This window comes from Zonotrichia leucophrys, chromosome 1A (assembly GCF_028769735.1).
Source record: "Zonotrichia leucophrys gambelii isolate GWCS_2022_RI chromosome 1A, RI_Zleu_2.0, whole genome shotgun sequence".
Taxonomy (NCBI): Eukaryota; Metazoa; Chordata; class Aves; order Passeriformes; family Passerellidae; genus Zonotrichia; species Zonotrichia leucophrys.
Window position 1 is genome coordinate 36,060,768 of NC_088170.1, and position 117,494 is coordinate 36,178,261.

General features: G+C 47.3%; 27 protein-coding genes across 27 annotated transcripts; 13 read left to right on the forward strand and 14 right to left on the reverse strand.

Moving 5' to 3' along the window:
* The first annotated feature begins 5,694 nt into the window (after positions 1–5,694).
* Positions 5,695–6,183, forward strand: LOC135442433 (histone H4). Its single transcript, XM_064702220.1, has one exon. It carries the CDS (start codon positions 5,809–5,811, stop codon positions 6,118–6,120), a length of 312 nt encoding a protein of 103 aa, XP_064558290.1. The 5' UTR covers positions 5,695–5,808; the 3' UTR covers positions 6,121–6,183.
* Positions 6,184–7,552: 1,369 nt separating this feature from the next.
* Positions 7,553–8,002, forward strand: LOC135442406 (histone H3). The gene has a single exon (XM_064702187.1). The coding sequence runs from the start codon at positions 7,566–7,568 to the stop codon at positions 7,974–7,976; it is 411 nt and encodes a 136-aa protein (XP_064558257.1). The 5' UTR covers positions 7,553–7,565; the 3' UTR covers positions 7,977–8,002.
* Positions 8,003–11,946: 3,944 nt separating this feature from the next.
* LOC135458459 (uncharacterized) lies at positions 11,947–31,642 on the reverse strand. Its single transcript, XM_064733629.1, has 6 exons — positions 31,215–31,642; positions 30,545–30,751; positions 29,539–29,783; positions 28,849–29,102; positions 28,440–28,584; positions 11,947–12,467 (listed from the first exon to the last, which is right to left on the reverse strand). The coding sequence occupies exons 1-6, from the start codon at positions 31,619–31,621 to the stop codon at positions 12,043–12,045; spliced, it is 1,683 nt and encodes a 560-aa protein (XP_064589699.1). The 5' UTR covers positions 31,622–31,642; the 3' UTR covers positions 11,947–12,042.
* LOC135442430 (histone H4) lies at positions 13,994–14,386 on the reverse strand. Its single transcript, XM_064702217.1, has one exon. It carries the CDS (start codon positions 14,363–14,365, stop codon positions 14,054–14,056), a length of 312 nt encoding a protein of 103 aa, XP_064558287.1. The 5' UTR covers positions 14,366–14,386; the 3' UTR covers positions 13,994–14,053.
* Positions 21,896–22,642, reverse strand: LOC135442399 (histone H1.03-like). Its single transcript, XM_064702179.1, has one exon. The coding sequence runs from the start codon at positions 22,635–22,637 to the stop codon at positions 21,957–21,959; it is 681 nt and encodes a 226-aa protein (XP_064558249.1). The 5' UTR covers positions 22,638–22,642; the 3' UTR covers positions 21,896–21,956.
* LOC135442435 (histone H4) lies at positions 28,865–29,230 on the forward strand. The gene has a single exon (XM_064702222.1). It carries the CDS (start codon positions 28,888–28,890, stop codon positions 29,197–29,199), a length of 312 nt encoding a protein of 103 aa, XP_064558292.1. The 5' UTR covers positions 28,865–28,887; the 3' UTR covers positions 29,200–29,230.
* LOC135442417 (histone H2A type 2-C) lies at positions 29,666–30,399 on the reverse strand. Its single transcript, XM_064702205.1, has one exon. It carries the CDS (start codon positions 30,354–30,356, stop codon positions 29,967–29,969), a length of 390 nt encoding a protein of 129 aa, XP_064558275.1. The 5' UTR covers positions 30,357–30,399; the 3' UTR covers positions 29,666–29,966.
* Positions 31,643–32,880: 1,238 nt separating the features above from the next.
* LOC135442419 (histone H2A type 2-C) lies at positions 32,881–33,651 on the forward strand. The gene has a single exon (XM_064702206.1). It carries the CDS (start codon positions 32,892–32,894, stop codon positions 33,279–33,281), a length of 390 nt encoding a protein of 129 aa, XP_064558276.1. The 5' UTR covers positions 32,881–32,891; the 3' UTR covers positions 33,282–33,651.
* Positions 33,652–34,030: 379 nt separating this feature from the next.
* On the reverse strand, positions 34,031–34,417 carry LOC135442436 (histone H4). Its single transcript, XM_064702224.1, has one exon. The coding sequence runs from the start codon at positions 34,391–34,393 to the stop codon at positions 34,082–34,084; it is 312 nt and encodes a 103-aa protein (XP_064558294.1). The 5' UTR covers positions 34,394–34,417; the 3' UTR covers positions 34,031–34,081.
* An 8,413-nt stretch (positions 34,418–42,830) lies between these two features.
* On the forward strand, positions 42,831–44,365 carry LOC135442402 (histone H1.01). The gene has a single exon (XM_064702183.1). The coding sequence runs from the start codon at positions 42,851–42,853 to the stop codon at positions 43,508–43,510; it is 660 nt and encodes a 219-aa protein (XP_064558253.1). The 5' UTR covers positions 42,831–42,850; the 3' UTR covers positions 43,511–44,365.
* Positions 44,366–44,433: 68 nt separating this feature from the next.
* LOC135442414 (histone H2A-IV) lies at positions 44,434–44,896 on the reverse strand. Its single transcript, XM_064702202.1, has one exon. The coding sequence runs from the start codon at positions 44,862–44,864 to the stop codon at positions 44,475–44,477; it is 390 nt and encodes a 129-aa protein (XP_064558272.1). The 5' UTR covers positions 44,865–44,896; the 3' UTR covers positions 44,434–44,474.
* Positions 44,892–45,639, forward strand: LOC135442404 (histone H2B 1/2/3/4/6-like). Its single transcript, XM_064702185.1, has one exon. It carries the CDS (start codon positions 45,070–45,072, stop codon positions 45,589–45,591), a length of 522 nt encoding a protein of 173 aa, XP_064558255.1. The 5' UTR covers positions 44,892–45,069; the 3' UTR covers positions 45,592–45,639.
* Positions 45,640–53,761: 8,122 nt separating this feature from the next.
* On the reverse strand, positions 53,762–54,212 carry LOC135442420 (histone H2A-IV-like). Its single transcript, XM_064702207.1, has one exon. The coding sequence runs from the start codon at positions 54,195–54,197 to the stop codon at positions 53,808–53,810; it is 390 nt and encodes a 129-aa protein (XP_064558277.1). The 5' UTR covers positions 54,198–54,212; the 3' UTR covers positions 53,762–53,807.
* Positions 54,213–54,499: 287 nt separating this feature from the next.
* On the forward strand, positions 54,500–54,995 carry LOC135442429 (histone H2B 5). Its single transcript, XM_064702215.1, has one exon. The coding sequence runs from the start codon at positions 54,532–54,534 to the stop codon at positions 54,910–54,912; it is 381 nt and encodes a 126-aa protein (XP_064558285.1). The 5' UTR covers positions 54,500–54,531; the 3' UTR covers positions 54,913–54,995.
* Positions 54,996–56,199: 1,204 nt separating this feature from the next.
* On the reverse strand, positions 56,200–57,038 carry LOC135442409 (histone H3). The gene has a single exon (XM_064702190.1). It carries the CDS (start codon positions 57,030–57,032, stop codon positions 56,622–56,624), a length of 411 nt encoding a protein of 136 aa, XP_064558260.1. The 5' UTR covers positions 57,033–57,038; the 3' UTR covers positions 56,200–56,621.
* Positions 57,039–58,293: 1,255 nt separating this feature from the next.
* Positions 58,294–58,832, reverse strand: LOC135442425 (histone H2B 1/2/3/4/6). The gene has a single exon (XM_064702212.1). The coding sequence runs from the start codon at positions 58,763–58,765 to the stop codon at positions 58,385–58,387; it is 381 nt and encodes a 126-aa protein (XP_064558282.1). The 5' UTR covers positions 58,766–58,832; the 3' UTR covers positions 58,294–58,384.
* Positions 58,833–59,057: 225 nt separating this feature from the next.
* On the forward strand, positions 59,058–60,817 carry LOC135442416 (histone H2A-IV-like). The gene has a single exon (XM_064702204.1). The coding sequence runs from the start codon at positions 59,111–59,113 to the stop codon at positions 59,498–59,500; it is 390 nt and encodes a 129-aa protein (XP_064558274.1). The 5' UTR covers positions 59,058–59,110; the 3' UTR covers positions 59,501–60,817.
* Positions 60,818–67,610: 6,793 nt separating this feature from the next.
* LOC135442422 (histone H2B 1/2/3/4/6) lies at positions 67,611–68,381 on the reverse strand. Its single transcript, XM_064702209.1, has one exon. It carries the CDS (start codon positions 68,068–68,070, stop codon positions 67,690–67,692), a length of 381 nt encoding a protein of 126 aa, XP_064558279.1. The 5' UTR covers positions 68,071–68,381; the 3' UTR covers positions 67,611–67,689.
* Positions 68,363–68,941, forward strand: LOC135442415 (histone H2A-IV-like). Its single transcript, XM_064702203.1, has one exon. The coding sequence runs from the start codon at positions 68,416–68,418 to the stop codon at positions 68,803–68,805; it is 390 nt and encodes a 129-aa protein (XP_064558273.1). The 5' UTR covers positions 68,363–68,415; the 3' UTR covers positions 68,806–68,941.
* An 86-nt stretch (positions 68,942–69,027) lies between these two features.
* LOC135442400 (histone H1.11L-like) lies at positions 69,028–69,933 on the reverse strand. The gene has a single exon (XM_064702180.1). The coding sequence runs from the start codon at positions 69,931–69,933 to the stop codon at positions 69,259–69,261; it is 675 nt and encodes a 224-aa protein (XP_064558250.1). The 3' UTR covers positions 69,028–69,258.
* Positions 69,934–82,249: 12,316 nt separating this feature from the next.
* On the forward strand, positions 82,250–82,748 carry LOC135442408 (histone H3). Its single transcript, XM_064702189.1, has one exon. It carries the CDS (start codon positions 82,257–82,259, stop codon positions 82,665–82,667), a length of 411 nt encoding a protein of 136 aa, XP_064558259.1. The 5' UTR covers positions 82,250–82,256; the 3' UTR covers positions 82,668–82,748.
* A 375-nt stretch (positions 82,749–83,123) lies between these two features.
* Positions 83,124–83,585, reverse strand: LOC135442437 (histone H3). Its single transcript, XM_064702225.1, has one exon. The coding sequence runs from the start codon at positions 83,574–83,576 to the stop codon at positions 83,166–83,168; it is 411 nt and encodes a 136-aa protein (XP_064558295.1). The 5' UTR covers positions 83,577–83,585; the 3' UTR covers positions 83,124–83,165.
* Positions 83,586–84,908: 1,323 nt separating this feature from the next.
* On the reverse strand, positions 84,909–85,393 carry LOC135442428 (histone H2B 5). The gene has a single exon (XM_064702214.1). It carries the CDS (start codon positions 85,359–85,361, stop codon positions 84,981–84,983), a length of 381 nt encoding a protein of 126 aa, XP_064558284.1. The 5' UTR covers positions 85,362–85,393; the 3' UTR covers positions 84,909–84,980.
* Positions 85,394–85,675: 282 nt separating this feature from the next.
* LOC135442421 (histone H2A-IV) lies at positions 85,676–86,610 on the forward strand. Its single transcript, XM_064702208.1, has one exon. The coding sequence runs from the start codon at positions 85,696–85,698 to the stop codon at positions 86,083–86,085; it is 390 nt and encodes a 129-aa protein (XP_064558278.1). The 5' UTR covers positions 85,676–85,695; the 3' UTR covers positions 86,086–86,610.
* Positions 86,412–95,867, reverse strand: LOC135458468 (histone H1.11L-like). The gene is made up of 3 exons (XM_064733640.1): positions 95,842–95,867; positions 86,563–87,149; positions 86,412–86,431 (listed from the first exon to the last, which is right to left on the reverse strand). Exons 1-3 carry the CDS (start codon positions 95,865–95,867, stop codon positions 86,412–86,414), a joined length of 633 nt encoding a protein of 210 aa, XP_064589710.1.
* Positions 95,868–98,223: 2,356 nt separating this feature from the next.
* Positions 98,224–101,600, forward strand: APOLD1 (apolipoprotein L domain containing 1). Its single transcript, XM_064731813.1, has 2 exons — positions 98,224–98,240; positions 100,455–101,600. The coding sequence occupies exon 2, from the start codon at positions 100,460–100,462 to the stop codon at positions 101,198–101,200; it is 741 nt and encodes a 246-aa protein (XP_064587883.1). The 5' UTR covers positions 98,224–98,240; positions 100,455–100,459; the 3' UTR covers positions 101,201–101,600.
* A 3,922-nt stretch (positions 101,601–105,522) lies between these two features.
* Positions 105,523–114,873, forward strand: DDX47 (DEAD-box helicase 47). The gene is made up of 12 exons (XM_064702226.1): positions 105,523–105,649; positions 106,215–106,308; positions 107,791–107,979; positions 108,641–108,712; positions 109,210–109,328; positions 109,832–109,903; positions 110,023–110,139; positions 110,286–110,432; positions 110,754–110,891; positions 112,260–112,330; positions 112,859–112,988; positions 113,079–114,873. Exons 1-12 carry the CDS (start codon positions 105,554–105,556, stop codon positions 113,193–113,195), a joined length of 1,362 nt encoding a protein of 453 aa, XP_064558296.1. The 5' UTR covers positions 105,523–105,553; the 3' UTR covers positions 113,196–114,873.
* The last annotated feature ends 2,621 nt before the right edge of the window (positions 114,874–117,494 follow it).

The following is a 117,494-nucleotide window of genomic DNA, read 5'->3' on the forward strand; positions in this document are numbered from 1 at the left end:
AGAAATTTATATTTAAATGTTTATGTTTGCCAATTATGAAATTAAACTGCAATCTCAAACAGCCTAGGACTCCAAGTTTAAGTCCTTGTTCTGGTATAATCTTATTTATGATTTGAATTAAAGTCTACAGAGCTTGTATATAAATACTGTGAGTATTGATTAGGAAAAAAAATTGTTGAGGACATTTTATGTATTGAAAAATGCCAGATAAGAGACACTGCCTTCAAAGATATGTTAGATTGTTCATCTGGAATAAACTGTATCCGCTTTACAAATACTAGAAAATATTGCAAAACTGCTACTGTCAGCAGGAGCTGACGAGCACCTCAGTAAATCTGAATCTTCAGACTGAAGTTCTGTGCTGATAATGAATCAAGAGTTGTGTGTTAGCAGAAAAGGATCACAGTGGCTGCTTCCCTGAGACAGGTTAAGAAGATCTTCATCTGTAGACAGGAATGGTATACTCCTATGTGGAGTTTTAGGCCTTGGTTTTAGTTCCAAATTTCAGGCAATGAGAAGTGAACAATTAGTCAATACATGGAAGGGGGAAATGGCAAATGTTAGATGTCTAAAAATTCTTCCCTGATGAAAAGGCAAGTGTTATTGAAGTACCCTGACTGAAGGAGAATGCTGAAAAACTAAAGTTTCTTTTTAAAACACTTTAAACAAGATGGGAAAGGAAGAGATTTTTCCTTAATATACATTGTTGAAAGTAGAGGAACTGATGTTCTTTGCAGCAAGTTAGCAGTATGGTTTCTAATATGGAGTAGAAAATGTTGCAGGGAGTGAGAGCAGTCTCCAAGAAGCAGAGTGACAAAGTCTCAGAAATAAAATGGGTTCTGTTGACTTGATAGTGGATAGAGTGCAACAAAACCTGCTCTTGCCTTGTAGGTAATTATCACAGAACTGTTGATTAAAGAGAATCTATGTGGACAAAGGAGGAATGTTGTATGCAATATACTTGACATTTCATGATATTTTTGGAACCCTCTCCCAGGTGGTTTTGTTTGGGATCAGGAGGCTCTTAGATATTTGAAAATTGTCTGCAGCACAGGGCCAAGGGGCTGTAGTCAACATCTTAGTGTCTGCAGACAACTGGTAATGAAAACAATGCTCCAGGGCTGGTATTATTTAGTGTTTTCTGGAAAAACCTGGGTGCTGAGCCAGAATATACACTATGCTAGTGTGGATAGCACAGAGGGAAGAAGGTTAGACAGGGCCAAAAGTAATGCTTTCAGACAAAAGAGATGCTAATAAACCTGAGGTATGGACTGACAGAAATCTTGTGCAGTTTCTTGAAGAGAAGTGCCAAGGTGTGCACGTGAAGGCACTTGGATGCCATTGCCTCAGCACATCCAGGTGATGGCTGGTGTGACCTGGGCAGGACATGAACAGTGTGGTAAATTCCTTAACTGCTCTATCCTCAAGGACAAGCTGCTTTGTCCAGTGTGGAAACCCAGGGAACTGGGAATATTTCTCTGTCTGCTCTGGGGTGCCCTGACCCCCAGGGCAGCACTGACTTTGACTCTCATTCATGGAGAAAGTTTCCTAGGCTTCAAGACAGACTAGAATCCACAAAAGTGTGAAATAGATTATAGAGAGTAGTGTAGGGATATCACTGGTGAGAAATTGAGATTTTGGGATTTTTAGTGTGTTGTGGATGGAAGCAAGATGGATGGCACAGGGTGTTGTCCTGGGTTTCTCCTTCATGCTCCTTCTTCCTCCTTCTTCATGGGTTTGGGTGGCATTTTGTGATTGGGCAGAAAAGTCCCCATTGCAGCTCTTTGGGATCAGTTATTGGGTTAAAAGGAAAAATAATTTAGGTGTCAGCTCTTTATTGCATAGTTTAGTCTTAAAAGACCTTGTAACAAGAGATTGTTAGCCATTTTGTACCATCTAATGAAAAGCTGCCAAACTCACAGTAGTGAGCCTGTTTTACTGATAAGAAATAATAAATACTTCGGTCCAAACATGAATTACTGTCTCAAGTTCCTTCATTCCAGCCCCTGAGAAACCAACAGCTGGTACTGCTACAGTCCAGGGCACGACCATAAACAAATCCCTAGAAGTGCCTGAGATTTTCAACTGGAATTTTTCTGTTTTCCAACCAAGTATTGCTGTAACAAGGACAGAGCATGGCAGCAGTGTCTGGAGTCCCTAACAAAAGGCAGATTGCCATTTTTCAGAGCTGGCTTCCTCCAGAAACACATAGCCCCAGACAGTATTCAATGAATTCCTGCAAGGATGCTCACATTAGTTTTGCACTTGGAAAATTTTGCCCCAGAGAGACCATTTGGACAAGGCAGCCCTTCAGCTGCTTTTAAGTACTTACAGCCTGTAAGGGTTGGCAGAGCTCAGCTGAAACCGTGGTGCCCAGCCCAGCCCTGCACGAGCCCAGGCAACCAGAGGAGCTACTCAGCCTCAGCTGTGCAAAAAATGTGCTGCTCACAATTCCTCCTGGATTCCTCTTTCTGGCTTAGTCAAGGGACAGTGCACCATGAGATATGTGCTGCTTCAATCAAATGCCAGTTTAGAAAGAGGAGAAAGGATCTGAGAGAAGCAAAGCTCCTGAGCATCCCTGTCAGCTGGGGTGCTGAGTAGCTGGTTTGTTCTTTGCTGTGTCTCTACCAGACTGCAGGAGCAGATTTCCATGGAGTGCTGCCAAGCTCAGAGCTCCACAGGACCACCCTGGAGCACTTGCTTGTTAGAGCAATCTTTGGTGTTTTCCCTCAGAAAAGCCCAGAAATGCTATAGCTGTGGCCAGAATTTTCTCAGCATGGTTGCCCTTGCATCCCTTACAGGTTATTGACCCTGTCCCTTCTCTCCCATATCCTATAAAAGCTTCATGTGAAGAACTTGGTTATTTCACTAACTTCCCAACACCCCAAACCTGATCTAGGAGTCCCTCCAGCCTTTTTTTCCTGGATCTATTCAGCTATACCAGCTGTGCCAGCTGTGCCAGCTGTGCAGTGAGCCTGCAAGATTTCAGCTGGTGCATGGAATGATGTGGGTGAGGCCATGCAAGCCTTCCTCCCAGCAGGGACTCAGATAACATGCCCACTAGACAATTTTGGGAAGATTTTGCCTCTCTGTGGGTCATCTGATGTGTAAGCCACTATGTGTGAGTGGCAAACTGCATCCTCTAAGGTCAGCCTATGCTGCTGGACCACAACAGAAGTATTTTCTTGATTTATCAGTCCCTGTGTATTTTCTGAATTTGGCAGCAAAGGAAGCTGGAAACAGCCCAAGCCAGGGCTACAGCCCAAAATCTTATCTCTGACCAGCTGCAGTGGTTAAATAAAGAGATGAGAATGGGTCTCTCCACCTCTGACTCTGAATTAGCAGGGAAAGACAGGGAAAATACTAAATTAGTTATCAGTGCACCAGTCATTAAACAAAATTTGTGGTATTTACTAGTTTTCCTTGGAGAGCATAAAGCATTTCTGCACTTATGCTACTGCCAGAAAACTCCATCCAAATAGTAAATCCACACATGCAAATATTGATTTTTGTGCCTCAGTCTCAAAACCAAAGCTTTCTGTGCTCAAAACATTTCTTACCAAAATGATGTGTGCTGGTCTATTTCAGTAAGCACAGCTTCCCAGCCTGGCCTAGGTGCTGAACTGAAGGTGTGGTGTGTGGGCATGGGGGTACAGAGAACACAGACCACTGGGGTGGATTTAGCAGCTCAAGGCCTGCCAAAGAAGTCAGATTTTGTTCGGTTTACAGTCCTAGCTGGAGGCAGAGCCCATCTCCAGGCTGTGGGACTTGAGTACTCTCCATCCAGGTTCTTTCAGATATTACATGAGGAGGGTTTAATGTTTAATTTCAAATTTTCCTAATGAGCATATTTGATGTTAGACTGTGTTTTTAATTAGCAGAAGGATACTGCACTGAAATTACAGCCAGGCATAATAAAGCATTTGCCACTGACAGCTGAATCACTGTAGAAACAAAATTCTCATTACTGGTGTTTATATGCTCAATATCAGTTCTGTCCCCCTGCCCAGTCCCTGAGAGGGTATGGCGTGGTTGAAATCATCTCGAGCCTGTTGCTATCTCCAAACATTTCCATTTGTTCCCCAGTTTTCACAAGTTATATTGGGCTGGTTCACGTGTACACGACCCATCCTCCCCACCCCTCCTTTTCATCTGGCTTGCTCAGGAAGAAGGCAGTTTTTGCTGATGCTCTGAGGAAATCTGACGACCCACTGGTGCAGCTCTCTTATCTGAAGCCATGGTAACGCCTCCATCTCCCTGATGTTGAAATAAGCAGAGTTTTCTTTTCAGTGCCTTATTCCTCCAGCTCCTGATGGTTCTACCACTCTCCTCCGAGCTCTCCTCTCCTGTGGGAATATGCTGCTCCATCAAAAATACTCAGGTTTTTAGCGCAAGGGAAGAGTTTATTTCTTTCCTCCAGATGAGATCAGTGTTTCCAGCATGGCAGAGGACCAGGGCATGAACACAGAGCAAAGCAGGATCTGTACAGCCTGCCTCATCCACAGAGGGCTTGGGGCATTTCCATTCTGCCCTGGAGAGTGACACAGAACATTTTCAAGGGGGAAAGAAGCACCAGCTGCCAGGGGGTGGAAAATAAGGAAAATGAAAAATTATACAATACTTAAATTCAAAACTATTAGTTTCAAAGTACAAACATATTTCCAAAATTTTATTCATGTATATCCTAAAAATATGATGTCTGGCAATATATTTTTTGACTAATATTGACCTTAATTCAAAGCAGCATATAATGAATGATCTTTTAAACTTTAACACTTTAAAGGAGTACACAGAAATTATGTTTACCTTTAATGCATAAAAGGATAAGAGAAGAACAACATTATTTTGAGATCAGTTTTTCAGCTGTGCCAGCTCAGGATGTTTTTACATGATGACATTTGGAATGTCCTAAGACCACTTCTGACATTCACTGAAGATAAGTCAGAATATCTTTTGTTTCCAATATTGATACACACACACACACACACACAAAAGAAGGAAGAAAACAGAAAGCCTAATCTATAGTAAAAACCAGAGTGATTTTTTTTTTGCTAATCAAGGAGCAGAAATTTCAGTCTATAGTTATAGTAAAGGTCATTTTGCAAAAAATTAAAACCCAAAAATTTACCCCACTGCAGTAGCTCAAAATGAGTAAAACTAGCAGAAGTCACATACTAATATAGCCTTAATAATATTTTAAAAGTTCTATTCCACCTTCTGGTTAATATGTGATTACAGACAAAGGTTGCTGATGTGAAACTGGAATATTTAAGAAATGGGAGGTGAAGATTAAAATAAAGAAACTAATAAAATTAATATTATTATGAAACATTATTTAAAGTTGTTAAGAGATCTGAAATCGTTAAAAATCATGAAACAAAGATTATAGCACTTTGAATACAAATTAACCAAGAGTATTAATAAAAGAAATAATGAAAATAACAAGAATTTTTAGTAAATCACACCAACCCCTGCCAGTGATACAAAATATAACACGCGCACATATGCAAATGGTTTATACAAATCCAGGTGGGGGGAAGCTTTCCGACTGTATGAACACGCACATCGATGCAATTTTTTTCCTGGAAGAGGATTATTCCTCGCTCTACTTGCAGGACTTTACAGCGCCCTAAACAGGCAACAGCGAGCGATGCTCCGGCGTCGGTGACGCACCGGGAAAAATGGGCGGGAACCCCGCCTCCTTCCTCTGCAGTCTTCAACCAGGTCGGACCAAACCCCATAAAAGCCGCGGCGCGAGCGGCGCTGCCCTACACCGATCATCTCGGCGGTGTTAGCGAGACTGTCACAATGTCTGGCCGGGGCAAGGGCGGCAAGGGGCTCGGCAAGGGCGGCGCCAAGCGCCACCGCAAGGTGCTGCGCGACAACATCCAGGGCATCACCAAGCCGGCCATCCGCCGCCTGGCTCGGCGCGGCGGCGTCAAGCGCATCTCGGGGCTCATCTACGAGGAGACGCGCGGCGTGCTCAAGGTCTTCCTGGAGAACGTCATCCGCGACGCTGTCACCTACACGGAGCACGCCAAGAGGAAGACGGTCACGGCCATGGACGTGGTCTACGCTCTCAAGCGCCAGGGTCGCACTCTCTACGGCTTCGGCGGCTAAAGCCTCGCCTTCCTGTCCGACCACCGCCTAAAAAATCACAAAGGCTCTTTTAAGAGCCGCACACTTTACCAGAAAAAGAGCTGTGTTGCTTTAAAAGTGGCGCGTTAATTGCTTCCAGTCTTAAATAATTGCTTTGTATCTCGTTGCTATATTGTAAGATTGCCTTTTTTTTAACTCCTAGGCCAGAGACTCACTAATAAATAGGAAGCCGTTTTAGTTATTTAAAAGTCCTGTATTTGGGGCTATGTACTTGCTAGCTAAGAAAGCTAAAAAATTAGCCAAGCACCCTAAAGGCGTAGCCCCCTGTTTCGTGTTGGGGGCTGTAAGGTACCTAAGCTGGCATCTCATCTGAGAGAGGATTTTCCCCCTCAGTAGAAGTGGACACCTATTTATATTTAAAGGTAATGTCGATTGTAAATGCAACATTAGAGGTATCACCTTCTCAAGTCCCCCTCTCAATGTTCAAAAAAGGTCCCCTTTGTTCTCTGAATGTCATGTGTAGGAAATTTACCATTCATTGTTTGTGCTTTCGCTGTGTTTAAGGTTAGGAATACACTTCATTTTAATTCAGGGTCCCAGAGGTGTCCATAGGTGGTATCAGTACCTGCCTTTCACCTGGGAGCTCTTCTGCTGTCGGGCTCGAACGACAGCGCACCCGAGCAGGGAAATACTGCACACATGTACAGTGAGGAAAAAGGAAAATCACCTTACACCTCATTGTGCTTCAGCAGCAACCTAAGGATGCTTTGCATGCTGAAAGATCCGGTCATTTGAAACCATTCGCCTTTGGATTAGAAAACCCTCATTTGCAATTCAGTTTGATCCCCGAAACATTTACTCTGCCAGACGAAAGTAAGTATTATGGTATTTATTAGGTGGATATATATAGTTTAACACCGTTTATATAACCCAACCTCTCCCACCAAATTTTCCTCACAATACACAACCCCACGCACCCCATAGTAACGAAAACCCAAGCCCCAAAACTCCTGTTGGGATTCCTATTTAGGAAAAACGTAAGGGTCAATTCGAGAAAAAAAAAAAAAAAACAAAAAACAAAAAAACCATGAATTTTCTATGCATTAAGCTCAGCACAATTTGCGATTTCTCCTTTCCCGTTGGAACATTTCTCGGTACAGGGCTATGTTTGAGGGGCTCTGTACAAACTGCGACACGAACCGCGCACCCTCGGAACAGGAGCGGGGGGGCCGGGCCCAGGTGGGGGTGGGGGGGGAGGGGGTGAGAGCGGGCAGCCGTTGGTGAAGGCGCGCGCGCGCTCCTCTCGCGGCGGGCTTTTCGAAATCGAAAGCACCCAATGGGAGCGGCGCATTCCTGCCAGCCAATCAGAGAGCGGTGCAGGCTATAAAGGCGGCCGCGGGAGTGCTGGTATTCCTATTTCGTTCTTGCCTCTCGGGTCCGGTAGCTCCCCTTGTGTCACCGCAGCCATGGCGCGCACGAAGCAGACGGCGCGGAAGTCGACGGGCGGCAAGGCGCCCCGCAAGCAGCTGGCCACCAAGGCTGCCCGCAAGAGCGCGCCGGCCACGGGCGGCGTCAAGAAGCCGCACCGCTACCGGCCCGGCACGGTGGCGCTGCGCGAGATCCGGCGCTACCAGAAGTCCACGGAGCTGCTGATCCGCAAGCTGCCCTTCCAGCGCCTGGTGCGCGAGATCGCGCAGGACTTCAAGACCGACCTGCGCTTCCAGAGCTCGGCCGTCATGGCGCTGCAGGAGGCCAGCGAGGCCTACCTGGTGGGGCTCTTCGAGGACACCAACCTGTGCGCCATCCACGCCAAGCGCGTCACCATCATGCCCAAGGACATCCAGCTGGCCCGCCGCATCCGCGGAGAGCGCGCCTGAGCTCCCTGCCTCGATGTGGTCCTGAATTATTCCTCGCACACCCTAAAGGCTCTTTTAAGAGCCACTACATTGCACAAGAGAGTTGAAACACTGCCTTCCTTATACTTATAATACAGCGATTCCGAAGTTCTCAAAAGTTATTGCAATTCCAATGTAAGCATGCCAGTAATTTTAAGTATTTAAGCTGCTTTCTTGTTTTAGGCAGCGTTGCATGCTGTTCTAGTATGGTGCTCCCTAATGCCCATTCAACTGCACAGAATAAGTTAATTGCACAAAGCAAATGACCGTTCAAATACATCAAATGGAAAATATACTAGGTCAGATGGTTGACACCTATTTTTCTCTGCCCCTTTTCCTTCTCCTACTTCCAACTTGATACTTATTATAAAATACTCTATTTGGAATAGTTTAGATTTACTTTATACTGGAAGGTATAACCTGAGTTAGCATTGCAAGAAAGACATCAAGTTTTGAACAGCTTTTGATTAAGTATTATGGTATTTATTAAGTAGATATATATAGTTTTACATCGTTTATATTTGAATATGTATAGTTTTATAAAGTTTATATATAGTTTTATTAAGTATTGTATACATATATGCTTCAACTGTGATGTACTCTTGAAATTTTAACTGGATATCTCAGCTCTCCCTCTATCATGCGACTAAAAGAGGGGTGCTAAGGTTATAAACTCAATGATAGGATTAAAAATTGAGAAATTCAATAATTTAGTCTAATTGCTTTTCTTCTTTTGGGTGGGTGGGTTGGTTTATGTGTGTTAAGCCTGAGGACAGGCTGTTGAAGATGCCAATGAGTACCTGGAAAGGCAAAGAGAATCTGCTGGGTGGTTGTTTCTGACAAGTCTCCTCTCCTATTTTCCCAATACATTGAGACCAGTGGTGCAGAGAAAGTTTTGCGGCTTCTGCTTGGGGCCACATCAGCTGAGGAACAGAAAGCAGCTGCCAGGCTTGGCACATTCAGCCAAGGGGAGGAGGCCTGTGGGAAATAGGCTTGTGCACTTCTGGGAGTGGTTAAAGACAAGTGGTTTGTATTTGATTATTGACAAGAAAACTGACTCAGAAGAGGAACATGCACCAAAGGCCAACACTTAGCAGAATTCAGTTAATTCAATAAAACTTTGTAGTCAGGAAATTACAGTTGGCCTTTAGTTCAATTTCTGGTTGTGCCAAGTCTTACAGACTGCCACTGTTTTAGTATTTTAGAGAGGTCAACTTTTCTACAAATTCACAAATAAAACACTGAGATTTCTATTGATTTTGCTTCTTTGCTGTCGCATCTCTTCCTCTGTCCTTTACAGTGGACTCCAGCCTGTCCGAAACTCTTCTGTAAATGTAACCAGCCAAATTATTCTGAAATTAAAATTCAAGCTTTTAAGTATGGCATGTGGGGAACCTTGTAAGAGGATTCCTATGGTATTTTTCTGAAACAATACCCACAGGGTAAACATGGTATATACAAGAAATTCTCATATCATGGTGATGTAGGTATGAAAGTAAATATCAATGCATCTATGTAAATATTATATGCCTGTATGAATACCTTTGTATTTTCTTTTTCCATTCATAAATTTCATATCCATGCATCTCTTTCTCACTCCCCTCTGCCTCAGCACCATCTGGCACCATGTTTTCCTGCAGTTCCAACATTATATGGTTTTTTAAATAATAGAAACTTTTTCATAGCTGGTAGTAGATGATCACTCTGAGCCTCTTTTAGTTGAAATGGTTTTCTTATCTTTTATTCTTTTGTTTGTGCATCACCTCTTGCAGAGTGGGGTGAGAATTTACACATGGCAATGCTCCTGCTGAAAAAGTACAAAGACTGTGCCTGAGTATAATTTAAAATGAACTCTATTACAATAATATTAAAAGTAACAATATATCTGCTGCCTACTCTCTAAAACTTCAGTAGCCTCCATCCTGATACCACTTGTTGCTACACACTTGCAATTTATAACTGATTTAAACTTCATGACCTGGCCCAAATTCGAGGTTAGTAAAGATTAAAAGGACTAAAGCCTTAGAATTGTTACAATTGTAAATAAAGAGGCAGGGGTCACTGCTGCCTGCTTATAGTGCACACCCAGGGTCTATAAAGAGCATTCCCTGATTCCAGCCTATGGAAACTACTCCCAAAAGCGAATGAGCAAATTATTCATTATGACTGGGAAGTTGTTAATGTCTTCTTATTGATCTCCAGTAAAATTTCTAAAAGGGACTGGGTAGGATCTTACAGCATTGAAATGGTGCTGCTTTTTAGAAATAATACAGAGTTTATTTTTTTTTTCCAGTTAGTGTTATTATGCTCTGTTACGACTGAAGCAGAAGGAAGAAAGAAAGGCTGAGGTTATGCTTTCGTTTATTCTTTTCTCTGACTTTTAAAAGAACATGGAACTGTTATGGCCTACTGAAACATTTCCTTCTCTCCCCAGGCTGTTAGTTACAATTTTCTCATAACATAAAGCTGTTTAATCAAGATATGGAGAAATCTTCATCATGCTTCACTACACAACTCTCCTTCCTTTCCAATCTTGTTCCAAAACCGGGCCATGACGATCAATAAATCCATTCAGGGGGCTTTATGTGTGCAGAAGAAAAAAGAAGGGAGAAAATTAAAAAAGGGATAAGAGGCAGAACCCCCCCAAACAAATTTTTATTCTATCTGACAATCTCAGCAAGTCGTTCTGCTTTCTGTTCCCAAGCGCTGTCTGTGGCAGACAGGGTCTGTAGCTCAGCATGTGTGAGCAGGCACACAGGGCCCAGGAGCCTCTAAAGAGAGCAAGCAGCCACTCCAGCCTCTAACAGCAGCTTCAAGTGCTCCCCACTCCTCAGGGCTGTGGCACCCCAAGTGCCAGATGTGATTTTTTTGCAGATGGAGAGAAGAAAGATTGTTCCAAAAATGACTGGAGAAACATCAGCTACTTATGAATCTGAGGTTTAATTTTTAACTCCTCCTTTTGATTCTCAGACTCTTCTTAGACTGACTTTGCCTCATAGTAAGAATTTGAACAGAGATGAGTCCTTAGAAGGCTGAAAACTGCAGGTGTACATATCTGTCCTTCCAGAAACTGGTGAAGAATGCTGAAGGATTGGCTGCAGAAATGACAACACAGCACACATCATATATGGTGATCACTACTGGAGAAATGCAAGTCAAAGGACAAATACATTTGCTCTCAGAGCAAGAATAAAATAATTTTCACTCCATGAGTTTTATAAAATTTATTGAAAATATCCCCTCTACAAAAAAACAAAAAAAAACCACCTCAAAAACAAAACAAAACACCAAAAATACCAAACAAAAAAAGGAAACCCACAACCTTCCCCCCACAACCCCCCATCCCCAGTTTTATATTATTATGGTAACAAATCTGGAAGTGTTTGAAATCTGGGAATGTTTGGTAAGTTATTCCTGTCTACAGTACTTTTCAGTTTCTTGGCCTTTTCAGTTACTTTTCTGTGCTGCAAGAAGCCTCAGGCACCCTTTGCCATCAGCATGGTTGTCCAGTGCTAACACCAGATAAAAGAATATTTATCAAATCTGAGATAATCTAAACTGATTTATTGTGACGGATATTACTGTTCCCAATATTAAGAATTGCTGGAGCAAGGTGGCAGCCCCCTTAAGGCAATCTGTTAAGTTTGGCAGTGACACAGGACAGTGACACAGGATGTTTCTGCTCTTGCCTTGAAACACCCAGCCAGGGTTTAGGGTGCAGATTTCCTTAGCATGGGTCGACTCCAGACACGTGGTGTCCCTGTCAGGCCCTTCCACCCGCCCTTTTCTCTTTAAAGCTGTGTCACATCCCTCACTCACATGGATGTAAACTCGTCCATCCTGCCTGAGACTCCCTCATCACCCTCCTTTATCTCCTATTTCTCACCCTTCCATAACTATTATTCTTAAAGCACTTGTTGCTATGCGGTTTTGCAAAGTATCGCAGGTGACTTTCAACGGAATTTTTAGGCAGCGCTACAGCTCTTTTATTGTGCATGTAGTGGCTCTTAAAAGAGCCTTTGGGTCTGCGTGGGTTACGGCAGGGAGCTCAGGCGCGCTCTCCGCGGATGCGGCGGGCCAGCTGGATGTCCTTGGGCATGATGGTGACGCGCTTGGCGTGGATGGCGCACAGGTTGGTGTCCTCGAAGAGCCCCACCAGGTAGGCCTCGCTGGCCTCCTGCAGCGCCATGACGGCCGAGCTCTGGAAGCGCAGGTCGGTCTTGAAGTCCTGCGCGATCTCGCGCACCAGGCGCTGGAAGGGCAGCTTGCGGATCAGCAGCTCCGTGGACTTCTGGTAGCGCCGGATCTCGCGCAGCGCCACCGTGCCGGGCCGGTAGCGGTGCGGCTTCTTGACGCCGCCCGTGGCCGGCGCGCTCTTGCGGGCAGCCTTGGTGGCCAGCTGCTTGCGGGGCGCCTTGCCGCCCGTCGACTTCCGCGCCGTCTGCTTCGTGCGCGCCATCGCTACCGGGAGTCAAATCCTCTGAGTCAGAGAGAGAGAAATGAATGGTGCAGCGCTTCCAAGGCCAATATTTATAGCCCGGTCCCGTCTGTGATTGGTCGCAAGAGGAGCGTTCCCATTGGCTGTCGTGCGATCCCAGCCCGGCGCTGAAGCTCGGCCGGAGCGTCCCGGCCCCGCTCCTTCCTCAACGCGCTCGGTGGCGGGCCAGGGGCGGGCCGTGAATGTCACACACTGTGCTAGTAGCCCTGCTGATTCTCCTGCTCTGCATCTCTGCGGATCCCCCTAACAGATGGGAAACAGCGGAGAGGCCAAAATTCTGCACGTTACTTGCACTTTATATTTTCTTTCTTTGTGTCTTTGTTTTGGTTTGCTATTTTTAATGATGGGCTGGTTACAAAAGAAGGAAAATGTTCTTTCAGTGTGGTATAGAGCTCCTTACGTGAATAGGCACGTTATTCCCTAAGACGCAAAGCACAGATAGCCCGGTACCTGGAAACTGAGGCACGCAAAGCAATCCAGTAGCACACGTTTGTAGCTATGACAGGTAACAATCTGCAAATGGAGGTGATTTTTAAGCTACTATTCTCACGTTTTTCATGTTTTAATTTCACTAGGAAATTCTGAAGGAAAAGCTTTACATATCATCGGACAACACCGTGATGATGAAAATACTTAAGCAATTGACTTTTTTTCTTTTTCCTGAAATTAATTGAAAGAGAAGATGGTATTGGTCTCCCACTTAATTTTCCGCTCATCATGAGGCTGTGAGAAAACCAGACTAGACCACAAATCTATATTGATGTCATTGTTTGCAGGTGGTGCAGAATAATTTTTGAAGGTTTCATATGAAGTTAAAATGTTTTTGTTTTCTTTTCCTTTTGGTCAGGAAGTGCAACCAAAATATATTTGGGATTCTTTTTTGTGCTTTTTAAATGTTGTGTTAATGAAAATATCAACACCAAGCTTCTTATGATACATTAAAAATATTTCTAGGTTCATAATTTGCTTTTATTGTCCAGTCCCATCCCTTCCGTCTCTCCTCCCAATCCCGCCCCAAATGATCACTAGCAAACAGTATTAGATTTACTCGTTTATTTTATAAGCAAATGCATCAGAGACAAGGAAATAAAGGGGGTAGGGGGAGGGAGGGGAATAGAAATATCAGAAAGAAAACATTCACTCCAGGGCAACTTTCCGATTCTTCCGTAGTTGAAACATTAATTCAAATAATTAATACTTAGTCTAATACAAGATTTAAAAAAAATAAGACATGGAATAACTTGACATAATTGTTTAAATCGGTGGACATTGCAAAAATACACATTCAAATTTAAGAGTATTTGAAGCGATTTTTACAAGAGAATTTGGAACTCAAAAGAACCGCCTCGTACAACCCCCTGTTAAGAGCAAACAGACACATTGCAGAGCCCTCATAAGCATTAGTAGCCTGGCGCTAACAGCTTTGGAAAGATTTAAAAATAGTATCATTTTCGTAAGCTCTTGCAACATTGTAACACAGCTCTTTTCAAGGAGTAGGTGGGTGGCTCTTAAAAGAGCCTTTGGGGTTTTTGTGCCGGTGGTCCGGCAGGACGGTGAGGTTTTAGCCGCCGAAGCCGTAGAGAGTGCGACCCTGGCGCTTGAGGGCGTAGACCACGTCCATGGCCGTGACCGTCTTCCTCTTGGCGTGCTCCGTGTAGGTGACGGCGTCGCGGATGACGTTCTCCAGGAAGACCTTGAGCACGCCGCGCGTCTCCTCGTAGATGAGCCCCGAGATGCGCTTGACGCCGCCGCGCCGAGCCAAGCGGCGGATGGCCGGCTTGGTGATGCCCTGGATGTTGTCGCGCAGCACCTTGCGGTGACGCTTGGCGCCGCCCTTGCCGAGCCCCTTGCCGCCCTTGCCTCGGCCAGACATGATGAGCGCTGCGCTGCTGCTGCCGACGATGTCGGTATACGGTTGCACTGTCCGCTCCGCGGCTTTTATGGGGTTTGGTCCGACCTGGTTGAAGACTGCAGCGTAGGGGGCGGGGCTTGCTTTCCGCTCCCGCCACCTCCCCGCTTTCTCAGCGGCGCGGCCCGCGAGCAGAAAATTTCGGGATTTGTGTGAATTTCCCTTCCCCGAGGCACAATGGGTTCGGTGTTTCTGTCGCATTTCGGTGCGTTTCTTATGTTTCAGGTGGCAAGGACAGCGTGTCTGGTTTTTCATGATGATTCATGTATTTTTTAAAGCTTTGATGTGTCGTGATAGCTCAGGAGAAAAAGCTCATTCATTCATAGAAAGTTACCCCACTTATCGATTCACTTTAATTATGCTCCAATTTGTTATTTTCATAGAGTCATGTCTTACGTATTTCGGTTTCACCTGCTTGTATGGATTCTCCTGAGCGGCTTCTCTGTTTATATAGTTCATCTTTTTTTCAATGGATAATCTTGCAGCAAATTCTGTCCAATCGTGTTCCTGAAAAATTCTTCCCGTCCTTGGTTTTTTTCACATCTTCATTTCCCGCCATCTCTGAATGTTATCTCAAGGTGAATTTACCACGAGAGGTATGCTAACCGAGATTTTACAGGTTTAAGTTTAATATTTTAAGGTAAAAGTATTTTTTTCGACAAATATTTTTACAGTATTTTCCAGTGTGGTAGTGTCATAAACAGGAGCATGTCTATTTTGAGAGCAATTGAAAATCAAATATTGAAAAGAAGGGTGGTTTTGCATTTTTCGGGTATTTATTAATTCTGGGTTTGGTCTCTTTAGTGGAGGAATATGTTCTGAGATTTTGCTGTTGAAATCAAGCTGTATTTAGCAAAAGTTAGTCCGTAAATCATTTTCGACCTGAAAATTTTCTGGAAGGCTAAAAGAAGTTTCCTGCATTGGGTGTTTGCTGCCCTCTCATGGATGTTTTTTGATTGCTTGATAGTGGTTTTTTTTCTTACTGGCTGGGCAGCTTTATGTAATGTGTGCTTTCATGAGGATCCAATGATTGAACGATCATCAATCCATCTTCCCACAGACCACAGACAGAGAAGTTGCACCCGTTAGCAGAGAAATCACTGTTCAGTGGCACCTCCTGCTCTGAGAAATTAAAATAATGGGATCTGTCACACGTTCATGCACCATCTTTCCAGCACAGGCCCAAAGGAAACCCAAATGGGGCAAGGCAAATATCAAAACTCTGAAAGAGACATCCTGAAATATCAAACCTTTGACAAAGGCTCTGTTCCACAAGGAACTTATCAGTATTCTCACCTGGGCTGTGGAGATACTTCTGGAATGCTGGGGGAATGCCACCGCTCAGGTCATGGTGGTGCCTTTCCCAAGGTTGGTTTGTTCCTTTCAGGGAGGAAATTTCAGGGACAATGCCTGGACTGCTGAGGGAGATCAGACTGTCAGGAGAAACTGGGCACTCTGGAGTCAGCCCTTCTCTCATTTCCAGGAGATTTTGGGAGTAAGGTGTGTCCTGCACAGGTAAGGATACGCTTGGTGTCTGCTTGCAGCAGGTTTTTCACTCTCTGAGTCCCCTGGGTGTCACCAACAGGGCAGTTTAGCACTACCTGCTGCAGAACTCCCTGAACCACTCTGGTCTGAAAATCCAGACCTTCAGGCCATTCAAGCAGACATCAGGGACTCTGATTCCATCGCAGCTCCTCACTAGGAACTCTTTCCACTTGCAGATGCCTGCCATGAGGCTATCACAAAATCCTGGGCAAATCACATAGCTAAGCAGCTTGTGATAAGTTGTCCAATTCTGTAAAGCTGAGCTTTTCTTTCTCTTTCATTTTCTTTTTCTTTTTTTTCCTTTTTTTTTTTCTTTCCAATGGAATAAAATGAATGTACAGCCTCATAATGTAAATCCTGCTCCATAATGAGCTGCTTCTGCCCAAGGATCTGTGACTACCTATAACATTTTCCTCTGTCTCTTGCTGTCTGTTTGCTTTGCAAAAGGTCCCATTTGGAAAAGAACTTTTTTTAAAAATAAAGGATACATGCTTGTTCATAGATTAGTCTTTTAACTCATGACAGAAAGTCACAACTAATAAAAGGGAGCAAGTTTTGAGCTGAGTTCCTGCTCTTCTTCACTCAGAGCTGATTCTAATTTATACATCAAATATCATCTGTTCTGTGAAGTATCTTTAATAAAATTAAGCAGTAGCTTAGGATTCATTGAATTATTTCCTATGGAAGACACATTCAAAGATCATAAAACTGACCTCTGTGTGGCATCAAGAGTACAGAAACTTGACAGAAAACGAACACTCTTGCATTCCAGCTGGTCCTCACATATTAGAGGGGCTGGGTGCAGCTGTCCTTAATTTCTGATTCTTGAAAATTCAGCCCTGTAAGCCTGGTAGTGTCAAATAAGAAGCATGAGCACAGATTCACAAATAGTGCAGTTTCACAATTCAGCTCTGTAGATGTGGTTGCATTCAATAAGAATTGCTGCAATCACAGACTGGAGAACAGAGTAGTTTCCTGAAGAAACAGAACTACAAACTCAGAATTGCCAGGGTTAAATGCACTATGATAGAGCTTCAACAAGAACAATAATGTTGTGTTAACCCAGACAATACTATTATTACTATTACTATTACTATTACTATTACTATTATTGCTATTATTGCTATTATTATGTGATGAAGCTTACCAAGAAGGCCTGCCCACCTGGGAGGAGAGAGAGGAGAGCAGCCTGTGTCCTGGCTCCAAGGTCTTTTTGTCTTCCCCCCAAACAGGTTAAATTTCTACCCCCCTTATATAAAACATAATCTTATCCCACTCTCCCTCTTATGTGTAGCATGATCTAGGTCAAGAGCTGAGTGCTATAGTCACACATGTGGTAGCACATACCTTGTAAAAGTTATTAGCATATGCAGTAGCGTGCAATTTAACATATAAGTGACTTTATCGGGCTAAAGTTCCTTTTCTGGCCATGTGTCCTTCAAAGTTCAGATCATGACTTTGCTCCATTTTTGCTGTTCCTCAAAGGCAAAGTGTGACCATCCTATCTTCACCTCCAGCCCAGTCATTCTCTCTTGGCATCAAGAACACATCTCCCAATGTGCACAGGCAGCAGGAGGTGCAGTGCAGGCATGGGCAGTGAGCTACAGCCCTTGCCTTGGCCTTGGTTGTCATCCCACGCCTCTGTGCTGTTTGCAAGGACTTCTTTTACTAGATCAAATTTCAATGTTTGATGAAACCCATAATCCTGTCATTATTTCTTTTACATTTCAATCCTTCCACAGCTGCTTGCAGCCCAATACTGAAATTATTGAATAAAGAATCCTGCAGCCACTGAAGTTTTTTATGATGTATCAGCAGTTCATGCAGGACTGATGAACAAAACTCATGTGGGAATGGAAGTGCAAAGAGATCGACAAAACACTGTGTGCAAAATCAAAGTCAGAATGCAACATAACTCCAAATCTAGAAATAATTGTCCAAAATTCAGTATCGAGAGTGAATGGGGATCCCAGAAGGAGTCACACTGATGCCTTCACTAGGCTTTGACAACATGTTATGTAGAGGAGAGATCTAAAATTCCCACAGAAAAAAGTATTTGCTAAGCCTGTGTCCAGCAGAGCACTGGGTGCATTGTGATCTAGATGGAAAAAAATAAACTTGTGGTAGGAAAACTCTGCTGAGTAATCTCACTATGTCAAAGCTGTTTATGTTTAAAAGTGTTTCTGTGCCCAAATCCAAGCTGGTTCAGATCTGTACCGACAAGCAAGCAGCAGAGACCAGATCTGGTATAATGCTATTTATGTTGCTCTCTTCCAGACTCCACATCTGGCTGTCCCCAGCTTCCTCCCCAGACATTGTAGGTGTTTCACAACTGAAAACAGCTCCTTCCTTTTGAGACCCTGTAAACTTAGTCTTGAAATGTACATAACTTACATTTAACAAGTAATTAACTCAGGATAAGAGGAAGGACTTTTTCCCTTCTTTACTCAGCTGTCATGTTTTAACCCCAGCCAACAGCTCAGCGCCGTGCTGGTGCTCCCTCACTCATTCCCCACAACTTCACCTGCTGTGCATGAGCCTGTATGATTTGGAGCATCCCTGTGGTCAGTTGGGATCAGCTGTCCTGGCTGTGTCCCCCCCCCACCTCCCTGCGCACCCCAAGGCTCCTCATGGGTGAGGTGAGAAGCAGGAAAGGCCTTGGATCTGTGTAAGCACTGCTCAGCAATAACTAAAACATCCCTGCCTTATCAACACTGTTCCCAGAACAAATTTTAAACAACTTTGTGCCTGAGCTAACACAGTTTGCTTTTTATGGAACTCCAGCTTCTAATTTTCTCTACCGAACATAGAAGATTTCTTAATAAATTAGTAGAATAGTTTCACTGGCAATAAAACTGCACTTTTGATGTTTTTAAGAATAAAGCCCTTAAGGGAGACTTTTTTTTTGTTTTTCAAAAACATGATGAGGCCAGGCAGAATAAACACTTTCACCTGACAACAGCTGCCATTAAATATGTAGACATACACAAGAAGTACAGGAATAACATAACCCACTAAGAGAGAACGAACACATAGAGAAACATATGTTTGAAAATTACCTGGTTTTGTGGTAATCTGACAGGCCATTTGGCTTTGTGGTTATTAATGCTGATGAAAAGCTCTGCAGCCTCATCATAAAAAAGTGTTCATCAGTAGAAAATTATTTGTTATTCTTGGAGGGGGGTAACTTAAACAGAATCCTTGGCAGGATCCTATGTCTGTTTTGTTATATGTAGGCCTTTATCCAACTCAGTGGTTCATTTGGCACTATTGGAACATCACAGACTTTTGATATTGACATTTACTAAGCACATCTGTAAATTAAACAGCTGACCCTATGGAAGAGAAAATGTGGAAACCCAGGGCACTGGGAATATTTCTCTGTCTGCTCTGGGGTGCCCTGACCCCCAGGGCAGCACTGACTTTGACTCTCATTCATGGAGAAAGTTTCCTAGGCTTCAAGACAGACTAGAATCCACAAAAGTGTGAAATAGATTATAGAGAGTAGTGTAGGGGTATCACTGGTGAGAAATTGAGGTTTTGGGATTTTTACTGTGTTGTGGATGGAAGCAAGATGGATGGCACAGGGTGTTGTCCTGGGTTTCTCCTTCGTGCTTATTCTTCCATCTTCTTCATGGGTTTGGGTGGCATTTTGTGATTGGGCAGAAAAGTCCCCATTGCAGCTCTTTGGGATCAGTTATTGGGTTAAAGAGGAAAATAATCTAGGTGTCAGTTCTTAATTGGATAGTTTAGTCTTAAAATACCTTGTAACAAGAGATTGTTAGCCATTTTGTACCATCTAATGAAAAGCTGCTGAACTCAGCTTTTCAGCAAACAGAGGTGAAAATTGGTGAGCCTGTTTTACTGATAAGAAATAATAAACACTTGAGTCCAAACATGAACTACTGTCCAAGTGCCTTCAATGAAGACCCAGAGAAACCAACAGCTGGTACTGCCACAAGAAAACAAATCAAACCAGGTCATCCTTGTAATAAATTGCAATCCTGGACCCTTGGTTTTTGGCTTTATTTTCTTTTTTTTAACCTTTATTCTTAGTTTGGGGCAGTTTAATATTTAATCATAAAGTATATCCTTTTGGTTTTTGTTGAAGTTATGTCCAGACACTAGACAACAGCATGTAGCACATCTTAGAAAACACTGAGCAGAGCTCATGTATTTTCTTTCTTTTTTCAGTATCATAAAGTAATCTTAACATGTTTAATGAAAAAAATTGATGACCATATGTCAAAAAAATATGTCAGAAGAGTGACATGTGTTCCCCCTCTTCACTGCAATAATGAATCAGACAACTGAACCTCAGTCCAGTAGGTTAGCAAGAAATTTGAGCTATGACAGCAAAAGAGTAAGCCCTGAGTTTTTCTTAGGATATCAGCTTTTCTTATGTCCAGAATAAGAATCTGTTTAGGAATACGAATCTAATTCTTACTAGCTAGAGGAACCTGTTGAGGGTGGTGTGTGGTCCCGAGGGAGAGACAGTGATCAGACACCGTGTTAGTGACTTGGTAATTTAACATAAGTTGTTTCTGAGGGAGAATGAGTCTGGAGCAGTGCACAGCTCTCCCCCAGCCGAGCTCAGATGGCATCTGCAGGGCCTTTGGTGCCCAAGCCGAGGGGAAAGGTGGACGAGAAATTATTAATTTGGGTTACTGACTGATATGCCAGTGGTGCAACTGGTATAAACGTGACATTGCTCTTATCCCTGCAGGATGAGTTTTCCCAGGCCACTCTTGCTCTTTGCCACTGCACTCCCTTTTCCCAGTAAGTACCTGTGCTGTGCTGCCCAACTCAGCTTCACCAGTCTGACAGGAATTTTTGGTTTGATGGTAATTTTGCTCCTGTAATTGACAGTATAACCACTGGAGCTCACATAAACAAGTGCATTCCGTGTTCCTGCACACATACACCCCTTCTTGTTGTGTGGAGCAATTTCCCACAATATTTGAGTCATCTCCCAAGTGAAGGATCAGCTTTGCTCGATCTTTGTGCTCACTGACAAGGTAAATCCCCACCCGCAGGCTCTGATCACCTCACCCTCCCTGTAAGCCGCTGCCTCACAGAGCAGTCCCAGCGAAAGGAAGCGTGCACTGCATCCTTTAAACCGAGACGGGAGAATCGCCAGTGACCCCAGCTACAGGCTGTTATGAGTGCAGAAAATATCTAGTCTGTGTGGTCCGATTTGTGCAAAAATGAACACCTGGGAAGGAACTGAGCGCGGCAGCTCCAGTGAGTGGATTTTGAGCGCCGAAGCGGAGAACTGCGCCGAGACAGCTCGGAACCTTCAACTCCCCGATCCCCGAGGCCCTATGGCTCCCAAAGCAGGCACGGAACTGGACGGGAATGAAACAGGCCGAGGGCATGAGGGAGGCGGGAGAGGCGGTACAAACCTAGCAGGGAATGCGGGAGCCTCTCCAGCCGAGTGAGTGTAGGGAGAAAGGTGGAGCGCCTTTTTAACCCGAGAATTGCCGGGCGCTAGAAAGGCCCGAGAGCGATGGCCAATGCTTGCTGAGCGCGGGCTTTTCGAAAAGTGCCGGGCTCTGGAGGCGGCGCGAGCGGCGCTTCCCTGCGCGGCTCTGCCTGATGGGAATGAACTCGGGGAGCCGCAGCACCCTCATCCCGATCCCCATCCCCGGAGCACACCGAGCGGTGCTCTAGATACCCCGAGGAGCTCCGGTTAGCCCCGATTCCTGCACCGAACGGGGAGGTGTTCGCTCTGGGATAATTTATTCAAAAGAGCTGTGCCGCGGTGAGCTCCGCTGCGCTGCCGCTGGGCACCGGCAAAGAACGAGAGCGCAAGGAAGTTACCGGGTACACTTAAAAGCGACAGCAACGGGGGAAACAACAACAAAAAAGCTTTTAATTGCGCACAGATAACACGAAAAAACCTTTAAAAATTACTTAAGAGTTCCAGCTCTTTTTGTGAAAACTTGGGTGGCTCTTAAAAGAGCCGTTGGGTTTATCTGCAAGGCAGATGGGGTTTTTTCAGCACCATTTATTTTTTCTTAGGTGCTGCCTTCTTCGTCTTGGCTGCTTTCGGCTTGGCCGCCTTGGGCTTGGCTGCTTTGGGCTTCACCGCTTTCGCCTTAGCCGGGCTCTTGGCTGCTGCCGCCGCTTTTTTGGGCTTGGCAGCCTTTGTCGCCTTCTTGGGGCTCTTCGCTGCTTTCTTGGCTGCGGCGGCCGCCGGCTTCTTGGCTTTCTTGGGGCTCTTCTTCGCGGTCACCGGCTTCTTGGGCTTCTTAGCGGCGCTGGCGGGCTTCTTCGCCGCCGGCTTCTTGGGCTTGGCTGCGGCAGTTTTTTTCTTCGGGGCTTTTTCCTTGCCTTCTCCGGGTTTCTTGCTGAGGCGGAAGGAGCCGGAGGCGCCGGTGCCCTTGGTCTGCACCAGGACACCTTTGCTGACCAGGCTCTTGATGCCTAGTTTAATGCGGCTGTTACTTTTCTCCACATCGTAGCCGCCGGCGGCCAGCGCCTTCTTGAGCGCGGCGAGCGAGAGCCCCTTGCGCTCCTTGGAGGCGGACACGGCCTTGGTGATCAGCTCGGTGACGCTGGGCCCCGCGGGCTTGCGGGCCTTGGAGCCGCTCGCCGCCTTCTTCGGCTTCTTGGCGGCGGGGGCTTTGGCCGGGGCCGGGGCGGCGGCGGCGACGTCGGGCGCGGCGAGGGGAGCGGTCTCGGCCATGTCGGCTCGGGGCGATCCGGGCGAACAATGGAGGAACCGCCGCCGCCGCCCCTTTTATAGCAGCGCCGCGCGCGCTGATTGGTGCGCCGGCCCGCGCCCCGCCGCCCGCCGCCGCGCCCGCTGTGTTTCTTCGTGGCCCAAAAATGAGTTTTTCTTCATGAAATCTGCCGCCCTTGCGCCCCGTTTCCTGCCGGGAGGGAAGGGGGGAGTCTGTCCTACAGGTTAGTGGAGTTTCCCCCCAGAAGGAGAAGAAATGAGGGAAACGCGACCGCTGAAACTCAGCGGCGGGCAGCTGCAGAGACCTCGTCAGAGAGAAACCTTCCGTTTATATTATAAATTAAAAATTTACCGTGAGCTAAATGGGCACAAATAGCACAAAATCCTGTTCTTTAGAAGGTTCTCTACAGAGCAGAGAAAAAACAGAGTGGTTTGAGTGGCTGGTGTCAGAGAAAATAGACATTTAATCCGAGGAAGTAACACAGTTTGCCCCACGGTCCCAGGCGCTGATGCAGAGCCGGCTCCCGCGGCTGAGCCGCTTCCCTCCGAAATCACCGCGCTCGGTCTCTTCAGAGATCGCGGTCTCTCAGCCGGTGCCTTTGGGGAGATGTTCGTGCTTTGGCAGTGTGTGCGAAAGTCCATGTTCCTTTGCTTGTGCTTGGGCATTTCAGTGGAACAAAGCACCGACTGCGTGCACCCTCTGTACGCTGATGCTCCTGTCGCTGCATTTTCCATAAAACCTTAACGAAGCAACTTTCCTTTATTAAATTCAGAAATCGGGATAACTGCAATTACAGTTTATCTGCTTTTAGTGTTAACACAGACAGAGTAATAAGAGTATATTGTAAGAGTAATTATTCTTCTCTGCCTCACAATTAATTAAAATTGATTGAGAAACAGAATCTGGAGTATCCTGAATTTTGAATTGTACGGGGAGTTAAACCTGAAAACTCATCTTTTGAGGGTATGTTGAGTAGCCAGGAGACATAAAGCAAAACTGGTTTCTCGGTTTTAATGAAAGAATGTTGATTGTGTGAGCTTGTACCTTTGATAACACCATCTGGTGATTCACCACTTCTTTACTTTCGGAAGAAAGGAACCCACACCTTAGCAAGAGGATTCCTGCCCTGGGAAGTGGGCAGGAATATGGGCAGCTCCGTATTACAAACGATGGATGGATTCTCTTTTTTCTTTTTTTTTTTCCTTAGTTTTCAGTGCAATGTCGCTTTCTTTCAAACACCAACCAGTTAACACTCTGCCGGCAGCAGTATTGTTTTCTGTACCCTCCATATCCGGGGCTATCAGCAGCTCCTAAAACCCTGCGAGCAGCTACATTCAGAGCTGAAAGGAGGTGCGAAAGGATGAATGAAATGTCGGCAAAACCTGGAGTCCCCGCTGTTTGAGAGTGTGAAAATAAAGAAACACAGCGATTTCAGTAATTTGAGAAACGTCATGTTCTTTTCTTATTATCCATGTTTAATTGAAAAATCTAAACTGATGCAATCAGAGGAAACACTGGATTTATTCTAGTAATTTGAAATACCCTTTTTTCCCTGCTTGAAGGTAAATGTTTAAAAACTACAGCTTACTGAGGTGTCCCTTAGTAAACCTATAAAACAAAGGTAAATGCACGTGTTGGATGGTAATAACAAGCATAACAAAACCGCGGTGTGACCCTGCAGAATGTTGCATTCTTTCTTGATTAATCACAGAAATGGGAAAATAAATTTAATGCCCACTTAATCTGATACCATTTCCTATAGTGGGGGAGGATTAAGGCCTTCTGTGACACTACTGAGCACTACCAGAATGCTGAGAATATTTTTTTTAAAAAAACTAGTAATAGTAACCCCATAGCCAAGAACAATTCAAAACCTCTCAGAGACACTAGTGCTAAGATCTGGAGTTCTTTAGTCCCTTGATATTTGTATATAAATGGTCATTTGTGTCAAGATAGTCACATTTATTGGCAGCTTCTGTCCACTTTCTGGGCTTGTACAGGAACTGTTGTAATCTTGAACAACCCCTGAAAGACTGTGTAATCGTTTTATTTCTTCCTACTTCATTGTGGCAGAAAGGAATTCTGAAATTCCTGGAAATATAAACAGAACAATTAGCATTTTTCATTATTTTCATTGTCATGATTGTGTATTGATTTACTTAGAAACTGGAAAGTGTTTCAAGCTGTGATTCTACTCTCTCAAGCTCATCTTTCCTTGATGTGAGATATCACTGAGCCTTGGAGATAACCCCGACCCACCGTGAGAGACCAAGAAATGACAGAGTGGATGCTCATGGGAAATGAAACATTGCAAACTCCTACTCAGTGCAGACCAAAACAAAGGTGAGCATAATGCAGGAAGTGCAGACCTGAATGTTGATGCAAGCCAGAGATCACTTGCCTGCCTTTTTTCTTCAGCTATGTTTTGCTTTTGGATATTCAAGCATAATACCTTAGAATCATCCAAGTGTTTCTATTGTAATCCAGTAAGTGGGTTTTAATTTCTCAGCCACTGTAGACTAAAATTTATTTTTTCAGCCCCTGAAAAAATAAAAAAAAAAAAGCCCAAAAAAGGGAACATGCGCTCAACACAGCAAGTTGGTGCACTTGCATGTGTTAAATTCATGTGTAAACCAGGGAGGCTTCCCAAGGCTTTGATGCTCCATCATTTCATCACATTGAAGTTGTGTTTGGGTATCATCACTCCATTCACCATCCCCATATTTTTAAAATCAGCAAACATCAATAGAAACATCACAATAATTTAGTAAAATATTGTTGCTTTCTTTCCAGGAAATAAACATGTTTATAAATTAGCACAAGTCTGTACAGAGATTCTGCTCAGAATTTTTTTAGAAGGTTAATAGAGGGGAAAAGAAAAAAAAAAGAACCATTGTCAAGTGGGTTCATGTTGTGCATCAAAATCCTACACATGCTGTAAATTAATTATACTTTATGCATATTGCTTACAAAAATTGGACATCTACCCCTGCCCCTGTTTCAAAGACAAACAGGGTAGGTAGTAAGAAATTATTGGTTTTCTGTTCTTTAATGCCAAATTCAAAGCTGATGCCTAGCATGGGTGTTCTAATGTAAAATAAACAATGAATCCTTGCTATTCCTGCTTAAATAAGTGAAAGGCTGCCATTATTTTCCTCTGTGCCCACGGACATTTATTTTTCCGAATGACTAGTGAAGTGAAAATGTCCTATAACAAAAGTAGATTTAGTATTTTCATGGCCCCTTTCCTCATTAAACAGCACCCAAATTCTTCACCAAGTGTTGTGGCTTCCACGATGGTGGCTCCTGGCTTGGTTGTTTAGTAATCTTATTTTATATATCTAATAATTTCTGGGTATAGGCCAAGGCCTAAGGTGAGATATGCACTTCAGAATGTTAAAAAAGCCTGTATTCCACATTTGAAAGACACATAAATTTTATTTCGTTTTTTTTCCCCCTCATGCCATAGAACATACCTCATTTTCAGGAAATGAAACAATTCTTAAATCACAGAAATGAAAATTCGCACTATTCAAACACAGATGGAAATTGTATCACTGTCTTTCAATCTTTGTCCACTAATACCATTGACAGGACAGAAATCCTCTTTGTCAACATGCAGAAACACAAATGGACTGTAATTTTTTTTTCCTTCTTAAGTGGAACACAAGGAGTTTCTGACACAGCATAAGACCTAAATCTGCTGCTGGAGCTGGCAAAAAAAAGGAATTTTTTTTGGATTGTGAGAAGGGATATTTTATGTTCAGTCAACAGTATAGATGTGGTAATAAGCATGGAATACAAAGAGCCACTTTCAGGTCAGATTCTTCCCAAAGCTGAGGGAAGAATGCTGTGACCTACAGTGGTTTTCTGGGAAGGATGTTGGAGTTTTCCAGAATTGTAGTGGATGGAGGTGAGTGAGGCCTTCTTGTCACAACCAGTGAACAGGAATTGCACTTTGGAAACTCCAGGTATGGCACAAGCAGATAAAGGTTTTATACAGTGTAGTGAGTCAAGTCAAGGATGTTTCCAAAATTTCTAAACTGTGTGGATTTTTTTTCTTTTCCCTCATAGGGCAAAATCAGTTCATGGAGTTCCCCAGCTCCATTGATGCCAGGTAACTGAATTCCTGTTACTGTGTAGCAGGCCAGACTCTGGGGGTTACTTTAGACCACTCCACGTCTTTCTGCATTTAATGGAATGTCTGCCTGCCTGCTTCAGAACTTATTGAATCATTGCTGTAGTTTTAACAAAGTACATCTTTTATTGTAACATTATAACATATTTTTTCCCTTTCAGTTGCTATTAAACTAACTTATAATATAAATTGTTTCTTCTAAAGAAAAGATACTTAATTCCTCCTTCTTTTTTGATGTTTCTTCTATCTTAATACTGCTGCTTTAAAATCTCTTTACTGAGTATTTACAAAAGAGGGAGATTTATTTTTAACCTAATGGTGTAAATTGCAGATGAATGGAGCAAAGCTTCCAAGAGAACTTCAATCTGGTCTTTGGCCCTTGGAATTTCGAGTAAACAACCAAAATTCAAGGAAAAGTGTGTCCCTGCTGTTTGCAGTTGTGTGAAGGTTTTGACTCTTGCATATAAAAGGAGATAATCGGATGGATTCTTCAGCATGCATTGTAGTAGATAAAAGAAGGGAGTATAACCAGATGGCTCATAAGTGAGTGAAAATATTATTCAAAAAAGTGCTAAATAAAAATACAGTGATTGAGAAATCTTGGTTTCCAAAGCTCTGCATATCTGTAAACATCTGGAGGCATATAAAGCCCATTTAGGGCAGCCATTTCACAGCGACTTCTCCTGTTTCCTGTGGCTGGAAGTCATTTTGAGATTCAGCTCACAGCTGACGTGCTCACATTCAGTGCTGGTACTCGCTAGTGAAATATAAAGAAGTCAATTTGTGTGTTTGTAACATACAAATCAAAATATCTTCCACATAAAATAATAGTTCCCTGTTGATTTTGTGAAAGAAGATAACAAAAAAAGCCAAAAACAAATCAAGCAGAAAACCAAACACCACCACATTCCTCAAAAAACATAACTCTCCCAAAAAAATACTTTTAGAAAAACTTAAATGGGAGAAATAAATTAAGAAAAACTGTCGGAGATTCTTTCAAAATTTTTATGATTAATTAACACAATACTTGCCATGGTTAGCCAGTGCTTTTTACATTATTAAGCTATTCATTATTTCCTAGTATTTATATATATATATATATATATTATCATAAAGTGGTGCTTAAAAGGGTTCCATAGTACATGTAGGCCCAAAACACATCTCTAAAAAAGGAGAAAGACTGATGAAGGGGACAAATACTTCCCTGGCACTTATTTTCACTATAAGTACTTGTTTAAATTTCTGTATAAAGTACTGTCACATAAGTTCCTAGTATACAGTACACAGCACAAGAACAACAAGAGAATAAGAGGATTTAGTGCTACTCATTAAAGGAAATAAAAGAAAATTAAACTATAAGTTCTGCACCCATGCTTGGAAAAAATTAGCACACCCAAAAGGTAGATTATTTATACCCAAATTTGACAGGTAAAAAATAAAATATGTTGCCTGTAGGTAAAACAACACAGTAAGGTAGAAAATATGTGTGATAAATCTGAAAGAGCAACAACAATAGGAAGAAAAAAAAATGTTTCTGTTATGTCATGGGGTAGAAAAAGTGATGTGGCAAAGTTAGAAAGAAATTACATGCTGTGCAGCAGGAGAGAAGAGACCCAAGTTCGGGAAAAAGGCTCCCAACGCGTTTCGTTTTTTGGGAGCCCGGCACCGGGAGAGCGCAGCGCCCACACACGCTGAGGCATCGCGGGGGCGGCCGGGCCGGCGGAGCCCCGGAGCCGGAGCTCAGGGACTGCAGCCATCCCGGGAACCTGAGGCGGAACAGGGCGAGCCCGGACCGACAGCACCGAGGGGACCTGCGGGAAAATACAGAGACGGCTCAGAGGCCACCACTGTCTGGAGGGGACGAGGCCGGGAAAAGTGGCGCGGGGAACCGATGGGGCTCGGAGCTGCCAGCGAGACCGGGCAAGGGGTGAGCGGGAGGCGGGGAAAGCAGCCGGGCCCGGGGCGGAGCCGAAGGGGCAGTGCCTCAGCCCGGCCCCACCCGCCGGGCCCGCCCCTGCTCCCAACCAGGTCGGACCAAACCCCATAAAGCCGCGGCGCGGACAGCGCTGGCTCACAGCGGCAGTGTCGGAACCTGCAGCAGCGAGCGTGTGACCATGTCTGGCCGGGGCAAGGGCGGTAAGGGGCTCGGCAAGGGCGGCGCCAAGCGCCATCGCAAGGTGCTGCGCGACAACATCCAGGGCATCACCAAGCCGGCCATCCGCCGCCTGGCTCGGCGCGGCGGTGTCAAGCGCATCTCGGGTCTCATCTACGAGGAGACGCGCGGCGTGCTCAAGGTCTTCCTGGAGAACGTCATTCGCGACGCCGTCACCTACACGGAGCACGCCAAGAGGAAGACGGTCACGGCCATGGACGTGGTCTACGCCCTCAAGCGCCAGGGTCGTACCCTCTACGGCTTTGGCGGCTAAAGCCTCGCTTTCTTTCCCGATCACCGCCGCATAATCACAAAGGCTCTTTTAAGAGCCACCCACCTATTCCTGAAAAAGAGCTGTATCGCTATATTTTTACATTCGTTTGTTAGTGTATTTGCTTTTGCTTCATTCTCCTTGACAAAGCATTTGCCTTCCCTCCCGTTTCTGTCCCGCTTCGGTAAGTCGGGCGGGCTGCTGTTCCTCAATGGCCTTTTGGGAAGGAAAAACACACAAAGCCCACAAGACTTCCCTGACCTCTCTAAGCCTAAGTTCTGCACAGCAATGCACCGCACCATTCTTTTCCAAGGCAGCAGGAGAACCAGCTACAGCGCCCACAGTAGGGAGCCTCTGGAGGAGCCTCTTTGCTCTTCCGCCCGCGGGAGCCCCGGGCCGTGGCCAGGGCGGCTTTGGCGCCCGCGCCCTTTCCAAAAGCGCGCGCGGGACGCGATTGGCTCCGGCACATCCCGCGCTCCCTCCGCCGCCATCGGCCCGGGACAGCGGCTCCCTGCGCGCCGGGAACAGAGCGATCCCACCCATCCCGTACCAACAATGAACACGCAGCCCGCCAGAACCGGCCCGGGCTAAATACAGCGAACACACGCCAAACCACACACACACACACCGGCACAAACACAGCCGCCCTGTTTTTCCCTTCCCCCCGCACCTAGGCTGCAGAATTTCAAGCTCTTTCTCGAGACTGTGGGTGGCTCTGAAAAGAGCCTTTGGGGTTCGCTTCTGGGCTCCACACGCTTCCGCCGACCGCTTTACTTGCTCTTGGCTTTGTGACTTTCCGTCTTCTTGGGCAGCAGCACGGCCTGGATGTTGGGCAGCACGCCGCCCTGCGCGATCGTCACCTTGCCCAGCAGCTTGTTGAGCTCCTCGTCGTTGCGGATGGCGAGCTGCAGGTGGCGGGGGATGATGCGCGTCTTCTTGTTGTCGCGGGCCGCGTTGCCCGCCAGCTCCAGGATCTCGGCCGTCAGGTACTCCAGCACGGCCGCCAGGTACACCGGCGCGCCCGCGCCCACGCGCTCCGCGTAGTTGCCCTTGCGCAGCAGCCGGTGCACGCGGCCCACGGGGAACTGCAGCCCGGCCCGCGACGAGCGCGACTTGGCCTTGGCCCGCGCCTTGCCGCCCTGCTTCCCGCGACCCGACATCTTGCCGCGCTCCTCTCTCGCTCCGCACACAAACTTCCGCACAGACGAACACACAGAGGCGCCGACACCGCCGCTTTCAGCCCTCCGCCTTTATATCCCCTCCCTGCGCGCCACCGCCGCCTCCTGATAGGCCGAGCCCTCCTTTCGGAGCACGCGCTGCCCAATGGCGCAGCGAATTTCACGCTGACCAATCGCGACGCCCGCAGCGCCCAAAGGCTCCGCCCGCGCCCTCCGTCCGGCCATTGACGAGCCGCGGAGGGCGGGCCTCGGCTCGCGGCCCCTCCCACGGGAACGGCCGCTCCCTCCCGGACCGGCGGGGCCGCGCTGCCCCGTCCCGCGCCGGGATCACTCTCTGCCCTGGCTGGGCTTGCCTTCTTCCGAAGCCCGGGGCTGCACTGTGCGGATTGGAGGTGCCGGGCGAGGACAGAAAGAGTAAAAGACAAGACAGTGGGGCGGTGTCCGTGAGGGGGAATAGGGGGACTCAGGGGCCACGTACGCTATGAAGACAGTGAATTTCCCTTTGTTCCACGATGGGTTTTTTCCCCGCGGTTTCAGACGATTTTAATACCGTTTCGATCCTTCTTTCGAGCTGATAAAACCTCATACACTTCCCGCAGCTGAAAATAAGTCTCCTCATTATCCCAAAATTTAAATATATAAAGCGCAAGGCAACACTATCTCTCTTCACCTTATGACTTGTATACATCATTGTATAAAGTGCATATAGTGAATATACGAGCACAATACAAACCTTTGTGTTAACAGCTCCTTTTATTGTCTTTGTGGTGGCTCTTAAAAGAGCCTTTGTGTTGATTTAGACACTTTAAAAGCAGGTGGTAAACTTCTGACAAGGCTTACGCGCGCTCTCCGCGGATGCGGCGGGCCAGCTGGATGTCCTTGGGCATGATGGTGACGCGCTTGGCGTGGATGGCGCACAGGTTGGTGTCCTCGAAGAGCCCCACCAGGTAGGCCTCGCTGGCCTCCTGCAGCGCCATGACGGCCGAGCTCTGGAAGCGCAGGTCGGTCTTGAAGTCCTGCGCGATCTCGCGCACCAGGCGCTGGAAGGGCAGCTTGCGGATCAGCAGCTCCGTGGACTTCTGGTAGCGCCGGATCTCGCGCAGCGCCACCGTGCCGGGCCGGTAGCGGTGCGGCTTCTTGACGCCGCCCGTGGCCGGCGCGCTCTTGCGGGCAGCCTTGGTGGCCAGCTGCTTGCGGGGCGCCTTGCCGCCCGTCGACTTCCGCGCCGTCTGCTTCGTGCGCGCCATAGCTCAACCCTGCAAGCAATCAAGCGCGAGCCTGCAGCAGCAATGAGCAACTCCCAGTGTTCGCGGAGTATTTATAGAACTGGCGCCTTCTCTGATAGGCAGATGAGTGAATGCTGCATTTGATTGGTTAATTCAAATTTTAAAATTCCCGCCCTTAGCCGATACCGCCTCTCTTTTACAAGCTCTATTCCTACGGAATATTTCGTGTTCATGTAAATAGCCATAATGTGTACTATTTCTGTTTGCGAAATTTTTAAGATTTGGTGTTGTTATTAAGTGACTAAATTTAACTTGAATATTAAACCAAGCTTTAAATTTTTTTACCTTATCCTATTTTATAATTGCATCTTGCCTACTACGTCACTTTATCATCCTTTAAGTGTGAATGTTTCCCTTCTATTTTCGTGGATATATTTTTGCAGAGTTGACAAGGACAAAAATTCCCTTGAAATTATTTGTTGCTTTATTTAAACCTTAAACTGTCCCAGGATTATGCAAAATAAAGTGGGTGAAATTGGTAGATGTAAATGTCTACTTGAAAATCAAAATTTATAACGATATTAAAGCATGTCTTTTAGCCCAAGAATGAAAAAAAGTAAGAGCTTTCCATTCTTACTGGTAATACGTAAACTCTAATAAGCAGTTATGAAACAAGAAGGCATGGCTAGAAATCAGGCCTTGTAAAGGAAACTTTCCATTCTTTTTAAGTTTAGAGCCCCTGTTTAAAAAAGATCCTGCTAAATATGTAGGAGGGCATTGCTCCCTTGTCAGTGCGTGCATGTCGCCTGGGTCCCCCTATTCCCCCTCACGGACACCGCCCCACTGTCTTGTCTTTTACTCTTTCTGTCCTCGCCCGGCACCTCCAATCCGCACAGTGCAGCCCCGGGCTTCAGAAGAAGCCAAGCCCAGCCAGGGCAGAGAGCGATCCCGGCGCGGGACGGGGCAGCGCGGCCCCGCCGGTCCGGGCGGGGGCGGCCGTTCCCGTGGGAGGGGCCGCGAGCCGAGGCCCGCCCTCCGCGGCTCGTCATTGGCCGGGCGGAGGGCGCGGGCGGAGCCTCTGGGCGCTGCTGGCGTCGCGATTGGTCAGCGTGAAATTCGCTGCGCCATTGGGCAGCGCGTGCTCCGAAAGGAGGGCTCGGCCTATCAGGAGGCGGCGGTGGCGCGCAGGGAGGGGATATAAAGGCGGAGGACTAAAAGCGGCTGTGTCGGCACCTCTGCGTGTTCGTCTGTGCGGGAGTTTGTGTGCGGAGCGAGCGAGGAGCGCGGCAAGATGTCGGGTCGCGGGAAGCAGGGCGGCAAGGCGCGGGCCAAGGCCAAGTCGCGCTCGTCGCGGGCCGGGCTGCAGTTCCCCGTGGGCCGCGTGCACCGGCTGCTGCGCAAGGGCAACTACGCGGAGCGCGTGGGCGCGGGCGCGCCGGTGTACCTGGCGGCCGTGCTGGAGTACCTGACGGCCGAGATCCTGGAGCTGGCGGGCAACGCGGCCCGCGACAACAAGAAGACGCGCATCATCCCCCGCCACCTGCAGCTCGCCATCCGCAACGACGAGGAGCTCAACAAGCTGCTGGGCAAGGTGACGATCGCGCAGGGCGGCGTGCTGCCCAACATCCAGGCCGTGCTGCTGCCCAAGAAGACGGAAAGTCACAAAGCCAAGAGCAAGTAAAGCGGTCGGCGGAAGCGTGTGGAGCCCAGAAGCGAACCCCAAAGGCTCTTTTCAGAGCCACCCACAGTCTCGAGAAAGAGCTTGAAATTCTGCAGCCTAGGTGCGGGGGGAAGGGAAAAACAGGGCGGCTGTGTTTGTGCCGGTGTGTGTGTGTGTGGTTTGGCGTGTGTTCGCTGTATTTAGCCCGGGCCGGTTCTGGCGGGCTGCGTGTTCATTGTTGGTACGGGATGGGTGGGATCGCTCTGTTCCCGGCGCGCAGGGAGCCGCTGTCCCGGGCCGATGGCGGCGGAGGGAGCGCGGGATGTGCCGGAGCCAATCGCGTCCCGCGCGCGCTTTTGGAAAGGGCGCGGGCGCCAAAGCCGCCCTGGCCACGGCCCGGGGCTCCCGCGGGCGGAAGAGCGAAGAGGCTCCTCCAGAGGCTCCCTACTGTGGGCGCGGCAGCTGGTTGTCCTGCTGCCTTGGAAAAGAATGGTGCGGTGCACTGCTGTGCAGAACTTAGGCTTAGAGAGGTTTAACTAAAATTTTCTTAGGGAAATTTAATAAATTCTTTTGTCCTCTGTGGGCTTTGTGTTTTTCCTTCCCAAAAGGACGTTGAGGAACAGCAGCCCGCCCGACTTACCGAAGCAAGACAGAAACGGGAGGGAAGGCAAATGCTTTGTCAAGAAGAATGAAGCAAAAGCAAATACACAAACAAACGAATGTAAAAATATAGCGATACAGCTCTTTTTCAGGAATAGGTGGGTGGCTCTTAAAAGAGCCTTTGTGATTATGTGGCGGTGATTGGGAAAGAAAGCGAGGCTTTAGCCGCCGAAGCCGTAGAGGGTACGACCCTGGCGCTTGAGGGCGTAGACCACGTCCATGGCCGTGACCGTCTTCCTCTTGGCGTGCTCCGTGTAGGTGACGGCGTCGCGGATGACGTTCTCCAGGAAGACCTTGAGCACGCCGCGCGTCTCCTCGTAGATGAGACCCGAGATGCGCTTGACACCGCCGCGCCGAGCCAGGCGGCGGATGGCCGGCTTGGTGATGCCCTGGATGTTGTCGCGCAGCACCTTGCGATGGCGCTTGGCGCCGCCCTTGCCGAGCCCCTTACCGCCCTTGCCCCGGCCAGACATGGTCACACGCTCGCTGCTGCAGGTTCCGACACTGCCGCTGTGAGCCAGCGCTGTCCGCGCCGCGGCTTTATGGGGTTTGGTCCGACCTGGTTGGGAGCAGGGGCGGGCCCGGCGGGTGGGGCCAGGCTGAGGCACTGCCCCTTCGGCTCCGCCCAGGGCCCGGCTGCTTTCCCCGCCTCCCGCTCCGCCCGGCCCCGCCTCGCTCTCCGTCCCATCCCCTCGGTCCCCCCGAGCCGCTTTTCCCTGATTTCCGCCCTGCAGTCGTGCCCATAACACAGAACCCCGTTTATTTTCCTCGGGACGTGGCGGTCGTTCGGACGCCGCACACGGTTTTCATGGCCCTGACCACTTCTTCTCACTGCTGAGGTTCCATTCAGGAACTCGATATACTGATAAACGTACACACTCTTCGGTCAGTTTCAGGAGCTCTGTTTAGTATTTGTCCTCTAAACCCTGAAGCATGAGGGGAATCATGCCTAAGTTTTCACGTTAGACCAGAAGCAAACGTTTTCTCAAAGCTGCCTACGTCTGACTGTCAGCATATTGTATCAGCGGCAAATCTGCACAGGATTTTTTCAGCAACGAACTGAACACCCTTTATTTTCTATCCTAGTGTCTCCAGTGTTTCCTTCCCATTAACCCTTTACTTTGTCTCTTTATTGTTTTCTTCACGTTACATTCTAAACATATTGGTGATATACAAAATGCAATATATGTCCATTAGGTAATTAACTGGATTCAAATTATTAACATATGTCAAATGCACAACAAAAGTGGCTGTGCCAGCCGTGTTCCTGTGTACCCCCATGTTTTCAAAGGCCTGGTACAATTTGGAGTGGGTACTCATTCCTTCATGTAATATGTTTTCTTTTCAGAAGGGAATGTTGCAAATTGCGACATTTTTCTTTGTTATTTGCATGACTCTGAAAATCTGTCATTATGACTTTTCAATCCATGCCTCATTTCTGTTGGCTATGCCTGCAGTTCTCCATTTCCAGTTCAGGACCCACTGGCTCTATGCAATTAACATAATTCCAATATGGAGAATTTGCCTGAGCTCATTATGGCCAAATACACACATTATTACTCACACAGAGACAGAGGAAAGTCCTTGGAAATGAAGGGCTTGGAAAGATCTCTGAACTCTGGCAACCCTTTTTCTCATTGACTCTCACTTTTTTTTCTGCCTTAATCACAGTGAATCCAGCAGGGTAAAAAATTATGGGGAAGTAATTCTTTCACAACATCTTTCAGGTCAGTTATTTTCTATAAGAATGTCTCTGCCTGGCCATGAAGACCTATGATTCCTTTTAAACTCTTCTTTTATATGACTTGTCTTTCTCTCTGTTTCACATGTAGTATCTTCATATTTGGAGCTACAGGGAAGGGTATTCAGTTCACTCTCTTTGCTGGTGGGCATTTTGTTCATTTCATGCATGTTTTCCAGCAGCCTTTGATAACACAAGCAGACACTGAGGACAGCTAACCACATGTTAATGGAATTCTCCACAATGACAGGGATGCAGTCCATGTAATATACATACCCACCACTCATCTGTCCATCAACAACTCCCACTCATCTGTTCCTCAACCTTTGGATTTGCAAGGCTAAAGCAAATCCCAAAACATGAAAAATACTTTGTCTAGAGAAAGCAAGTGCTATACATAAAGAAAACTCCATTTGCTGCTCCCTAATTCACCTCTGTCCTAACACATCCCCTCTGACTCAATGAGTCTCCAGCCTACAAAGCACTAAAATCTAAAGGACCACTTTGATGAGATTATCAGCTATTGGTCCTACCTTCTTTATTTACTAGCCTCTTCACAGTTGGGATGTTGGTCCAGAAAGAAGTTTCCTGTTAATTACTCATTTCTTCAAGCATTATAATTATGTTTCCAGCATGCAATTCAAAGAGAGCAGAATCTCAAGGCTGTCCTGCTCATAGCACCCATTAATTTCTCCCCACTCTTGGATCCCTGCTGATATTACTAACATAAGAAACAAGTTCTACTACTGCACTGTGTATTCTTCTGACCTCTCCCAGACTTACAGCTTTTGTGTTCCCAATACCAGCCCAACAGAGCTTGTGTGTCCCTCAAGTTTGAAGGGACCATAACCAGATCCTGCTACCCAAGGGGGAAAAAAAACCAAACCCAAAAGACCCAAACAAAACCACAAACTAAAGCTAAGACCATTCACCATGTAGGGACAATAAGCACATGTGGTAAAATGAAAATAATAAAAATCTAAACACAAACGGACTTGAAGATTAAGAACCCACCTTTACTTTCATTAGCGTCAAATGCAAACAAAATTCCTGTCTTCATCCCCTGGTGTGGCTGACAGTGATAACCATTGAAAACCTTTCTATGTACTCAAGCACACCAAGGCCTAAAGAATTGATAGAACAAGAACAGATTGCAATTTTTCCTCCATTTTGGTTTTGAATCTATTTATTTTCTTTCTTCCTTTTTTTTATTTTTTGTTGTCTAAGTGAATTTTTTAATAAAAAGACCATGCCTTGGATTTGTCAATTAACATTGGAATTACTCAAAAGTTCACCTTACTGATCACTGGCCCCTTCCTCAACAGCTTTGAGTAATTTCAGCTGTTAAGTTTCCTTGTACATGTCTCCTTGCAGTCTGAGCAAACCCAAGCCCCAGCAGGTTTCTCTTCACTCACCACCTCCACAGAGCTGCATGGCTGCTGCTCCCTGCTCCTGGCTGCTCAGTGCTGGCCTTCTGTGCAAGCCTTGCTAACCACACAATTCAGTGTCAGATGTTACAAACTACTAACCTCACACAGAACGCAAAAGTTAAAGTTGTTACTCTGTTCTCTATTTCAAAACCAAGTCAACAAAATCTTGATGGCATTTTCAGTTCCAAAGCAAAAAAAAAAAAAACAAACAAACAAACAAACAAACAAAACAAAAACAAACAAACAAACAAACAAAAAACCAAAAAAACCCAAAAAAACCCCCACAAACCTGCCAGAAAGAACAAGAATTAGTTTTAATACAGTCATTATGGAAGCCAATCTTTTCTGGGACTAAGGCAATTTGCAGGCAAAACAGATGAAATATATTCATCCTGAATGTGCCCAAACCATACATATATAATCTCACAAGCCTCTGAAGCCAGATTCCTGACTTTCTACCTGTATGACAGCAGAGGTGACAATTGCTGACCTCACTGATATATCAGGGGGAAAGTCAGGCCCCAGCCAGCCCTTCCAGTGCCCCTGGCAATCTGCACAGCATACTGACCTGAGATAGTGCTGCTCTGGCACCAGACCACGGGCTGCAAAGCATGTACTGCAAAAACATGAACTACAGCACAACACTTACACAGTGAACAGCCCTGCAAAACCTTTTTGTTCCCTTCTGTGGGAAAACAGCCTAAACAGCGAGCTACCAAATGCTAACTTGCAATACTCCTGCTCTAGAGAGATGGCACAACTTGTCTAGAGCCAGTACCAGCTTCACCTTCACACCTCTGGAGAGCAACAGGAAGGCGGCACCACTTAAGGAGAGTTCCTTTGCACGGTGAGTTACACAGGGCTCTGGCTCTTAGCCTACACTGTGCCTGGGTGCCACTCTCAGTGCCTGTGAGGCAAAAATGAGCTGCCTGCAATCCAAATTTACCTGGAAGCGTGTCACATCAGTGTCTGGGGTGTCAGCAGCCAGGAAGATGGCAGACTGCAGACCAGCTGTGCATGCACGATGTGTCCAAGGACACCTCCATAGTTCCAAACACGTTTCTGGCTGGAGTGGGAAGTGACATTTAGATTCACCACATTGCTCCCTCCCGTGTACCAGAAATCACAGACAGCATCGTCACACAAGCAGGAAAGTGTGGAGGGCAGAAAATCCACAGAAGGGATTTTCCGCAGGGAGGAAGAGTGTGCAGCCCAGCATCCCTGTGTGAGCTGCTGACCAGTCTGAGCAGCCAGGATTCCGTGCTATGGAGAGGCTGCTGTGGAAGGACAGCGTGGTGTCACCCTTCCTTGGGGGACTTCACCACTAAATCCAGTTAAAGTGAGGTACTCTCCATGCAACAGGAGACAATTTCCTTGGGGAGCCATAGCTGATGCAGCTGCTGGTAATGCTGTTCACCTCTCAGGAACAGTTTGTCTAAGGGCCTGAGGTGTCCTCAATCTCCCATTGATGATGATATTCAAACCATGCCAGGGTGGTCCAAAACACAACTTTTCAAGTGGCTTGGATTAGTTTTAGAAGACCAAATTACTCAGAGATAGAAATAATTCTATTATTTAATATGTGACTGTGGACCTTTTCATTGTGTGTGGAAAAAAAGTAAATATGCCTTGAACTAATAAACAGAGAGTGAAGAACAAAGTCCATTTTTTTATCATTATCTGTTCTCAGAAAGGTTTTGCCCCCCTTTATTTTTTTTTGCTGACTTTTTTTCTTTTTTTTTTGCTTTCCCAGGAAGGACTTCCTTTCCAGTGCCTCCTACCTATGGACAAATCCAGGTTTCAGACTATAGATTTTAACTTGCCAAATTACATGTCATGCAATGAAGAAGGGAGGACACCACAGGTGCCCCAACCCTTAACCAAGGGTACAGGGAGGAGTGTACAGCATTCCAGGAAGATGAGTCTGTGGGAACAGTCATCCCTTGCCCTACCCTATTTGCTCTGCTCCCCACAGGTGCTCACTATACCCTGAGTTTAAAAGGCCTTATGTGACCTCAGTGCACTTTAGGAGCCTTAACAGCAGCAGCAGCAGCAGCAGCAGCAGCAGCAGCAGCAGCAGACACATTAGTGTTATGTAGGCAGAGACTTGTTCTGCTGAGCTGCAACAAGTTTGAAGTTTGGTAAGTGTTGCTTTAAAATTCCTTAGCTAAGTGTTAAAAGTTGCTAAACTGTGCAGGCTGGTTGGATCACACAAGTGTTATTACATGTGAAACTCAGATGAAAGATGATGTCACTGAGGGCAAGTAAGGCATGGGTGTAACTCCGTAATGGGAGTGTAATCATGGTTGCAGGCAGCATTTACAGCTCTTTCCTGTGGAACATGTATGTGGGAATGCAGCACATCATGTAAAGGCCCTCACCTAAACCTCTCTGGAAATTGCCATCTGGAGTGAGGAGAGGGGCTCAGAGTGCCAGAGCAGCTGTGCTTCCCTTCCTTCAGCTGCTGGGAATGCTGAGCAGAGCCCCCAGCTGCAGCAGCCGCCTGGCTCTCATGCTAATGCCTCCCAACAAAACTGCTTGGGAACAACTCCTGTGCTACCTCTCCTTAATGCAGACATGCCTAAATATAACCCACAGCTCATTTTCGTAGGAACAAGTATTGGCAGGTCCTAAACTGCAGATGAGAACGTTTGATAGCTCTCAGGTGTGCTGCCAGCCCTTGGCTCTGCTTCCTGGGTCTCCTTGCTCATGCCAAGGGGTCCTAATGATAACTGCATAAGTTGGAACAGATTTGGGTGTCTGAAGGGAAGCAATTTGCAGGGAGGGCTCAGGCTGCAGGTTTGTGATACACTATGGCCTGTTAGGGTGCCCATAAGGTGAGGAGGATTGAAATAATTCATATGAAATAGACCTTACAGTGGTGTCCTCTCCAGAAGTATCTCTGGAGATCCTGAAATGACTTTCCTTCTCTTACTGAATGATGAATTCTACCTCTCTCCAGTCTCACTGGGAAAACCAAACTGCACGTAACAATCTATGTAATGTCTTCTTAATTATATTTTTCCACAATATCCTATATCTAAAACAAGATTATTTCCCTTCTTCTATTACTCAGCTAGAGGTAAAACTCCCACTTCTGCCTTTCACTACATTTTTTCTCTTCCTGAGTACATCTGTTTATTCTTTTTTAACTATCTGTTCTGATTGTAGAGCAGCTCTTGTTAAAATTGCCAAATACACCTTAACTTTCCAAAATATTGTTCCTGTATGTATTTCTTTCACCATAAAGAAGAATATGAGCTCCAAGCAGCAATTCTGCATCAGTAAAGTAGGTTTATCTCTTTGCTTCGACACCATTTAAAAATAGCTTCTCTCTTATTTTTTTAATGAAATTTCTGAAGTTACTTCAGTTTAAATTACTAAAAAGTAGCTGAAGACCAGAAGCTGACATGTATGTACTTAGCAGACTTCTTTGGAAATGAGGAAAGGGTAGCAACTGCTGGGAGAAAAGCCAGGCAGAAAACTGGGATAGTGACCATTTCAGGCACCTCAATTTTGCCATCAACAAATGTGAATGAAGACTCTGTGAAGACACAAATGAGAGCTGGAATATTTACGTTTCCTTCAGTGAAGATTACTGAAACATATGTGTTCAAAGCACCAAGAATAAGCAAAAAGGAATTTTTCATTTTGCTGACATGTCACTCATGGCCTAAGCTGTTCCTCTGCCTATATGCAATGAAGTCTCTAGGCAACTGCTAAATTTCATATCTTCCCAGCAATTGCTACCTTATTACATTATGCAGCCAAATCAATGGAAAGGTTAATTCATAGTTTTACATATACAGGATAAAGGCTTCAAAACATTTTACTTTCATTTGCAATTTCTGAAGGTAACTCTGCAATACTCACATCCACTCCATTTAATCTCTGTAGCCTTACTTCGTGTTACATAGTATTGCCAAATAAGACCTTGAAAATCACAATTTGATTAGGTCTCCTCTCAGTTAATTTCCCCTTAAAGCATTACAGAGCTCAGGTGCACTTTTATTGCAACCTTTTTTATGGTATTTTATCATTATGGGGTGGAGGTCACAATTTTCCCCTTCATTGCATTTATTCATAATTTCACATTCCCTGAAACACTATTTTACAGCAAGCTAAATCTCTCATTTTATACACATTTTAGTGTTTATAAAACAGCCATTGTAAATGAAACCATGAAACAGAAAGAGAATTACATTTTCCTAAAACTATCTACTCATACACTCTGAATTTCTGGTTGCTAACATGTACTTAAATACTGTATTCACATTCTATGTTATATCAGGTAATACCAAAGGCCTGGCTGCAGTGCAGTCTTTGTGATTCTTAAACAACTACAAAAGACAATGGATAAAACACTTTTTTCACAGTCAGTTACAGATTAATGAAATATTAAGCCAGAGCTCTGTTCTGCTCAGCATATTACACCATCTTCCACCAGGTACCAGTATGGGTTGACTCCTTCCTGGTTCTTTAGGAATGACCTATGGCCTACCTCTCCCCTTGTTAAAACTCAGGTTATCACAAATTGCTCTAGTTTCTGTCATAAAAGTATTTCGTTATTTCAGTGATCGCTGTAAAATGCACAAGTAATAATTAGGTGGGTTTTATTTAGAGTGAGAAGGGGATTCAGCATTCAGAGGCTTTAGCTAAACCTTTGTGTAGCCATATTCTGTGAGACACGTTCAAAATCCAAACAGCAATAAGGTTTACAATTCTACTACTTTTAGAGAAAATATAAAACAAGATAACATTCTTTGGGAATGAAGAGCATGCTTACTAAACTGCAATGATACTCCTTGCAAGTCTTAAATTACCAAAGACAAAGATAATTTCCATACACAACAGAAGTGCAGGACACTGCTTTCTTTTGCAAAGCTGCAGTTTTGTAACAAAAGGTTTTAAATTACTATATTTTTCAAAATAATATGGAACACGACAGGCAAATAGATTGATTTACTTAATATTTGGTAGAAAAGTCGTATGGAAAACAAACAAAAAGAAAACACCCCACGTAGGGCAGCAGAGTAACTTTGCCTCCCTTGTACTGAAATCCCAGTAAGACAAAATAAACCAACTCTCTGGTCATCAGTCTCCAGATAACAAGGAATTGCTTATGTTTCTATAAAAAGTGGAATAGGTGGCTGTACGAGACACTATTTCACTAGACTTTAGCGTTTTAGTAGGTAAAACACATGGTCAAAGGAACCGGTTCTTAATCCATATTCAGAGCTGAAAAAGGAGTTTGTGTTACTTCCTCCTGTTCAAAATCAATTTAAACTGTCAAAATAGCTTCAAATCGTAAGCTTTCAACTTTGAGCCCAAGAAAACCCTCTAAAGAATAAGACTGAGTCGTTGCCGTAACATTTATATCAAAAGGAAATTTTTAATTTGCAAGGAAAAACAAAAGTTTCTCCCTTCAGAGGTCTCTCCGGCAGCAGCACACGGGATTTATCGCCTCTCCTTTAACTCAAATCGCGAGTTTGCCGCAGGAAACTCTCCCGAACGCAAGTACCTGCTCTTCTCCCCCCTCACCGGGGAAACCGGCCGATTTGGTGGCAGAAATTCCGAGGAAAACACACTTTTGTTAGTCCAAAGAAACACAAATCGAGCACACCGAAGGGCTCCCCGGCCGTGCGGCGGGGCGGGCTCAGCAGCGCACCAATCACGGCGCGGCTCCGCTCTAAAAACGCGAGCATCTGACCCGGGCCAGCCCAATTGTGTTCGCCCGCTCCGCCGAGGCAGCCGCCGCCATGGCCGAGACCGCTCCCAGCGCCGCCCCCGATGCGCCCGCGCCCGCCGCCAAGGCCGCCGCCAAGAAGCCGAAGAAGGCGGCGAGCGGCTCCAAGGCCCGCAAGCCCGCGGGGCCCAGCGTCACCGAGCTGATCACCAAGGCCGTGTCCGCCTCCAAGGAGCGCAAGGGGCTCTCGCTCGCCGCGCTCAAGAAGGCGCTGGCCGCCGGCGGCTACGATGTGGAGAAGAACAACAGCCGCATCAAGCTGGGGCTCAAGAGCCTCGTCAGCAAGGGCACCCTGGTGCAGACCAAGGGCACCGGTGCCTCCGGCTCCTTCCGCCTCAACAAGAAACCCGGGGAAGTGAAGGAAAAAGCCCCGAAAAAGAGAGCAGCTGCGGCCAAGCCCAAGAAGCCGGCGGCGAAGAAGCCCGCCAGCGCCGCCAAGAAGCCCAAGAAAGCGGCGGCGGTGAAGAAGAGCCCCAAGAAGGCGAAGAAGCCGGCGGCTGCAGCGGCCAAGAAAGCGGCCAAGAGCCCCAAGAAAGCCGCCAAGGCCGGGCGCCCCAAGAAGGCGGCCAAGAGCCCGGCGAAGGCAAAGGCCGTGAAGCCCAAAGCGGCCAAGCCCAAGGCAGCCAAACCCAAAGCGGCCAAGGCGAAGAAGGCGGCGCCCAAAAAGAAGTAAATTGTACCAGGAGAGTTTTGTTCTGCTTATTTTGTTATCCAACGGCTCTTTTAAGAGCCACCCACATTTTCCCTAAAGGAGCTGATGCACCGAGGTCGTCCGTAAGCTGCAGCAGGGGTCCAGCAATTCGTAAGTCGTCAAGAGGTCAATTGTGTCCTGTGTTCTTTGTTTTCTAGGGATTACCGAAAGAAATAGTTAAGAACGCGGTAGAGCGCGGCGACTTTAGGGAAGTGTAGACTTTTGTTTTTTCTCCAAGTGATTACTTTGACTACCAAGAAGCAATGTTTTATAATGATTTGATAAAAAATCGGATGTACGTTTTTGTAAAGATATATTTTGTAACAAAATAATGCAATTGCCAGGCACGCTACTACTGAGCCATGTCTAATCTATTATTTCTTTTTAAGTATCTCCGTAAATGCCTTTGTCTGTTTGGGGGGGAGGAGGGGAGGGTTTCTTTACGGACACAAAAATAGCCCTGATCTCTGCCAATCCTTTTGTTCCTGATGAGAAAAAAAGCTTTAAGTATTGAAAAAGCCCGCCCTGCCCAGGGATTGGCCAGCGGAAATCCCGGCCCGCTGCCCTTCCCCCTCCCTTCCCCGAAGACGATTCCGCCTCCTATCTCTGGAACTGCAGCAGCCACTTTAGGAGGCGGAAAAGGGAGGTGGGACGGGATCTCTCAACGAATCGTGTCCGTACGTTCTCGGACGTAACACCTAAACGGAAAATAGCCCGTACCAGGAAGAACTTGCACGGAGAGGAGGACGTTTTGGCAAGATTTTGTTTTGTTGTCACAAACATGGAAAACGTTGCTACTTTATCCAACCAAAAATAAAAAATAAGTTGAAATAAGAATTGAGTAGTTAATGCAAAACGACATTCATTGTTGTTGCGATAACTCAGCTCTCTTAGGATCTTGTGGGTGGCTCTAAAAAGAGCCTTTGGGTTGTTGGTCAGATGAGATTTACTTGGCTTTCGCCTTATGGCTGTCAGTCTTCTTGGGCAGCAGCACGGCCTGGATGTTGGGCAGCACGCCGCCCTGCGCGATCGTCACCTTGCCCAGCAGCTTGTTGAGCTCCTCGTCGTTGCGGATGGCGAGCTGCAGGTGGCGGGGGATGATGCGCGTCTTCTTGTTGTCGCGGGCCGCGTTGCCCGCCAGCTCCAGGATCTCGGCCGTCAGGTACTCCAGCACGGCCGCCAGGTACACCGGCGCGCCCGCGCCCACGCGCTCCGCGTAGTTGCCCTTGCGCAGCAGCCGGTGCACGCGGCCCACGGGGAACTGCAGCCCGGCCCGCGACGAGCGCGACTTGGCCTTGGCCCGCGCCTTGCCGCCCTGCTTCCCGCGACCCGACATCTTGCCGCGCTATTCGCTCGCGCCCCCGGCGAAGAACCAGAAGCACTCGGCGCTGCCCCGCTCAGCGCTCGCTTTACTGCCTCGTCCCTGCGCTGATAGGCTGAGAAGTAGGTCTTGTGCAGGCAGCCAATGAGAGGAAGGATCCAATTGTGACCAATCACACGCGAATACGGGGGAGTGCTGACATCATTTCGTAGTCTGACCAATGATAGCCTGCGGTGCAGGAGCCGCTCATTTGCATAGACGCACTATAAAGGCATGGCAAGCAGCCGTGCTCCTCACTTCGCTCCGGGATTTGTTCCGTAGCCGTTCTGTTCGTCCACGAACAGTCTCCGCTATCGCCGAAATGCCCGAGCCGGCCAAGTCCGCCCCCGCGCCCAAGAAGGGCTCCAAGAAGGCGGTGACCAAGACGCAGAAGAAGGGCGACAAGAAGCGCAAGAAGAGCCGCAAGGAGAGCTACTCCATCTACGTGTACAAGGTGCTGAAGCAGGTGCACCCCGACACGGGCATCTCGTCCAAGGCCATGGGCATCATGAACTCCTTCGTCAACGACATCTTCGAGCGCATCGCGGGCGAGGCCTCGCGCCTGGCGCACTACAACAAGCGCTCCACCATCACCTCGCGGGAGATCCAGACGGCCGTGCGCCTGCTGCTGCCCGGCGAGCTGGCCAAGCACGCCGTGTCCGAGGGCACCAAGGCTGTCACCAAGTACACCAGCTCCAAGTGAATGCTTGGCTAAAATCTGCTTAACCCAAAGGCTCTTTTAAGAGCCACCCACTTTTTCAATAAAAGAGCTGTATCACTAAGTAAGGAACACTTTATTTTCTCTTAGTGTTAAGGGGTTTTTGTTCCTTTTTTTTTTTTTTTCAGGTTATTTGGTTTGACATACTACTTAAGAGTTGTTTTGATAAGATACTTCTCTTGAATTTACTGTTATTTTTCCACAGCTACAATATGTCTGTAAAGGCGGTTTTTAATTGCTGGTGGGGTTTTTTTTCCTTATATTTATTGGTTGTTGTTTTGGTTTTTTGTGTTTTCTTTTGGGGTTTTTGTTTTGGGTTTTATGGTTATTTTTTTAGGTGATGTTTTCATTAACTTATGGTTTTCACAGTTTTCAATATCACCTTACTGTGGCAAGTTTCCATGTTATGTCTGCACTAAACTGAAGGATAGGAAACTTACTGGTTTTATCTAGCTGGGAGGGAATCGAAATTATCCATGGATACTCATCCATGCACAGCATTGCTGCTGTCGGATCGGCCACACGATGGTGCTCAGCCTCTGCAGTTTTTGGGGGGTGCGGTTATTTTTGTCACAAATGCGAGAGATGAGAACAGCGCACTGTACTAGAAAGGAATTTATACGGCGGTAAGTTCTTGTAGATAGCCCGATATTGATCAATTGATCAATATAACTCAGAAGCACATTCTAAACTCCTTTATCTTCACCAGTTGTCCTTATAATCTTTCTATTAATGTCTTTTTTTTTTTTTTTCTTTTTTACAGTAACTTGCTCAGCTTCTCCCCGTGACTGCTTTGGGCTCTCCTTTCAAGGAAGGAAACACGGGAAGATTGTTTTGGTTTTTTTAACTTATCTGTCCTTTTCTGCATTAATCTGTCACTAATTGTTATAAAAGTACGAAATACTAAGAAACTCGACACTCTGGGCTGACTTTGTCACCTCCCAGGTCTCATCCCACAGCCGCTAATGAGGCTCAAAGCACAGGCGTTCTCACTGCCTCCCTCTCATCCCTGGGTAATTACATGCCACCATGGATGCAGATCAAAGCCATTATCACTTCCTAACTAGATGTCAATAATCCTGAATTATATACTGTGAACTTCTGAACATAATTCATACAGGGACCACGGAATGACAAAAGTGACCGTTCTAGTACTGACTTCCCTATTCTTTGGTAGGGTAGGTAATGAGAGAGACATCAGGTCTCAAAAATCTGTTACCAATTACCTAATAAATGTTAATTTCAGTTTGAAGGGTTATGGGGATTTCTCAGACTGGATTTCAGATATCCAGAGGGAAGAGGCATTCTCCAAACTCTTCTTTATCAGCTTGAAATGGGGTTTTGCAATCTCTCCAAGGGCTTTAGTGCAAACTCTGAATGAAGGTTGCTTATTCTGAGTGCCTGTGTATGCCTAATACCTGAAAAGATTAATAAACCATTGTATATTCCACTCTAGGATTTTCCAAGCATTCCTGGGTCACCAGCAAAGCATAAAGAAGTGCTCCTGTTGTTGCAGTTAGAGATGGCTACCAGAAGAGTTAGTCAGTGGCCATTCTGTAGATAATCAGCCTTGTGAAAGCCCCAGTTCAGAGCACAGCTGCCCTGGCACAGCCCTGCTGCCCGATTGAAGCAGCAGCTCGGGGATGCCTTTGGCTGCCCAGCTCTGAGTGTTCGTTTTCCTTTTCCTGTGTTTGTGTGCTCCACGTTGCACACTGCATCAGGAGCCACCACAGAAATTCTGAGGATTTTTTCATAGATGGTTTCAGTGTGTGAAATTTTTTCTAGGCCTAGGAAACTCTTCACTAAACAGAAAGCAAAATGTTGCTGATTGCTTCTTTCAATTTCAGTAAGAATGACAAGGCAATATTGGGGGCTATGATGTGAACAAAGCAATTGTCATCAGGTCTGATTGTAGTATAACTCTATTCTAACAGTGCTGGGAACAAAGTCTCCAAACTGACCAAGAGCTACTACCATGGACAATATTTTTGTTTCGTGTCACCAAAGGTTAAGATAGTAGGATTTAAGCTCAGCAAAAATAACAAATCTTAAGAATTTCATGCCACAAGAGGATGAACCCTCAAAAGCACTAATGCGAATAGTGTGAGTATAAAATTACATGACAGCTTGTTCTTCCATAATTCCCTTTCTTTCCTGTCCTTTCCCATTTCCTTCAGAGCAGTTCCCTTTGTGCTCCAAAGGCCCGACCCCGGTGGGATCCCCCAGCAGGGTGAGAGGCTCTGCTCAAATGCAGCACCCTGCTGGAGCTGGGGCTGCTGCTGCTGCCACCAAACCATGGGGGAACAAAGCAGAAACCCCTCCAACAATTCTCCTGCCCTGGGCTCCTTTTGCAGATGAGTTTCCAGCTCAGCGAGTGCCAAGTTCCTTTATGCAGTGTGCAGAGCAGACAGAGCTGGGTGTCCCCGCACAGGAGCCCCTGCAGCAGATTGCAGCCCAGACTGTGTCTGTGCCACCATCCCACCCCAAATACAATAATCCAACTCTTGGTGCTGGGCCCTGCATGTCTCATTGATTGTTTTGGTCACTGGGCTGGACTCCTTCTGAAGTTATCTCATTCCTGGAATTGGTTCCTTGCTCCATCTTCATTCTGCTCCTGGCTCGCCAATTTCAGCTTGCTCAGTGTTTGTGACACCATTTTTATAAAAATTTACTCTTATCACCTCGTGTGCCCTGGGGCTCCAATTGCTGATCTTCCAGCGCAAAGCAAAGTCATCAATCCCTGCAATTCTCAATGCTGAGAAGTATTTGAATGTGTAATCTATAAACAGGCCCTTCATGTTGCCTTTTAATCTACCCTCCATGATTACCTTCAAAATACCTCCGGATTCACAGCATCTGAAATTTGGGGAATATTTACACTTTGTAACACAAACATTTTTGTGAAAATATTTTTTTATATCAGCAATTTTTAATATCTCAGATGATTAGAGTGAAATTACAGCTCTGTAAGTAACCAGCAAGAAAGAGAACACTGATGGACAATACAACCAGTTACAAAAAAAATTCCTCTATTTTATTTTTATTAGGATAATGAACTTGCAGCTCCTGGAAGACCATATATTTCTCCAGATTACCATTCCTGCAAAAAAATTTCTATTTATTATTAATAACTTTTTAAAAACAAAACACCCTCTCTACTAATTTCTGCAAAATGAAATACAGCAGCTGGGCAAACAAATACCTGTATTCTCTAGTGAACTGACTGAACAGTGAATCAGAAATGAAAAAAAGATGCCATATAACGGGACCAAAACCTGAACAGATCACAGACTGCCTGTAGAATTTTTTTGCTACTTCCAGGGATTTTGAGGGTTTTTTTATTGTAGTGTTTTTGTTTTGGTAGGAGGTTCTTTTCTATGTTTTCTTGGGGTTTTTAAATATTTGTTTCATTTTAATTAATGAAGTAAACCAATATCTGATCTCAAACCTGAATTTCTTTTTTTTCTTTAATGGCCACAGAACGTAATTACCTGACATCCAAGACAAATCATCGCACTGTTACTTTCCCAGAGGCTTCTATTTCCATTCTAAATAGAAAATATTACAGTTTAAAATAAGTACAGTTGTGGGAGAAAGTATTCACTGCAGGTAGGGAAAAATATTTGGTGTTACACACGCCTTGATGTAATATTTACAGTGATGAGACCTGGTCGAGGTTAGATGGTAAATGGAAAAAATTGAGACTTCAAGTAGCAAATACCTGGTCTAAGGGTTGTGCCATTCAGAGAGCAGCACAGCCAAGACAAGACACAAATCTCACAGGAGGAGAGGCTGCAAGTGGGTGGGAATGCCCTGGGAACTTCTCCTTTGCCAACCCCCAGCCCTGCGAGGGAGGATGGAGCACTCAGTGAGCAGAGGCAGCTCCTTCCCCTGGGCTGGGCTCACAGAACCAGGGGCTGTGGAGGTGGAAAGGCTGTTTCCAGTTAGATTTCTTTCATGCCTACAAACAACCAAATTAGTGAGTGCAGCCCTATCAAAAAGCTTATTTCAAAAGCATTCCTTGTTAAAAATGATAGAAGGTATTCATAAAAAAAGTTCATCCTTTCATTTTTACCACTGAAAATCTCAGGAAACAATTATGAGCATAATTCATTTTACAACTAGAAAACAAGTAGAATGAAAAGAGTTACAAAAAGGATGGGAATGTTAATGCCATATAAAATCCACAACGTTTTGTATTTGCACTCCTGCTTATATTGCATGTAGATGTTTTTACTTGCAAAGGTCATAGGGAAATGGAAGAAATAATTCCTGAAATAAGAAGAGCACACAGAGTTACACCTGAAATCGGAACCTGTAATAGATGTAAGAATTTTGACCTCCTTTTGTGCAGTATTAGAGGTGGGAAGAAATGCACACATCTCTGGTGTGCGTCCTCTTTTCCTTTTGTAGCAAATAGCAGCCCCCTCAACAATAAACATTCTGAGCACTCCACATGATCAAGTTTTGGGTTTTTTTTCCCCCTTGTGCTCTTGGGACGCTGCCAGGTGTGTGAGTTCAATAATTCCACTCAGAAAAGAAGACACAAATCACCCTAGGAATGGCACAGGCCCAATCTTTCACCACACCAAACCACCTTTACCCAGAGCTGCCTCCCCTGTGCTCTGAGCATCAGCAGCTGCACTGACGGCACCACAGGCACTCCTGCTAGCCCGGGCTCAGCTCAGCTGCCCCAGAAAGCCAAATTTACCTGAGTCTGTTCTGCTCTCTGCATGGGGGGGCTTTGAAATCGCTGCTCCCAGCCCTGTGGGAGAAGGGAAATGGTCACATTCCACAGGCAGCTGGGGCTCCTGGAGCTTCAGCCTGGACTGACACTTATAGGTCATGCAGAACCTCACAGGAAGGGCAGCACAGGTGTTGTACTTCAGAGTTACCACTGCAGCTCACATTTCTGTGCAGGAAAGTGTTAGGAAAATTAATTCACAAACACCAGAGGTTTATATCCAAAAGGGAGATAGAAGATTCCTTTTACTTTATTCAAATAAAGGGAGAGGCCACGGGGCATTCTGCTGGTATCTCTCAAATTTTTAGAGGATGAAGCCTCCGTTTTATTCTAATTACCCAATTGCAATTCCCTTCTCTCTTTCCTCGATCCTGAGGAACTTGAGAGGTACAGACTTGAATATGCCTGATACCAAAGATTTTCCTTTAATGTCTAACCCTCCCTTTTAATCTTTAATTGATATGGAATTTAAGTTTTTTTCTTCCCCATTGTTTCTTTTGGCTTTCAATGTCTAATTTCATTATTCAGCAAACCCAAAATCTATTTGTAAGAGCATATATCTTTTACCATCCATCAATCAGTGCAATCCTTCCTATTTTTTCTTTATCTCCCAGTGCTGCTTTTATCTACCAGTAGACCCACAGCTCGTTTGTAAAGAAAAAGCTGCTATTCCTCTCAGAATGACATGGCACAAAGCACAGGAGGAAATGCCAGGAAACTGCAAAAGAACTGGAACTAATTTACAGCATTTCCCTGAAACTGAATCATGTCTGGTTTTCCTCTTCACCCTACAGGTTTGTTTCTTGACAATGGGAAAGCAAAAAGTCCTTTATCTGGTGGCTGGGGCAAAAGTGAAGAGGAAATTCCTTGTTTCTGGATGTAAAACTCCAGGGCCCTGCTCTGCCCTTCCAGGAGATATCCCAGCCTTTCCTTTGCCTTCTCCCTCCTGTTCCCAGGGCCTCTTGCACACGAGGTGCTGGTGGCAGCCACAGAGCAGCACGAGTTGATGAGCTCCTAATCCCAAAACTCCCCATTCCCACTGCGAGGTGCTGCCCCATCCTGTGTCACCCTGCATTTCCCCACTCCCAGGGGCGGATTAGTCCTTAAATCACCGTCCCTGCCCCAGTGCAGGGAGCAGGAAAACGCCTGCTTGTCACGGCCTGACCAGCCAACCAACCTAAAGAATTTTGCTGTTGTGGGAAAGATGAGGGCTCCTGCCGGGAACCGTCCCCTCTGTCACTCCCTCCCGCTGCATTTATGCAGGAACGGGATCGCGCAGCCCAGCTCTCCTCCTTAACGCCCCCAAATCCAGCTTCTGGGATTGAATCACAAAGGAGGAACTGAACCGAGCCCGAATTCGAGCACGGCTCGGTGTTTCATGGCGCGGGCAGGCGGTCGCTCCGGGAGCCGCAGCGAGCGCCCCGTTCCCGGCCCGCACGGAATCCTTCCCTCGGGCACGGCCGGGGATGCTCAGGGCCGGGATGCGGCACCGGCGGGGCTGGTGCTGGGGCTGCCCTGCCCGAGCATCTGTCCCGGCAGAGCTGGAAATGCTCCCATCGACACCTTCCGCCCCATTCTGCTGCTCCCAAACAAGCTGTGCTCGAAGTCCGTCTGCGCCGATCCTAGAGGCTGCCGGTGCTCGCTGCTGGGAAATACGTTGATTTTCAAAGCGCTCCTCTGCTTGCATATCCCGTGCTTGGTAAACCACATCTAGGAAGCATTTTAACAAGAGTGTCTGGCTGTTCAATATACATTCGAGGTCCTGAACCATTCATAATTTAGACCTCGTGTAGACTTATATTAAATTTCTGGCTTTATTCCCCATGCATGTAACTCGAAACTACAACTACAAAATAACCGAGCACATTCTTCAGCAGTAGAAAATGAGAGGAATTAATACAATAATAATTATTAATTATATACCTTCTGGACCACTACCACTGTACCCTTAATATCAGAGCATTCTTTTGTAAGGAAAAGAAAGCCATAAAATTGCTCTGTAGAAACTTCTAGCATCTACAAACTAGGAATTTATTCTAGTGTTCACACAACATCGAGATGATGCACACACGGTTTTTCTGAGCAGTCTTTCCCGTTGTTCCCTTCAATTCAATATGCAGAGCAGTCTCATTATGAGGAACAAGGTGGCACAGAGGGGAGTGAGGAATTCCTTCCCCTGTGGAAGGGTGAATTCATCACCCACTCACTTTGAGGAAAGTGAAATTCAGCGAGCACACACACACACACACCAGGTCACGAGTGCCAAGCCGCATCTCTTTCCCTGTACCGAGGACAGCGATGGCAAAGACGCGGCCGCGTTCCGAGCCGCTGCCGTCGCTGCGGTGCCGCAGCTGCAGCACAGACAGAGGCGCTGGGGCCGAGCGGCCGCTGCTGCTGCAGCCCAGAGCCGGCGCGGGAGGCACGGGGAAAGCGAGCCGGGAGCAGCCGCAACAAAGCCAGGAGGAGATCGGAACCCAGCAGGGATTTGACTTTAAAGCAACACCGTGACCTGCTGTAAGAGCAGCAGCTTTTCCAAGAACGACTCGCTTTCTCCCAAAACCGAGCGCCGGCTCGGAACTCCCCGTACCACAGGGAGAAGGGCGTGGATCCAGTGATCAGTGCCAGAATAACGAAATTTAAGCGATCGCGCTCTTTCCAGTGTAACCCAGTGACCACTAAATCACATCAGAGCTCCTTGGGAGCACCGGCAATTCCTCCCTGCCTGAAACCTTTCCCTGGTGTTCCACAATTCTGCCCAGGAAAGCCGCTGGGACTCACACAGGAGTGTTAAAAGGCAGCAAAAGTGGATCAGTCAGGGGCCCGAGGCTGGGAACACCCGTCCTGTTGTGAAACCAATTGTTCAAGCCACTGCCATGACTGCCTAATCCTAATCAGTTTTTTGGGTTTTTTTTGGTTTTTTTTTTTTTTTTTTTCCCTTGCGAGTTTTGCTTCCATTCCCCCTACACTTCCTCTGAAACCTGAAGGTGCAACAAGAGATCAGCTCCTGTTAGCGCTCGCAGAGGAAACAATCCAGCCTAAGACTTTATTGTTCTCCTGTAATAGGTACTGAACAGAGCACGTACAGCAAACCCAGAGCTGGCTGGTCAGGACACAGGATATTTAGGCCATTATAAAACTCATACCTCCCCCTGTAAAAACATTGAAAACTTTAAGATATTAATAAATCAACGAATTCTAAAAACGGATAAACGACGAAAATCCACCTCGATGAGAAAAACAGTCTCTTTAAGAAAAAATGAAACCAGCTTTAAGAGAACCTTCGTACAGAAACAGTGAAACTGAAAGGTTTAAAAGCAAAATAAAATACTTCAAGAAAAGACAAGTTACGTGTTCCGGTCTACTACTGAATAACGAAAATGGAGCGAATCAGCCTTTTATGAGGAATGTGGGTGGCTCTGAAAAGAGCCTTTGTTTGGTGATGAGCCTCACCGAGCATTTACTTGGCTTTCACCTTGTGGCTGTCAGTCTTCTTGGGCAGCAGCACGGCCTGGATGTTGGGCAGCACGCCGCCCTGCGCGATCGTCACCTTGCCCAGCAGCTTGTTGAGCTCCTCGTCGTTGCGGATGGCGAGCTGCAGGTGGCGGGGGATGATGCGCGTCTTCTTGTTGTCGCGGGCCGCGTTGCCCGCCAGCTCCAGGATCTCGGCCGTCAGGTACTCCAGCACGGCCGCCAGGTACACCGGCGCGCCCGCGCCCACGCGCTCCGCGTAGTTGCCCTTGCGCAGCAGCCGGTGCACGCGGCCCACGGGGAACTGCAGCCCGGCCCGCGACGAGCGCGACTTGGCCTTGGCCCGCGCCTTGCCGCCCTGCTTCCCGCGACCCGACATCGCTGTAGCTGAGCAAACGATGTCAGTAACTGACTACGAATATTGCAACTTCCGAGCTCGGCCTTATATACCTCTTTAGCGGACGGCGCGACTTTCGATTGGCTAAAACAGGGATGTGCCTAAAACAGCCAATAGGAACGCGGATCCAGATTTGACCAATGGCGACGAAGGGCGGAGCTGTTACACTGAAAAAACTTGCCTCAGCCAATAACAGCTTAGTCTACGGGAATCCCTAATTTGCATAACCGCTCTATAAAAGCGGCGCGCTCAGAGGCGCACGGCGTTCTCAGTCCGAGAAATTGTCGGCTCTGCTGTGCCGAGAGGATTCGCTGCCATGCCCGAGCCGGCCAAGTCCGCCCCCGCGCCCAAGAAGGGCTCCAAGAAAGCCGTCACCAAGACGCAGAAAAAAGGTGACAAGAAACGGCGCAAGAGCCGCAAGGAGAGCTACTCCATCTACGTGTACAAGGTGCTGAAGCAGGTGCACCCCGACACGGGCATCTCGTCCAAGGCCATGGGCATCATGAACTCCTTCGTCAACGACATCTTCGAGCGCATCGCGGGCGAGGCCTCGCGCCTGGCGCACTACAACAAGCGCTCCACCATCACCTCGCGGGAGATCCAGACGGCCGTGCGCCTGCTGCTGCCCGGCGAGCTGGCCAAGCACGCCGTGTCCGAGGGCACCAAGGCTGTCACCAAGTACACCAGCTCCAAGTAAATGCTTGGCTAAAATCTGTTTAACCCAAAGGCTCTTTTAAGAGCCACCCACTTTTTCAACAAAAGAGCTTTGATTTCTTACCTGCGCACTTTTCTATGACCTTTACTCTAAATTCCTTTAGTAATTAACGTTTAACCCCGAATATTGAAGACAACTTTGTGGTCCAGGAACAGTAGCAAATTATATTTAGACTCTTAATCGTGTTTTTTTAGGCTTGCATCTTTTTTTCCCTAGTGAGCCCAGCTATGTACTGAAAAGCTTTCATTTTACCTGTTATGCACTAGTTGTTTCATTTAATTTGGGGTTTATAGGGAGCTTCCCTGTTCCACTGCATTACCTGTGTGCTTTTACAAAAGTCCTCAGAAGTGCGAATGGTAAAAGTTAAAATGTTCCCTCCCCTCCCCGAGTTTCAACCATGGTCTCTCCCCTCTCATATCCATCCCACAAAGAAGTCCCATATACTTCATAGGTATCTTCAAGAATTTATTAATTTATAGGGAAATTATTTTTAGCTCTATACTTCATTATTCTTCCCGATCTGAAATATAGAATTTGTTTAAATATATTGCCCTAAATGCAATAAATATTAAGCACTTACCTAATAATTAGGTTTATTATTCTAAAATTCCAAATAATAGCTTAACAGCTTCAGAAGTAAATAGCACTCATTTAAAGTGTTGTGTTAGTCCCGGCTGCCCCCTCACTGGTGTTTCTGAATTTTCTTCGATTTTTTTCTTTTACGGCTTCTGTGTAAGACCTCAGTATCATATATGTAGGAAAAACCACAAATACTGATGAAAAACTGGTCCCGACGGACGACATTCAAATGGGACTTGAAAGATGTAGAACTTTATAAACCAGATCTTAATGGATGGAAAAGTTAAATAATGGGTACAAAATGAAGGAGAGAAAATTCTTCAAATTAAATAATTGGCAGCTCTTTAAAGCCTCAGTCTCTGCCCGACAGAGAAGGGCGGCAGCTGCCATAGACCCAAAGGCCTTAAGTTTAAGTCACTACATGGACAATAAAAGGGCTGCAGCACTGCTTTGAAACGAGCCGTTTCTTAATTTCTTTGCTTTTTCATTCTAAGGTTAGATTTTTATAATCCCGACTTCTTTTATGTTTTTCTGAGTCTCATTTTACTGAGCTCCTGGCATATTAAAAAATTCCTTCACAAAATGCCATACGGCTCTCAAGTTCATTTACAACTCGTTCCCGAGTCTTTGCTGAGTAACACGTGTTTTACAAACAGCGGGCAAGGAAGAATATGTGAAAATGCGGTTAGTTTAAGTGGGGTAAGCAGAGTCTAAAGTAGAATAGTCTACATCCCTGCGAGTGCACCTGACGACATAAGCTTAAGGGAGGAGGGGCGATTAAATAAACGATTGTGACTGCAGTTATCCCGTGCTAAAAACAATGCTATTAAAAATCCTGGCTCTAGAATAATTAAAATCTCTCGGACTCAGTGAAAATTTTACTACTGAACCCTAATGTAACAGTAAGCAAACTTTAACAGCCTAGTCTGCAAAACATGGAACAGCTGCTTTAAAACCTCAGGGTTCCTGCTATAGTCATCCCCAAAACTATGAAGGTTCCCTCCTCCCTCAAGTTCTAAATCCGTGTTTAAGAGAGTGCAACAACTCTTTTAATTGACTATGTAGTGGCTCTTAAAAGAGCCTTTGGTTCTGCGTGGGTTACGGCAGGGAGCTCAGGCGCGCTCCCCGCGGATGCGGCGGGCCAGTTGGATGTCCTTGGGCATGATGGTGACGCGTTTGGCGTGGATGGCGCACAGGTTGGTGTCCTCGAAGAGCCCCACCAGGTAGGCCTCGCTGGCCTCCTGCAGCGCCATGACGGCCGAGCTCTGGAAGCGCAGGTCGGTCTTGAAGTCCTGCGCGATCTCGCGCACCAGGCGCTGGAAGGGCAGCTTGCGGATCAGCAGCTCCGTGGACTTCTGGTAGCGCCGGATCTCGCGCAGCGCCACCGTGCCGGGCCGATAGCGGTGCGGCTTCTTGACGCCGCCCGTGGCCGGCGCGCTCTTGCGGGCAGCCTTGGTGGCCAGCTGCTTGCGGGGCGCCTTGCCGCCCGTCGACTTCCGCGCCGTCTGCTTCGTGCGCGCCATGACCACTCGTTTCTCCGCTCACAACACTCACTGTGGCCCCGGCTCACAACCGCCGATATTTATACCCCCGCTGCCCGCGCCCATTGGCCGCTCGCGCGGCAGCGGCCGGCTGCCATTGGGCGCTTTTCGCGAGCCCGGGAAAAGGCCCCGCCTCTGGGGGGGGAAACGCGTCCTGGCCCCGCCCTTCCCCCTCCGTGCATCGGCTTGCGGAGCACAGCGGGGGAGGCGGCAGCGGCACTGCGGCAGAACGGGACAGGGCGGGTTCGCCGCCCGAGCCTCGGGCTTGCCCTCCTTTGTCCAAATCCGCTCCGATAGCGTTCATTCCGGGACTCCTGGCTGAAGCTGCCGCCGGCAGCAGCCTCCATTCCCCGAGCGCTCTCGGTTTCTCCCCGCTCAGTAGCGCCCTTAGGTTCGCAGCCGCGGCAGCAAGGCCGATGATGGAGGCGACCGCCGCCTTGCCCTGCCCCGCCGAGCTCTCCCGGCCCTGCCGCTGCCCCGGCCCGCTGAAAGCGCCGCGTCCCGTGCGGGGAGCGCGCCCCGGGGCAGCGCTCGCTGGGGCCGCGAGCGGCACCAATCAGCGGCGGGCGGGAGGGGCGGGAGGCGGCAGGGCCCGCCCGCGGGGAGACTCCGCGCAGTCCTCACTCAGGTCGGACCGAGCGCGGCAGCGGCGCGGCCCCGGCTCTGCAGCTCCGTCCGCGCTCGGCTGCGGAGAGTGCGGGGCGCGGGGACACGGCGGGGAGAGAGAGGAGCAAATGAAAGCCGGGGAAAAAAAACTCTGGGGAGGCTGTGCTAGGTGGTAGTGCCAAGGCAGGACTGTGCAGTTTGGGAGTGATAAGGCAGAGCATCGTCTCACTTCTTCCCCCGGTCATTCGCGAAAACACATTTTCGGGAGAGTGAAGAAGAGCGGGTATCCATCCTGTATCCATTTGCTCAGAAACAACTAGAAAAAAAGAGGACCGGGTCGTCAGGAAATGCCTGTGCTTGTAGTGCGCCTGATTTAGGCAGTGAAAGAACAGGCATCAATTTTTCTCCGCTCTCCCTTAGAATGCCTTAAAGCCGTAATGGTATTTTTGGGCAGTTGAGACCGTGAAAGTTAAATTTTTTTTAGGCGCTACTCTAGCACCTAATAAGAGCGAGAAACAAGCTCCGAAGAGAAGCAGGATATAGTGTCAAGAATTCAGTGTAAATCCTGCTTTACTTTAAAACTACGATACTTTTAACACGGTAATGACGTATCTCCCTCTACGATACGTAAAACTATAAGGGCAGGAACTCACAAGACCAGCTCTTTTACTGAGAATGTGGGTGGCTCTTAAAAGAGCCTTTGGGTTAAACAGATTTTAGCCAAGCATTTACTTGGAGCTGGTGTACTTGGTGACAGCCTTGGTGCCCTCGGACACGGCGTGCTTGGCCAGCTCGCCGGGCAGCAGCAGGCGCACGGCCGTCTGGATCTCCCGCGAGGTGATGGTGGAGCGCTTGTTGTAGTGCGCCAGGCGCGAGGCCTCGCCCGCGATGCGCTCGAAGATGTCGTTGACGAAGGAGTTCATGATGCCCATGGCCTTGGACGAGATGCCCGTGTCGGGGTGCACCTGCTTCAGCACCTTGTACACGTAGATGGAGTAGCTCTCCTTGCGGCTCTTCTTGCGCTTCTTGTCGCCCTTCTTCTGCGTCTTGGTCACCGCCTTCTTCGAGCCCTTCTTGGGCGCGGGGGCGGACTTGGCCGGCTCGGGCATTTCGGCAGCAGCAGCCGCAGCTCCTCACAACAGCAACACACTCAGCGACAGCGCTCAGCAGCAACGGCACCGCCTCGGCAGCCGCCTTTATAGCAGCTCCGCCGACACCGCCGCTTCGGCATTGGCTGTCTGTCAGCTCAGAGCCCGGCGCCGAGATCCGCCATTGGCCAGATTTGGATTCGCTCTTCCATTGGCTGCGGAACCAACTCCTCTCTCGCAGCCAATCGCAGGAGGCACTGCCGATCCGCCCGGGTTGTATATAAGGCAGGCGGTGAGGCGGGCTCGGAGTTCCTGTTTTTCTGCCGGTTGTCGCTCAGTCGCTGCTGCGGAGTTGCTGCAGGGAAGATGTCGGGTCGCGGGAAGCAGGGCGGCAAGGCGCGGGCCAAGGCCAAGTCGCGCTCGTCGCGGGCCGGGCTGCAGTTCCCCGTGGGCCGCGTGCACCGGCTGCTGCGCAAGGGCAACTACGCGGAGCGCGTGGGCGCGGGCGCGCCGGTGTACCTGGCGGCCGTGCTGGAGTACCTGACGGCCGAGATCCTGGAGCTGGCGGGCAACGCGGCCCGCGACAACAAGAAGACGCGCATCATCCCCCGCCACCTGCAGCTCGCCATCCGCAACGACGAGGAGCTCAACAAGCTGCTGGGCAAGGTGACGATCGCGCAGGGCGGCGTGCTGCCCAACATCCAGGCCGTGCTGCTGCCCAAGAAGACTGACAGCCACAAGGTGAAAGCCAAGTAAATGCTCGGTGAGGCTCATCACCAAACAAAGGCTCTTTTCAGAGCCGCCCACATTCGTCTTAAAGGGCTGAGTCACTGCATTTTGGTTATTCAGTCGGAGAAGAGCGGAATACTTAACTTGCCTTTTGTTCAAGTCTCTTAATTCTGCTTTTCTTAGTTTCTGTTTCTCTGTTCCTTTTAAGGGATTGTCTTAAAGGCGGTTTGTTTTTTCTCAAAGAACCCCTGTTTTTATCACCGACGTGAATTTCCGTCATTTATGCCTCTTTAGAATTACTTGATTAATTTATGTATTTACTTTTTCAGAGTTTTAACAGTGGGATGTATGGGTTTTTTAGTGGCGGAAATATCCCATATTCTGGCCAGCCCGCCTCGAGTTTGTTGTGCTTTGTAAGGTACGTGTTAGGAGATATCAATAAAGTCTTAGCATTCTGTGTTGTTTCCTCTGCGAGCGCTAAAAGGAGATGATCTCTGTTGCACCTTCGTGTTTCAAAGAAAGAGATGAAAGGAAAGCAAAACGTGCAGGAGAAAAAAAATGAATAAAAGCCCAGAATAGTGTTAGGCAGTCCTGGCAGCGGCTTGAACAAATGGTTCTCAACAGGACGGGTGTTCCCAGCCTCGGGCCCCTGACTGATCCACTTTTGCTGCCTTTTAACACTCCTGTGTGAGTCCCAGCGGCTTTCCTGGGCAGAATTGTGGAACACCAGGGAAAGGTTTCAGGCAGGGAGGAATTGCCGGTGCTCCCAAGGAGCTCTGATGTGATTTAGTGGTCACTGGGTTACACTGGAAAGAGCGCGATCGCTTAAATTTCGTTATTCTGGCACTGATCACTGGATCCACGCCCTTCTCCCTGTGGTACGGGGAGTTCCGAGCCGGCGCTCGGTTTTGGGAGAAAGCGAGTCGTTCTTGGAAAAGCTGCTGCTCTTACAGCAGGTCACGGTGTTGCTTTAAAGTCAAATCCCTGCTGGGTTCCGATCTCCTCCTGGCTTTGTTGCGGCTGCTCCCGGCTCGCTTTCCCCGTGCCTCCCGCGCCGGCTCTGGGCTGCAGCAGCAGCGGCCGCTCGGCCCCAGCGCCTCTGTCTGTGCTGCAGCTGCGGCACCGCAGCGACGGCAGCGGCTCGGAACGCGGCCGCGTCTTTGCCATCGCTGTCCTCGGTACAGGGAAAGAGATGCGGCTTGGCACTCGTGACCTGGTGTGTGTGTGTGTGTGCTCGCTGAATTTCACTTTCCTCAAAGTGAGTGGGTGATGAATTCACCCTTCCACAGGGGAAGGAATTCCTCACTCCCCTCTGTGCCACCTTGTTCCTCATAATGAGACTGCTCTGCATATTGAATTGAAGGGAACAACGGGAAAGACTGCTCAGAAAAACCGTGTGTGCATCATCTCGATGTTGTGTGAACACTAGAATAAATTCCTAGTTTGTAGATGCTAGAAGTTTCTACAGAGCAATTTTATGGCTTTCTTTTCCTTACAGTGGAATGCCCTGATATTAGGGGACAGTGGTAATGGTCAAGAAGATATATAATTAATAATTATTATTGTATTAATTCCTCTCATTTTCTACTGCTGAAGAATGTGCTCGATTATTTTGTAGTTGTAGTTTCGAGTTACGTCCATTGGGAATAAAGCCAGAAATTTAAGTCTACAGGAGGTCTAAATTATGAAGGGTTCAGGACCTCGAATGTATATTGAACAGCCAGACACTCTTGTTAAAATGCTTCCTAGATGTGGTTTACCAAGCACGGGATATGCAAGCAGGAGCGCTTTGAAAATCAATGTATTTCCCAGCAGCGAGCACCGGCAGCCCCTTGGATCGGCGCAGACGGACTTTGAGCACAGCTTGTTTGGGAGCAGCAGAATGGGGCGGAAGGTGTCGATGGGAGCATTTCCAGCTCTGCCGGGACAGATGCTCGGGCAGGGCAGCCCCGGCTCCGCCGGTGCCGCATCCCGGCCCTGAGCATCCCCGGCCGTGCTCGAGGGAAGGATTCCGTGCGGGCCGGGAACGGGGCGCTCGCTGCGGCTCCCGGAGCGACCGCCTGCCCGCGCCATGAAACACCGAGCCGTGCTCGAATTCGGGCTCGGTTCAGTTCCTCCTTTGTGGTTCAATCCCAGGAGCTGGATTTGGGGGCGTTAAGGAGGAGAGCTGGGCTGGAGCTGCGTGATCCCGTTCCTGCATAAATGCAGCGGGAGGGAGTGACAGAGGGGACGGTTCCCGGCAGGAGCCCTCATCTTTCCCACAACAGCAAAATTCTTTAGGTTGGTTGGCTGGTCAGGCCGTGACAAGCAGGCGTTTTCCTGCTCCCTGCACTGGGGCAAGGACGGTGATTTAAGGACTAATCCGCCCCGGGAGCGGGGAAATGCAGGGTGACACAGGATGGGGCAGCACCTCGCAGTGGGAATGGGGAGCTTTGGGATTAGGAGCTCATCAACTCGTGCTGCTCTGTGTGCAAGAGGCCCTGGGAACAGGAGGGAGAAGGCAAAGGAAAGGCTGGGATATCTCCTGGAAGGGCAGAGCAGGGCCCTGGAGTTTTACATCCAGAAACAAGGAATTTCCTCTTCACTTTTGCCCCAGCCACCAGATAAAGGACTTTTTGCTTTCCCATTGTCAAGAAACAAACCTGTAGGGTGAAGAGGAAAACCAGACATGATTCAGTTTCAGGGAAATGCTGTAAATTAGTTCCAGTTCTTTTGCAGTTTCCTGGTATTTCCTCCTGTGCTTTGTACCATGTCATTCTGAGAGGAATAGCAGCTTTTTCTTTACAAACAAGCTGTTGGTCTGCTGGTAGATAAAAGCAGCACTGGGAGATAAAGAAAAAATAGGAAGGATTGCACTGATTGATGGATGGCAAAAGATATTTGCTCTTACAAATAGATTTTGGGTTTGCTGAATAATGAAATTAGACATTGAAAGCCAAAAGAAACAATGGGGAAGAAAAAAACTTAAATTCCATATCAATTAAAGATTAAAAGGGAGGGTTATACATTAAAGGAAAATCTTTGGTATCAGGCATATTCAAGTCTGTACCTCTCAAGTTCCTCAGGATCTGGGAAAGAGAGAAGGGAATTGCAATTGGGTAATTAGAATAAAAAGGAGGCTTCATCCTCTAAAAATTTGAGAGATACCAGCAGAATGCCCCGTGGCCTCTCCCTTTATTTGAATAAAGTAAAAGGAATCCTCTGTCTACTTTTTGGATATAAACCTCTGGTGTTTGTGAATTAATTTTCCTAGCACTTTCCTGCACAGAAATGTGAGCTGCAGTGGTAACTCTGAAGTACAACACCTGTGCTGCCCATCCTGTGAGGTTCTGCATGACCTATAAGTGTCAGTCCAGGCTGAAGCTCCAGGAGCCCCAGCTGCCTGTGGAATGTGACCATTTCCCTTCTCCCACGGGGCTGGGAGCAGCGATTTCAAAGCCCCCCCCATGCAGAGAGCAGAACAGACTCAGGTAAATTTGGCTTTCTGGGGCAGCTGAGCTGAGCCCGGGCTAGCAGGAGTGCCTGATTTGCCGTCAGTGCAGCTGCTGATGCTCAGAGCACAGGGGAGGCAGCTCTGGGTAAAGGTGGTTTGGTGTGGTGAAAGATTGGGCCTGTGCCATTCCCAGGGTGATTTGTGTCTTCTTTTCTGAGTGGAATTACTGAACTCACACACCTGGCAGTGTCCCAAGAGCACAAGGGGGAAAAAACCTGTAAAACTTGATAATGTGGAGTGCTGAGAATGTTTATTGTTGAGGGGCCTGCTCTTTGCTACAAAAGGAAATGGGGATGCACACCAGAGATGTGTGCATTTCTTCCCAGCTCTGATACTGCACAAAAGGAGGTCAATATCCTTTCTTCTATTACAAGTTAAGATTTCAGATGTAACACTCTGTGCACTGTTCTTTTTTCAGGAATTCTTTTTTCCATTTCCTTACAACCTTTGCAAGTAAAAATATCTGCGTGCAATATAAGCAGGAGTGCAAGTACAAAAAGGTTGTGAATTTTATATGGGATTAAAATTCACATCTGTTCTATAGCTCTTTTCAATCTACTTGTTTCCCAGTTGTAAAATGAATTATGCTCATAATTGCTTCCTGAGATTTTCAGTGGTAAAAATAAAGGATGACTTTTTAAATAAATATCTTCTATCATTTCTGACAAGGAATGCTTTTGAAATAATAATTTTGATAAGGCTGCACTCCAATAATTTGGTTTTGTGTAGACCAAAAGAAATCTAACAGGAAACAGCCTTTCCACCTCCACAGCCCCTGGTTCTGTGAGCCCAGCCCAGGGGAAGGAGCTGCCTCTGCTCACTGAGTGCTCCATCCTCCCTCGCAGGGCTGGGGGCTGGCAAAGGAGAAGTTCCCAGGGCATTCCCACCCACTTGCAGCCTCTCCTCCTGTGAGATTTGTGTCTTGTCTTGGCTGTGCTGCTCTCTGAATGGCACAGCCCTTAGACCAGGTATTTGCTACCTGAAGTCTCAATTTTTTCCATTTACCATCTAACCTCGACCAGTTCTCATCACTGTAAACATTACATCAAGGTGTGTGTAACACCAAATATTTTTCCCTACCTGCAGTGAATACTTTCTCCCACAACTGTAATTATTTTAAAATGTAATATTTTCTATTTAGAATGGAAATAGAAGCCTCTGGGAAAGTAACATTGCGATGATTTGTCTTGGATGTCAGGTAATTACGTTCTGTGGCCATTAAAGAAAAAAAAGAAATTCAGGTTTGAGAGCAGATATTGGTTTACTTCATTGCTAAAAATGAAACAAATATTTAAAAACCCAAACAAACAAAAAAAAACCCCACTTCACCACAACCCTTCAAAAACCCCCAAAACACAAGGAAGTAGCAAAAAATTTCTGCAGACTGTCTGTGATTTGTTTAGGTTTTGGTCCAGGTGTATGGCATCTATTTTTCATTTCTGATTCACTGTTCAGTCAGTTCACTAGAGAATACAGGTATTTGTTTGCCCAGCTGCTGTATTTCACTTTTGCAGAAATTAGTAGAGAGGGTGTTTTCTTTTTTAAATATGATGATTAATAAATAGAAATTTTACTGCAGGAATGGTCATCTGGAGAAGATATATGTTCTTCCAGGAGTGAAATAATATTAATATTTTAATAAAAATAAAATAGAGGAATTTTATTGTAACTGGTTGTACTGTCCATCAGTGTTCTTTTTCTTGCTGGTTACTTACTGAGCTGTAATTTCACTCTAATCATCTGAGATATTAAAAATTGCTGATATAAAAAAATATTTTCACAAAAATGTTTGTGTTACAAAGTGTAAATATTCCCCAAATTTCAGATACTGTGAATCAGGAGGTATTTTGAAGGTTATCATGGAGGGTAGATTAAAAGGCAACATTAAGGGCCTGTTTATAGATTACACATTCAAACACTTCTCAGCATTGAGAATTGCAGGGATTGATGACTTTGCTTTGCGCTGGGAGATGAGCAAGTTGGAGCCGCAGGGCACATGAGATGATGAGTGTAAACTTTTTATAAAAATGGTGTCACAAACACTGAGCAAGCTGAAATTGGCGAGCCAGGAGCAGAATGAAGATGGAGCAAGGAACCAATTCCAGGAATGAGATAACTTCAGAAGGAGTCCGGCCCAGTGACCAAAACAATCAATGAGACATGCAGGGCCCAGCACCAAGAGTTGGATTATTGTATTTGGGGTGGGATGGTGGCACAGACACAGTCTGGGCTGCAATCTGCTGCAGGGGCTCCTGTGCGGGGACACCCAGCTCTGTCTGCTCTGCACACTGCATAAAGGAACTTGGCACTCGCTGAGCTGGAAACTCATCTGCAAAAGGAGCCCAGGGCAGGAGAATTGTTGGAGGGGTTTCTGCTTTGTTCCCCCATGGTTTGGTGGCAGCAGCAGCAGCCCCAGCTCCAGCAGGGTGCTGCATTTAAGCAGAGCCCCTCACCCTGCTGGGGGATCCCACCGGGGTCGGGCCTTTGGAGCACAAAGGGAACTGCTCTGAAGGAAATGGGAAAGGACAGGAAAGAAAGGGAATTATGGAAGAACAAGCTGTCATGTAATTTTATACTCACACTATTCGCATTAGTGCTTTTGAGGGTTCATCCTCTTGTGGCATGAAATTCTTAAGATTTGTTATTTTTGCTGAGCTTAAATCCTACTATCTTAACCTTTGGTGACACGAAACAAAAATATTGTCCATGGTAGTAGCTCTTGGTCAGTTTGGAGACTTTGTTCTCAGCACTGTTAGAATAATTAGTTATGCTACAATCAGACCTGATGACAATTGCTTTGTTCACATCATAGCCCCCAATATTGCCTTGTCATTCCTACTGAAATTGAAAGAAGCAATCAGCAACATTTTGGTTTCTGTTTAGTGAAGAATTTCCTAGGCTTAGAAACAATTTCACACACTGAAACCATCTATGAAAAGATCCTCAGAATTACTGTGGTGGCTCCTGATGCAGTGTGCAACGTGGAGCACACAAACACAGGAAAAGGAAAACGAACACTCAGAGCTGGGCAGCCAAAGGCATCCCCGAGCTGCTGCTTCAATCGGGCAGCAGGGCTGTGCCAGGGCAGCTGTGCTCTGAACTGGGGCTTTCACAAGGCTGATTATCTACAGAATGGCCACTGACAAACTCTTCTGGTGGCCATCTTCAACTGCGACAACAGGAGCACTTCTTTGTGCTTTGCTGGTGACCCAGGAATGCTTGGAAAAGCCTAGAGTGGAATATTCAATGGTTTATTAATCATTTCAGGTATTAGGCATACACAGGCACTCAGAATAAGCAATTTGTGTTTCAGAGTTTGCACTAAAGCCCTTGGAGAGATTGCAAAACCCCATTTCAAGCTGATAAAGAAGAGTTTGGAGAATGCCTCTTCCCCCTGGATATCTGAAATCAAAACTGAGAAGTCCCCATAACCCTTCAAACTGAAATTAACATTTATTAGGTAATCGGTAACAGATTTTTGAGACCTGATGTCTCTCTCATTACCTACCCTACCAAAGAATAGGGAAGTCAGTACTAGAACGGTCACTTTTGTCATTCCGTGGTCCCTCTATGAATTATGTTCAGAAGTTCACAATACAGGGTTGAAATTTAGGATTATTGAGATCCAGTTAGGAAGTGATAATGGCTTTGATCTGCATCCAAGGTGGCATGTAATTGTCCAGAAATTGGAGGGAGGGCCTGAGAATGGCCTGTGCTTTGAGCCTCATTAGCGGCTGTGGGATGAGACCTGGGAGGTGACAAAGTCAGCCCAGAGTGTCGAGTTTCTTAGTATTTCGTACTTTTATAACAATTAATGACAGATTATTGCAGACAAGGACAGATAAGTTAAAAAAACCAAAACAATCTTCCCGTGTTTCCTTCCTTGAAAGGAGAACCCAAAGCAGTAGTGGGGAGAAGATGAGCAAGTTACTGTAAAAAAAAGACATGAACAGGAAGATTATAAGCACAACTGGTGAAGATAAAGGAGTTTAGAAAGTGCTTCTGAGTTATATTGATCAATATCGGGCTATTTACAAGAGCTTACCGCCGCATAAACTCCGTTGTAATACAGCGCGCTGTTCTCATCTCTCACATTTGTGACAAAAATAACCGCACCCCCCAAAAACTGCAGAGGCTGAGCACCACCGTGTGGCCGATCCGACAACAGCAATGCTGTGCATGGATGAGTAACCATGGATAATTTAGATTTCCTCCCAGCTAGGAAAAAAAAAAAACAATAATATTCCTATCCTCCAGCTTACAACAGACATAAAAGGGAAACTTGCAACAGTAAGGTGATATTGAAAATGGTGAAAAACATAGGTTAATGAGATCACCTAAAAAAGAAAAGGCAGCAAAAAAGAAACCCGGACCCAAAACAAAACACAATAGAAAAAAAAAGAGAAAAAAAACCCACGAGCGATTTAAAGATTTAAAACTGCGTTTACAGACATATGGTAGCTTTGGGAAGTTAACAGTAAACCCGAGAGAACTACCTTATGAAAACAACCCTCAAGTAGTATGCAAACCCCAATACCCTTCAAAAAACCAAACCAAGAAATAATAAAAAAAAAAAAAAAAAAAAAAACAACCCAACCTTTCAAAAACAGATACCACACTAAGTGAGATTTAAAGGTTCCTTACTTGAATGTTCAGCTCTTTTGTTGAAAAAGTGGGTGGCTCTTAAAAGAGCCTTTGGGTTAAACAGATTTTAGCCAAGCATTTACTTGGAGCTGGTGTACTTGGTGACAGCCTTGGTGCCCTCGGACACGGCGTGCTTGGCCAGCTCGCCGGGCAGCAGCAGGCGCACGGCCGTCTGGATCTCCCGCGAGGTGATGGTGGAGCGCTTGTTGTAGTGCGCCAGGCGCGAGGCCTCGCCCGCGATGCGCTCGAAGATGTCGTTGACGAAGGAGTTCATGATGCCCATGGCCTTGGACGAGATGCCCGTGTCGGGGTGCACCTGCTTCAGCACCTTGTACACGTAGATGGAGTAGCTCTCCTTGCGGCTCTTCTTGCGCTTCTTGTCGCCCTTCTTCTGCGTCTTGGTCACCGCCTTCTTGGAGCCCTTCTTGGGCGCGGGGGCGGACTTGGCCGGCTCGGGCATTTCGGCAGCAGCAGCCGCAGCTCCTCACAACAGCAACACACTCAGCGACAGCGCTCAGCAGCAACGGCACCGCCTCGGCAGCCGCATTTATAGCAGCTCCGCCGACACCGCCGCTTCGGCATTGGCTGTCTGTCAGCTCAGAGCCCGGCGCCGAGATCCGCCATTGGCCAGATTTGGATTCGCTCTTCCATTGGCTGCGGAACCAACTCCTCTCTCGCAGCCAATCGCAGGAGGCACTGCCGATCCGCCCGGGTTGTATATAAGGCAGGCGGTGAGGCGGGCTCGGAGTTCCTGTTTTTCTGCCGGTTGTCGCTCAGTCGCTGCTGCGGAGTTGCTGCAGGGAAGATGTCGGGTCGCGGGAAGCAGGGCGGCAAGGCGCGAGCCAAGGCCAAGTCGCGCTCGTCGCGGGCCGGGCTGCAGTTCCCCGTGGGCCGCGTGCACCGGCTGCTGCGCAAGGGCAACTACGCGGAGCGCGTGGGCGCGGGCGCGCCGGTGTACCTGGCGGCCGTGCTGGAGTACCTGACGGCCGAGATCCTGGAGCTGGCGGGCAACGCGGCCCGCGACAACAAGAAGACGCGCATCATCCCCCGCCACCTGCAGCTCGCCATCCGCAACGACGAGGAGCTCAACAAGCTGCTGGGCAAGGTGACGATCGCGCAGGGCGGCGTGCTGCCCAACATCCAGGCCGTGCTGCTGCCCAAGAAGACCGACAGCCACAAGGTGAAAGCGAAGTGAGCACTGATCAAAGGTTGCCAAGTTTAACCAAGAGAAACCCAAAGGCTCTTTTAAGAGCCACCAACTTTCTCATAAAAGAGCTAAATTGCTTTTAAGCATTGAAAAATTGACCGAGTGTAATCGATGTGCTTAATGTCCCTTCATTTATCATCCCTCAGTTGGATATGGGTTTAAACAGAAACTAGCCCCACTTGGCATTGAAATTGCTGTCTAAATGCCAGCAAAATCCCGGAAGTATCACATGCGTTTTCTTAGGCTGCCAGGTTCGTCAACTCTATCTCAATATTATAAAAAATTACACGACCTGTTATGTAAGTTTTTTTTCTCCAAAGCTGTCAAGATAATAAACTGCGAATTCAATTTTATAATTTCAGCTCTTTTTAAGAAAATGTGGGGGGCTCTTAAAAGAGCCGTTGGGTTTAAATGTGGAGCAAGACTTCTTCAGTGAAGGGCTTACTTTTTCTTCGGTGCTGCCTTCTTTGCCTTGGCCACTTTTGCCTTTGCAGCTTTTGGCTTGGCTGCTTTGGGCTTCACCGCTTTCGCCTTAGCCGGGCTCTTGGCTGCTGCCGCCGCTTTTTTGGGCTTAGCGGCCTTTGTCGCCTTCTTGGGGCTCTTCGCTGTTTTCTTGGCTGCAGGTTTCTTGGCTTTCTTGGGGCTCTTTGCTGTCACCACTTTCTTGGGCTTCTTAGCGGCGCTGGCGGGCTTCTTCGCCGCCGGCTTCTTGGGCTTAGCTGCCGAAGCTTTCTTTTTCGGGGCTTTTTCCTTCACTTCCCCGGGTTTCTTGCTGAGGCGGAAGGAGCCGGAGGCGCCGGTGCCCTTGGTCTGCACCAGGGTGCCCTTGCTGACGAGGCTCTTGAGCCCCAGCTTGATGCGGCTGTTGTTCTTCTCCACATCGTAGCCGCCGGCGGCCAGCGCCTTCTTGAGCGCGGCGAGCGAGAGCCCCTTGCGCTCCTTGGAGGCGGACACGGCCTTGGTGATCAGCTCGGTGACGCTGGGCCCCGCGGGCTTGCGGGCCTTGGAGCCGCTCGCCGCCTTCTTCGGCTTCTTAGCGGCGGCCTTGGCGGCGGGGGCCTTGGCCGGGGCGGCGGGCGCGCTCTCTGCGGCGGGGGCTGGGGCGCTCTCGGCCATGGCGGCGCAGCGATCACCGCGGCTCCGGCGGCGCCTCCTTTTATAGCAGCGCGGTGGGCGCTGATTGGTGGACTCGCGATCCGGCCCCGCCCCCGCCTCGCTCCAGTCTCTCCCGCCGCCCGCGCTGTGTTTCTCGCCTCCCAAAGAATTGCTTTTTCCTAAAAAATAACGGAGCGCGGCACCCCCTTTCTTGGCGTTCTTGCTGAGAAGCGAGAGCATTTTTGTCTTGCGGCCTTTCTTTCAGGCGGGACTTGAGGTGAGTTTTGGGCAGCTCAGTAATCCCCGAGTTTGGGGATTGCACTCAGAGCTGGAGCGTAAGATTTTTATTTCTCCTTTTGAATTAAAACTTTGCTTCTGGCACCACTGCCTCAGTGACATCGGATACTTTTTCTGAGAGGGTTTTTCATTGAGGTGCTACAAAAAGGGTGTAATCTCGAGACCTTATTTTAGCGTAAATTAGCTTTGAATCGATGCAAGTAACGCAAGGCGGTCACTCGGCTCTGTATCTGGGTTATGAGTTGTTTTCCATAACACGACTTCATCTCTTCAAAATAATTAAACCTTTGGACACAGTGCCCTATTTAGCTCTAGTAGGACTTGTTAAAAAGTAAAAAAGACAATTTTCACCAGAAGCATTAACCTGAAAAACAGCTCCCTTAAATAATAATCTCTCTTTAAAATCCCAGAATACTTATACATACATATATATACATTCATATAGTAGCTTCTCTGTCCCCTGGGTTTTCTGCTCTTTTGCATTATTATTTTAATGATCTGTATTCCCATTTTTATCAGAAATGCTCATTTTCATGATGCACAGTAAATAAACCTATTCATTTGTAAGTTCTTATTTTAAGGTGATGTTTATTTTTCTGCTTACTTATACATTATAATTCAGGAATTTTGTCAGCCACAATCACCAGTTTTACAAAAAGAAAAACAAATAAAATTAAAATACAACATACATGTCTTCAGTATGAAAAAACATATGTAAAGCTGCAGGCATTTCTGTAACAAAATGATGTAATTCAAGTGATTTAAGCAAACAATTTTCTCCTGACAGCTGCTGAGAGAAGCAATAGTGTGGCCTTTTCCAATGTATGACTATGGGATAAATTGAATATATATAAAAAAATGATTTTTCTTGAGATGAGTTGGATAGCAGCTGGATAATCATGTTTGAACATTTGTGGTGCACTGTGGGAACATTGGAAACCCAGGTGATTTATTCAAATCATTGTAAATGCAGTTATTTGACTTCTTTCACTTTATCTTTTGATAATAAAATATCATAGACTGTCTTCTAAAGTTCTGATGATGGTGGGGTCAGTTTTATGAACTTGTCAGTGGTGCTTGGTTATCTTGGCTGGGGTGCACTGGAGGACTGTCAGAAGGTGTGGTGGCATTTCAGAGAGGCAGCAGAAAAACATAATGTGAGAGAGGATAAAAACAAGATTATGTGCCTTTGGTTTTGTCCTGATTATATTTCATGGTAGTTTCACCTGCTGAACCCACTGTGAATTTTAGCTTGTGAGATACATTGGCACAGAAATTTATCTCTTGGGAAGGATCCACATCACTGGGGGGGGAATTTCTAGGTGATAATTCTGCAGCATACAACTTTCCTTCAAATTCTGTATTTTAACTCATTCTAATAACCCAAGTGACTAGCTCCTTTACCTTTAAATTGTTTTTACCTTTGCAAATGCATTTTCCTGGGTTTAGGCTAGGCCTCTATCCTACTTCCAAGCACCTGATGTAGCAGCACATTCCTGGAACATTCTATGTGCTTTCCTGAAAGTTACTTTTCCTGGCCCTCCAAAATTTTGACCTCCTCTGTGGACTTTTAAAATTTTGTTTTTCACAATAATAGACAGTTTTAGGCTATGCAAAGAAGGAAATGGAAAGAGATCTTGCAAAGGTTTTCAGTTGGAGGAGGGAAGGAGAAATAAGTTTAATTCCTTTAATTAATGGGTGAAGTTAATTAAAAAAATAATTCCTTCAAATATTATGATGTATTCAGTAGTAACAAAATGACATCTGTCTTCTATTTTCCCCTTAAAATAAACAGTCAAGCTCACAGACCATATATTAAATACCAGTTGGCCCTGGGCTGGTTGGTTGGAAGATCAGGAGCAGGGATTTCCTTGATCCTTCTGGTTACAGAATACTTTTTAAATACAGTGGACAAAGATATTTGGAAGTGGTGGACCAGGGAGAAGCTTCCTGCTCCTTCTGAACACAAAACAAGTGGACTGGCACCTTCTACAGCAGGTGTGAGGCCCTGGAGGTAGAGGGTCCGCCAGGTGATGAGGTGAGCCCTTCTGGGGCGCAGGGCCCCAAAAACAGCACCATCTGTGCCCCACATCAAGGCCTTCTCCGTTCTGAGGAAAGGAAAGGTGATTTTAATCAGGCACTCCCTTCTGCAGGGAGCCAGGGCCTGATGTATGGCCAGGCTGGCTCTCACATGTCAGGCAGAAAGGGTCACAGGGCCTGGGGAACATCAGGCTGTCACTGCTGGGGTTCTGCAGGGCTCCATCCTCACCCAGTTCTCTTCAACATCTCCCTTAGGGCTCAAGGAATGGTAAGTTTGCCATGACACTAAACTGGGAGGAGCTGCCAACTCCCTCCAGTGCAGAGAGGCCCTGCAGAGAATCCTTCACAAATTAGAGAAGGGCAATCCTGAACAATATGAAGTTTAACAAGGGCAAGTGCTGGAACCTGCACCTGAGACAGGGAAATCCTGTTGTGTGTACAGACTGGGGAACGAGGCACTGGAAAGCAGTGCCATGGAAAGGGACCTGAGGGTCCTGGTTGATAGCAAGCTGAACATGAGCCAGTAGTGCCCTGGCAGCCAGGAGGGCCAGCTCTGTCCTGGGGGACATCAGGGACAGTATCACCAGCTGGGCAAGGGAGGGAATTGTCCCCTCTGCTCTGCACTGGGGCAGACTCACCTCCAGTGCTGTGTGCAGTCTGGGTGTCACTATAAAAAAGACATGAAGTGATTAGAGAGCATCTGCAGGAGGGCCACAGGGATGGTGAGGGGTCTGGAGGGGGACCATAGGAGGAGCAGCTGAGGTCACTTGGCCTGTTCAGCCTGTGGGGGAGATTGAGGGGAGGCCTCACTGCCGTCTGCAGCTTCCTCATGAGGGGAAGTGGAGAGGCAGGTGCTGATTTCTTCACTCCTGTGACCAATGACAGGACTCAAGGAAATGGCCTGGAGCTGAGTCAGGAGAGGTTGAGGTTGGATATTAGGAAGAAGCTTTTCACCCAGAGGGTTATTGGGCACTCGAACAGCTCCCCAGGGAAGTGGCCACAGCACCAGCCTGACAGAGCTCAGGAAGTGTTTGGACAACACTCTTAGCACATTGTGTGACTCTTGGGGTGTCCTGTGCAGGGCCAGCAGTTGGGCTTTATGGTGCTGATGGATCCCATCCAACTCAGCTTATTCTATAATGCTATGATTCTATGAAATTTTTCCAAAGTTCAGTCAAAAATTCAAGAATTCATTTTTCTCCTACTCTTGTATGGGTAAGTGCTTTCAGGAAGGTCCTTCCTATGAGCCCTTGTGATTTGGTGCACTACAGAATCACAGCATCATTTGTGTTTGAAGGGTCCTTCCCAGATTATCTAGACCAACATCGTCATGGGCAAAGACACCTCTCACTAAACCAGGTTGCTCAAAGACTTATCCTACATGGCTTGGAAATCTTCCAATGAAGGCATCAACCATTTCTCATGTCCCATCACCTTCATAATGAAAAATTTTGTCCTGGGAACCTACTTAAATCTGACTTCTTTCCCTTTTAAAACCTTGCCCCTTGCCCTGCCACTACAGGCCCTGGTGGAAAGTCTTTCTCTGTCTTTCTTTTAAATGCTCTTCATATGTCAAAAGGCCGCACTGAGATTTGTGGGATTCACATTCTCTGAGCCTGAGAGAAGCAGAGAAAAGAATAATTGAAACAATTCTTATCTCATTTGCTGCACCTGTGTTATACCAAAGTAGAATGCAATATGGAGATTGTTTACCCAGAGTGATGGGGTTTTGTTTCCTTGGCCTGTCAGGATCAAACACATGTGCAGAGTGTTGGTCAGCAGTCAGTCACGAGATTCTGGGCAGTAGAGGGCAGTCAGGTGCTTGTGCAGATTCAGTTTAGATGTAATGTAATATAGCATAATATAATATAGAATAATATAGTATAATAAAGAAATGAATTAGCCTTCTGATATCAATGGAGTCAGAACATCATTTCTCCTCATTGTCAGGGTTGCCCTGTTTTCTGACAAAGGTCTGCCCAGAGCCTTGTCTTCTCCAGGCCTAACAACCACTGGTCTCCCAGCCTTTTTTCACAGGAGAGGGGTTTTAGCTCCCTGATCATTACCATGACCCTCCTGTGGACCTTCTCCAAGTCCTTCTTGTTCTGGGGACCCCAGAGGTAGATGCAGAGTCCCAGGCGAGGTCTCATTAGAGTGGAGTGAATGAGGAGAATCACCTCCCTCGACCTCCTAGCTGTGCTTTCTTTTTCATGCAGCCCAGGGTACCACTGGCTTTCTGAGCACTGAATGCACATTGCCACCTCATATCCAAATTTTCATCCACCCTCATCTCTGAGTCTTTCTGTGCAGGGTGCTTGCAATCAGAGTTCACCCTGCAGTCTGTCCTGGTGTTTGGAGTGGCCCTGGCCTGATGCAGGGCCGTGCATTTGACATTGCTGAGCTCCACGAGGTTCACATGGGTCACTCCTTGAGCCTGCCAAGGTCCCTGTGCAGGGTGTCCCTTCCCTCCAGGGAATCAGTGGCCCCACTGAGCATGGTGGCACCCAAAAACTGGCTGAGGTGCACTCCATCCCACTCTGTTATTGGTGAAAATATTGCGCAGCATCTGAATTGCAACTATATCTGCTAATTCCCTGAAGAGCCTGGGATGAACCCCCTTAGGGGCCATGGATTTCTGCTTATTCACATTCCTCAGACTGTCTTGAACCTGATATTTTCTTTCATCAGAGGAGGGACTTTGTTCCCCTGCTCTATGCCTTGATATTGACAGAATAAGGAGATGGGAAAGAGACACTACCAGTGAAAACTGAGGCAAAAATTTTGTGGGGTGCCTCAGTATTCTCTATGCTGGCAGTCACGAAATCTCCTTTCTTTTTTATTGAGGGGCCCATTTTATTTAGTCCTCCTTTTCTGGCCAGTGGACCTACAGAAGCCCTTGTTATTCTTCACGTCCCTTGCCACATTTAGTTACAGATGTACTTTAGCTTTTCTGATTCCTTCCCTACACATCTGGTCAGCACTCTATATCCTTCCCAGGGTGTGTCCCTGCTCCCACTGCCTGTGCATTTATTCTTGCACTTCACTTTGACCAGAAGCTTTTTACTCAGCCATATTTCTACCTTCCTAGCTTGCTTTCTTGCCTGTGGGAATCAATGCACCTGCTCCATGGGACAAACGTCCTTAAATAAATTTCAGGCTTGATTAACCTTCTCCTTGATCCCTGAGGGCAGTTTTCAAGGGGTTTCCCTATCCCATTTTCTTCAGCAACTGAATGTTTGCTAAATTGAATATCTTGTCTCTGTGCTTTGCCTGACTCATATCCCTCAAATCTGTGATGGGTTCTGGGTTCAGGGTTCAGGCAGCAGCCCAGGTTGCAGCTATTCCTGACCTCTTCAGTTAGCTAATGTTTGTTGGCAAGAGCAGGTCAAGTAATGCTTCTTCTCTGGTTGGACTTTCTTTCACCTGATAAAAATTTATCTTCCACATGCTCTAGGAGTCTCCTGGATAGTTATCCAGGCTTTGTGTGCCGCATTTCCAGCAGATGTCAGGTTGGCTGATGTGCGCCAACAGTAGCCTGTGGTTATGATGGCACCTGCAGTTGGAGAAAGAAGCTTCATCAGCATCCTCCTTCCTTTGTTTGTGTGATAAATACTGACAGTGAGGTTTCCTTTTTTGGCTTGGCCTCTAGTTTTGTACCCAGAAGCTCTCAGCTGTTAGTCCTGGTTTTCTAACACAGTTCTTTGCAAACAATCCACTTTTTTGTTTTCACATAGAAGACAACCTGCCCCCACCCTTCCTTCTGACCCTTCTGAACAGTTTGTAGCCATCCATTTCAGCCCTTCAGTCCTGCAATGGATCTTCCTGAGTGAGCTGTGGCTGTGACTGACTCTCAGTGTTTGCTCAGGAGGAAACATGGGGACATCCATCCCTCAGGTGCAGCTGGAGGCAGGAGAGCAGCCTGTGCTTACCCCAAACGGGGTGACCAGGTCATGCACAAAGCCTGTGGCTGAAAAACCCAACATTACCTTTGTTTTTCACCTGGGGCTGCCTAAGTCTGCACAGTAACTTCAGTGTTCTCTCAAGCTCTTCCTGGTGCTTGTGCTACTTCTCATATGTTGTGCAGATAAATTCATTCTGACTTTCGGGTGCTTCTGGTACAAGAATACCCCCCATAACTAAAATTACAGAGTTACTCATGGCAACTCAAACCTGCCCTTGATGTAACTGCAGACTTTGTGTGATTTGAAAGACACCTTTTGTCCATGCATGATGGTTTTTATTTTAAAACTGATTTATCATGATATTCTAAACCATAATACATTGTCACATGAGTAAGAAAACTTCATGTCTCAATGGGGAAGAATTTATCATTACATACTGTTCAGTTTACAGCAAAGGACTCCTGCCCATGACAAAAGTTTTTTGTATTCATAGGGATTTAAAGGCCAGATAGAACACCAATCTCTTAAAATAAAAAAAAAAAAATCTGTGGATAGAGTTTTGGAAGGCATTAGGCAGGAAATTTAGGTTGGGGTTTTTTTATTACCTTCTTACAAGAAATACTCAGATTTTTTCAAGTTTAATTTTTTTTTCAAAGCAAGAGAAAAATAGTTGCTTGATCATTCTACACCACAAAGTTTTTGATAAATCTGAGCTCAGTTAAAGAAAAATTTCAGGAATCAGTTCAGATCAATCAATCAATCAATCAATCAGTTGAATTACTATGATTCTTTTTCATTTTTAATGCACATGGTGAGTGAGGCAGGGACTGTGACAGTGACTGGGCACAGCCACACCATCGGGGGTCACTGAGCAAGTCTGCTGGGGTGGGGTTGGTGTGAGCTGGAGCCAGGGGAGGCAGAGACCCACAGGCACAACGTGGAAGGTAAAACCTGAGACTGAATGCAGCCCCAAAGTCAAGGGGTTAAAACCAGCAGGAGTGGTGCAGAGTTTCAAGTTTGAGAAAACTTGAAAAACAAATTACCTTCAAGTCTGGCAAAGGAAAAGGGAGAAAGAATGTCCAACCAACAAGAAGTATGTTTTCCTTGTGGTAACAGAGTCCTCTTGGATGCAGAAGTACAAGCAGAACTGCAATGGAAACTGCCTGCACACTGTTACTGTCATGAATAAAGCAATTTTGCTCTGCACATCTGGCCCAGGTTCAGATTTCCCATCATGTGGAATTGGCAAGGGGACCAACTTTCCTTCCAAATGTCATTCTGTGTTCAGGGAATCAGTAGTTCCATAAATCTGAAAGCACAGGAAAAGCTGGGAGAGGAATAGACTGGTCAAATATCTCTGTGGGCTGCTTCTGCGGGAAATAAAGTATTTTATGAAAACAAAATACTGTTAAAATAATGTTAAAGTCCCTGTCTGAAATGTGCAAATATTTCTCTTTGTTTCCTATTTCCTTGATATCATGTGGGTACATCCACCCTGAGCAACGAGTTCAGCTTACTCATTCACAGCTCTTCGTAGAAATTTTTCTAGAAAGACATCAGACTAGCTGTGGGGGCTCATGTGGTTTTGTTCATTACAGACACAGTTTGATAAGAAACTCCCAAAGAAAAACTGATTTATGCTGCCTGGGTCAATTTTGAATTGGTTTTTAGAGTGTGATTTTTTTATTGTTGTGGTGGTGAGGTTTTGTTTGTTTATGGGTTTTTTTGGGGGGGGGATTTTTTGTTTTTATGCGTTTTTTTTTTTTTTTTTGCTGTTTGTGGGTATTTGTATGTTGAGGGTTTTTTTTGTTACTGATGTTTTTTGGTTTTTTACTTTTGTTTTTAGCTGTGCCTTCTGGTAGTGATCCCAGCTGTTACTCACTATCTTTTTTGATGGCACATAGCTTTATTCTCCATGCAAAATATCATATCCATCAGTGCCTAATAGGGAGAAGATTGTAACAGGCAATGAGTGGCAGAGACATGACCATCTGCAAAAATCCATCAAGAGTTCAGGTTCTTTTCATCTCATAAAAACAAAAACAAAAACAAAAACAAAAATCCTGGGACCATGAGACTTTTTGAGATCATATGCAAGCAAAGTGTAAACCTGTTTGGTAAAATATTTGTTTATGTCGGTGATGGTTGCCATAGTTTTGAGAAGAGAAAACCCTTCACACCATCACTGAGAAGAGGCATTTTCTCCACATCCCGTGCCAAGATATTTTCACCTTAAGAAACTGTATGAAACCGTTCTTGGGAAGCTAAGGGATAACACAGAAGATCAAATAGCGATCACTGCTGTGTTAACAAAGCGAAGTGCGGCTTCACGGCCGAGTCTGTGCCCAGGTGCGGCACTGACAGAAGGGGTGGCACGGAATGAGTTCCTCGGCGGCACTCCGCCCCTTGCGAGGGCTGGCAGGAGGCTTTGGAATGCTGAAGGAACAGCGCCTGGGTGCCTGCGTTGACCCCTCCGTGCCTCGAGGAGGGACACGAACAACTCTGCGTGGTTCCTTCCCTCCCTCCCGTGCCCGAGGTTCCCCTTCCTTCCCTCCCGGGGCCGTACGGGTCTCGGGGGCACCCACGGAGAGGAGATGGAGTGTGCCGGAGCAGCGTGGGGAGATGTACCCGGTGAAGGCAGGTGGTGAGCGAGCGGATTGACAGCCTGGGTCCTGCTCTGCCATTCGGCCCTGAGCCTGACCGCGGCAGGTTCCCCTAAACGATTTCTGTATTTGTGGCTATTTCCCGTATGTATTGTACTCCACGGATTTCGGCAGTGACAATGGAGAGACGGGGAGAATCTGAGGGGGAGTCCAATACTTCCATACAGGGCATCTATTTCAGTATTTCCCACACTTAGAAAAGTTCCACGTACAATCACTTTCCACTCGTCATCCAGATGAGACAGAGAGTTCGTACCAAGAGGAAAAGCAAGGTCAGGTTTGCTGTCAGCCCCGCGGCGCTCCCGCCCGGACAGCACGGGCTACCCAGGGTGCAGCGGCTGGGGAAAGGAGCTGCTCCGGGACGCGAGCACAGCTGTGGCATTGTGTACAGCTCCTGTGCTTCCGCACAGACCTCGGAAGCCCTTTGAGTGTTAATTTGGGGTCAATAAGTGTGCCACTTCAGGGGCTGCCTGCAGAGATTCAAGAAACAGAAAATAATTAAAATCAATGTTTCTAGAAAGCAATAGCCACTTGAGGCACACACAAATCCGTCAAGGGAGTGTGTGTTTAATTTACACGTCCGTGGCATGGCCGGGCGCGGAGAGAAGCCCGGGGAGCGCCGGGGCGGAGCGGAAGGAGCCGCGGCTTTGGGCACAGCGCTGTCAAAGAGCTCCTGATGGCCGTGAGCACCTCCGCGAGCAGCTCCTCTCCCCTGGCTGGGCCGGGAAGGTCCCACCGCCGAGCGAGCTTCGGGCAGGAGGGCAGCGCCGTGCTCGGCAAACGGGAACACGGGAAAGTGGAAGGTTTTCAGCTCTCACTGCGCTGTCACAGCTTGTGCAAGTTTGACCGAAGAAACACGGAGTTAAACTGGTAAATTATGACCTCTTCTCTCCACAGCCCATTGCTTTATTTCAGTACTCTGCTTTGTTCAGCTTACACATCCTTCACTTTCTAAACGTTCCATAAAATGTTTACCATCACGCGATGTGCAAACATACACACAGTGTGCGTCTAGCTCTGTGATCCTGAAAAAGACAGCGCACCCCGAAAAACAGATTAGATTTACGCTCCCAGGCGCCAGCATCACCGTGCACCCCCGGATACACACAGATTAGATTTACGCTCCCCGCCGGGGGCGCACACATTGACTGTCCCGCGTACGGAGCTGCCATCGCTCTGCGCCTCCCGAAACACGCCCCCTCTCCTCCCTATGGCACGGGCATCGTCCCGTTCCTCCCGCACACCCACACCGCTGGCCGCCGATTTACGCACATATAGCCTCGTTCCGAAGGAAAGCACATCGCTCTGAGATATTTTACAGACGACTCACTGCGCCCGACGATGCACGCAGCGCACGGCAGCCCCGTGTCTCTGAGTCGCCCTGCGCCGCCCTTCCCGCACACTCCCCACCCTCTGCCAAAACCACATCGCTCAGCGCCCTCAATCCGCGTTAGCCTCACACCCCGACACTCAGAGCCTTCCGCACCCCGACACACACATCGCCCTGCTCCCTACGAGGCACCGCCTGAGCCCAGCAAACACACAGATCATTCTGCAGCAGCTGTCAAATATTGTTTAGAGCCTGCTAGCGCATCCTTTCGGTCCGCTCTGACGGAGGAATCATTCTGATCCCCGACGGGCGGACACGGCTCTCTGCTGCTTCCCTATACATTGCTCCGCGACACCCGACAAACACCCCACTCAGCGCCCGGCGGGCACGGATGCCTCCTCTGCAGGTGGCACAGGGATCGCTGTGGGCTCCAAAGGGCGAACACTCCGCTTTGCTCTTCCCGGCACCCCCGCGCTCCTCGGCGCCCGCGGAGGGCGCGCACATCGCCTCACTGTGCCCGCGGCGTCCCCGCCCCGCTGAGCCGCGCGAATAACGCGGCATTTTGGTAGCCAGGAAAACAGGAATACCCACTTACATGGATCTGGGGCGACAGCAACTACATCTCTGTACAGCCCACGAGAAGTCACAGTGCTCGGCAAACCCGTCTCAGAAACGGCCTCGCACCGGAAGGGAGCGTGCAGCCTGCAGCGGAAACAGCATCTCCCTCCGAGAACACCGAGGCTCTTACCAAATGCAACAGATCCAAGTGCCAGACCTCTTGAATCATCTTTTCAATAAGAGAGCTGATGCTATGGTGATCTGTACTTTGCTGTCCTGTTGGGTTTTTTTTTTTGGCAAAACTAAGGTAATGTTGTGAAAGCATTGTAAATTGTAAGGAAAGTGGGACATGCATTGTTTGTGGTAAAATGATGTGCCCTACATCCGCTTCAACGGAGAAGGGAACGTTCATAATTCGCTTGAAAAACCCTGGGAGCCCGCTTTTGGTACATGTACGGTTTGGGGGTGGCGAATTAGACAACCGAGTGCAGTCGGCGGCCCCAAAACTGCCTAAACAGATCTGTTCCTGACTGCTGGTACGAGGTGCTTCCTTCTTGAGCTACGCGAATGGATGACGGTGTGAATGAGGAGCATTTAAAGCACAGGCTGTTGCAGACGCCCCTGTGCCCTTGTTTTTCAGTTCGTTTGTTTTTGAGCAAAAGGCTCCGAGATGAATTCCCTCCCTCCTTCCCTCCCATCAGTAAGCGTTCTCGTTCCCGAACTGCACAGTCCCCGCGCAGGTAACCCCGAGCACAGGGTCCCCAGCGTGGCTCTTTCTCGGCTTTAATTTGCCCCTCTCTGTCCCCGCCGTGTGCCTGCGCCCCGCACTCTCCGCAGCCGAGCGCGGACGGGGCTGCTGCGCGCGGGCAGAGAAGGGGTCGCGCCGCTGCCGCGCTCGGGCCGACCTGAGTGAGGACTGCCCGGAGCCTCCCGCGGGCGGGCCCGGCCGCCCGCCGCTGATTGGTGCCGCTCGCGGCTCGAGGCCCGAGCGCGCGCTGCCCCGGGGCGCGCTACCCGCATGGGGCGCTGCGCTTCCAGCGGGTCGGGGCAGCGGCCGGCAGAGCCCGGCGGGGCCGGGCAAGGCGGCTGCTGCCTGCGCCTTCGGCCTTGCTGCCGCGGCCCCGAACCGAAGGGCACTACTGAGCGGGAAGAAACCGCGAGCCCGTGGGGAATGGAGGCGGCTGCGAGCTGCAGCTTTAGCCAGCGGTCTTGAGACTGTGAACGAAAGCGAGCGGAGCGGATTTAGTAAAAACAGGGCGAGCCCGCGGGTCGGGGGGCGAGCCCGCCCTACCCCGCTCTCCGGCGCTGCCGCCGCCGCCGCCGTCCCAGCTGTGCCCCGCAAGCCGCTGCTGGAAGGGGGCGGGGGGGCGGGACGGGGCCAGGGCGCGTTTCCCGCCCCGGAGGCGGGGCCTTTTCCCGGGCTCGCGAAAAGCGCCCAATGGCAGCCGGCCGCTGCCGCGCGAGCGGCCAATGGGCGCGGGCAGCGGGGGTATAAATAGCGGCGGCTGCGAGCCGGGGTCTCAGTGAGTGTTGTAAGCGGAGAAGCGGGTGGTGATGGCGCGCACGAAGCAGACGGCGCGGAAGTCGACGGGCGGCAAGGCGCCCCGCAAGCAGCTGGCCACCAAGGCTGCCCGCAAGAGCGCGCCGGCCACGGGCGGCGTCAAGAAGCCGCACCGCTACCGGCCCGGCACGGTGGCGCTGCGCGAGATCCGGCGCTACCAGAAGTCCACGGAGCTGCTGATCCGCAAGCTGCCTTTCCAGCGCCTGGTGCGCGAGATCGCGCAGGACTTCAAGACCGACCTGCGCTTCCAGAGCTCGGCCGTCATGGCGCTGCAGGAGGCCAGCGAGGCCTACCTGGTGGGGCTCTTCGAGGACACCAACCTGTGCGCCATCCACGCCAAGCGCGTCACCATCATGCCCAAGGACATCCAGCTGGCCCGCCGCATCCGCGGAGAGCGCGCCTGAGCTCCCTGCCGTAACCCACGCAGACCCAAAGGCTCTTTTAAGAGCCACCACAAAAACGCAATAAAAGAGCTGTTGCGCTCGTTTAAGCATCGTTTCAGGGGGTGTGGTGCACAAGAAGTTATGGTGTTCTATGAGTGAGCGACTGAGCTCTGTTGCTACGGTATAACTAACACTTGCTGTTGGTGGGAGTTAGGAAGTGTTTTCGCCCTTGTAGTATCAGTCACGTGGATGTGAACTCCTATTCCACCATTAATGTACTGATCTGGTATTTCCTCCAGTCAAATAAGGGAAATCGCACAACTTAGTTTAGTGTGTACCTAGTGCCTCTCAAACAGCCATTGTAATTGAGGTACACAACCCGTACAACTATACCTCAGCAGTCTTCCTCACTCAATTTAATAAAGCGTTCACGTTCTGCAATAGTGCCACAGCTCTTTTATTGTCTGTGTAGTGGCTCTTAAAAGAGCCTTTGGTTCTGCGTGGGTTACGGCAGGGAGCTCAGGCGCGCTCTCCGCGGATGCGGCGGGCCAGCTGGATGTCCTTGGGCATGATGGTGACGCGCTTGGCGTGGATGGCGCACAGGTTGGTGTCCTCGAAGAGCCCCACCAGGTAGGCCTCGCTGGCCTCCTGCAGCGCCATGACGGCCGAGCTCTGGAAGCGCAGGTCGGTCTTGAAGTCCTGCGCGATCTCGCGCACCAGGCGCTGGAAAGGCAGCTTGCGGATCAGCAGCTCCGTGGACTTCTGGTAGCGCCGGATCTCGCGCAGCGCCACCGTGCCGGGCCGGTAGCGGTGCGGCTTCTTGACGCCGCCCGTGGCCGGCGCGCTCTTGCGGGCAGCCTTGGTGGCCAGCTGCTTGCGGGGCGCCTTGCCGCCCGTCGACTTCCGCGCCGTCTGCTTCGTGCGCGCCATCACCACCCGCTTCTCCGCTTACAACACTCACTGAGACCCCGGCTCGCAGCCGCCGCTATTTATACCCCGCTGCCCGCGCCCATTGGCCGCTCGCGCGGCAGCGGCCGGCTGCCATTGGGCGCTTTTCGCGAGCCCGGGAAAAGGCCCCGCCTCCGGGGCGGGAAACGCGCCCTGGCCCCGTCCCGCCCCCCCGCCCCCTTCCAGCAGCGGCTTGCGGGGCACAGCTGGGACGGCGGCGGCGGCAGCGCCGGAGAGCGGGGCAGGGCGGGCTCGCCCTGTTTTTACTAAATCCGCTCCGCTCGCTTTCGTTCACAGTCTCAAGACCGCTGGCTAAAGCTGCAGCTCGCAGCCGCCTCCATTCCCCACGGGCTCGCGGTTTCTCCCCCCGAGCTCAGTACCGCCCTTCGGTCCGAAGGCGCAGGCAGCAGCCGCCCTGCCCGGCCCGGCCGAGCTCTGCCGGCCGCTGCCCCGGCCCGCTGGAAGCGCCGCGTCCCGTGCGGGGAGCGCGCCCCGGGGCAGCGCGCGCTCGGGCCTCGAGCCGCGAGCGGCACCAATCAGCGGCGGGCGGGAGGGGCGGGAGGCGGCCGGGCCCGCCCGCGGGAGGCTCCGGGCAGTCCTCACTCAGGTCGGTCCGAGCGCGGCAGCGGCGCGGCCCCTGCTCTGCCCGCGCGCAGCAGCCCTGTCCGCGCTTGGCGGCGGAGAGTGCGGGGCGCGGGGACACGGCGGAGACAGAGAGGGAAAAATGAAAGCCGAGAAGGAGCCACGCTGGGGACCCTGTGCTCGGGGTTACCTGCGCGGGTACCGCGCAGGTCGGAGCGAGAACGCGTTCGGCTTTCCTTCCCCTTGTCAGCTGGACAATGCACATTGCGGGGCAGCGGAGGGGGCATCCACCTCAGAGTACGTTTTCTAAATCAAAGGAACAAGGCACAAAAGCACCGGGTGTTCTGAAAGCACCTCTGTCAATGCTCCCGGTTCACACCATGTTACGTTAACGTAGATCAGCCGAGAAATTACCACGTACCAGACGTCAGGAACATGCTTCGGCTGTTTTAATTGACAGACAACCGACAGCATATATTCATTTTTTCTAACCTGCCTCCCCTACAGTGTACATACACCAAAACGGACTCCTAAGGCTTTTAAAAAGAAATATGAACGTCCTTGAGCCCGTTGAATCAGATGTAGGACATAGCCTAAGTTAACGCAAATACTGAAAATCCTGCCTTCTTTTTAAAATACTTGAACACTGTAAATGCACATTCCCCCCTCAGCCCGCCACCGGAAAAAAAAAAAAAAAAAAAAAAAACGGGACAGGTATGAACACGCCACAGGATCAGCTCTTTTACTGAGAAGATGGGTGGCTCTTAAAAGAGCCTTTGGGTTAAGCAGATTTTAGCCAAGCATTTACTTGGAGCTGGTGTACTTGGTGACAGCCTTGGTGCCCTCGGACACGGCGTGCTTGGCCAGCTCGCCGGGCAGCAGCAGGCGCACGGCCGTCTGGATCTCCCGCGAGGTGATGGTGGAGCGCTTGTTGTAGTGCGCCAGGCGCGAGGCCTCGCCCGCGATGCGCTCGAAGATGTCGTTGACGAAGGAGTTCATGATGCCCATGGCCTTGGACGAGATGCCCGTGTCGGGGTGCACCTGCTTCAGCACCTTGTACACGTAGATGGAGTAGCTCTCCTTGCGGCTCTTGCGCCGTTTCTTGTCACCTTTTTTCTGCGTCTTGGTGACGGCTTTCTTGGAGCCCTTCTTGGGCGCGGGGGCGGACTTGGCCGGCTCGGGCATGGCAGCGAATCCTCTCGGCACAGCAGAGCCGACAATTTCTCGGACTGAGAACGCCGTGCGCCTCTGAGCGCGCCGCTTTTATAGAGCGGTTATGCAAATTAGGGATTCCCGTACACTAAGCTGTTATTGGCTGAGGCAAGTTTTTTCAGTGTAACAGCTCCGCCCTTCGTCGCCATTGGTCAAATCTGGATCCGCGTTCCTATTGGCTGTTTTAGGCACATCCCTGTTTTAGCCAATCGAAAGTCGCGCCGTCCGCTAAAGAGGTATATAAGGCCGAGCTCGGAAGTTGCAATATTCGTAGTCAGTTACTGACATCGTTTGCTCAGCTACAGCGATGTCGGGTCGCGGGAAGCAGGGCGGCAAGGCGCGGGCCAAGGCCAAGTCGCGCTCGTCGCGGGCCGGGCTGCAGTTCCCTGTGGGCCGCGTGCACCGGCTGCTGCGCAAGGGCAACTACGCGGAGCGCGTGGGCGCGGGCGCGCCGGTGTACCTGGCGGCCGTGCTGGAGTACCTGACGGCCGAGATCCTGGAGCTGGCGGGCAACGCGGCCCGCGACAACAAGAAGACGCGCATCATCCCCCGCCACCTGCAGCTCGCCATCCGCAACGACGAGGAGCTCAACAAGCTGCTGGGCAAGGTGACGATCGCGCAGGGCGGCGTGCTGCCCAACATCCAGGCCGTGCTGCTGCCCAAGAAGACCGACAGCCACAAGGCCAAAGCCAAGTGAGCAGAAAAGCTGCGAACTTAAACCAAGAGAAACCCAAAGGCTCTTTTAAGAGCCACCCACAAATTCAGAGAAAGAGCTTGAATTTCATTACCGAGGCGAAAGCCCGCGGGAAATTTTGAATAACCAGGGGCGTTAAGCAGTTATCTCTGACATTTTAACTGTCAGAGCCGGACGCGGCTCCGCGCCACAGGCCCAGCCCCGCTCTGGGGCGGCGCTGATACCAGTTCCCGGAAGCAGCTCAGCCTTTCTGTAGCCAATCCCTGCGCCTTATGGGCATTTTGAAAGCTACCAAGGCGCCAATACCCGCCTCCCCCACCCACCCCTACCTATTCAAGTGCCCCTTTAGCTGTTTCGGAATCAAACGGCACATTCACAAACGGCACATTCACCAGCAGACTGCTGTTCCCCCACACCCCTCCCCAAAACGGCGGCAGCCACAGCATTCCTGCCTAAATGATGGTGGCTCTGAAAAGAGACGTTGGGCGTAAATGCGAAGCAAGCGTATTTCCACGTGGGGCTTACTTCTTGTGGGCTGCTTTTTTGCCTTGGCCGCTTTGGGCTTGACCGCTTTCGCCTTAGCAGGGGTCTTGGCTTCTGCCGCCGCTTTTTTGGGCTTGGCAGCCTTTGTTGCCTTCTTGGGGCTCTTGGCTGCAGGCTTAACTTTCTTGGGACCGTTCTTTGCTGTCACCGCCTTCTTAGCGGCGCTGGCGGGCTTCCTGGGCTTGATTACTATAGCTTTTTTCTTCTTAGGAGCCTTTTCCTTCCCTTCTCCGGGTTTCTTGTTGAGGCGGAAGGAGCCGGAGGCGCCGGTGCCCTTGGTCTGCACCAGGGTGCCCTTGCTGACGAGGCTCTTGAGCCCCAGCTTGATGCGGCTGTTGTTCTTCTCCACATCGTAGCCGCCGGCGGCCAGCGCCTTCTTGAGCGCGGCGAGCGAGAGCCCCTTGCGTTCCTTGGAGGCGGACACGGCCTTGGTGATCAGCTCGGTGACGCTGGGCCCCGCGGGCTTGCGGGCCTTGGAGCCGCTCGCCGCCTTCTTCGGCTTCTTGGCGGCGGGCCCGGGCGCTCTCGGCCATCGCGGTGTAACCGGGAGCACGGGCAGGGCCGGCCCGGGCCCCCCCGGTTATTGCAGCGCGGCCGGCGTTGGTCGGGCCCGCCCCGCCCGGTGCTCCGCGCTCCGCCTAGCGCTTCCTCGGGTGAAATAGAATGGCTTTTTCTATTTTATCTGTCACGAAATCGTCCTTTTTCTACATCTGTGAAACCATGGGAGCGGCTGTTTTTCGCCTGTTGATGTCTTGTCGCGAAAAGAGCTGGACTTGAGCAACATGGGGACAAGAAATCCCGAGTCCAGGAAACGGATCTCGAGAACGCAAAAGTTTTGTTTTTCTTTGTAAATTAGACGTTCTTCTTGAATTTAACGTGATGGAGAAAACTCAGCATCAATCTTCAGAGTGTCCTTTTTACCTTAGATAAGAAAGCAAACAGTTAGAGTCTCATTCTTCAAAACAAAATTGTTTCAAAGAGAGTGAGGTAGCACAGCTGTGCTGCCACTTCTCCTACTGGAGTTTATACCTCTGGCTACTATGAAACACTGAGATTTAATTCTTTTCCAGATGTTCCACACTTGTATACATGAAGTATGAGACACCACATACTTTATTCCCCTCTTTGAAACACTTTCCTGTTAACGTAGCAAAAGGCTCTGAAATATCAGTGGAATAATTTGGGGGCTGAACACCAAAGATTAAAACGTTTGCGTTGGACCACAGAGCTTCATGTAAGTCTCTGGTGCACAGAAACAGATCACACTCTAAACGGAGCACACAACGCTAAATCTGTAAAATTCGTTCATGTGATTCATTAACATGGAAAAAGAAATGGACAGATCTTGAGTCCACAAGAGATATCAGCGCACCATTCTATTCATATTTTGATCTAAAGCTGGAAAGAAAAACCACAATTTTTGCTCACTGCCCTTTTTCTGTGTTACAGATCATGCCACAGCAGTTTCTGTACATAAAAGCTTTGGCTGCAGCACAAAGTGAAGCAAAGCTCTTTATGCAGGTAGTGGTGACTCCCCCATTAGCATACATACGTTCTTACCAGCTACAACTTTGGGTATAGTTTTGTGTCTCTGTCAGGAGTTCCCAATTCCTTTACCTTGAAATTTAATGGCCATCAATAGTTTAGCAGGGTCAGATTGCTGCATTTATTTATACCTCACATAAACAAAATGCACTTGAATTGTTTAGGTATGATGCTGAGCAATTGTGATCAACTTCCCTTTTTCTTTTACAACAAGATAAAAAATCTGTGAGTGGAAAAATACCATCTTGCTCCTCTATTTCATTCCACTAAAGAACAGTAAAATAAACATCTTGAAGATTTTGGAAGACTCTTCGTCTTCAATTAATTCACAAAACCTGATTCAAAAAAACCTACAGGCACTTTGACAATTTCTTGCATAATTATGGTAAAAAGGACTTCAGGAAAATAAACACATTTTTCTTGCATTTATGTTTTCTTTCTAACTCCTCCTTGCCATTGAGGTCCCCTAGGTGAGGAATTATTATGCTATGATGAGGCAGAGAGTTCAATAAGATGGAAAATTCAGCAAATCTGGATCTGGGCTTTCAAACCATGTTGGAAGTGGGATGGTTTATAGAGTAAGGCTCACTGGAAATTTTATAAAGCCAAGAGAACTTGACTGTATGACATTTTCTCCATGTAGTAGTAGGGAGCATAAAGAATTGAATAGTGAAATTGTCGATGTCCCCTAAAGTTTCCTGCAATCAGGTGGATGAATGTGTGTCTGCTCTGTCCCATCTAGGTCTGGTAGAATCCTTGATGTCCCTTAAAAACTAAATGTGCTACAGTGTCTGAGTAGGTTTTGTACTCACCAACTCTGCAATCACCAATGCAATACCTGTGTTGGGACAGAAGCCTTTCTGCCTCCCCCATTCTCTGCAAATCTTATTTTACAAGCGTAATAATGCATCACAATAGCACACTTCCCTCCAGCCTGTAATGTAATATTCCCAAGACTGTTTTCCTTTACACAGACATCTGGCACACAGCTGTATGCCTAAATCCTGTATGGTGGTGCCAACCACAACACCAACCATCTCCAGAGGAAAAGCTTCTCAGTATGTGCCACAGCAACACTGCCACACATCGTGGTAGTCCTCATCTCGCTCCACTTTTGTCTCCACCATTCTCTATCAAATGTTAAATTGAGCAACTTGAGGCTAAATTTTGTAATTGTTTTAGGGGCTCCTACTTGATTTTCCTCTTCTGTTTTTATTCCAATATTCCCTTTCCTTATTTGTACAAAGATTCTATAATCTCATGACCATTTTATATACAAGCAGTCAAGTCATTTTTATTAGGGGAAGGATGCAGAAGTGTAAGAGAATAATCAAGCCCTACAAGGAGATAGGAATACAGCATCACCTCATACAGTAGTAAATACACAAAGACTGTGGGTCACCCTCCTCCCCCAAAACCTGCTGTTTCTTTTGTGATTAGCAGCACAAAAACCTGAAGTTGTGTGCCAGAGATCATTACTCCAGTCATGGTCAAACTTAATTAAGATAGGGGTAGCAGCACATATTGCCCTGCAATGCAGACATGAAAAAGAACAGCTAGGAAGGATCCTTGCTGGGAGAGATTCTCCCTCCCTCTCATGCATTTACCATCACAATTACAGCCAGCCTTGCTGCCTCACCCTAGAAGAGGTGAAATCAGGAACAGCAGGATCTGAGTGGCATTCCAGGCTGTCTGGTCTCTGCATGCACTGTCAGTATGGACAGAGATCTCTGCTAGAGCAGCAAGAATCTGCCAGAAAATCCTACAAAACTATTTATTTTTTGCAGGTACTATCAATGTGAGCCAGCTTGGACTGCAAGAGATCAGATCTGAAAGCCCCTTAGACCCCTTCCCAGACAGCATGGAAAGTATAGATTATTTTAACCAGTAACAAATGCCTGTTAACTTGTAAAAATATATAGTAATCCAAACCAAACTTAGTGCCTGCTAGCCAACTAAAAAAATTGCAAAATTGGGGTAGCTTTCCACTTATTGCATGTTCTTTTCAATCATTGCATGTCCCTTTTGTGATATTTGGATCTAGGACACAAAGCCAAGTGGCCACCATAGATGTCATTAAAAGCCCCAGGAAAAGGACCTTACAAAGGCCCAGTGTACTCATACTGAGGATAATTCTTCAATTCTTCAACTCTTTTTCCTATTCCTCCCCTTCCTTATGACTTTTCCACATGAACACCTAACTGCACTGCATTTCACATTGCCGTGGTTTTCCCAAACATGTAAAGCCCATCTCTGTTTCGGAGATAGGAGAACTGAGAGTCATTCACAATTCTCAAAAATACAGTTGCTCAGATCCTCCAATTTTATTCTGATTCACGTTTTCTACCCTTCTCCTGCTGAGGCCCAGCTATAGATGTTAATTCTCAACATTTCCTGTCAGCAAAAAAAAAACCTCAGAGATGGTTAATCTAATTTTGTAAAAAAAAAAAAAAAAAAAAACAAAAAAAAAAAAACAACCCAAAAACCAAAACCTGTTCAAAATGTAGTGAATTTGTCTGCTTATTTTAACTTTTAATTTGCCACAAACCTGAGCTCCCTGCCATACACACACATGGGCAAGGCCAAGAATTCAGGTGCAGGTGGGATCAGGATGAGGCCTGGAGAGGGGCTCTGGGCTCAGCCCCAGCTCTGGGCATTGGATGCTCCTTGGGGCAGTGGGACCATGGCCAGGCAGGGCTGTGGTGAGCTTGAGCCTGGCCCTATTTCTGTGTTGTTGGCACAAGGGCTGATGGCTCCAGGGGGACTGGAATGGCCTCCTGGGACCAGAACAGGGTTGGGGAGCCCCAGGAGATGCTGGGCAGGGATGGCAGGGCTGGTGGTGCCCTGACAGTGCCCTCCTTGGGCAAGCAGGGACTGTAAAAGGCTCTCAGAGCCACTGGTTCAGCAGCTGTCTAGATCCAGACAACAGGGAGCACTTTTGGCCAAGTTGCATGCAGATGTTTGATTTCAGTCCTAGTGGAGACAGAAGCAGATTTCAGTTATAACAAAACTCTACTGCCACTTGTACTTATTGACACTGGATGTACTCACCAAGTTTAGGCCAGGAACAACAGTTCCTGCACCTCACTTTGGTAATTCCCAACTCTTCTGCCATCAAACACATAAAAATGTGGGAATGGCTTGGCTCACCTTTTGTAGGGCCCAGAGCAGTCAGCTGCATCTGAAACACCCTTGCACCTTCATTTCAGCACCCTCACAAGGAAACATCTCAAGAGCAGCCAGCTTCAGTTTCCAAAACATCCTTCTAAAATAATAGCATTTCCATCCCATGCAGCAGTCACAAAACCCAAAGGGGACAGCAGGAAGAGCAGCTTGTTCCACCTTTCAGCTGCTGTCTGGAGAAAATCCTGACCCACGGTTTTGGTTTGGGTGGCAATGTACAGGTCTCCAACTCCTGGTGGGGACTCACATCTTTTCCCATCCCACTCTGAACCATGACATTCACATCCCTTAGGCACTTTTAATTCCTCTGAGGCAGCTGGTCTTAAACTGCTGGCTGACTGCAGCTCTTGGGGTTCACTGGCTCCCCTTTGGTGCCCACCCTGGTCAGGCAGAGAGCAACCACCTGCAACTCCTCCACTTTCTGCAGAGAAGCCAGGAAGATGAGCTACCACCTCCTAAAAACAAGCTCATAATGGCTCAGAAGAGGTGGATGGGAACCCTATGGGAACCCTAGAGGAAGAAGATGTTACCCCTCTCCTGCCCCTGTGTTGCTGGAGGATCGAAGATGATGTTCCCAGCACTTTTCTAGAGGACACTGGGATTCAGAGTCAGCAAAGGAAAGGAACAGTTTGGCACAGATGTCCAGAAGCTGAAATGCTGCCCTGAGCCAAGAGCAAAAATAGCTGCTGGTATCACTGCACCTGTTAAGACAGGAGAAATGCATGAATTTGGGCAAGCAGGCAAATTCAGAGAAGAGCTAGAGGAGGAGGAATGCTCCTGGTGGGCTGCTTCACCACCTTATTTTTCAGCATATGTAAGGTCTGTTATGTAAAGTGCTTAGTTGTGGGATCCTGAATACATCTTTGTGTCTCTTGTTCCTTTTCCACTAACTCTTCTGGCAGTTTTGATGACGTGATGAACAGATTCTAAGACCTTTTTTTTAAATTACCAGCATGAAGCAATATTCTTTCCTTCTTGCTGACATCTATTCAAACAAGGACTCCTATTACAGCTGTCCAATCACTTCCATATTAATAATCTAAAAAAAAGGACATTTTCTTCCAGAATCCTTACAAGAGAAATATTCTTGTTGGCTTACAGAAACCTTTTCTTTTCCAAGAAATATAAAGAGAACAGATATGATATCTCCTTAAACATGGGAAAGTCTCAACCATCAAAGGCCCAGAACAAGGGAATTTAAAATCATGACCTGATCAGTATTATAAAAGCTGTGTCGGGTCAGAGGGTTGCTTCAGGGAGCAAACATTCATCTGAAACTAAGGCCACCTCCATTCACCACTTCTTCTGCCCTGGAGGCAATGAGCAAACCATTGGCTTCCTCCCTGCCTCTGTTTCCCTACATATCAGGAGAGAACAGGAACCTCCAAAGGTCATTGAATATGCTGCAGAACAGCAAGGAAATGAATTGTTTGTAGCTCCATGTTGATAATCAGAGCATCCAAACTGATGTGATTTTTGAGTTTACATCAGGAAATGCGTCAGCCACCATATGCTTCCCCAAATATAAAAGTGGTGAGAAGTAGGCGGCCTGATTATCAGTGCCTACTTGCAATCCACCATGCTGTGGAGAAAAGATTCCTCCTGAGGAGCAGATTTTAGGGAAGGAGGCTGCTGTTTCCTAGGCTCCCTCATGACCACTGCCTGTGGGAAGACCTGCCTACAGAAGAAGAAAGGATCCCAGGTGCAGTGATTGCTGTGTGCTGAAGCTAAAGGAAGATGATGCTCTTCTTCAGACATCACTGTAAAGAGGCACAAAGTACAGCAACATTTTTGCTTTCTGAGATCCCATACAGCTCCCTGACTGAACAAGGTTCAAGGAAGGGCTGACACGAAGAGAACATATTCACCCTTACTGCCCAGTTCCAGTACTCCAGGTCTGCAGAGCTGCTTCAAGTGTGAAAACATGTTTTGCTAGAGCTATACCAGCTCACTACAAAATGTGGTCATCTGCTCTGAAAACAATCCCTAGATGTCTGATGTGCTGCAAATATAAAATAATACCCAGCCTAGAGGGGAGCCTTACAAGAGATATCAGTCAAAATCTGATTTTGGTATCAAGAATGCAATTTGTCCTCAAAGGCAGAGTCCACAAACACTTTTCAAAGCAGGTTTGTCAAATACAGAGACCTGATTCATGATGGACATAAAGGCCATCCCAACAGCCATATTCCTGCTGAATACTGAGTTAAGTATGGATGCAAGAAGTGGTACCTGTATGACATATTTGGGAGGTACAGAAGGCCACACTGCATGCTCATAGCCAGATGCCCATTTCTCTTTGGATCTAGAGGAGATCCATCCCTCTTGTGCAAGTGTTCTGTGGTTCAGAAGTGTTCCCAAGTCTTGCTGGTGTCAGCAGGGTCAAAAGGTACCTGAAAAATCCATGAGGGGGACAGGCAGAGATGCACCACTGCCACACACAGTCTTCCTTCCACAACAGCATCTCCTGCTCACTGCAGGACAGCAAGGGCTGGTTAAGGGACCCTCTCTGGCCCAGAGCAGTGTCTGTGGGACAGCATATTTGAAACTGGAACATAAACCTAGCAAACCTGTGGGACACAGAATGAGGCAGGAAAGGGATAAAGAATTGCTGTCTATAATTTGTCACATATTATAGAGCAGGGGCCTGGAAGAGATGGACTTTTGGGGATGACTCTTCCTTCTCCTATCTCTAGAGGGAGCTTCAGAGTGTGAATAAACTGACTGTGTGTGAACCTCTAAACAGGGCTGAAATGAGGTGCCATGCATCTCTAGCTGAAGCTCAAGGTAACAATTTTTAACATTTCCTGGACTTCTTTAGGCCTCTGTGTCTCTGTCCTGTTTCTGTTGTGCCAGATGGGAGGGTTAGTCAATGTAACACAGCAGCTTTTGAGGCTCCTAGGCACTCCCAGCCAGAATTTGACAAAGCAGCCAAGATTTCAAAGACACTGACTCCTTGAAAGTTTTACAAAAATAAGTAGATTTTGTAGCTGAGAAGAATCCAGACTTCCTTCTTTCAAGAGAAATGCTGCCTTGTGAACTCAGCCATCAAGAAGTCCATTTGAAAAGAGACACGAGAAACCAGGTTACCTAGTTTCTACCTTTTACCAACATAACAGGTTTCTTTGCAGCCCTGGAAATATGTTTTCTGTAGTCCTGGAGGGATGGAAGCCACCCTTGCCCTGGAGATGCATGTCACCTTATTTCTGCAGTGCTGGTGCCAGCAGAGCCCACGGGCGGCTGTGCTGAATTCCAGTGCCAGCTGTGCCACAGCCAGTGCCAGGCTCACGGGCACCGTGAGGAGCTGCTCCTCTGTAAACCAGAGCCTTGTGCCACACAGCCTGCACTGAACATGGAACTAAAGCTGGCAAATGGCAAATAAGCTGCTCTCTTTAAATGCATTGCAGGGATTCATTCTCCACATCCAAATAAATACTCAGTCTCTGCAAATGCTGCTGACAGGGTTTTGACAAGGCAATTTAGGATGGAGTTTTTGTTCCATGAATGCTTGCTCACAAAGCAGGCACAGGCAGTGTGCTTGGCTAATTTTCTGCTTAAATGGAGCTAACAAGAGGTGTTATCATCCCACAGGCTTTCCTGCTCCCTCCACTCTGCTCTGCTCTTTGCAGCTTTCTTCAAACCCACATACACCGGTGACCAGAGCCCAGAGCAGCCTGTCACATTCTAGAATGCTTTCAAAAAATTAATTTGGATCTGCTGGTAAGGTTACTAAAAGCTGACACAGCCCTTTTGTTCCAATTTGCTTTCTTTGTTTTAGTTTTGACCTATTCTAGTTTCTGCTGATTTGGAATTAACATCTTGCTGCGAAAAGTTAAGATTTGTCTTTGATACAATTGAAAAAGAAAATAAAAAAAAAAAAGACAGCTTGTAGCTCCAGAGTCCAGTAGTTAAGGTTGAAAGTACCAAGCATGGCAGAAATCTGTTAGAAAGATGGTATATAAGTGTATAAATTTACTCAAGTTTTCTCAGTTATTTGATCAAAACAATGTTAGTAAAGGAAGTGTTTATTTGAAACTCCAGCTTCAAATTTTACACATTTGTGTTCAAATGCTACATCACAGTAGCTGCAAACAGCTTCAGATCAGACATATATCCCATCTGCTGGAGAGACCAGGAGCCAAAAACCAGTCCTTTCTGCCAAAATCCCCTGAAAGGAAAAGAGCTGAGGCAATAAAACATCCTTCCTTCCCTTTTCTGGTCACCTGCTCCCAGAGTGTGCCCTCAGGCATTCCAAGAGGATGTGGCTGGATGGGAAAGGGTGGAGCAGAGGTACCATTTTTGGCCAGGGTCATTGTGAAACACCTGCTGGTGCCCCTTCCAGCATCAAGCCCAAGGTCACCAGCAGAGAGGCAGTGTGGCCAGGCTTCCCCAGCTTGCAGAGCCACCCAGTGAAGGTCTGACCTCCTCCACACATCTGGAGATCCCTGATAAGCTAAGGTTCACTCCAAGCAGGCTCCTGGAACCTACCTAGTGACCAGCAGATGTACTTCCATCTGGGCAAGTGCACTAATGGCACTAGAAGCCTTTCAGTCCTTGGCAGGTGCCCAAAGAAGACACTTTTCTCCCATCCAGCTCTCATTCCCACCTGCTCACCTTTGCTGGAGCTGGTCTTTCTAATTATCAGTGGGAGAGAAGACCAGCAGTCTCACCAGAGGGATGTTTGTGAGTGTCAGCAGATAGCAAATAGCAAAATGCTGTGGTACGGCCACTTCCTCGGAAATAATGTTTCTTTTTATAATATATGTCTCTTCTCTAAAATCACATTGACATCTGTAGCTGCTCATGTGAAATCCATACTTTCTGGATATGTACCTGATTATAGGGGTGGATTATGGGGAAACACTCTCTTTAAAAGTGGAGGAGCCCAGGGATGATTCCTGTGAGAAACCATCCTTGGCCAAGACCAACATGTGATCTTGGTGAAGTGCAGATCTTTCAGGGGACATGAAAGTCTGGGAGGGAACAGTCTAAGAAAAATGAGTTGTTTCTTCTGCACCTTCATCAATCAGGTCCTTGCCCACAGAGGGAGCATTGCAGGAATTTCTGACAATGAGTATATTGAAGTATATTTCAGCTGAGTATATCGAAGGAAGAAAACTGGGAAAGGAAGGGGATCATCCAAAACTATGTCATCATCTTAGGCTCATTCTGAACCCCTTTTTTTCCTTTTCTTTGTTATTTCACTTTTACCAAAACTCTCTGTCCTAACAAGGACATTATTCTAACAAGGCACAAATTCTAACACAGACATAGTCACATGAAAAAAAAGTGCCCTATTCTATTTGGGAATGTGAGAAAAGAACTCTCCATCAACTGCAAGCCCTTGCCAAGGCAGATGGGCTCCAATTCAAGCACACGTTTGCTAAAACAAAGGGAAGGGCTGAAGCACAGTTTCCTTCAGTGTCAAAGCTCACCTTCCTGTTAACGTGCAGTATGTACAGACTGTAACAGACCAGAACTGCACATTCAGGCATCTTTAAAATGATGTTTTCTCTTTTCATGTCTGTGACAGGTTGAAATAACTTTTCCATGCTATTTATTTTTTCATTAATATTTCATCTCATGTAGCTCCACCCCTGAAAAAACATTTGATATACTATTTCACACCTATTTTAAAATAATTGAAAACTAAGTTGCTGTTGAAATGAATAATCCTAGCCTTCTCCTCTCCCTGCCTGCTGCTTTACAGTCTCAGCCCTTTTAAAGGTCAGCTCCAGTGATGGTGTGGCTACACATCCCACAAATTCAACAGGAAAGCTTCACCATTCAGTTACAGGTAAATAGCTTTCAAATTAAATAGGTCAGGGGCAAAATCAGAGCATTCCTGTCAACAAATAGTCCTAAAGAGCAAGAATCCACCAAACAAGAAAGCAGATGCCCCATCTTCAAGCACAGCTGCTCATTAGAATTGTCCCCAGGACCCTGTGTCAATGAAGATACGTGGCATGCACACCACTGAGTGCCATCAAAACAGTTATTTTTCCTGACCCCATCAAAAGAATCTTTGATTAAAACTGGTCTTGTTTCAGCATGGAAGGCAGCATCAGGAGTGGCACTCAGGCTGTTCCTCCCCAGCACCTTCATCACTTCTTCCCTCTAGCCACAACTGTCTGGCACAACTGCCAGGCAACAGCAGGCAGCAGAACAGAGGAGGCAAATGATACTTTCCTTCTGATTACTGATTGCTGGGCAGGCCCTTCAGGAAAACAGGTCTGTTTCTCAACCATTGTGGTGCCTATGGGTAAGAAATAGAGTAAAAACACAGGGTGATCACTCCTTTTGCAGCATGTTTTTATGTACTGGGAAGGAGAAGGGATGGGAATTCAGAGCAATGATCTCGCTGCGGGGCTGCTTCCCTTTTATGGATTTTCCCAAAGAGCTGGGATTTTAAAAGTACACTGGCCTTGAATGGAGCAGTTGGCTGGCTGATAGCTCCCCTGGCTCTAGATGTGTAGTGGGGGGAAACTTCAGTCATCAAACAATTGGCAGCTCCAGCACAGAGTAAAGTCAGTTGCTATTTCAGGGAAAGGAAAGGCAACTGTTCCCTGCAGGGAATGTCTGCACTAGCTCACAGCCAGGAATAGGCTGCGATTTTTAAACTTTTTTTCCACCCCACACTTCAGGAAAAGTGAACACACAATGTTCATTCGCAGGGATCGTTTCCTGAACATGGTGTGTGCTCACTGTCCCACAGGTCACTTTCCAGTGTGTCACATCCTTCTGCACAAGGGAGAGCAGGAAATGGCAAACTCCCAGTATGAGGCAAAGCATTCCCGTCGCAGCAATTGGTCCACAGGAGCTATAAATTGGTCTCCTCCAGAAACAGATCAAAATTTGTCTTCTGGGAGGGTGGCTGGAAACTGAAGGTGAGTTTGAACCAGTAATTTTTTGAGTGTCTTTGAGTACTCTATTAGGAAAGTGTTTGCAGGCTTTGGACTAATGTATACCTTTAGTGCTGGGGAGATTTTTCTCTAAGAGCAGGAATGTTTTTTTCCCTTTCTGCTGGCATTAATCACTGTCAAAAGATTTGCATCACTACATGGCCTATGCTATATTTGGAATGATTGTTCTAATAATATATATAATATATATAATAGATTGTTCTAATAATATATATATATATTTGGAATGATTGTTCTAATAATTCAGTGTGATAGTAGCTGTTATTACCTGAGACAGTTCTCAGCAACTAAATCTTCAGAACAAATTATTGAGAGGTTACAGGAACTGACATATATAATGATCATCATATTGATCTGTTGTTAAGTTATTGGTGATATGCTCAGTGTTCATTTCAATGTTGGTATCCATTTAGATTAGTGTTAGTCCTTGTGTGTTTCCAGCTTTATTTCTAATTATAGTGTAAAAATAATAGGACATAGCCTCCAGTTGAGAGAAGCACAATGTACTAAGTGATTCAAATGACCCAATGACACCAAGAGAGACTGGGGGCATTTCCTGAAGGGCATGGGGGGTGTCTTGAAAGATCTGTGTGAGATGGATTAGGACAAGTTAGCAGAAGGGGGAAAGATTGCAGTGAGAATTACTTACGAATACTCTTCCATATGGAAAGACTATGGTACAAAGTTTTCTCCTTCTGAAACATGAGGATTCTGCAGAATGAAGCCCCAAGGATCCTATCTACATAGTGTGACTTTATGAGGGACCAGGCACCTTCAGTTCCCACAGTACAGAAGATTTTGAAGTGAAAAGGTGCCTGCAGCAATGAATAGTTTTGCTCAGTTGGGTTAGTGACAGGGTCTTTCTGCTGCAGAGACTCCTTTTGGCTGTGAGGGCATTATGGGCTCCAAACAGCTCCTCAGCTCTATGGCTGGACCTTGCTAGGTGCAGAGGCAGCACAGCTCTGTGCACAGTGCAGTGTGGTGAAGCACAGAAACTCTACTTCTACCAGACAATCAGCTACACCACCATTCCTGTTGGCTCTGTTGCCTCAGGTTCCCTGTAAGCAGGATTGAAGTTGCTGGCTTCCTTTGTAGAGCATTTTGCATCCCTAGAGCAACCTGAAAATATTTATTGGAACATTTCTTTCTGCACTTGTGGCAATGAACAGAGACAGCAAACAGAGACTGTCTAGTACAGATATACTGTAGATTCATCTCCTAGAAGTGAAGCCTCTCCTGCTGTCTTGCCAGGGGAGGTTTTCCAGACCCAGCAGTTTTCAAGCCTTTTCTATTCACAGCCCTCTGTATTTCCCCTGCTTCCCCAACTGCCAGGGAGTGCACACTAAAAATGGGCCTGCTTTTCCCATGTGCTCTTCATGACTCTTACTAACAAGGTTCAGAGGCCTCCTTGCCACTGTAACTGGTTATTTATGACCACAGAACAATAGTTCCCATCTTTGTTCATACAATGACACCAGGTTACAGTAGGAAAAAAACCCATGCTGCAGGGGGCCTCGAGTTGATGAAGCTTAAAGAAAGGAAGGATGTTCACAATACCCATCCAAAGCATTAATAAGCTCCTCACCTCCTATATGCAAAATCCAGACATAGATTCCATTCAGCAGCTTCTCTGTCCTCCTTTAATAGGAAATCACCCCTATACAAAAACCTGGGAGGGTAGCTTTCACCTCCTTGCAGTCTGACCTTTCTTGTGAAAGATGTCCTTCTACATTGCAGATCCTCTGAATCCCATCAGGGGGGCAACAGATTAGTTCTGGCAGCATTACTGCTCTGGGCACTGAGTCACCTAACCTCAGGGGAATTTCTGTCCCCAGGTTTCAAAAGACCTTTTGTGTCTTCACAGAGATAAGGGTAACAGCACCTCCCACCCCAGTCCTTAGGATACTTCAGTCTTTGCAGGGATAAAGAAAAACATTTTAAAGTTTTGCTGTCTGAAAGTTACAGTGGAAAACGTAATTAAATGTGCACATTCATATGGGGGGGGGGCGTGTACGTGAGTGTGCACGTGTGTGCAGATGGAAAACCTTTTCTTGTAGCTGGGCTGAAGCAACAAAAATTTGGCTGGATGCCATCCCTGAAAGGGTGGTCCAGGATGAGCATGTCTCACGGGGCTTTTTTGACATAGATCCCACCCCAGACTTTGCTTTCTCTGGACAGAAGCCATGGAGAGGGACGGTGCTGCCTTCGTGCCCACAGCAGACCCCACGCAGCACTTCCACGCGGCCCTGCTGGAGCAGCGGCAGAGGCTGCGCGGCCAAATCGCGCACCTCCATCGGGCAGCTCGGAAACTCAGCCAGCTCCGCCGCAGCTCCCTGATCGCCAACGTCAGCGGGAGCGCCCTGACGGCCGCCGGGGCGCTCACGGCCATCCTGGGGCTGTCCCTGAGCCCCGCCACGCTCGGAGCCTCTCTGCTGGCCTCGGCCGTGGGCCTGGGCCTGGCCACGGCCGGCGGCGCCGTCAGCATCACTTCCGACCTCTCCTTGGTGCTCTGCAATTCCCGGGAGGTGAGGAAGGTGCAGGAAATTGCGGTGACTTGTCGGAAACAGATGAGGGAAATACTGGGCTGCCTGGAGTTCCTTCGCCGGGGGCAGGGCCCGGGCGACCCGGCGCTGCGGCAGTCGGAGAAGAGGGCGTCCATCTCGCTCTACAACTCCGTCTGCTTCATGGTCCTCTGCGGCTCCCACAGCTTCCTCGTGCCAGAATGCACAAAGGAGGCCACCAAAGTAAGCCAGGCTGTGCTCAAGGCCAAAATTCAGAAGCTGGCTGACAACCTCGAGACCTGCACCAGGGCAATGGATGAAGTCTGTGATCTTCTGGAGTCCAGAACAGAGTTTTCCCCACGCACGAGGAGACACAGCTTGGGTGCTAAAACCACTGCCGAGATCCCGAGACCCTGCAGCTGAAGCAGTGTTTGGCCCATATAAAAACTGGGTTTGGAGACATTGCATTATTTACTGTGACCATTATCACTGCTACCTGTTGTTTTACAGTTCACAGTGCTGGTGCTGTGAGGTGGACGTTCTGCAGAGCCCTTTTTCCCCAGCCATTTCCACTGCTCTGCTTCCCCAAGTAAGCAAAAAGAAGTAGGTCAGGAGGCAGATGAAATACCTGATGCTGACTGAACCTGGTTAGTAAACAACTTATGAATCTGTGTGTGGTACAAGGGCTGGAGTACCCTAAAAAAGCCAGCAGCTGCCAATTTCCAGTAGAGTACAATCCCATTACTAAGGTACATCTGGAAAGGCTGTAGAAAGAAGCAGCTCCAGATATGACAAACTGTATGGATAGTTCACCATCCCAGGGTGAAATAGCAGGGCCAGAATTTATCTGTTTTGGAGAAACCTCTCCAGACTGAGAACTGTGATGTTTGTATTCTATTTATTTGCATAGAATGATTTTAAGCTTATGATATTGTATTTAAGAGTGTGTATATATATATATATATATATATATATATATTTTAAGTTTTTTTTTTTTTTTAAGGAGGCCTCTGTTCCAAAGGAAGACTGTTGTTTTTTAGAGTAAAAGCAAGTTTGTAGCATGTGAGAGCAAGTTACCTGTTATTTAGCTGTGAGGGAGGGCAAGTCCCTGTAGGAAAAGGAAAGCATTACCTGAATGCTGATAGTAATAAAATAGGTGAAATACAGTTCAGACATTGACAATAGATTTTAGGAGCCAAAACAGAGAGAAGAAGAGTGGCCCTGGGACCAGAGTCTGCCTCAGGGCACTGGTGGAAAGACACAGTTATATCTCCTGCAGCAGGAAGAGAAGGGTAGGTTGGTGCTACGTGATGGGAGCACACCTGAGAGGTGGAAGTGCCACTCTCCATGCAGTCGAGCAGCCTGTGAGACCCACAGTGGATCATCTGTGAGGGGGGAGGCAGCACTCATGGAGAGCTACACGTGCTCCTAGCAATGCTTCCCACGGAAGGCTTCATATCAGTGAAATACATGCAGGTACTAATGTTCAGGAGGGGTAGAGAGGAGTAGGGTGATTCAGTGGCAGAGCCCCTGCAAAGCAGGAGCAAGGGCTGGGACCCTGTTTCAAGTGACTGTTCTGCTAAATATGCCCTTTGTGATTTTGAGCCATCAGTACCTCAGTTCCCTGTCTCAAAAGAGGGATAGTAGCACTTCCCTACCTCACCAGGATGTGTCTGGCATCACACCTCTGAGAAGTGCCCGAGTGTGGTGATGATGGGGATCATGTCTGTACCTGAGAGAGGTACAAGAAGAGACCCTGAAACTAGCTTGAGGCGACTGAGAGAGTTAATGCAAAGGTAATTCCCTCCACAAGCATGCCCCAGTGGATAAGGGAAACTTCCCTGAGCAGACACAAATCCAAATGATCAGAAAAACCCACTCTGTAATTCTGTAACACTGACCAAATCCTTAGGGAGGACAGCACTCTGGGTCACAAAGCTTGAATCCCTGTCCTTCTTGTCTCTTTTCATGATATCAACTTTTGTTTTAATATGTTGTAGGAGGAATAAAAGCTCTGGTTCCCCAGAGTGGGACTCAGATGCTTTTGATACCCATGCCAGTTTGCCAGAAATGAACAAGTAGACTGCTGATTCAAATAAATGAACATGAAGCACTTTTGTGTCAGTGTCTCTCTGCTCTCCTGGAGGTGATGTGCTGTACACATTGTCCATCTCATCTCATCTCATTATGCATCCCTTCTGAAATAGCTGACATTATATCTGCACTAAAATTCATCTGCTGGGGATGCTCTCACCCTGCCCCTGCTAAGGACTGTAACATGCAGTAGAGCTAGGAGCACATTTGTTTAAAAGCCCTGGAGTGACAATTTCTAAATCCAGTATAATCTGCAGTGTCCTGTGCTGAAAAGCACAAAAAAGGAATTACTACTTAGAAGCTGTGTATTTATTTTATCATGCATGAATTCTCCCAACAGCAGTTTAGGACAGGAGAAAACTTTCATTCAAATACATCTCTTGACAATAGGGAATTACACAGACTGGAATTTCACCAGAATAGAATTGCTCCACCCTGCTCCCCACTAAAACAGCACCATATTATGTGGGCAAGGAGTTCAGTAAAGAATCACAAGCAGTGACTTCCTGTCACATCCCTGACTCCATTTCCTGAGGCATCCCAGTGACCCTCACAGGGGTTCATGTCTACGTGCTGGCCAGGCTTAACCTCTAGCACCAACGATAAGCAGCAAACTGATGGTCAGGCTGCTGTAATTTTTGAAACATATGGTAACAAGGAGCATCTACACAGGGTGGGTTTGGTTTGTTGCTTTTTTTTTTTTTTTTTTTATTACTGCTCTTGAGCACAGTGGGATGCAGCAGTTTCATTTTGACTCCTGCCCATGAATTGTTTCAGGTTTCCTCTTCTTTCCCTGTCACGCAGAGAGTTCGTTCGTATTTCCTCTCACTTTCCTCATTGTTCTGGGTGCAGAGGAAATGCCACGCTCGGAATCCAGGGACAGATGCTGGAGTGTATCAGCATTTCCACTGGGAGCACGCCCAGACAGACTTCCCAGAGACAGAGGGAAAAAAATTTCATAATTCATACTTCAAAAATTCACACTAGCAATTAGCATAAGCAGAAAACAATGAGGGACAATGACAGCTCCTTTCTCTCTTCCCATCACTAGTGCTTCAAAATGTTTCTTACCAACACATCCGAAGCACTTCATTTGTTCTCTGTTGAAAACGCCAATCACTTGTTTTAAAAATTTTAAAAGTTTAATAGTACTAAAATTGTTATAAAAATAGTAATATAATTAAAGTAATAAAAATCTGAATTGGGATTAGAATAATGTTGTGGACAGTCCGGGTGCCACTTTCTGGGCAAAATAAGCCCGAAAAAGGACTCACGTTAACAGAGGATTAACCCTTAAAAGCAATAGTCCATTGCATATTCTTACATCTCATACATGATGCATAAATTCCATTCAAAGAAAGGATTCTGTCTGGTCAGTGTCAGCTTCTTCCTCTTAATCCTGACAGCATCCTCAGGGCTAAGTGAAGTGGGAAGAACTCGATAAAAGAGCAATAAATTCTTTTTCTCTGAAAGATTAAGGTGTCCTGTGGCTGCTATCTTGGTGCGAGTTCTCTCTTAAGAAAAGTATCCTACATAGCATAGTTTCTATTTTAACATTATGTTATAACCTAAAACTATTTAACACACTACTTAAGAAAATTAACGCAGCATAATTTCTAACATAACACATATAATATTCATTTTAATATTTGCGAAAAGCCAGTCATAAAATACGCATTTTTCACATTCTCTATATGCATTACAGATGTAAGTTTATACATATGCTTGCCTTTTGATGCCTGGCCAGCTCATTTTGCCTGCTGTAGAAGGCATGAGCTGGGAACAGCATCCACCACTGCCTAAGCTGTGCTGTGCTGAGCGGAGGCCTGAGGCTGGGCCGCTTGGGGTAGTGCGGGAGTTTGGGATGGGATGGGAAGTTGTTGGATTTCTCAGGTGTTTGTGGGAGAAGCCAGTCATGCTATGCAGAGGATAAGTCCGATGTCTCTGACTTGGTATAAAGCATGGCTTGAAGGGCAGCGGTGTTGGCTTCTGCTCGTCCATGTCATCAGCTTATTAGTAGGAAGGGCATGATTCCGACTCCTCCTCAGCCAATGAATAGGACAAACAAGTTGTTGGCAATGATTAGGATGAGTATTGCGATTAGGAAGAATAGTAGGTAGGTGAAAAATTTTGTGATATAGGGGTCTGAAGCTATATATCATGTTGCAAATTGTAGGATAGATCATGATACAAACACTGCAATGGGAAAGAAGGTAAGGGAGTAGAAGCCTATTTTTAGGCTGATGGGGATTTTGAAGTTTATAATGAATTTTTATTCTCAGAAGGAGGTGAGGCTTTCTGTCCCGGAGTAGATGTAGATTGTTATGGGGATTAAGCTGATTAAGAAGGAGGCTTTGACTGTGTTTGTGATTGTGTTGGGGGTGTTGTTGAGGTTGTTAGATAGAAGTGGAAATAGGATGGGGGTGGAGATGATTAGGATGAGTATTGCGATATACGCCGGGCGGGCAGGTGGGCAGGCCTTTCCCACAGCCCTTCAGGGTGTCGCTGTCCCGGGAGAGGCGGCTGGAGATCCGCAGCTCCCCTTTCCCGGGCACCGCTCGGAGCTGAGGGAGCCCTCCCGCTCCGCTCGGCTCTTCCTGCGGAACTACACATCCCGGCGTGCCCCGGGAAGGCCTACAGCTCCCAGAGTGCTCTGCGCTGCGTCCGGAGGGACGGGCCAAGATGGCGGCAGTAGAGGAGCAAGGCTCGGCGGCGGAGCCGGAGCAGGAGCAGGAGCCGGGGTCGGCGGCGGAGGAGCCACGCAGCTTCAAGGACTTGGTGAGACTTAGCCGGAGCCGCTCCTGCGGCCGGTGCTCGCTGCGCTGTCCCGGGGAGCAGCGTCCCGTTGCCCTGCGGAGGAGGCCGGGGAGCTGCGGGCCCGCCCGCAGCGCAGACACGTGTGGCGGGCAGCGGGGCCGGGCCCCGTGAGCTGCGGGCACTCGGCCGTGCCCCGCTGGGCTGGGCACTGCTGCTCCCATCGCCGCTATCTTCGAGTTGTCTTAACTTGATATGGTTTTTTTTATTTTCTGTGGTCATGGTGAAGAGATAGGTATGTGTGTGGGGAGGCAAGTTCATTGTGTAAACTAGGGTAAAACCGACCACGTTCTTCCTGTGCCAGTCATCTCTAACAGATTTGGAACAAATCCCATGAAATTACTGATGGAAGTGGGCATCACTGTGAGCAGCCTGCCCTTTCAGAGAGTTGCACTGGGGGCCTGGTGGGGTTTGTCTCCGCTAGAAACGAGTTGTCTCTGTTGCAGCATGTATTTAATTTAAGTCAGTGATTTAATCTAGGTCTTTTTGGTGATGCTTATTCCCCTTTTCTCTTATCACTAATGTCCAGGGAGTCACAGATGTCCTGTGTGAAGCTTGTGACCAGTTGGGATGGAAGGTGCCGACAAAGATCCAAATTGAGGCTATTCCAGTGGCTCTCCAAGGTGAGCAGTGTATTTCTTTGATCCTGAGCTGGGGACTGCTCCAGGAGCTCTGTGTGAATGAATTTTGCTGAGTAAGAAGGATCAAGATTGAGTGTGTCCCAACTTCTTCATTGCTGAAGATCTCTTTCTGGAAGTAGTTTTCATATTCATTCTGTGTCCTTCCCAGGTGGAGCTTGGAATGCTAGTTTATCCTATGACCCTGCCTGCAGCCACAAAGTTTCAAATGGGTACATACATTGTTCCTTGAGTGTTCACTCCTGTTGTGTAGTTCTGATGCTCCATTTTAAATAAAATTCCTATTAATCATTTGAATTGCTAGTCCACATTGATCATTTTAGTCCTGAAATACTCAGGGATACACAGAAAGCTTCCAATAGGTTTTGGACTGTGCAGCTTCTGATAGAGACCTACAGAGTGTGTGTGTGTGTGTGTGTGTGTGTGTGACTGAAAGTGAAGATGCCTTGACTGATTCCTTAATATGTATCATTTGCTTTGCTGTGAGCAGGCAACTCTTTGAAATTAGATTTCTGAAGTGAGTAATTACCAAACCACAGTGACTTTCTGTTAGCATTCTGGAATTACAAAAAAATAGAATACTGAATTCAGCAGACATTTCTGCCTCTAGATTTTTTTTTTAACAAAACCCCCCAAAATGCTCTCAAGGAGGAAAGGAACAACATAGTGACAGAATGGGAACAAACTTTCAGTGTCTTCTCTGTCCTAGCATTTAACTTCTGTCAGACTCTTTTACACACATAAGATTCTCTTGGGGAAAAAAAAAAAAAACAACAAAAAACCAAACACAAAAGAAAGACTGCATGCCTGAGGAATTGTTTCCAGTGTAAGGTGTGTTGACAGCATGTTCTTCTCAGCTGCATGAGCTTGGGAGGTCATAATGGATTCTATTGATGAATTCCACCCTGTTGCCTGCATTGATTTGGGGTAAAAGACTTTCTGTCCTACCCTTCCTACTGAAGGAACTGGTTTAGATTACCCTGTTAATCAAAGGCACAGTTGTGCCTTGTGAAATGTGAGCCTGGTAGTGCTGTTGTCCTGTAGTTTGTGTGACTGAAGTCTCAAACACCACAGTCTGTTTCCTTGTAAGCCACTAAACAGACAACATTTGGACTAGAATAGTGAGGTGGAGTCATTAAGCGGTAAACTGTTGAGATATCATAAAGTACAAATTATTTTGAACCTAAGGTTTGTATGAAACCCTGTATGTTAACATAAGTTAACTAGAAAATTTACTATTGAGACTGTAATCGTTGTACAGATAAATCACAGCCTAAAAATGCTTCAGAGAGATTCTGAGATTCTTTGGTTTGGCCCTTTGTGGTTGGTTTGTTTTTCCCTTCTGTGTGTCTTTGCCTTTTTTCCTGTCTTGAGGGAATTCTTGTATTTTGTAACACAATGCTTTAAAGGCTCCTTTCTCTGTTGTGGATGTATAACAGTTTTTTCCCCCCTTGCTCCTTCTCTCAGGCAGGGATGTCATTGGACTGGCAGAAACTGGCTCTGGGAAAACAGGAGCCTTTGCTTTGCCAATTCTCCAAGCCCTTCTGGAAACACCTCAGCGATTATTTGCACTTGTGCTCACACCAACAAGGGAGCTGGCCTTTCAAATCTCAGAGCAGTTTGAAGCTCTGGGGTCCTCCATTGGTGTTCAAAGCAGTAAGTGACTTTTATGGTATTGCACCCGTTTTTCTGAAGGCCAGTTTGTCAGCTCGAGATTGCAAAGATAAAAATGGGGGATTTGTATGAGGCGTTGAACAAAATGTGATAAAAGCTTACGCTGCTGGAAGACAGAGATCTGGTATCAGCTTTAAGAAGAAAAGACTGTGTGGTCTTTCCTCATGGAGTGGTCTGCAGCTCTTCTGCATTCTGTGTCTAAATAGTTAAATGTGGAAGTAGAGGAGAGTGTTCCAAGAGTTGGTGTGTGTCCAGTGAAATTGCATAGAGCTCCCTCCTATGGTGTGATGTCATTTAATCTTCCTTTCAGACTGATAGACAGATAATCTCTCAAAAAATGCTTTGTGGGTATTTTTAGAATTCCTAGATTTTTGCAGTTGAGTTAAACTGAAAGGAATAGATTCTGCCTGTAGCTCTGCAGCTGCGAAAATAAAATACTTGTGGCAAATAAGGAATTAATTGCATGGCTTAAGAAGCCTAGGAAGATCAGATATGCTAAAATAAAGTAAATTCTCATAAAAAGAAGTAACTTTTCATTTGTACAGAATTGCTGTGGATGGTGGGCAGTCAGAGTGAACACTGCAGTGCCTGGGGTGGGCTGGTGCTACACTGAGGGATTCACTCCCCTCTCTTTGTCCTGCAGCGGTTATTGTGGGTGGAATTGACACGATGTCTCAGTCTCTGGCCTTAGCCAAGAAACCACATGTTATAATTGGTAAGTTGATGTGCTGGGGATGTGGAGTGTGAATATTATCAAACTGCAGCTAACCAAAGGAAGGAGAGTACATCCTTCATTTGTGTTTTGTCCCGGCTCTGAGTACTGGCTTGGTAATGTTTCTAAAGTATCCACCAGTAACTTTGTTGCTACAAGCTTGTTCCAAAGCATTCCTGCTTTTGGCTTATTTTTGGAGTGCTTTTGGCTTATTTTTTCATTCTCAAGTATTTGAAATGCTGCTCTCATCTTTTGCAGTACAGCTTGTCTGCGGTCTTTTTTGTGTCACTTCTTTTTAGGACATTCTTCAGAGAGTCTGACTCCATTAGTCTTATTTCAAAACACCCTCTGAAGATATCCTATGAAAGAGTTATTCCCACTAAGCAGTCTTTACTTTTCCTGGGCAAAGAATCCTGTTTCTGTAATGGACAGCTGTCTTGCCTGTTTGGATCTTTTCCTCTGCTTTCATTCTGAATTTGCTCTTCTTGTGCTGTTGGTAGCAACCCCTGGCCGTCTGGTTGATCATCTGGAGAACACAAAGGGCTTCAACTTACGAGCTCTGAAGTTCCTGGTGATGGATGAGGCTGACCGGATCCTTAACATGGATTTCGAGACCGAGGTGGGGATGTGCTGAAAGATGAGTTTGGAATGTTGGATGAGTCCCTTTGAAATCGCATCATACACGGGAAACACTGAGCTGTCCTGTAGAAATTAGTAGTGAATTGTAACTAAAATCTAATAATTACACACAAATCTGTGGTGGGATTAGAACATAGCAGAGTTCTGCAGAGCACTGCCAAGACAAGTAGGAGGCACTCTGAAATCCACAAGTGTCTCTGGAGTGCCTGACATAGAATGTAGTTAGGGTAGAAAACCATCACAGACACATTCCTGCAGAAACATTGCCTGATGTTTGCACTGTTGTTGGACTTTTGGAGTTCACACTGCCTAATTGTCAACAAGGTATCAGCCTACACCTTCCCTCTAGAAGAAAAAACAATTGTTCCTACTGTATGTTTGCATATGCATTAGTCTTCATGTGGATGATCTTTATATTTGTGGAAAGTTTGTGTCTTGCTTGCTTGTAGTGTTTAGTATTTCCATTTCCTTATTTTTTTACAGGTGGATAAAATATTAAAAGTGATTCCTCGAGATAGGAAGACATTCCTATTTTCTGCCACCATGACCAAGAAGGTGGGAGCACACTAATCTGTTTTAGTTCTCCTTCCATCAGCCTATCCTTTTGACTAGCCTGTATTAATACAATTTTCTGGCAAGATCTCTGTCCAAGTAAATTTCATTGATGTTACCAGGTTCAAAAACTCCAGCGTGCTGCTCTGAAGAATCCTGTTAAATGTGCTGTTTCTTCCAAGTATCAGACAGTTGAAAAACTACAGCAATACTATATTTTCATCCCCTCCAAATTCAAGGTAATGGCACTCTGTTTCTTCTTTCTTACTGTCTTTTCTTGCTCCCACAACTGTCCAATCTCTTTTCATTTTCTGAGTCCTAGACTTAATGTTGCACATGTGATTATCTCTGGGCTTTTTTGAATTCTCCCTCTATTTCTTTACAGGACAGCTACCTGGTTTATATCTTGAATGAACTGGCTGGTAACTCTTTCATGATATTCTGCAGTACATGTAACAATACTCAGAGGACTGCTCTGCTGCTCCGCAACCTGGGCTTCACTGCCATTCCCCTCCATGGGCAGATGAGTCAGGTATGGGCAGGAACCCTCACAACAGAGTGGGCAGGGGGCCTGGGTCTTGGGAAATGGCTGCACCATACTGAGTCATACCTGCCTTGCAGGAGGAGTATTTCACAGCTAGAGGACTGGACTAGAAATTTATAGAAATCCATAGAAATTTAACTAATGTGAATGCTGACACTGGTTCTGTAGTATTTAAGAAAGAAATTAGAGAAGTGAAATTTTTGAGTAGTTTCCCCCCTAGTTCTTCTGTGCCAGTATCTTATCAAGAGCATGTTAACTAGAAACTAGAATGAGTGTTATTCTCTCATTCTCTTTTTTCCCTTTTTCCAGAATAAACGTTTGGGCTCTCTGAACAAGTTCAAGGCAAAGGCACGTTCTATTCTCCTGGCTACTGATGTTGCAAGCAGAGGTCTGGACATCCCACATGTGGATGTGGTGATAAACTTTGATATTCCTACACACTCTAAGGTAAGCCTGTTTGTGTGCCAGCTGAGAGCTTCTGGTCACTGGGAGCAGATAGAAAAAGAAGGTGGACAAAGGAACAGAGACATCTTTTCTCTCTTCTGCTGGCTGAAAGCCTAATTCATGATTCTGTACATTGAAAGGGATAGTTCAGCCTTTGCTATTGAGTTGGTATCTCTGTTTGCATGGTCTCATGGCCTGGGTTGTAGAAGTGATCCTGTAAGTGAAGAGGGGAAGTAAGGAATGCTCTGTGCCTTTGCATTTCTGCTCAGACTGTATGTTTTGCCTTTTTACATTCAAGGGCTTTGAAAACAATTTTAACATATTACTAGTTTCATGTAGTCATCTCTGTGTCTGTGATCGAGGTTTGCCTTCGTGTTTTAAACTGTGTTTAAAAAAAAGAAAAAAAATTAAGTTCTCTGATGATGATTGGTTAAGAAAGGTGTCCTTAATATGTCTCACCTTCATACAACAACAGTACAGCAAAAGGAAACGAAAGTAAGTTACCAGCTCTCTGTATGGAAAGTATGGGGTTATCTCAGGGATGTGACTGTTTCCCAGCTTAATTCCAGAAAACATACCATTAACCTGCACTTCAGGAATTGCTATTGTTGCTTACAATGATTAAAGATACTGTGCCTTGCAAACAGGAGAAAGCATAGTAGGTCTTTTGAAGACAGTCCTTTTGTAAAAGCACAAAAGTAAGAAAAAAAACTGTGGGGGTGGCAGCTTGAATGGTGTTATTATGGTCTTTGTGCTCTTCTTTCTCATCTAACTCATAGAACAGATCCTTTCTTACAGTCATTTCTCTGCAAATCCTCTATGGAGAAGGGAGTATTTTAATTTCCATAATGTAGTATCAAACCTGGAAAACAGCCTTGAACCATATTGACCAAAGATGCTCAATAGACTCTTCTAAATTATTCTCAATCATCCTCTCTTTCACCATGCTTACCAAGTTCAAGTCTACTTGTCAGAGGGTTTCCCTGGAAGATGCACTATGGAGAGCACTAGATTCCAAGACTGAAAATGCAGGCATGGGTTCACTGTGAATATTAGCTTTCCAAGGAAGTGAGAGTGGAGTCTTGGCAACGGTCATGTATTGCAACTTTTATCCTGCAGTCTGGAATAATTGGATTTGGTCTTCTCATTTAAAAAGAGAAGAATTCAAGTGTTAAAACTGAATTTGTGCCTCCACTTAGGCCTCTTCTCAAATCTGATGCTGCACACCCTCCTGAGCAGTTAATGCTAGCAGTGTGTTCTTGACATTCTCTTGTTCTTTCCTAAAGAGAAAATATATAGGCTGATCTGCCATAAGATCTGTTCTGTGTTTGGTGAACATATATTATTGCTTATCAAGAAAATTCTTTCCAGGATTACATTCACCGTGTTGGGAGAACAGCTCGAGCTGGGAGATCTGGCAAATCTATCACCTTTGTCACACAGTAAGTGATAAAATTTAACAGACTTATTCTTTCCAGCTGTGTTTCAGAGCAGAAAATATCTGACGTTATCCTGAGTGAGAATACAATACTACTTTTCATTTTGAAGTGCCAATTGGTTTTATTTAAAGGGGAGAGAATTCAAAGCCTAGAGTGGGGAGGGAGGAAAGTAAAAAAATTCTGGAAGCAGGCATTCATTGAGCAGAACAGTTTATAACTGGACTATACAATATATATATTCTTTAAATATATAATGTAGGTTAAGTAACTTTGAGGGTGTTTTATAAACACTGAACTATTTGTCTAAAAAGAAAATCTTTATCAAATACTGCTGAACAAAGATGAGATGAGCTGGATAAATCAGAGAAGCCATGCCAAAAGGCATCATTTGGGTGCAGCTGAGCTGCTTGTGAGACCTCAGCACAAACTAACAGTATCTGTGGGCTGGAGACGAGGGCTGAAGGCTGTGAGTGGTGACAGCTGAGGCCCTCTCAGCAGGGCTGATTCAGGCTGGTGCCCTGTCTTCCTCAGGTATGATGTAGAGCTGTTCCAGCGCATTGAACACCTGATTGGCAAGAAGCTGCCAGCATTCCCCATGCAAGAGGAAGAAGTTATGATGCTGACAGAGCGTGTGGCTGAGGCCCAGAGGTTTGCTCGAATGGTGGGTGCTGGCTTTTTGACCCTGTTCCCTCTGTTGTATTCTGAATTTCTTCAGACCAAGCCCTGGGTCAATGTGTCGATTGCATTGCAGGAGCTGCGGGAGCAGGGAGAGAAGAAGCGATCTCGGAACGATGATGATGACACAGAAGAGGCTATTGGTGTCAGGAATAAGGTGGCAGGAGGGAAAAAGAAGAAAAGGAAAGCCTAGTTTGGTATTTGAACAAACTTTTTTATTTTTCTCTTTATGGCTATCTGAGCTATCAAAAACAGTGCACCAAGCCATCTCCAGTGGATTTTTTTTCAGAACTACATAGGAAATTTGGCAGTCCCTGCTCATTCACTCTGAAGTGCAGTGTGAGTGCACCTTTTCCACTGCTGCAGCCTGTCCCACTATCCAATCTCTCTTGAGTGCATCTGGAGTCAGATCTGTCAGAAGAAAGAGGAAAAAGTTAAAAAGAAGTGACTGAGTTTTCACAGCATAGCTGTGATGCCCTTGCTTTGGAGAACGGATGTGTTACATTGAGAACTCAAAATGTATTTTGCCTAATTTTAAAGCTACATGGTTTTCCTTGTCTTGTCACTGATGTATTCTATTCACTTTGCGTATCATCTCTGCCAGAAGGTTTTCTTCTTGGGTCAATCCTGGCAATTCAGATGTGACATCAATACCTTAGATTTGTCAGCTGAGGAGCAGTCCAGCACAGAGAACAAGCTTCAGCAGGATGAAACATTCACTGCCTGGAATTCCATCCAATACCTGCTAATGATTGACACCATCAAGGATAGGTCTGGGTTTTGGGTGGGGTTTTTGTGGCCGATTCTCGTAATACTTACAAGTGAACACAAGAGGGAGGTATTTACGAGGGAAAGCAACTCAAAACTGGGAGGTGCAGAGAAACAAGTATCCTGGAAAGCTCTTTGTTTCCCTGGGCAGGGAATTTTTTTACTCTTAGGCAGAGTTCCATGCCAGACAAGTAGACTTTTGCAAGAAAGAGATAAGTGTACTTGATACAAAGCCAGAAGGTTACTGCTAGTTCTCATTGACAATAAAAATTTTCATACAGGATGTTCCTGCTGGTAGGCAGAGTGAGGAGCTCCTGCATATGTAAATTTACTGAAAACATAATGTGCTACATGAAAAACAACGTTCAAAGTAGTCCTTTTTAGATCTAAATGGAAAGTAGAAACTATTGCAGTAGTCAAGATGAGCACAGTGGTTATTTCACACTGTTGGCATAAATCTAGTATCTACATGTATGCTAGTCAGAATGCTTTTACGCTTTTGTTAGGGGCAGCACGTTCTGCAAAGAAATGCCAGAAAACCTAGGTCTGTTTTTTCATGAGCTACTGAGATACTCTTTGGAGTAAAAACAGTGACAGTGTTCTCACTCTTTATTTATGATGTAGCAGTTTACTTAAATGTCCCAAACATCTTCAAGTCTGCTAGCTCTAAAATGGTCTTGAGTAAGTGGCAGATTGTAAGTGTACAAATCTTGGGTATGTTCACTGCTAAGAGCCTTTTCCGTAAAGGATAATGAGTGTTTATCTTCCCTGGGTCTTAGCATGTCACAGACATCTTTTGTGAAAAATCCTTTCTTTAGGATTTTCCCTCTTCTGGGAAGCTGAGGCCCCAGAAAGAGACTGTAAACAATGGTTGTCTGCTGCTGTGGAATACAACAGGTGCACCTGTGATTGGTCCATGTTTACAATTAAGGGCCAATCAGAGACTGAGCTCTCTCTGGGACAGAATCAGAGAGAGCTCCCTTGTTTATTCATTCCTATGCTATTCTTAGCTTAGCAGCTTCTGAACTTCTCTCTCTATTCCTGTTAGTATAGTCTTAATGTAGTATATATCATAAATTAATAAATCAGCCTTCTTATCATGAGATCAAGATTCTCGTCTCTCTCTTCACCCCTGAAGATCCTTGCAAGCCTTGTAACAACTGGTGACCCCTCGTTGTAAGGACAAAAATTAATTTGATAAGACCCCAGAGGAGCAAGAGCTGCACCCAGGGTAAACCCCGAATGTGCAGCATTGATGGTTGCTTTACAAGTGACCACAGAAGTGGATTTTAGCAGGAGCTGAAGAACTGAAGATCCTGATTTGGACACAGTTCACAGCCAAGGCTGACCACAAAGTGAACCTGAAAAACCTCTGGGAAGATGTTCGGAAAGAGCAGCAGAACCATGGAGCTGGCCAGAGCATGCTGGGCTCTTTCAAAAGGTACTGTTGGCTTTTCCATTCCTGATGATGCAGCCCTGTGTAGTTTGTGGCTGTTCATATGGGGAACACCTCCATAAGAGGATGAGGTTCAATTTTCTCCTTCAGAGGAGAAACTTACTGCCCTCTGGCAAAAATGGGATGAAGAGGATGGACTTTCCCTGTCAGAAACAGATCTCTATGAGTTTTTTCGATGGGCAAATCTTTTTGGGTTCTTTACTGATGTGCTATATGCCCTGGATGTTTTCGTATGGGAGTGCATGGAATCCATTTTCCAGTTCGTTTGGGACTGTGGTGTGGGATTCCCTCCCGTCTACCCAGTCTCTTTCTGTGTACTCTTTTCTATTTTGAAACGGAGAGCAGCTGTTTTTCCCTAGATTGCTGACTGCAAGGGACAGGCTCCTTTTCCGCCAAATTCAGTGGGAGAAGACCCTTTGGAGGGGGATGAGTTGCTGCTTCCCAGCCCCCCCTGCTTCCCGGCGGGGGTGGGGGTGAAACTCCACCGCAAGCTGAAGTAGTTTTTTTTACTCTGTCTCCGGCGCATGCTCAGATGGAGCAGTCCTTCTTCCCCCTTTCTCTCTCTCCGGAGGGATGGGAGTGGGCGGCCCCGCCACAGCCGGCCTCTTGGACCCCGCCCCGCTCAGACATGGAGCTGGCACCGGTCCCTGCCGGCGCGGCCGCCTCCCCGGGCGGTCCCGCCCCCGCCTCCGCCGGCTTCCCCGCCTGCGCCGATGTTGCTAAGCAACAGCGATGCTCCGCCGCCGCTTCTCCCGGCTCCGGCGCTGCCTGTGTTGGCTCCACCGTTGCCCGTGTGCACTCCGACAGAAACTGCGACTGCGCCTCCGCAGCAGACCCCAGAGTCTGCGGCAGAAGACGGCGCAGACCCCGTGCCGTGCCTGCCACCGCTTTCAGAGCCAAGGGACGCAGCAACGGCATGTTCCCGCGCATCCCCGCCGCCTCAAACCGAGCCAGTCCCTGTTCAGGATGGTGCTGAAAACGGCACTGAACCCGCGGGACCCTCGGAGCAGCCCGCGGCCGCTCCTACACCCAGCGTGATTTCCCTCCCCGAGTGTTTCGGGTTGTCCCGGGGCTGCCCCTGCGGGGGGAGCTGGGGCAGGGGAAGAGGGCCTCAGCCGCTCCTTCCGTGGAGCAGGCACAGCCCGACAGCTGGGGGCAGCCCGCCTGCCTGCTTTCAAGATCAGCATTCTCGGCGGGTTGGGGAGTGTTTGGTCGGTTGCTGCCCCATGGAGATTGCCATCTCTGCCGCCCCTCTTGCGCCCTAGCGGCGAGGGGCAGGTGGGTTCTGCCGAAAGTTCTGCCTTTGGTCCCCAGCCCAGAGGGGGTGGTGCTCTGAGGCAGATGGGACACACACCTGATGCATTTGCATTGCAGAGGCAGGGGGCACAGCGGGAAGCGATCATGGCTTGCTTGCTGTGGGGAACAAACATTCCTAGATCAGATATGAGGATTTTTGGGGCTGCTTCTATTTCCCTGCTGCTGGCATGCCTCAGTGGTTTTGGGGAAAGGAAGCATCTCACCACCCGTGCTGCCATTGTACTGGCAGCAGGGTGCAGGCCTGTGGGAATGCAGAGCCTGCTTCATGGGTTTGGCTGGGCTGTTGGGCTCAGATCCCTGGGCCAGGGCCACTGCCTGGCCTCCTGATGGCTGTGGGGGTTGTGGTTTCCCCTACCGGTCCTGGCCTGCCTTTTGTGGGCCAGCTTTGGGGTTCCTGGTCCGTTCATGGGCCAGGGCCCCCCAGGGCCTTTCTTTCTCTGGCTCTGCTCTGCTGCTGCTTCTCCTTTCGAACACAAACAAACAAAAAAACCCCAAATTTTTAAATTAAATAAAGAAGATTGAAATAGCTGGCGGCAGCTCTGAAGCATTGAAGGGCCAGAAAAGGACATTCCAGAAGTTGTTCAAAATTGAATGGTTTTTGATAACTGTTGATGGACTTTTTCTGCAGCAAGCCTGATTCAGGACCAAAAAGGACTTTCAGATATGTCCAGGAGGAAGATCTTCAGCCCATGGACTGTTCCTGAAACTCAGCTGCTTGGACTTGAATTTTCTTTGCATTGTTTTTTGCATTTTCTTATATTGTAAGAGTGTTTTAGTGATTTGATAGAATTGTATGTTCTACAGGTGAAGAAATTTCCTGTTCATTCCACATCAGCATTTTTCTTTTTAATTTATAGAATTTGGAAAGGTGAAATGTCACAAACATCTTTTGTGAAAAATCCTTTCTTTAGGATTTTCCCTCTTCTGGGAAGCTGAGGCCCCAGAAAGAGA

Coding starts and splice junctions, on each gene's coding strand:
- LOC135442437 (XM_064702225.1), bottom strand. CDS start 83,576: ATGGCGCGCACGAAGCAGACGGCGCGGAAGTCGACGGGCGGCAAGGCG.
- LOC135442409 (XM_064702190.1), bottom strand. CDS start 57,032: ATGGCGCGCACGAAGCAGACGGCGCGGAAGTCGACGGGCGGCAAGGCG.
- APOLD1 (XM_064731813.1), top strand. CDS start 100,460: ATGGAGAGGGACGGTGCTGCCTTCGTGCCCACAGCAGACCCCACGCAG.
- LOC135442400 (XM_064702180.1), bottom strand. CDS start 69,933: ATGGCCGAGAGCGCCCCAGCCCCCGCCGCAGAGAGCGCGCCCGCCGCC.
- LOC135442406 (XM_064702187.1), top strand. CDS start 7,566: ATGGCGCGCACGAAGCAGACGGCGCGGAAGTCGACGGGCGGCAAGGCG.
- LOC135458468 (XM_064733640.1), bottom strand. CDS start 95,867: ATGGAAGTACATCTGCTGGTCACTAG. Junction 87,150..95,841: donor GTACATCTGCTGGTCACTAG/GTAGGTTCCAGG, acceptor GCGATGGCCGAG/AGCGCCCGGGCCCGCCGCCA. Junction 86,432..86,562: donor GCTTCGCATTTACGCCCAAC/GTCTCTTTTCAG, acceptor ATTCCGAAACAG/CTAAAGGGGCACTTGAATAG.
- LOC135442435 (XM_064702222.1), top strand. CDS start 28,888: ATGTCTGGCCGGGGCAAGGGCGGTAAGGGGCTCGGCAAGGGCGGCGCC.
- LOC135442419 (XM_064702206.1), top strand. CDS start 32,892: ATGTCGGGTCGCGGGAAGCAGGGCGGCAAGGCGCGGGCCAAGGCCAAG.
- LOC135442417 (XM_064702205.1), bottom strand. CDS start 30,356: ATGTCGGGTCGCGGGAAGCAGGGCGGCAAGGCGCGGGCCAAGGCCAAG.
- DDX47 (XM_064702226.1), top strand. CDS start 105,554: ATGGCGGCAGTAGAGGAGCAAGGCTCGGCGGCGGAGCCGGAGCAGGAG. Junction 109,904..110,022: donor CTGCCACCATGACCAAGAAG/GTGGGAGCACAC, acceptor TGATGTTACCAG/GTTCAAAAACTCCAGCGTGC. Junction 112,989..113,078: donor CCCAGAGGTTTGCTCGAATG/GTGGGTGCTGGC, acceptor ATTGCATTGCAG/GAGCTGCGGGAGCAGGGAGA.
- LOC135442408 (XM_064702189.1), top strand. CDS start 82,257: ATGGCGCGCACGAAGCAGACGGCGCGGAAGTCGACGGGCGGCAAGGCG.
- LOC135442422 (XM_064702209.1), bottom strand. CDS start 68,070: ATGCCCGAGCCGGCCAAGTCCGCCCCCGCGCCCAAGAAGGGCTCCAAG.
- LOC135442425 (XM_064702212.1), bottom strand. CDS start 58,765: ATGCCCGAGCCGGCCAAGTCCGCCCCCGCGCCCAAGAAGGGCTCGAAG.
- LOC135442421 (XM_064702208.1), top strand. CDS start 85,696: ATGTCGGGTCGCGGGAAGCAGGGCGGCAAGGCGCGGGCCAAGGCCAAG.
- LOC135442429 (XM_064702215.1), top strand. CDS start 54,532: ATGCCCGAGCCGGCCAAGTCCGCCCCCGCGCCCAAGAAGGGCTCCAAG.
- LOC135442402 (XM_064702183.1), top strand. CDS start 42,851: ATGGCCGAGACCGCTCCCAGCGCCGCCCCCGATGCGCCCGCGCCCGCC.
- LOC135458459 (XM_064733629.1), bottom strand. CDS start 31,621: ATGGCGCGCACGAAGCAGACGGCGCGGAAGTCGACGGGCGGCAAGGCG. Junction 29,784..30,544: donor CGCTGCGGGCGTCGCGATTG/GTCAGCGTGAAA, acceptor CGCTGTATTTAG/CCCGGGCCGGTTCTGGCGGG. Junction 12,468..28,439: donor GTGGGCGCTGCGCTCTCCCG/GTGCCGGGCTCC, acceptor CTCAGAGGATTT/GACTCCCGGTAGCGATGGCG.
- LOC135442428 (XM_064702214.1), bottom strand. CDS start 85,361: ATGCCCGAGCCGGCCAAGTCCGCCCCCGCGCCCAAGAAGGGCTCCAAG.
- LOC135442416 (XM_064702204.1), top strand. CDS start 59,111: ATGTCGGGTCGCGGGAAGCAGGGCGGCAAGGCGCGGGCCAAGGCCAAG.
- LOC135442430 (XM_064702217.1), bottom strand. CDS start 14,365: ATGTCTGGCCGAGGCAAGGGCGGCAAGGGGCTCGGCAAGGGCGGCGCC.
- LOC135442420 (XM_064702207.1), bottom strand. CDS start 54,197: ATGTCGGGTCGCGGGAAGCAGGGCGGCAAGGCGCGGGCCAAGGCCAAG.
- LOC135442436 (XM_064702224.1), bottom strand. CDS start 34,393: ATGTCTGGCCGGGGCAAGGGCGGTAAGGGGCTCGGCAAGGGCGGCGCC.
- LOC135442399 (XM_064702179.1), bottom strand. CDS start 22,637: ATGGCCGAGACCGCTCCCCTCGCCGCGCCCGACGTCGCCGCCGCCGCC.
- LOC135442404 (XM_064702185.1), top strand. CDS start 45,070: ATGATAGCCTGCGGTGCAGGAGCCGCTCATTTGCATAGACGCACTATA.
- LOC135442415 (XM_064702203.1), top strand. CDS start 68,416: ATGTCGGGTCGCGGGAAGCAGGGCGGCAAGGCGCGAGCCAAGGCCAAG.
- LOC135442433 (XM_064702220.1), top strand. CDS start 5,809: ATGTCTGGCCGGGGCAAGGGCGGCAAGGGGCTCGGCAAGGGCGGCGCC.
- LOC135442414 (XM_064702202.1), bottom strand. CDS start 44,864: ATGTCGGGTCGCGGGAAGCAGGGCGGCAAGGCGCGGGCCAAGGCCAAG.